Consider the following 144,179-nt stretch of genomic DNA (forward strand, 5'->3'; position numbering starts at 1 on the left):
AAGGGCGTGGATGCGGCGAGCGGCTGAGTAATGAGCGCTGTTGCCCCCAGAACAATCAGGGCCTCCACTCTGCCGACTTCCTCGGTGATGTATCAGGCCCTCTGCGGGAGAGGCGCTCTAATAAGACCATTTGGTGCCGACAGCACACGCAAATACCTCCTGCGGGGCCATGGAAAAAACAGTTAGGTCCTGGGAGAGAGAGTCACTTTCTCCCTGTCTTTTCCACATTCAGTCCTGTAGTCAGGCTGGTTTTCAGTGGGCTCACAGAATTTTTTAAATCATTTGATTTCCCACGCTCATTTGTCTCTAACCACAAAAATTGTCACCTTCTCCAAAATGGTTCTATAGGTCTGCAAATAACAATTATTTTAATAGTCAGTTAATCGATTGTTTCCCCCCTCCCCAATTAATCGATGAATCGGGTAAAAAACAAACATCGTCCTTTTATCCAAAAACAGGACATGATTTCAAATTTTAATCAAACTACTGAAATAAATTGAATTACATTTATTGCACTACACCTGTATACAATACGGTCTCATTCACTGTTCACTGATGACACGTCACTTGAGCCCCCGCCTTTTAAAGTTTCCCACCTTCAAAGTCACAGATACTACAGTATAGAATGTGAGGATGGCGACCCCAAGTGGACAAAAGTAGTGATGGGATGATGATACCTCATTGACTGCATTGACACTGTGTTGGTCACTCAATAGTGACCCCTGCAGTTGTTCTAAAATCATTGCAGGGAAACAAGATTTTCCTGAAGTCAATGAAATCATGGTTTGAATAATATTCTAGCAAATTTGGGTTCAAACCATCATGTAATCAACTCATAGCATACACGGGGAGCCCGCTATCATGTTTTCCGGGTTTAGTCGTAAAGTTGGCAACACAAGCACGGTTGTGATGTGAATTTCCGTCAACAGCAGAGGGCGATATTGCCCAACATGGCGGCCCTCTCAAATGGATGGAAATATATGAATTTATCGCTTTAATTCTTATTCTAAAAACGAAATAATAATCAGAATACTGTGTTTTGACTGTAGGGGACAAAAACAACATTCTTGCGCCCACCCCAAAATTTTGCATTCCTCTTTAAAATCACATGAAATTAATGGCAATTATCTTTTCTCAACCTATGCTTAATCCAACCGTGACATTAGAGTAACAGTTGGATTGAGAGTAAATCGATTAGTCATGCCTGAAGAGTGAGGCACAAGAACGATGCAATTGAAAGGTGACTGTTGTTGTGGTTCCATCTTAGACATTTGGTTTAGTAACAAAGCTAAGACAATACCCCGCACATCAAATTAACAATATAAATGAAAGTCACAACAGGAATTTTTGGGCATGGCACACTCCAGTGCAATCTTATAGTTGCAGATTTTCTTTTTTGGGTTTTAGGAAAAAAAACAAATCCATAGCCTCTTTTCCCTGATCATGTAGCTTCTATTTCCTATTGTTATGAAAACACCATATTTCCAGCTGCGAAATATTTTAAATGAGTAGCTAGCTATAGGAAAATGAAAAAACCTGACAACAATGACACTGTAAACTTTTTTTTTTTTTTTTGGACGTATTTAAACTAACCGAGTCTGTTATTGCCAGGATGCACTTGATCTTTTGGCCTTTAACACATCCTTTGCCCAGGAAGATCTGCATCAGTTTGACTGAAAAGTGATCCATTTGTGACAGGAACTTTGTGACAGGGGCTTTGTGGTGAGCCGCAAAAGCGCTGCATCCATCCATTCATCGTCTTCCGCTTATCCGAGGCCAGGTCGCGGGGGCAGTAGCTTCAGCAGGGAAACCCAGACTTCCTTCTCCACAGCCACTTGCTCCAGCTGTTCCGAGGGGATCCTGAGGCGTTCCCAGGCAAGCAGAGAGACGTAGTCTCTCCAGCATGTCGTGGGTCGTTCCCGGGGTCTCCTCCCGGTGGGACGTGCCCGGGACACCTCACCGGGGAGGCGTCCGGGAGGCATCCTAAACAGATGCCCGAGCCACCTCATCTGGCTCCTCTCGATGCGGAGGAGCAGCGGCTCTACTCTGTGATCCTCCCGGATGACCGAGCTTCTCACCCTATCTCTAAGGGAGAGCCCTGACACCCTGCGCAGGGCTCTTTGCTTAGCTCCTTCTTTACCACAACGGACCGATACAAAGGAACCCAGACTCTGCTTCCTCATCGGAAGGCGCTTCGGTGGAATTGAGGTCTTCGAAATATTCTCCCCACCGACTCTCAACGTCCCGAGTCGAGGTCAGCAGCACCCCATCCCCACTATACACAGTGTTGATGGTGCACTGCTTTTCCCCTCCTGAGACGCCGGATGGTGGACCAGAATTTCCTCAAACCCGTCCAGAGGTCTTTCTCCATGGCCTCACCAAACTCCTCCCATATCTCTAAGGGAGAGCCCTGACACCCTGCGCAGGGCTCTTTGCTTAGCTCCTTCTTTACCACAACGGACCGATACAAAGGAACCCAGACTCTGCTTCCTCATCGGAAGGCGCTTCGGTGGAATTGAGGTCTTCGAAATATTCTCCCCACCGACTCTCAACGTCCCGAGTCGAGGTCAGCAGCACCCCATCCCCACTATACACAGTGTTGATGGTGCACTGCTTTTCCCCTCCTGAGACGCCGGATGGTGGACCAGAATTTCCTCAAACCCGTCCAGAGGTCTTTCTCCATGGCCTCACCAAACTCCTCCCATACCCGAGTTTTTGCTTCAGCGACCACCAAAGCTGCATTCCGCTTGGCCAGCCGGTACCCATCAGCTGCCTCAGGAGTCCCACCGGCCCAAAAAGCCCGATAGGACTCCTTCTTCAGCTTGACGGCATCCCTCACCGTTGGTCTCCATCAACAGGTTCGGGGATTGCCGCCACGACAGGCACCGACTACCTTATGGCGACAGCTCCAGTTGGCACCCCCAGCTCCGGTTGGCACCCCCTGCAAGGACTCCAAAAAGGGTGGGTACTCAAAACTTCTTGGAACGATCCATGAAGTCAGTGGAACAAGATGAGGGCAAGCAAAAATCCAAAATCCAACAGCAAAACTCAATCTAACAAATCCACAACATGTCGACACGTTATAAACACAATTTGGCGCGGCACATCCAAATGACACATTTCCTGTATCGGTCACATGACTTTTTTCTTAAAGCAATACACGCACCTGACATGCATATTTTCTGTTGTATTGTTGTTTAAGACAGTAAAATAATGTTTTTATTAAATTGCTCGAATAATCGGTGGGATTGTCAGAAGAATAATCAATTCTAAAATGATTTGACAGCTGCAGCCCTAAACGGGTCTACGAGTTTCAAAACTTCTTTTTCATATAGCATTACAGTATTCGCTAAGCTAGTACGACAGACTCGACCGCAATCAGGCATCACCGTTGGCGGAGGTCTCGTTGGTGGCGTGAACATATCAATGTGCAAATATCTTCCATTTCTACGCCGGCGAGCGTTGCGATGTCCCACCATCCTGATGCAAATGAAGGCCGCTCGTCTTTTGTACTCTTACGTTCTTCGCAATACAAAAGCTGTCACGGAGGCCCACGCGAGCGCTTTTTCGAACAAACGCTAAAGAAAACTCAAAACCATTTGAATACAAACGGAACGCGGTCGTCTCATGTGACAGGTGATGAGTTTTTTTTTTTTTTTTTTTCCAGACGGGAGGCTGTTTTAAGTGTCGTGCGCGACCGAAACGCATTTAAGCGTACGCCGACGTGCCGCGCTGTCGTTAAGAAAAGCGCGCCGATGTTGGCCGACACAAAGCTCGGCTGCAAATTGAAAAGCTGATTATGCTGATGGCAGGGAAACATCACAGAGCAAAGGATTAACGTATAGCGGTGTGCGCGCGTGCGTGTGTGTGTGCGTGGAGGCGATAAAGAGCACGAGTGGCAAAGCGTACACGGATATGCTGTGGAAACAAACGTTGGGATGCGGCAGCGTTGATGGACACGTGGAGGCCGATGAGGGGGAGGCTTGTTTCGAAAAAACTGTGAGAGCTGGAATTTGCCCAAAATGGCTGATTCAAGCAAAATGGCAAAGGGAGCGAGACAGAGGTGTGTGTGTGTGTGTGTGTGAGCGTGGAGGTGATTGTGAGAAGGACTGTGCTTTACGAGAGAGTAAGTGACCGTGTGAGAGTGTGTGAGTGAGACGAAGTGTGAGACTATGCGAGTGAACCTGAGTGTTAATGTGTGAGGTGTGCGTGCGAGTGAGTTTGTGAGACTTGTGTGTGAGTGCGTGAGAATGTGTGTGATTGTGTGAGTGAGACGAAGTGTGAGAGTATGCGAGTGAACCTGAGTGTGAATGTGTGAGAGCGAGTGTGTGTGTATTTGTGCGTGTAGGCGATAAAGAGTGTTTGAATGGCAAGCGCTCACGGACGGCCTGGCGTCGGGTGCCAATATGTCGCGTGGTGGTAAACGGGTTGCCGGGGGGGTAGGGGGGGGGCTGCAGCAGACGAGAGAGGAAAACAATTTCTGGTGCCAATAACCGAGAGGGCGCGGATGAAAAATGTTTTAATATTTGCAGCTGCTTTGCGCCCGTCAGCGTGACAGTGACGGAGTCGCTGTCACGGCCTCCCTGTTAATGTCATGCTCCGTCTCCGCCTGTCGTCTGCGTTTGTGCGCCATTGATCTTTGCCGCCCCAGATGCCAGCCCGCCTTTGCCCCCCCTCGCTCGGTCTCCAGGTGTCGATCAAAGCTGCCGCGTGGCAACATTTGGATAATCGCTCGCTCGTCTTTAGCGTCGTATTTGATTGGTTTGCAGCCGCGCCAAGATGGAAGACATGCGTTACGCGACGTGTATATATATATAAAAACTTATTTTTGCACAATTTACACAAAACCACAGTTATCTCGGATTCCTTTGGGTAGTTTTTGTTTGAAAAGAAATGTTCCTCCCGTCAGTCCGAGCAACGGCGTTTCATCCAATTCCTCCATTTTGACGTGTGCATCAATAAAATCGTGTTACCAGGAAATCATGCCCTGACAAAGTGCACGATTTCGCATTGTGCGGAACACAAAACGTGATTAAAATGTGTTAATTTTTTTTTAAACTAATTGTTTGTAATTAACCAACATCGATTTATATACAGTACCTTCAAACATCACGTATTTATAAACAAAACATGTAAATGAGTCGTCTTTAAAGACTACCTGGAGTATTTCATCATTCAGGAAAATTATTTGAAAAGATAAGAAGTAAGTTGGGAAACAAATGAATGTGTGTCATTTTGGGCCTGTGTTGGTTATTAGAAGGCGTTCGCTGCATGCAGTGTGTTGTTCAACCAATGGTTAATTGGGCTTTACTCAGGTCTCGTTGTCACGGTGAGCGCACCCCAACGGACGCCCACTTAAACATGTCTGTGTGACCTGCTGTTGATCCTCTTGACCCAGACTTGCTCCCACTTAAAAGGTCAGAGGTTAGACGGTCAATGCTGTGTGAACCCCCCCCCCCCCCCACACACACACACACACTGGAACCAAAGTTTTTGGAATGCATTGTTAGGCTTTAGAGGTTCAAATAAACCTCGTGGAAGCAATTTTTGAATCAACTTATTGAAGGAAGGCAGCAAGGAAGGGAAGAAGGAAGGGAGGAAGAAAGGCTGTAGGAATGATGGAAGGAGGAAAGGAAAGAATGGAACCAAGGATGTATGAAAGAAAGGAAGGAAAGAAGGAGGGAAGGAATGCAGTATATGAAAGGAAGGATCATAGGATGGACAAAAGGAAGAAAGGAAACAAGGAAGGAAGGAAGGAAGGAAGGGAAACGAGGATGTATGGAAGGAAGGAAGGAAGGAGGAAGGAAGGAAGGAAGGAAGGGAAATGAGGATGTATGGAAGGAAGGAAGGAAGGAAGGCAACAACACTTGTATGAATGGAATGAGGCAAAGATGGCTAGGGGAAGGAAGGAAGGAAGGAAGGAAGGGAAACGAGGATGTATGGAAGGAAGGCAACAACACTTGTATGAATGGAATGAGGCAAAGATGGCTAGGGGAAGGAAGGAAGGAAGGAAGGAAGGGAAACGAGGATGTAAGGAAGGAAGGAAGGAAGGAAGGAAGGAAGGAAGGAAGGAAGGAAGGAAGGAAGGAAGGAAGGAAGGAAGGAAGGAAACGGGCTCACCAGCACTTTTCGGGTCTCCACTAGGTGAAGAAACCTAACATTGGCCTTGACAGCCTATTTTGAAACTCTAAACATTTCCATGAGATCTCAACACTGGACTTAATTTAATTAATTTGAAACCTTAACCCTTGTTAACCTAACCCTGACCTGACCTTGAAACCCTAACCTTTGCTTTATGTTACTCTAACTTTCAGAGGATCATCTCAGAAACTTTCAATGAATAGTGGTGAAAACAAAGATTTTGAGCATTTAGTAGATTTAGTTGTGTTGACAATACGTACTTGTTATAAACATGTCGAAAAGTCATAAAATGAAGTTTTTTTTAAAAGTCGATACTTTTGGCCCACCGTGTAAACCTCGCGGTCAGTGAGAAAGCCGGCGCACCTCAGCATGAGCGGCGGTCTTTCAATTAGAGCCGAACAGGCCTCACGCGGGCTTCTTGGAGCCGCGGTGTCGGGGCTTATTTGGCCCCCTGCCGGTCAAGCGTGTGGGAGTCTGATGTGTAATCTGATGCCAAGCTGGCGCCGCCCCGCTGGATATCTCACCTATAATGGCCGGCGGGGGCACGGTGCGGCGGGACCCCCGCCGGGGGTGCGAGAGGGCGGCGTGAATGCCTTTCGTCTCTCAGGCTTAACTCTTTCCTTGCCTGTTGGCGGTAAAAACTCTTTTCGTCTCGTCCATTTGTTTAGTTTAGCCGATTGAAATTCGGTAGCGACAGGATTCCTTTTTGTGCAACCTGTCATAATGAATATAGCTGCAGAATTTCACGTCTTTTGATCTTGTGATTTTTTTTTTTGGATCAAATGAAAATCAAAAAGTTTGTCAGCATTCACCACTTGTGGCTATCTGTTGAGTATACTCGATGCAATTTTGGGATCGATCGTATGAACACGCCAGGTGGAGTTGAAGTACGATCACCTGAAATGGACAAAATCAGTTGATTAGTCGATTAATCGGGTGAATTAACCGGGTGAATTCTCTTTTAGTTTTTTTCAGGCACGACACCTGGAAAAGGCCACAATCAGTTGAAAATGGCTGACATCCTGTTCATTTCATGTATTCTTGACACTTGTTTTGTGTTCCGTGTAAATCGGTAAAACCGCGCTCGAGCCCTCAAAATAAATCTCGAGTGTTACTCTCCGCCAAGAAATACACGGTGCATTTGTTTTCCACAGTTCCGCTCCCCGAGTCTCAGCTCGGCTATTTCGCCCGCTTCCCAACTCGGAACGCCTCGGCGTCTCCGCCGCGCGGCCTAATTAAACTGCTTAATCAGTTAACGAGTGCGGCGAACGCACTTAGCGGGGAATTAAGCGCTGCAAGATGGAGGAGAGAGGAGCGGCGGAACTGCTGAGGAGACATTTTGTCGGTCTCGGGCGGGACATAAAAAGGTGGATGGCGCGGCGGAGAGGAGGCCATAAAGGCACCGGCGGAGGGTGGCCGACGCTCCGACGCCGCCCCGCCGGGGTTTCGCCAACCAATAAAGACGCGGCGTTAAATGGGAAGCGGGACGTCTGGGCGAAGAGGCAAATTAAAAGCACTTTGCTGTGATAAGCAGAGGGGAGGCAGGGGAGCAAAAAATACAATCCTAAGATGCGTCTTGGAGGAAGTGCACTCCTTCACGCCGCCTTTATCGGCCTCAGGTGGATGCGGATCAGTCGCACTTAATAGAGCGCAGCCGAAAATTTACGGGCCAGGCTTTTTGGGGAGCAAAAATACAAAACAGCTTTAATGCGTCATAATGTTACCCACAATGGCTTTTATGTTTTCTCAAAGGAAAGGCTGCATTCTTCCTTTCATTGTTTTTTTCCATCATGATCCCTCTGTACTTCTCCATCATGCGGTGTCGTGCCTAAAGTTCTACGGAACCTCAGAAAAAGCCTGCCCAATGCGGGCCGTAATTTAAATTTCGACAGGTAAATTGATTCCAAATAAATGTGGTGGAAATTCAGACATTTAATTAGTAGCACAAATGTGCTGTTTTGACACTGAAATGGATAGCTTACGTTAGCCAGCAGGCTACTCATTATGTTTTGCTAAATTACGCAGGGACAACTCAACCACAAACTTTATCCATAACTGTGAGAAAATGTTTTCCACAATCCCGATAGTGCAGGTTTGGATCCCAGTAGTGCTGCAACGATCCATCGAATAACTCAAATCATTCTGTTGAACGGATCATTTTTCCACACAGACTTGTTACCGGCGTCTCATTCGCACGCACCACTGCGTGTACAAATAAGTTGGCGTGACGGTGCCAAGTCAGGAGAAAAGAGTCCGTAAAAGACAGAGAAGGTCCAAAGTTTGGGATCATTTCACACTTAAAAAGGAAGATGAAGTGCAAGGTAACCTATCGATGTTAGCTAATATAACGTAGTCTACAGATTGTTTTTTTAATGCCCTCTCAAATGGTCAAGGATAGACGCGACGTCTTGCACTTTTGCTCGCTTTATTTAACGGTAAAAACAGACAAACACGTAATAGGCAAAATCATACACAAGCTGCCGATGACCACTACTCACGCCAAGTCACTCAACACTGTAAAATTTGCCACGTCAGGCCCCGCCTTTTAAAAACCATACCCATTGTAAGTCACAGATTCTACAGTAGAACATAAGGATGGCGACCCACAGTGTGCAAAAATGTGACTTTACACCGATTTTATCGGCCTTATCGGTATCGGCCGATATTTAGCATTTTATGCTGATCGGCTGATCGGCTTTAATGTCATAATTCGCCGATCCGATCAATGACGTCATTGAGCGATTTACTCCGCGTCGCCGTGTGCACAGTATATTTGAATTCAAAAGGTAGTTTATTTTTAGCCTTGTCGCGCGTCTTTTAACGTAGCATTGGAAATATCTGATGGCCAATAAAGTTTTTTTTTTTAAAAACGAACAAAAAAAACCATGTCGGCGGTGTGGGACAGACAACACGTCGCCGTTTTTTTACGATCATTGGGCTCTAACTTGTCAACTCAAATGCGACCGGATACACTCGTTACCGTGGCGACGACAGCAAGCGTGGAGCGAGCCGACGGTATTATAAGGACAAAATGGGGAAAAACGTGCGTTGGTGGTCACCGGTGCTCAGGACAGGAGAGGACGTTCGTTTAAGGCTTGCTTGTTGTATGTTCCCATACTTTTAATACGATACGGCTCGCAAGCAGGCAACAAAAAACATTATGTAGCCTGGCAAGCTAGCGGTAGCACGAACGGTTGGACGTAAACATGCCGGCGTTCTGTCGAACCATGCTCTCAAGTTTCGGTGTGGGTGAAATCATTTAATTAAAAATGAAGTCATTTAATTGCAGTAAGTTAGCACCCATTATTTCTGTCATGTAATGTCTGTCGGTTTGACCTGACTGATTAGAATATACGATCTAGCAAGAGCAGTGATTTCCAACCTTTATGGAGCCAAGGAACATATTTTACAATTGAAAACTCTCACGGCACACCAACAAACAAAAACGTCACAAAAAGTGGATACATTAATTACTGTATTTACGTCCTGCCATCGAATAGAAGGCCAATCATTTGTTCTGTCTGTCACTATGCCTCACTGGCATAAATAGAGGAAGAAAGATATTTATTGTAAATATAACTTTTGGAGCAATTAAGTACACAAGTAGATACAGTAAATGAACAGGTCATTTAAATTGACGCATTGCTCCATCTTGTGATCGGTTATCGTGCTTTTTAAACTCGCTGATCGCTGATCGGCGATGGGCCCCAAAAATCCTGATCGCGTAAAGCCTCGCAAAAATTGCTTAATAATGCAAAATCCATTTTTATCTGATTACTGGATTAATGGATGAGCTAATCGGTAGAATACTCGATTCCAAAAATATTTGATAGCTGCAGCGCTAGATCCCAGTCTCTTCCTTTAAAAGTAGCTACTACGCCACCAGGCGCTGTTGCGATTTGTGTACAACTATTTACCACATCCACTCCATTTATCCTCGTTGCCCACAGAATCCGTTGGAATTGTTTACATTATTATTTTTTTTTTCACGAGAAAAACTTGACACAATAACGTTTAGGTCCTGGTTTCAGTTCAAGTCAGTGCTAGTCCATTGTTTACAAACATTCTGAAAAAGTCTCTACCTCCAACCAAATCCGCAATTTCCTGGATTGGGCTGACAAGGACGCCATTTTGTGTCATCCACTATTCAAAACAAATACAGTTTGTCCTTGCAGTCATGCTTTGAACGTTTGAGGGTTGCATTCCAATTATGAATGGTCTCTCTGCCTTCATGTTTTCACACCCCCACTCCACACAGACCCACACACTTCCTGCCTGACTTCCTGGACGCCCACCAAAACCTTCCAGGGCTCATTATGCCGGCTCGCTGCATGGGAACGAGCGGGAGCGATAAAACCAGGAGGCGCTTTGCAGCGGTGGGGGTGTAACGGCATCTGTTGGCCTCTAAGGTATCATGCTTGGCATCACACACGCACATGCGCACAGACACACACACACACACACCGCATAATTTAAATTAGTGGACATTTTTTTTAGGACGTGGATTTTTGCTGATTGGGAAAACATCCACACAGACACGCAATGTGTAATTTGATATCTTTGTGTGTGCGTGTGTGTGTGCATCCGTCAGGTGTTTGTGGACACACTGAAGGGGGACTCTGTGTATTCTGACACCTGTCTCACTGGGCCATGGATGTGTCACCTGACCAAGGCCTGCACACACACACACACACACACACGCACACACACGCATGGTTGGACCTGCACAGTGTGACAGGATGACAGCAAGTTGCAGCTCTGGACTGTCTCCGTTCCCCAGTGTGTGTGTTTGTCTGTGTGTGTGAGAGTAAGTGTAAAAAAATCTGCAAAATAATATGTACAGCTATGTGGAAAATTTTAAAGAAAGGAACACTTGAAGCTGGGGACATCTAATAATTGATTTTATTTGAAAAGGCACGCGATGTGCTGTTTTGAAGTCGTGTGCAGGCGAAGTAGTGGACTTGACTGGCAAGATCCATGAGCCGAGATCTTACTGTATGACCTCGATCGCGTTTTAACTGCCGCGCTTGTCCTGGAAACTTCCTGCAGGCCATCACGTGCCGCTAACGACAACAAGGGATCAAACAAACGCACGCGTCGGTGTCACGCCGCGCTGTCAACGCGGTGGCAGACGAGAACAAGGCGCCGCTAATGGTCGACCACATCCTGTCAGAGCAGACTGAGAGGAGTCGCAGGCCTTCGTTTATGCAGTAACCTTTAAGACAGTGTTACTTATCGCTCGCTAGCAACTATATGGTACCTCTAGACGATTTTGGGCCGACGTCACATCACGTGACTTCTGTATATCGGCATGTTGCCGGTAAAGCTAACTATGGCTACGGTCGCATTCCTCGTAAAATAATGCCAACGTCACGCTCATTAAATTGCACTTTAAAACAATTGTCTGCCCGTCGGTTTGAGCTAACATTGCTGACACTATTTAGCCAGCAGCCTTGTCTCTCGTCGTAATCACGTCGAATTCTTACCTTTGACATGACGAGAAAACGGTTTTTCCTGGGTATTACCCATATACCACAGGCCCATGCATGTGTCTAGTCACAAAATACTCTTACACATCCAAGCTCTTGGACGCTTTGAACTTCTAGTAAGTGAACTTGGATTTTGAATGCCAGAAGTTACTTTGCGATGTTGCATTAAGCCTTGGTAGTCCTAGGGGCTGTTCTTGTCCGCTGTCTCGTGGGGTTCCACAGGGTTCACTTTGAGAGCCCCTGCTTTTCTCATTGTATTTTATGCCCATGGGTTGCATCTTGAGAAAGCATGGTATTTCCTTCCATTGCTATGCTGATGACAGCATAGCAATGCATATCTGCCACTAAAGAAGAAAGATAATTTCACCTTAATACCAGAGCTGGTGTGCAGAGCCCACAGCGTTGTATTTAGTGACCGAGTGCTATTTGCGGCAGTGGCTGGCACGAGTACTCAGGCGTGGAGAATCCCCTATCAGGCTGCAGCGTTGAATGAGGTAAGTCGTTAAACAGATGTATAGTGTTCCCTATTGGGGTTTCAGTGCATAGCGGGTTGTTGTTGTTTTACATTCATATTGTGCATACTTCTTCATATTGCGGGATTTTAAGTGTATGTTGTAATTTTGGGGGGTGGTAAAATAAACACTTCCTAGCCTAAAACATTAAAACTGGGAGTTGGGTTGTTGAAGCATCCAGTCCAGCCTGGATGCTTCTTGCCAATTTTGTGCCGCTAGTCTGGAGAGGCTGGAGAGGCTAGCACCTCAGGCGCTAGTCGTGGCGGTTCCGTAAAAACGTAGAGTAGCAGTCCAAGAGTGAAGGAATCTTTGGAGTGATACGTTTTAACGGTAGTCAACAGTGTTAGAGTGGAAAGTAACGGGTAAATGATCAAGAATAGAGAAAACGAGTGGAGCTCTTCAATAAGAATGAACAGTGCAACAGGCTCACAGTTTTTCGGACAGTAATACACTATAATTTTTTAAGTTTGCTTCTTTATGTGTGCTTTTATTATGTTACAATACAGTGCTATTTTTCTTGAGGAAAAACAGGTAAAACAAAAAAAAAGTGTTGGCTGGAATGCATGAATGGTATTTCAATGCATTTTAATTGGGAAAATTGATTAGGAGTCAATTGAGTTGCAAGCTTGGCTGAGGAACGAATTAAACTCGTAATACTGGAGCATTTTAGCCTTTTTCCCCCTCCAACACTCCAAATTAAAACATCGTGGAAGAGGGATACAAGTGGCGCAGTTCTTTATCTCGGAGCAGAGTTACGAGCGCGGCACTGGCATTTTACGGGCAGCAGGTAGAGACGACCGGCAGATGTGAGCCGTAAAAGCAAATGATAGCTCCACATATAACACTAGAGGAATATCGCACACAAATGCCAGGCTGGCAAATGGGTGCAGGTGTGCGAGCCCGTCACCCGAGCCCAATAACGCCTGCTTGTTCAGTAGCACCGTACGGCTCATTCCAGACCCCCTCTCCGCCTCTTACTTTCCTCCTCAGGCTCTCCGGAAAACCCCCGACACTCCTCCAGTCACGGCAACATCCTTTAAGTCGGTTGCACACTGATCCACGCGGCCGAACAAGAACTCACTTCACTCGCGATTGGAGATTTGAGGACAGGTAGATACAAACTTCCAAGTATCCTGGGAAACACCCTGTCGTGTATAACACCAGAAAGTTTTAAGACATATGCAGTTTTGGTATTGATTCAAGTGATAGATTCATTCCCCCCCCCCCCCCCCCCCCCCCCCCCCCCCAACATTAGAAGCAAAAAGACGTAATGAGCATAAACAGTCTGACGACTTTCACGTCCGACGCAAATGGAGAGCAACGAGCAGGCCGGGCCCGCCGAGATTGCGCTGGCCGAATTAAAAGCCTTAATTGCCATTGTTGCCTAGGAGACCTCTCAGTTCCCTAAATGATGGCCCGGCGTCGTCATCAGTCAATATTATGACACGATGAATAATTTAATTTTTACACGCGCAATCGATGAGGCCTGACGACAACGTTTGAGCAAATGTGAGCTTTTATTTGTCCTCTAAAAATGTCGTTTTGCTAAATGATACTGACCCTTTCCATCCCGGAGCGCCGCCATCAATAAAGCATGTTTATGCACCGCTTGCAAAACCATCACTTTGGGACTTTTGAGGGGCGGGAGCGGGAAGAAAAAAAAAAAGAAGAAGAAAAGGAAAGAAGAGCCGGCGGCGGCTGCTCGCTAAGTGCAGCGCGCTAGCACTAAATCTCGGGGAGTTAAAGTTTTACTGGGGCGGTATGGGCAAAAATGCCTCGTCAGCCATCTGCCAGCGCCTCTCACGGCGGCCGTATTTCCTGCCGCCGTTCAGCGTCCTGTGAGGGAAAACGCCGCACCGCCTCCCAGGGCCGCATCGCACCATTACAGCCCCGCAGATGTGGAGGCGCCACGCTCGATTAAAAAAACATATATATATATATATATATATATAAATAAATACAATTTCAAAAACTGAATCGTGATGTCGGCCTGCGATGAGGACGAACACAATATTGGACACACGCGGTGACTGCAAATCACACAAGAAACACACAAATGCGGTGCCGCCTTGAGATGCAAGTGACAAGTGGTGTCTCAAAGCATTTGCATCTCAAATCATCTTTCCCCCATTGAAACGAATGAAAATGCAAATAAGCTGTTCCAGCCACATTGTTTTTATTTTCGTCAGGAAAAAAAATTCACTCGGCAATATTGTGCAGCATAAAAAGCACAGGGGTAACATTTGCTCTCCACATAAACTGCGCAAACATTTGCTGCCGCCATCTAGCGGTGGGAGTCTGAGGCGCAGTCGTATCTCGAATATTTGCTTTTCGTCTCAAGACCAAAGAAATTGGGCAAGAAAAGTTTTATATCTCAGGAAACAAATACAAAAAGAAATAGTCAAGGCACTACTCTCAGCAGACATAGCGGCTTCAATTTTATTTTTATTTTTATTTGGCTTCTTTTTTTGGGGGGGGGGGGCCGCAACAGTTAGTCAGTAGACAACTATAATGGTGACCACGAAGGTGGTAATGCGTGTCCCATACGTTGCGTGCAAATGTTGTCTCTCCTCGTATTTTACAGTTAATTTAATGGAGGCGTCGGAGTCGTCACATGGAATTCGGTAAAAAAAAAAAAAAAAAAGTCTCAAGACGCCATGACACAGGAGACCTTCCGTTTTTTGCTTTGAAACGGCCATTTTGACCATTTCCAGGTGTCTTTTAAAAACAAACTCATCCTCGAAGCTTGTGTCCGATTGCTATCAAATCGGAGAAACTTACGCCATTGCTTTTGGGGAGCGCAAAGTTTGGGCGATTTCCCATAAAGCACGAAACGGTCCACCTCTGTATTGTCGCTCCTGTAAAAAACCCTCCCACTCCATAAAGATGTGAGCGTTGCGATAGATGCTTATTTCCATGCTATTTATCATGATTTATCTGTTTATTTATCACGCGGCAGGTTGACTTCCCGTGTTCAAGCAGCGGGTCAGCTCGAGTAGCATACTTTATCTCTGCGCTTTTTACACGGCGGCCAAATATGAATAGTGGAACGTTATCGCTGCCACGCGTTATAAAAACATTCATCACGCCGCGCTGCAGGTATTTATCATGTCACCGGGGAGGGGGGGGGGGGGGGTAAAAGATGGCGCTAGCGAGATCCCATTTACCATTTTGTGGTCAGCGCGCGTCACCCGCCCCGATCCCCACTCTTTTTTTTTTTTTTTTAGCTTCCATCTTGGATTTGAATGAAGTGGCTGGTGTCCTAATAGGATGGAAATATGAAGAAGAATAGTGAGGTGAGATCTACAATATATATTAATATTAACTCTGATGTGCAGACTGATAAATGTAGGGGAATTACTCAATTCTTCCTCTTTTAATAATTCTGTCACCCGCGCCCGCCATTTGACCATTATGCCGCCAAAGTCATTTTTTTTTTTTTTTTTTTTGCAGGAATAGGTAACATCATCAGTCATGATAATCATTTCATTAATCTTAGCCTGCTGTTTCCAAAAGCGCTTGCAAAGTCACGCCGAAGCAGATACGGCCGCTGCAAGGTGGCGTACGCGCCAGCTTCCTGATGCATGGGCCCGTGCGGACGCCTTCATCAGCTCGGAGATCGCGCGGACCGTTAAATACGATTCGTCGCAAATCCAGGAAGAAACACACAATGTGCTTTTTTTCAATAAAATAGGAAAGAAACGTTCTTCAGACATTATTTTTTTTTTGCCATTGAAAATAATCAAAATACAAAGAATCCAACTGTAATCATCATAAATACACTTTTTTTTTTTTTTTTTTTTTACATTCTTAATATTAATAAGCACAATGAAAGAAATGTCATGCACATCTCAATTGTTCACATTCGTGAGAGTCAAGTATAAAAATACACTTCTATGACACTGTTTAGTGTAAAATGTTAAAAATATATATATATAACAAAACACTCAGTATTAACATAAATGAATACGACATATGCATCACATTTGTCAATGTGCCCTATAACCTGCACAACCCAATTGAAAGAAGGAAGTATTTGCCAGAGGGGAAGGTAAAATAAGCAACTCAGATAAGTGTGGAGACCCTCTGACAACAGCGGGATGCGGCTAAATTCAGACTGAACCGATCTCATCCAAAGTCCGATTAAAGAGGAATCGGCACACACCTGCCATAATTTACAGTGCCTCAGATTAACCCCAAATAAAGTTCAGATGTTCTTGATGGTTACTTATTTGCACGTGACGTCACTTCTGTGTATTTTGCGCAAAGAAGCCAAAGAAAAAGCCAAACAAAACAAAAGCTGGAAGAAGAGTCTGATCTCACCTACTCGGAGACGTTCAGCTCCCCTCCTCTTTGATTTGATAAATACAAGGGGACTTAATCAAGTTTAAAAATAACAAACAAACACGCAAATAAAGGCGAGGTCCGTGGAGAACTCATTAGAGGCCTTGTCAAACGCCAAGAGAGACTCCATAATTACCCCGTCGAAATAAAATATATGCAAAGCTCTCTGGTTTGGATTTGCTTCCCTTTTCGGAATTTACTGCTGAACTCAGGTCATTGCAAGTTGCGCTTTGAAAAAGTTTGACGCAGTCGAAGTCGAAGCGCCGACCGGCAAACTTCAACTCGGCCCGTTGGAGAATTTCTTTCCCAGTCACATTAAGAAGCTTTCCGCGTGTCAGAGTAAAAGATAAGAGCAGTCATATTTCGCAATCTGTTCGCGGGTGAGCTGGAGCCTATCCCGGCTGACCTGGTCGCGAGCCGATCACGGGGCACATACGGACAAACGACCATTCTCACACACGTTCGCACCTACGGACAATTTGATCTGTCTGAAAAAAACGACGAATGAGTAATGAATGATTTACGGATCAAAATCCGATTCAAAAGGAATCGTCCAACAAATCGGACACTTATGGCAAATGAAATGTGCCCTGGTTCTGTGCTTGCGTGACAAATTTGGCTTGATTCAAGAAGGCAGCGGGTCAATTTGACCCTGAAAAGAAGAGTTACCAATAAATAAATACAAAATAAACAAGAGAATTTCATTTGGACCAAAAATAGCTTATTTAAATTTTTAAAATAATGCCAAAAAAAAAAAAAAAATAAATTCAATAAATACATATTTACACTGTATTTTCTTTTCATCGTTTCTTGATTAAACATGTCCCAGGTCCGTTGTGCTTGAATACAAGTTTGTCTTGATGCATAAAGTCCGTGGGTCAATTTAGCACTGAACAAAACAGTTACAAGAGAATAAATACTGTTTCAAGTGTTTCTGACAGTTTTGGCTAATTAAACACGCCCCGGGTCAAAGTGACCCGGTAGCATTATTGCTGTCCCTGGCAAAGGAACGTAACTAGAGGCTTCAAGTGTAGCTCCAGCCCGTCACCGCGCTTCCTTCCCACGTTTACCTTGCACGTTTAAACGTGTCGTCGTTTATCCTGTCGCGGCGTCCACGCCCGCGCTTGTTTTTTGTTTTGTTTTGTTTTTCTTGCATTTTCCTCCGTTTATTTTTTATTTATTTATTTTTTTTTTCGTCTAATGAAATCTCAGTGAAATCAGGCAAAGCGCTGACAAGGCGAGCGCCATCCTGGGGCCGCACAGCCAATCCTCTCAGGGCGCCTTTAAGATAGCAGCTAATGTGCTCCGAGTGTGGGGGGGGGGGCATTTAAAAGAAGTGGGGTGGGGTCTTCCAAACCCCCCCCCCCCCCCATCCCTTGCTGCAAACACGAGGAGAAAATAGTGTGGAAAAGAAGTGAGTTAATCTAAATCTAAGCTGTGGACAAAGAGCAAGCAGAGGGGGGCAAAGGACGGATGAAAATGCGGGTAAACTTCTTTGCGTGCGGCGGCCATATTTCCCTCTCAAAATGACACTTTAATTAAACAAATTACGGCTGGAAGGACCTTCAAGTACGCGATAAGGCCGCGGGGAGATAGCGGCCTTATAGGAAGTGTTTATCAGGGGACGCCGAGGGCTTAAACCTTTAATAGGTAATGCCCAGATAAGTAAGCCTTTTGTGGCGTTAGCGCCGCGCGCACATTTCACATTGCGCGGCTTACTCCAGAGCACTCGGAGAAAAGCTGGATCAAAGCAAAACACGCCCCCCCCCCCCCCCCAAAAAAAAAATAAAAAATAAAATAAAAGTGTCCCCGAGCTAAACTCTCAGCGCTCGCCTTGATTCTTCAGACCTTAGCCAGCCTCCTCCAGCCTGTTTAGATTTTATTTTTAACTAGCTGGCCGTAAGACTCTTAACAATCTGCACGCACGGGCGCCGCTTTCCACCTGTCAGACGCGCAAACGCAGCTAAGAACCAACCGCGCGTCAGGGAACTTGTTTGTTTGTTTGGGAGTGCCGTAACGAAATGTTCATCCCAGCATGGATAATATATATATATATATAAATATATATATATATATATATATATTATTTAAAATTTTTTTTTTTAAAGTTACTCTTTCAGAATATAATTACAAGAAGAATAACACTGCAAGCAGCGATGAACAAGTTAGTAGGAGTTCTTCAAAGTGCAAGCCCAAACTATTGACTTTTTGTTCAAATCTCCAGTATGGATCCTTGAGACTTTTTCATGTCCTCCGAATTCCGTGTCAAGTTTTAATTTTATTTTTTGGTTTTTTTTTTTCCCCCAGGGGCGCTACTGATCTCGCTAAAGTGACCTGGATGGACGTCAAGCGAGGTTTATCATGCTAGCGAGTACGTTCCATTCATGTTGTTGTCTGCGTATTTTTTATTTTTTTAACACGGCACGTCTCCACGGCGATGTCGTCACTCCTCCTCGTTCCGCGTAAAAACAGGAAGTGATGATGTCACCGGCGGATGTGTTGAGCACGTTAGCATGTGTTTGGGGTTAGCGGAGACATGTGGTGCTGGTAGTCGTGGTAAGACGTCATCTTACTCGTGTCTCAAGTTAACTGCTCCCCTGGGAGAAAACCGTTTAGATCACTTCCTGTGTACATCCCGAACACCGCTGTGTGTGTGTGTGTGTGTGTGTGTGTGTGTGTGTGTGTGGGGAGGCCGGGCTCAGGAGCACCGCCATGCAACTAAGTGAGCCGCTCTAACCGGTCGTCCACCGTGCCGCCTTAATAAGACGTACAATGTATAATTAAACATATCAGTGCATACATTAGCACAAAAGTAAACACGTGTGTATGTAAAACATAAGCACTGCATGTCAGCTGTCCGACACTGACGACACTGATGTTTGTGATACACACACAGACACACACAAACATGCACACAAAAGGATGAAAGTGACAAGCGCTCGCGTTTGTGTACAAACAAGACGAGGTTGTCGAACATGAGCGAGAAGACCGATGTGAACAAGGCAGCCCCGCAGGACACGCACGCACGCGCGCACACACATCAAAGTGCTGCAGCCAGTCACTTGATACTCGTTGTCGACGCCTTTTTAACACTCACTGTTGTGTTCGTCGCAATAAAAAGTGTTTGCAACACGGGAATTAAAGCGCATTTAGTGATGAACTAACAGGATCTCTGTTGATATTTCACTTTATTATATTTCAGTATATTTATGGATCGAAAAAGAATTGATTGGATATTTATTTGATGGTTTAAAATGAACCCAATGCTATGCTAATAGCTGTCAGCCCATATATGGCATTTCCCATTGTATTTTAGCATTAAGCGAGTGGACTTCCAAGGAGTGAAGCTGTGTTGAATGAACATTTATTGTGGGAAATAAAACAGCCTGAAGCAAGAACACTTCGACGATCATATTTGATACATTTGAATCCTGTTCTGATTCGGAATAGGTTGTGCCAAAGTGGCGGGTCACGTGGCCAGATGGCACCACCAGCCATGCATGAACGCTGTAAATATTTCACAGAGGACGCCAGAGGATGTTTTTTAGTAATCATTTTGACATAGTAAAAATAGTCAATAACAGGAGAAGTGCAGTTAAAGGATAGTCCAAAAAGCACAAAATCAATTTCTGTCAAAGTGGCCAAGGAAGAACCCACGACATGTTGAGCGCGAAAATAAAAAGTGCAGCTACAGGAATTTATTTTCACCACTCGGTCAATGTGGCGTTGATGGTGTTAAACCTAACCCGTCGAAAAAAAAGCCTTGAAGATATTTGGGCAGTTCCAAACGCCAAGGATGCGAGGAACTGCAGGTGTCATTTCAGCATTGGATTTCAGCATTTTAGGCACTGACATTGGGAAAAAAAAAAAAAAAAACAGACCATATGTTTTACATTTTTCCTATGTTTCCAAGAACAGATAACAAACCACCATATGAATATTTCAAACAGCTCAACCATTAACATCGCACGTTTTACGAGATAACATATTCGTCACACCGTATACTTTTCCGTGATTCCCCAAAACGCTGTTACAGATTCCAGGCACCTGAAAAATATACAGTATATTTAAAAAAGGTTACTGAAGAAATCCTTTACGGTTCATAAAGTTACATTTTACATGAAAAGTAATTCGCTTGGACTATTACTCTAATTATAGTAACAGGGTTGCAAATCAATGCTAGGTTTTGCTCAAGAGTACAAGCTAGCTATGTTAACTGATATGCTAACCGGTCAAGAACAAACTTATGATTTGTATGTATTTTTCTGATAATTTGTTTTTGAGGGGCATAGTGTACACCATTATGGCTGAAAACATTGAAAAAATATGTAAAATTACCTGGTCGGAGCAATTAGCTTGATGATGTCATTCCTGCTGAGTAATGTATCTCACTTTTTTTTCTTCTTCTCTAGAAGGCCATAATGTTTGTTTTTTTAGTAAACAGGGTTACATGTATGTTGAGTGACACGTCTTCAGAACCTAATTACCGCTATTTTAAAATATATCCGTGACAGAAAATGTCCACCAACTCTGGAATGACGCACAGATGTTTCAGTACTCCTCATCCTTGGACTTCGGACTCCACTTGTAGGACTCGTTTCAGAGGAAAGTTCCGGAGTCCTCAGAGTGACACATGGCTGCTGATTAGCGGCTTACGGCAGTGTCAACTCGGCGTATTTTTATTTCCCGGCGTCGGGCCGGAGCGCTGACAGGAGTCAAGGACGCCGCTGTCGCTTCGCATTAAGCGACACATAAATCGCGGCCGGGCGGCAGGAGAGCAGCTCAAGTTGGGCGGCGACGAGCAGAGCGACGTAAATCCAACATGATGAGTCGCCGGCTGTCGTTCGTGACGGTGTGGCTCCGGCCCACCAGCCGTATTGACACACAATGGAACACAAGCGCGACAACACGTCTGATTTCGTACACAAACAAGTGGACAAGATACAAGAATACTTTATGTAATATTTACTTTTCCGGGTCAATGTAACGTATTACATTTCCACCGTTATTTTATTTTATTTTTTTCATTTTATCTGTTCTACATTCATTTTTTTAACTTCCGTCTTTACATCTTTGAAGTTAAGTGTTAAAGAAATGCAAAGCGTGCACACATGATCTTAAAATTGTTTTGTTTCATCCAAATCGTCATGAACTCACCGACTGCCATGGACATTCATACTCGTCAAATGGAATCCCGTCATTTTCTGCCACCGATGCATATATATGTTTTTCAACGGGTAGATGTGGAAGAGGTTCTCGCCCAGCTTGCCCGTGAAATTCAGGTTTGCAAGACCAGCGTGAAAAGTGTGCGTCGCGATCAGGAGAAAAGAGGCCTTTGGAGTGGATGACGAAGGGCATGTAAAAAAGAGGCGAGTCAGCGTTGCTCTCGGCGCGTTTCGTGGTTGTTTATCTGTATATAAATGATTATTCCGACATCAAAAGCCTTTTGTTAGTCCTGATTTTGTCATTTTGGGTGTCACAAAATAAAATATAAAAAAGAACTCACTTTTCTACTACTTTTCTCAACAAGCATTATTTTCTCCTCTTTTTTTTTAGTCAGAAAACTGGTGTTTTTGATTAAACCAAACCGTGTTTTACAGCTGTTTACGAAAGAATGGAAAAAGCTAGAAAAACTTTTTTTTTTTTTGTTAGCACGTTGCTAACGACGCTTGACAGCGAATCAGAGCAGCTCACGAGGCGTAGTTCACCAATGTCAGACATTTCTAATCATCTCCATTCCTTCTACTTCCTCATCTGGAGCCGTCATTCGCTGCTCGCACCCTCCTTCCTCAGCCTTCATTTTGTGGGGGGTAGGCGGAGGGGGGGGGGGGCGTGCAAGTGGGGAGACTGCAACGGCGACAGGCCAAGCAGAAAGTCATTTTTCACTTTAAATGCCAAGTGGTGATGTAGCATAATATTCCGTCAGAAATTAACCATCTTTTTCCGCCACCGCTGCTGCCTGTCACCGAGTGAAGCTGGAGGAGGGGGGAGAGGGGGGCACCTCACACTACCAGAACCTTTGATATCATCTGGTCACTTTAACGAGCACCTGCATGAGCCAGCGTTGAATTGTCCTCAAGTGAATTTGGGCGTCTTAGGGGTGGTAACACCAACGGTCGACCTCCTGCACTTTGGCTGGATTTACATTAGGGGTTGAATCAATTAGTCAACTAGTGGACAAGTCGACTTTACTACTCCGCATTGACCTTTAATGCTTGAAGTGGACGAGTTACGAATGACGCGTTATTGGCATCACGTCTTCCAATCTTCTCTCACTTTCGACCAGCCCGTCCGTCTGCTGCCGTCGCCACACTGCAACGTTCAGTTGAGCCGACTGTCGGCCGCTGGTTTTGCATCGCCGGCGAATCTTGTCACAACGTTGCAGATCTAACATGAATGAAAAATGCACATGATCTTTGGCATCGGTACGGCGGCGCTGACAAGCATGTCAGTAAATGGGGTGAACAATCACTGCCAAAAGCCTCTCAAAATATCACTGTGTCAATCCACGTCTTCCTTGACAATCGCGCCATGTTTTTGTGGTTCAATTAAAAAAAACAAAAAAAAAAAACAGTAAAAAACAGTATTCTATATTTGTAGCCTCAAAACCTGATACAGGGTCACAGCTTTTCCATTTTCCATAGACGTGCGGTGCTCAACCCCTCGGTGTGTGGCAACTAGCTGCCACCTGTATTTTTTTTTTTCCGCAATGGTCAACTTCGGTCGCATTCAGCTGCGTTGCTCGGTGTGCGTCAAATTCAAGTCGAGTCTTCTGAATACCGTGTCGAGTCAAGTCTTTCATAAGTTTTGGCCAAATGTAGTCTGGCTGGAGTGAAGTCACGTGATTGGAGTCCCCCACCTCCGCCCGACAAACCCCTCGGCTACATTCAGGCGCTTTTGATTGTCGGGGAAGCAGGAAGCAGATCGATGGAGGCTTTCAGAAGCGACTCCTTCCATCCATTCCGCGACGTTAACGACAGCCATAACTCAGCAAGCTGGTGGTGGTGGTGGTGGTGGGGGGCATCATATATATATATATATATATATCTACCACCCCTATGCCCCCCCTCCTCAGGTGTGACCTTTCTGTCTCCCTTCTGCCAGCTCCGACAGAAAAAGGTGTCAATTAATGACATTTAGAACATTTCATATCCCTCCCAATAACTCTCAGGCCTTTTACAACAACTCCTTTATCGATGCTGAGGACTCTCGGGTGGTAGAGGGAGGGGGGGGGGGGGGAGACCTCAGCGTGTCATTAATGTCGTGTTTCAACACCATCCTACTTTCAAGCGTTAAGCCCTTGTCGGTAGTACGCTTTGAAACGGTTGCCGATTGTCGAACGACAACAATCTTCATAAGCTGGCTGTTCATCTACTTTGCGCAGGCACGGTGTGGGGAAAAAGTCAAGATCGACCAAATTCGAATTTCCAGAAACTTATGCGATCACCTTTGGTCCCCATGACTAACGACGCCCAACGACTTTTGAAATCGGGCCTGAAACGAAACTGAATTAAAAGTATATGCCCATCTTTCGCATAAGTTTAATAGTTGAAAACTTTCACCACGCTGTCCCGAAATAGATCTGTATCGTTTGACTTGAAGCAGTGCCGCTATTACCAGAAACTGATCTGACCGCTGCTCGTCCTCCGTGACTAAAGACACCCGAAGATGTTTCAAATGGAACCTGAATAGAAACTGAATCTGCCTTGAAACGGGCTTTACCTTTCGGATAACTTTAATCGTTAAAAACTTCCACCATGTTCTCGTGTAAGAGAGCCTTATCATGTGCTGTACACTAGCTCTGTCGTTACCAGAAATGGATCCGACCGTTGTGCTTCCCCAATGACTACAGATGGCAGATAGAAGCTCGAAATCTGGCTCAAATATGAAGTGAATCTGCCTTGAAAGGAACTTCATTCACACAGTGTATTCCCATCTTTCAGTTAAGTTTAATAGTTGAAAACCTTCGGTGCGTTCTCCCGTCAGAGATCCATATTGTTTGTTGTGCGGTAGCGCTGCGGTTACCTGCCCGCTGTGTCAGTGTAAACAGCCAGCGGGCGACATAACCTTTCACGTCGCAGTACACAAGTAATTGAAGCCCTTGACCCCGTCGAGCAGCGCCGGCTTGTAAGTACAAACCTGACATTTTGATACCGCTCCGGGGGTTGGCGGTGGTGGTGATCGGGGGGTGGTGGGGGGTGGGTGTATCCTTCACACCCGCTTATTTTTATATTTCAATAATCCATTAAGGCGGTCGCAGGGAGCAAACAGTGAGAGCGAGCGAGAGAGCGAACGAAGCGGGCGGGCGGCCACCGCCGTGTGGGAAGTGTGAATGATTAAGATTGTCAAGCTCAAATAATGCACTGGCAAGACAGACCATAAATCAGCTTTTGTGACATTTTGCGAGCGGGCGGCGGAGGTTTTATGCTTGAAAGCAGCCATGCAATCACACACAAACAGCTCCCTGCCCCAAATGCCACTCATTCATTATTAATATATGCTATATTTATTTATTTCCCGCTCTTTTCCCGCTCGGTCGTACTCGGCATGTAACCTTTTCCTGCACGAACGTACTGGACTTCTTTATAATTACGTGGCGGCCGGGGAAGGTCAAAAATCCATGGACCGTCCCGGTCAATGGATTTTGGCGTGGCTAACGTTAAATGACGACAGATATTGACCGCGGTCCGGGGCCTGGGGAGGCCGCGGTGTGGCCTCGCTGACCGGCTTATTCCAGTCGCTTCACGCCAGATAGGTTATCCGCCTCTGCCATCCTCATTATCGCACCGCCCGCCCAGCCCCCTTCTTTAACATTCATACTTTAATCATCGGTCGCTATCATCCCCCCACACCCACACCCGCCGGAAAATTTACGGCGCCATCAGCCTCATTTGCATGTCGCTTTCCGATTGAGGTCGTCCCGAAAAGGCGGCTTTTAAGTCGTTACCCACCTCTCGACCGCCGCCTCCCTCCCAACCTCATCCGCCCGACAAGAGCCATAAAGTTAATTTCAGATCAGCTGATTGACTCGCACCAACCTGCCGACATAGGCTAGAAAAATAACAACATACTGGTCTCGTCTTCAGCCGATGCTCGTGCTGTTGTTAAAGCCCAATCAGGAAATTCCACCACAGCTCAGGGGCCATTTAATTAAGATTGCTCTGAAAACAGATTTCAATATGTCATTTCAGAATGTTTTCTTTTATGCGACAACATCATTTCGGAGGCAAAAAAAAAAAAATGCTAACAATTTGAAAGATTTGAAAACAGTCACAATGGACGTGTTCGTGTTCTCCATGTTACAGGAGGGGAAAAAAACAACATACGCCCTTGAAAGGTCTGGTCACAAATGCTAACGCTAATCCCAATGCCCTATGAGGATAATCAAAAACCGCTCATTGGGTGTTTTTTTTACTGAATTCAGGTAAAAATTGTCTTATTGGTTTTGTGTTTCCTATTATGTGTTAGCATTAGCGTTAAGCTAGTGGAATTCAATTTTCACTTCCGACAGAGTGAAACAGTTACATAATTTCCCCCAAATTGCCGTTTTTGTCCGAGCGTGTACGAATGACAACCCTAGTGGCCAAGAAATGAGCCTGTGTTGCATTCAGGGCCCGTGGGACATTGGAGCGCCCCGCGAATGTGGGCCTCAGCCGCATGTTGTTTTGATACGCAGCTGCCATCTGTGTGAAATATTAATGCAGCCGGCTGATTTGGGATGTCGAGCGGCGTGTCACTCATTTGCCTTTTAATCATGCGGCAGCTTGAGGAAGGGAAAAATAACTCCTTCCTTCCTGGGTGGCTGTCAACGTCTCGCCAAAAAGTCACGAGGCTGGCGACGCGTCATTGACAGCTGCTCCTTTGGCTCATCACAGGCTGTCTTTCGCCTTCCTTTCAGGCCTAAACAAGGAACGTCGCCGCATGAAAATTTTAACGCGCCAAAATATGCGAATTAGGCGGATACTAAATTTTTCAACGCCGCCAAATTGGCTGCACTCGGGATAACATTTGGACGCGCCCGTGTTGACGATGATGATCTTGACAGATGATGTCAAGTATAAGCATTGTGCCTCTTGTCACTAAAGAATGTAAATTTGTCACCAAAATGAGAGATTGGAGGGAAATTCCTCAGTGCAGTGGAAATGGCCATCAAAGCCATCCAAATAAATCATGACTGCACCGCTAAGCTTTAAATTACGTACAACCCCAATTCCAAATGAAGTTGGGATGTTGTGTTAAACATAAATAAAAGCAGAATACAATGATTTGAAAATCATGTTCAACCTGCATTTAATTGAATACACAACACGGACAAGATATTTAATGTTCAAACTGATAAACTTTATTGTTTTTAGCAAATAATCATGAACTTGGAATTTTATGGCACGTTCCAAAAAAGCTGGGACAGGTGGCAAAAAAAGACGGAGGAAGTTGAGGAATGCTCATCCAACACCTGTTTGGCACATCCCACAGGTGAACAGGTGAATTGGGAACAGGTGGGTGCCATGATTGGGTATAAAAGCAGCTTCCCTGAATTGCTCAGTCATTCACAAGCAAAGATGGGGCAAGTTTCACCTCTTTGTGAGCAAGTGTGTGAGAAAATAACAAATTAAGGACAATGTTCCTCAACATACAATTGCAAGGAATTGAGGGATTTCATCATCTATGGTCCATAATATCATCAAAAGGTTCAGAGAATCTGGAGAAATCACTGCATGTCAGCGGCAAGGCCGAAAACCAACATTGAATGCCCGTGACCTTCGATCCCTCAGGCGGCACTGCATCAAAAACCGACATCAATGTGTAACGGATATGACCGCATGGGCTCAGGAACACTTCAGAAAACCAATGTCGGTAAATACAGTTCTGCGATACATCCGTAAGTGCAACTTGAAACTATACTATGCAAAGCAAAAGCCATTTATCAACAACACCCAGAAACGCCGCCGGCTTCTTTGGGCCCGAGCTCATCTAAGATGGACTGATGCAAAGTGGAAAAGTGTTCTCTGGTCCGACGAGTCCACATTTCAAATTGTTTTTGGAAATTGTGGGCGTCGTGTCCTTCGGGCCAAAGATGAAAAGAACCATCTAGACTGTTATGGACGCAAAGTTCCAAAACCAGCATCTGTGATGGTATGGGGCTGTGTTAGTGCCAATGGTATGGGTAACTTACACATCTGTGAAGGCACCATTAATGCTGAAAGGTACATACAGGTTTTGGAGAAACATAGGCCGCCATCCAAGCAACGTCTTTTTCATGGAGGCCCCTGCTTATTTCAGCAAGACAATGTCAAACCACTTTCTGCACGTGTTACAACAGTGTGGCGTCGTAGTAAAAGAGTGCGGGTACTAGACTGGCCTGCCTGCAGTCCAGAACTGTCTCCACCCACAAAGCTTCAACAATTAGTGTTCTCAGTACCAAAACCTTTATTGAATGTTGTTCAAAGAAAAGGTGATGTAACACAGTGGTAAACATGACCCTGTCCCAGCTTTTTTGGAAAGTGTTGCAGCCATAAAATTCCAAGTTCATGTTTATTTGCTAAAAACAAGTTTATCAGTTTGAACATTAAATATCTTGTCTTTGTAGTGTATTCAATTAAATATAGGTTGAACATGATTTGCAAATCATTGTATTGTGTTTTTATTTATGTTTAACACAACGTCACTTCATTGGAATTGGGCTTGTAACAAACCAAAAAATTATTTACCTTCAGCCTTATGTCAGCATTTAATTTAGAAGAAAAGTAGTGATATTTGTCATTGCTATTGTTTTTCACTGTTTTTAATTATTTTATTTTTCGGGGGAGCTCAGGTGGCGACCATTGAGAGCAACGACAAAACACCAGCGCTGGCGGCATCAGATCCGGGATTCGGCCCGGCTCCTCTTCCTTCAGTGGATCCGGGCTGGCAGTCACGTGGGGAGGAGGCCATGCAACTGCGAGCTCGACGACTCGGCATCCAGGTACGCAACTGACGTATGACAGGCCGGCTATGTTTGTACTGCGGGCTACCAGGACACCAGGTTTCATCATGCCCAAGGAAACCACTTCCGACTGGCGGGAACGAGTCTGCACGCCGCTACAGCTCAACGGTGCCAAGTCAGCCAACCTCCATGAAGCCCCAGGACCAAACAAATAACTGTGAGTTGCATGAGACTGATTCGACCCCTTCTAGGACTCTCACCCGAGCAACTAGTCTCCTTCAGCTCCCTGGTAGGATTTTTCTTAATGGTAACCGCCTTAAAGTTAGAGCACTGGTGGATTTTGGGGCCGACGATTGTTTTGTGGACTTGTCGGTCGTTGAAACACTTAAATGTTTGATAGTTAAATTGAGGAATGCTAACGAGGGAAGGGATCTTAATGGGGACCTTATCGCCACTGTTACACATGAGACTGAGTCCCTGGGGTTGGTCTTGTCAGGTAACCATCACGAGACCAGACGTTTTTTTGTTATGCCAACCCAATTGCCACCTGTTTTGGGCCTTGCATGGCTCAAGCTCCCGCCTTCTCTCAGGATCCACCCTGTTTTTCATGTGTCATTACTGAAGCCAGTTTCCTCCAGCCCGCTGAGTCTGTCATAGGTGCCCCCTCCTCCTCTGCGCCTGGTCTACGGTGCGCCTGTTTTTTCTGTGAGGCCGATTATGGACTCCAGAAGAAGGGGCAGGGGTGTACAGTATCTGGTCGACTGGGAGGGATATGGCCCAGAGGAACGGCAATGGGTTCCTGGATCCTGGATCCCACTCTTAACCCCATCTTCCACTCTCATCACCCTGAGAAACCTGGTAGGCCACTAGGGGGCATCCATTGAGGAGAGGACGCGGGGTAGGGGAGCACTGTCATATCCTGTTTTGTTTGCTTGTTTCCTGTGTGAAATTCTCTGTTGTGTTGCAGTCCCTGGGTGCTGGTCAGTGGGCGGAGTCTCCCGCGATGCAGCTGCTGGTGATTTGTCATCAGCAGTGTATTTAAGCATGGGAGACGCAGGAGAAGAACGCCAAGAAATTGTACTTTGCTTGTTGCCATTGCCTTGCCAGCTTTGTTGCATTCCAACGTTCATTCCGTCCTGCCTGTAGGTATTTCCGTCTGCTGTTTTTCTAGTAAGTACTACTTTGTTTTTCTCTTCTTATTTCTCTATATGTTTAATTTAGGGTACTGTAATGTCCTGGCATGTGGGCAAGGAAAGCCACAGTCGATGATGGACTTTCGGACGTTTATTGAACGAGACAAACAGTCAAACACACAAATGCAAAACGAGAACGGGGCTGCTGTAGGTCACCGCTCACGCCCAGACGCTCACGCGCCGACTGACCGACACTATCTCCTGATGTCACTCACTCGGTCACGCCACTTAAAGGCACACAACCAACACACGGATATCAGAGTACGTACTGTACAGTAATTACACTGTATAAAATCAGTTTATTCCTTATTATTTTTTGTTTGATTGTGTTTGTACAATATACAATTTTTTTCAGCAAAGGACTCACCCCAACTTCAGTTGAGTTTCCAGTATTTGTAGAAATACTGTATCAAGAGTTTTTATAAATATTAACTTACTTTTATGACTGCACGTTTCATTTCATCTTTTTTTTTTTATTTCCACTTTTTTAATGAACTGGATGGATCGCATTTCAAGGCAATAAAGTCTATTTTTTTTGTTATTGCCGTTGATGGAAACCTCGGCCGAGCATATGGACGCTGATTATGCCACGACGGCGTTACGGCTGGCGTGTAATTACTTTTATGGAAACCATCACACTTGACAGACATGACAATGTTCCACGCGAAACAAGAGCGATTAAAAGCGACAGCCGTTTCCACTTTCCGCTAATTGAAATTTGCACTTTTTTTGTGCTCCGACAGAACCTTCATTAAGCGCAAAATCTAATAGGAGAAGAGTGTCAAATATGATGCATTTACAAAGATAATAAAGATGTTTTAATTAGCATATACATGTTACCTCTTGCGTATTTTCATGATCTTATTTAGCTGCTTGAGAGGATCAAAGTATTAGAAACAACACAACATTTCTGCCTCGAAGTTTCCCCAGGACAAAAAGAAAGGTTCCGCCCGGAACCTATATTTCACATGGACATTTATCGTGGACACAGTACTGAGCCAATGATAAACACTGTCAAAAACGACAAAGGAGGGCGTGTAAGTGATTTTTTTGAGACACTGTTAGATGTTTAATGTACATATAACACGATAAATTAGAGTAAGCTGAATGTTAGTTCGCGATTTTTGACCTAAATTAGTCAGCGCTAGCGCGCTAATGCTAATCGCCATTGCTAGCCATTTAGCATTTAGTATTTTGCAGCCTCAAATTCTGTACGTTAAATTTGTACCAACATAGACAGTTTAAGGATTGAAATCCATCCCTCATAAATGACAACAAAATGCATGTTCGTAGTTAATAAATAAAAAAAATAAAAAAATCTAATGAGGGGGTAATTATTCGATTCGTCGATCAATAATAGGAGAATCGTAAATGATTTGATAGTGACAGATCTAAAAGAGATATGCATATATTTGGAAATATTTTTATTATATTATCACTATTTGCATTATTATTTAGTTTTGCTTACCGCAAATGAAAAACGTGAAAGCTCAATGTCTGTCCTTACGAGAATGGCATAATTTACGTCTTTTCGTCATCCTCGATGAAACGAAAAGTAGCCGAGTAGCCTACTTTTTGACTGATGAATTCACATTCTATTTTTTTTCGCGGTTTGATATGCGATGGAAATGTCCCGGCGCTTCATCGGACGCTACGTGGAATTGTCACGTTAGCACACGTCGGACAAAACAGTCGGCGGATGAAACCTCGTATTTGATCTTTGCATTTTATCACATCCGACTTGTTTTGCCTCCTCCGCCGTAAGTGTCTTTTTTTCCTTCTCTTTTTTGACAAGGCTCCAGATTGCGTGCACATCAGGTGACAATTAAGACATAACAACGCAAATTATGTGCCGTCACATCCACTTACCTTCACTCGCTGACAGTTTGCAGTGCGTTAAATTAACAGCGCCTCTTCGCCGCCGCAACGCTCACCTGTAATGAGCAATTAACGCCGACGTCGGCCCCATCTGTAAAACTTGATTTCCTTTTTTTTTTTGTTGCTGTTGTTTTTTGGGTTTTTTTTCCTTTCCTGAGACAATGCGACGACCGGCATCTTCGCCCCCGCTTAACACGGCACATTTCAAACAATCCAGAACGCGCCTCCTAAATAATTCAGCGGCTGCAAACATAAAACAACTGTTAACACGCCAGAATAATTAGTTATGCTTGCTTGACATGTTTGCGCCATTAATAATTAATGCCTTTGTCTTAATTAACAACAACACTGCTTTTCGCCCCTGTTACGAAAATAAAGCAGAAAACAGACAATTACGCCATAAATATTCAGCACGGCCGCTTATTTAGAGCTGGCGTAATGGGCCGAAGACATTCTGGAGTGATCTGTTTCAAGAGGCCACTCGTGCTTTCGCCATTACAACTTGCACAAAATGTGGGCTAATTATCCGACAGGAAGTATAAAACACCTCGGGCCCGGAGAGAGCTGCGTTGCCATGGCGACCAGCGCTAACCACCGTGACTGTTGACCGGTCGCACCCACTCTCTCGCTGCCTCTCGGTGTGCTCTTGTTTTTTTTTGTTTTTTTTTGGGGTTTTTTTAAACACCAAATACAGTGATATTCATTTACTGTATTCAAAATTCTATTCATTTTCCTCAAATAGCGACCCCCAACGCTAAGGCTGGCATGATTAAAGTGACACAATTCGTATACGGTAACGTATACACACCCGAATCTGACCAAAAAGCAAACAAATAAACACCTAAAAATCACACGTTTTAAATCTGAATTACAGCCAAAGCACATGAAATTGAATATAATCAAAATGCAATATGCTACATTAGAGGTGTATAGAATGTTAAATATGTTGTAAATTGCAAATCTGAAGTCCACTTAAAGGGTATTGACACTTGACAGCTATTCAATGCGATTGTTGTGCGGTATTGATATTGAGATTTGTTTTCGTGACTTCTTTTGTAACTTGCATAGTTTATTCATTCTGTGCTTTCATTTCAGAGTAAAATGAGAAATTGAACTGCGTGACTTTGAATTTAATAAAAAAAAAAAAAAAAAGCTGGAAAAACTGGAGTGTTCTAAAACTTTTATATAAGCTTTATATACCAGTAGTGTATATAAATTTGTAACATTAGACATTACATAGAATGAAAGTACAGCTTTTTCACAACCCAGGTACTGGTGTAGGTTCAATACAATGTGAAAGATTTTTTTCACTTTCCTTATACCGTTGCATAATATGCTCTATCGACTTTTGATATATTTGGGGGGGGGGGGGGGGGGCATTATATACGAGTAATTACGGTAATTGTCTTCAATAGTCCAAAAACTTGTACATTTGGTGTGCCTTCCATGTTCATCTAAAGTTATATGAAAAACAACCCATTAGGCTCATTTAAGGCTCTAAATCGTCGTTGATGTTTACAAAAACGCATACGTTACCTTCAGTGAAGACAAAACTTTCTTTCATAGTTCCAAAACATGTACATTAAGTTTGTCAAAGACCCTGAATAGTTTCGATTATTACGAAAACAAGCCCGCTACTTTCAATGAATACAAAATTGTCTCAAAATTGTCTTTGATGTTCATAAAATCATGTATGTCGCTTTAATTAAATACAGAATCAATCCCCAAATTTGTATTTCTGTTTTTTCAAAGACCTTAAACTGTCTTTTCTTATTAAAAAATAAATAAATAAATAAATAAGTAAAAAAAAAGAAGTTAGTTCTCCGACTATGCTCAGGCCTACGTGTCTTTGAGGGATGTTCCTCCCGGGCCACCGTAGCAAGTGACCACAGCCTTCATCAAGGTTATGATGAAGCAAGCTGACAATGACTTGTGGACAAAAAAGCCCACACACAAGTTTGAGAGTGTATTTGAAAGCGCTGCCGTCGCACGTTTGTTGCGGAAAGGTCAGCGAGTAATACGGCGCCGGCTTACAAACACGCGGCGCGACTTCCCTTCATGCGTTGTCACAAATTGTGGCGGCTAATAAGCGCACGTAGGCGCCTTAAATTGGCTCTCGGCGATGATTTATACGCCCACGGTGACCCGCCGCCGCTTGACAGTTGCTTTCATTTTCTTCGCCGCCAAGGTCGTTCGGCGAGCATGGGAGCCGCTCCCAAGTTTTTCCCTGGCCGCTGCGACACCCCCTCGCTTACCGCCCACCCTACCCCCCCACCCCCCTTCCTACCACCCTTGCCTGATGGCCCCATGAATCATCCCGTCTTTCCCCATCGAACTATCAGCCGCCGCCTCCTCGCAACCGGGCCGATCCTTCTTCATCGCGGGTAACAATTTGGTAATGAAATATTGATTTTTAGTTAGATTCAAATGGATGTTATTAACTTTGCATTGATAAATCGCTGCCCTTCCCGTCTTCTTTGTCTCTTGGCCCTCCTTCCCTTTTCCCGCGACGCCTCCTGACCTACAACATCTACGACGCTGCTTTCCAACCTTTCTTCAGTACAGGTCCATACAGTGGTGCCTCAATTTAGGTGTGCCCTAACTTGTGAGTTTTTGAGTCACGAACTGCCGCTTTGTCAATTGGGCGAGCAAGCTTCAGATTAGTCGTCGCTCGGAAAAATACGGAGCGAGTAGCTCGTTGACTGCCAGCCATTTTAGAACATTTTTACTGATATTTCATGACCCATAGAATATTGCATTCTGTGACCGAACTTACCAAAAGAAAGAGTGCACTCTCTTCTTTCACCAGAAAAGAAAGAGCTTGTTTCTGACACAGAAAAAAAACCTCACCGCATGCCTCAAGTTGGACGTCAGTGGCTTTTTTTACGTGGCGTTCACCATTCATTCCATGAACTTCGTCATCTATTCTCATGATCACGACACACACTTTCGACAACCTGCTGTAACACATACTCTCTTTATCTTCTTCTTTTCCTTTCGGCTCGTCCCTTTAGGGGTCGCCACAGCGCGTCATCCTTTTCCATGTCAGCCTATCTCCTGCATCCTCTCGAACACCAACTCCCCTGATGTCTTCCCTCACGACATCCATCAACCTTCTCTTTGGTCTTCCTCTCACTCTCTTGCCTGGCAGCTCCATCCTCATCATCCTTCTACCAATATACTCATTATTCCTCCTCTGGATGTGTCCAAACCATCCAAGTCTGCTCTCTCTAACTTTGTCTCCAAAACATCGGATCTTGGCTGTCCCTCTGATGAGCTCATTTCTAATTTTATCCAACCTGTTCACTCCGAGAGCGAACCTCAACATCTTCATTTCTGCCGTTGTCGCTTCAGTGCCACTGTCTCTAATCCGTACATCATGGCTGGCCTCACCACTGTTTGATAAACTTTGCCCTTCATCCTAGCAGAGACTCTTCTCTCACATGACACACCTGACACCTTCCTCCTCCCGTTCCAACCAGCTTAGACCCGTTTCTTCACTTCCTGACCACACTCACCATTGCTCTGGACGGTTGACCCCAAGTATTTCAAGTCCTCCACCCTTGCTATCTCTTCTCCCTGTAGCCTCACTCTTCCCCCACCACCCCTCTCATTCATGCACATATATTCTGTCTTACTTCGGCTAATCTTCATTCCTCTGCTTTCCAGTGCATGCCTCCATCTTTCTAACTGTTCCTCCACCTGCTCCCTGCTTTCACTGCAGATCACAATGTCATCTGCAAACATGGTCCACGGGGATTCCCGTCTAAACTCATCTGTCAGCCTATCCATCACCACTGCAAACAGGAAGGGGCTCAGGGCTGATCCCTGATGCAGTCCCACCTCCACCTTAAATTCGTCTGTCACACCTCCAGCACACCTCACCGCTGTTCTGCTGCCCTCGTACATGTCCTGTATTATTCTAACATACTTCTCTGCCACTCCAGATCTCTGCATGCAGTACCACAGTTCCTCTCTGGGTACTCTGTCATAGGCTTTCTCTAGATCTACAAAGACATAATGTAGCTCCTTCTGGCCTTCTCTGTACTTTTCCATCAACATCCTCAAGGCAAATAATGCATTTGTGGTACTCTTTCTAGGCATGAAACCATACTGTTGCTCGCAAATACTCACTTCTGTCCTGAGTCTAGCCTCCACTACTCTTTCCCATAATTTCATTGTGTGGCTCATCAACTTTATTCCTCTATAGTTCCCACAGCTCTGCACATCACCCTTGTTCTTAAAAATGGGCAAAGGCACACTTTTCCTCAGGCATCTTCTCACGTGCTAGAATTCTATTGAAAAAGCTGGTCAAAAACTCCACAGCCACCTCTCCTAGATCTTTCCATACCTCCACAGGAATGTCATCAGGACCAACTGCCTTTCCATTTTTCATTTTTCCAACCTGGCATACATGTCATAATATGCTTCTTGTTTGGCCTTTTGTCACCTTTACCTTTGCCCTATGTCACCTCTCAATGTATTCCTTTCACCTCTCTTCAGTCCTCTCAGTGTCCCACTTCTTCTTAGCCAACCTTGTTCCTTGCATGATTTCCTGTACTGTGAAGTTCCACCACCAAGTCTCCTTCTCTCCTTTCCTGCCAGAAGATACACCAAGTACTCTCCTGCCTGCTTCTCTGATCACCTTGGCTGCAGTGGTCCAGTCTTCTGGAAGCTCCTCCTGTCCACCGAGAGCCAGTTTCACCTCTTCTCGAAAAGCTGCACAACACTCGTCCTGTCTCAGCTTCCACCACATGGTTCTCTGCTCTGCCTATGTCTTCCTAATCTTCCTCCCCACTACCAGAGTCATCTTACACACCACCATCCTATGCTGTCTAGCCACACTCTCCCCTACCACTACTTTACAGTCGGTAACCTCCTTCAGATTACATCATCTGCACAAAAGAAGAAGAAGAAGAAGAAGAATCATCTTTTATTGTCATGAACATGCATGCATGCACACGAAATTTGTTCTCTGCATTTAACCCATCACAGTGAACACATGTAATCCACCTGCGTGCTTCTACCTCCGCTCTTGTAGGTCACCCTATGTTCTTGCCTCTTCTGGAAAAAAGTGTTCACTACAGCCATTTGCATCCTTGTTGCAAAGTCTACCACCATCTGTCCCTCCAAGTTCCTTTCCTGGATTCCGTAGTTACCCATCACTTCTTCATCACCCCTATTTCCTTCACCAAAATGTCCATTACAATCTGCACCAATCACAACTCTCTCTGTCTGGGATGCTCAGAACTACTTCGTCTAGCACCTTCCAGAATTTCTCTTTCACCTCTAGGTCACATCCTACTTGTGGGGCATGGCCACTAATCACATTACACATAACAGCCTCAATTTCAAGTTTCAGCCCCATCACTCGATCTGATACTCTTTTCACCTCCAAGAGATTCTTAGCCAACTCTTCTTTTAAAATAAACCTGACTCCATTTCTCTTCACATCCACACCATGGTAAAATAATTAAAACCCTGCCCCTAAACTTCTAGCCTTACTGCCTTTCCACCTGGTCTCCTGGACACACAATATATCAACCTTTCTCCTAATCATCATGTCAACCAACTCCTGAGATTTTCCTGCCATAATCCCAACATTCCAAGTCCCCACATTCAGTTCTAGGCTCTGTGCTTTCTTCTTCTCTTTCTGCCGAAGAACCTTCATCTTCTTCTTCTTCCTTCGACTTTGACCCACAGTAGCTGAATTTCCACCGACGCCCTGCAGGTTGATGGCGCCAGTGGCGGATGTTGTTAACCCGGGCCACGACTGATCCGGTATGGAGTTCTTTGGATGAATGCTCATATTATTTTGGCAAAGTTTTAAAACGGATGCCCTTCCTGACGCAACCCTTATTATAATTATTCTGGAAGGTCAAATTAAGTTCACTTGTAAAGGTTATAGTGCATTTAAGGCTCACCCTAAAATTAAGCACCCAATATCCTGAACTTTTTGTCAGCAAACATCTACCGATTACCAGCAGCGAGTCAATGATGGCCATCTTATCGAACCCCTCGCCGTCGACCGGCCTTTTCAGAGCGGCTCAAGCGTAACACGGCGGCATCCCGGCCATTCCGAGGCGGACATGATTACTCTATCAGTGCACAATGAGCATCCGATCAATGACGATCCTTTCCAATGCGACAAAAGGCCGAGCGTTGCACTTCACTTCCACAGGACTTCAGATCAAGGACGCTGACTTAGCTTCAATGACGACTAAATTGATTATTTCAGAAAACTCCTACGGCAGGTTCACGGAAGACTCTAAATTGTCTTTGATGTGTACAAAAACACATCCGTGGTTTCAACCAAGATTTAATAGTCTTTTTTTCGCCAGCTCCCAATAAATCCATTATTGATAACTCATTCATTTAAATGTCCACATAAAAATTTCTTTTCCGGCATAGTTTTCTTGCAGTGCACTCTCAGCAGACACACACACACACTATCCCAGCTATACGCTGTATTAAAGGCGTCCGATTTGACACAAGATGGACGTGGTGGACAGGCGGGCCCCAGGGGACACAACCGGGGGCTGCATGTGAGGCGTGGGTTACATGGAGGACCATTTACATTTCTGTGAGTGTGTTGTGCCTGACAGCGACACAATTTCCTGTTCCGAGTGGCGAGCTTCTGACTGCGCGCCTGCGAAGGGGACTGAATGTAATCTTTGGGGCTCCAAGCAAGAGCCGCGCCTCCCAGGAGGATTCCCGCAACGTAAAACCTTGAACTACTGCTCGGGTAATATTTCCATGCCGTAGGGACTGCGAGTTTGTTTGGTCTGACAAACGTTGCACGTTTCTGAAAAAAGGCATTATGCTAGTTGAATGTACTTTATATACAACCACAGTTAATTCTTCCTTCATGTTGATGTACAGTGGAACATCAGGTTCATGATTATTCTCTCTCCAAATTCTTGACTAAAACCAAAATGTACGAAAACTGAAGCAATATTGTCCATAGGAAATAATGTAAATCCAATTAATCCATTTTAGACACCCCCCAAAAATTTATAAAAATTACTAATGAAAGATAGGTGAACCTTATTCATCACTTTTGCCTATATTGAAGACTATTGGTGACCTATGAAAGATGGCGGAGAGGGAAGAGAGAAGGTTATGTTTCGAGTTCCTTCTTGAATTTTATCATGGAAACTTTCTTGAAATACTTTGACTGCTCACCCTCCCATTTCAGATTTGGAAATGATTTTTTTTTTCATTTGAAATAATCCCAACCCTTTTTCAAACCTAACCACAATGCCATGGCTTCACCCTATGCCTTTTCGGTTTGCTCCGTTCTTTGTTGGTTTTTCTGAAATTAGTCTGTAACTGACTGAAAAGTAATGGAATAAGCCAAAACAAACAAACAAACAAAACAAAACAAAAAACTAATAACCCTAAAATTTAAACCTTAACCCTTAAGGAACTCTTACAAAAAATCAAACATCCATCCATCTGTCCCTTTTCTATACCAATGACCCTTATTTGGCTTGCGGGTGAGCTGGAGTTTATCCCAGCTGACGTTGGGCAAGAGGCGGGGTATACCCTCTGCCGCTCTCCAGCATAAACCCTAACACCTTAAATCCCACCACCTTACCTTTACCATAAATCCTAACACTGAACCCAAACCCTGGACCCACTGTAATTTAAATCTGAATATTAAACCCTAACCACAACACCTAACCCTAAACCGTAAGCCTAACCCTCCATCTTAAACCCTGACAACTAACCCTTACCCTGGTTGATCTATAATTCAAGTTACCACTTGCTCAAAATGATGTGGGATAGATTAAACCTACCCCTTAACTCTTACCCCTAACCCTGGTTGCACTATAATTCAAGTTGACACTTTTCTAACATCATGTGGGATAGATTAACCATAACTCATAACCCACATTACTGTCCCCAACCCAAATATCGAAACCCTAAATCCTCGCCCTTAGCCCTAACCACCGAAACCTAGCCCTGATTCCACCGTCCTTCCACATGCGGGATCAACTTCAGCGTCCTCATGACCCTGACTATGATAACTAGTACAGAAGATGTATGAATACAAATTTCTAAATGAGCTTCCTCCAAACAAGTTCTCTGATTGAGCCGCGATTGCGTGCAAGTGAATGGTGCAGAGTGTGTTTGATGCTTTTGCGATAGGGTTGACCTCTGTTGTCCTGGACCAATAAGGACATATTCCATCAAGATAAGGCCGAGTGTATTAAGTAGCGCCGCAGTCTCATGCTACATGTAGATAACCTCCTGTTATTAGCTCCCCGATGGCCAATCAATACGCCACTTCCCCAAGCGAGTCCCTCACCGAGATAATCATCTCTCAGCGCCTGACGCCCGATAATTGGTCGCCGCTCAATTGCGGGGTGGTTTGACAAGGCTGCTTTGCATATTAAACCAGAATAAACAGGCGAGTGCGCGTCCCATCGGGAAATAATTGAGCTGGGAGGCGCCGTCCAACCCCGAGGAGCGAAAAATAGCAACGATAAAAAGATGTGCGGCTGATTTATGTGATGACTGAAGGATGGCGTTTGGAAGTGGCCGCCTCTCTGCGGATGTTTTTCACGTCGACCGAACTGACACCGTGACAACGACAATGGCTATGCTTCAACCAGAACCGTATCTGGCTAAACATCTTTATTCATCTTTCTTGTCAAGGTATGGTTGTAAAGTGTAGAAAAGTTTGTTTTCTCATAAGTTATTATCGTGGGGGAAAAACTGTGGAATCCTAAAACCCTAACCCTGACATGACAAGAAATCTAACCCCTAAACTCTCAACCCTACCCCTAACCCACAAACTTAAACCAATCCGAAACCTAAAACCTAACCCTCACATGACAAACAAAAAAGAATCCTGGGATTCCACGCTAAAACTAAACACAACCCTTAACCTTTAAATCTAAACAATAACTGTAATTTGATCCTAAAAAACAAAATCCTAAACTCGAACCTTGAACAGTAAACCTAAACCCTAACCCTGAACCATGACATGACAAGACACTCGGTGATTCAAATCTAACCCCTAAACTCTCAACCCTACTCCTAACCCACAAACAAACAAAACAAATCCTGGGATTCCACCCTCAACCCCTAAATCTGAACAATAACTTTAATTCGACCCCAAAAGACAAAACCCTAAATGTTAACCTTGAAAAGTAAACCTAAAATCCAACCTTTACATGACAAAATGCCAAACCAATCCCTGAACCCAAACCTAACCCTAACATGATTAAAAAAAAAAAAATCTGGGATTCCACCCTAAACCCTAACCCTATCTGTAACCATGACATGCTAAACATGAAAAACAACTCTGGGATTTAATCCTACACCATAACCATGTACCCTCACCCTGGCAGAAAATATCTTAAACCTAAATCCTAATTCTGATTTGACAAAAAAAGGAAATCTCTTCAATTCTATTTCTAACCCTTATCCGATCCCTTCTTAATCCTTCAGCCTTAAACCCAACTCTTAACCACTAAACCCTAACCTCTGACACTAAATCTAAAATCTAACGCTAAACCTCAACTATAAATCTTAAAGCCCAACTCGGGTGCGTGCAAGTCAGATTAGAGCTAAACCTACACACCCAGGACACAACCTGTTTGACTGTCTCCCCTCACGCAGGAGTCCACAGTCCATCCGGACCAGAACCTCCTGCCACATGAATAGCTTCTTCCCCTCAGCCATCAGACTCATGAACACGAAATAAGACGGTTTTACCCATGAAAAACATTACAGCTAAACCTGATGCTTATTGCACACTGTTTGTGCTTATAGCACATTGTTTATTTTCCTTCTTCTTCATCGATATTTGAATGTGTTCGGACTGAGGAAAACTCCGAGTTGTGACTGTACCTTTCACTGACAATGGCAATAAAGCGATTCTGATTCTGATGGGGGGAAAAAAACTAACTCGCCATGGCCTTGCCATTGTCCTTCTTGATATCACTTTGAACAATGCAACTCACTCTGAGCATCATATTTACAATGAATTGTTCAATTTATCTGCTCCTCTTTGAACTCCAAAGTTTTGTTTGACTCCTTAAACAAACAAGACAACACTTCAAATGTGTTTTTTTAGGTCACTTTGGGTTCTTTGTGAACTTGGCTGTCATGTTGGTGATTGGTCATCCCCTGGTGCCTCTGGGGGCATGTGCCAGTCTTACAAGGGCAGCATGCAGTGTCAGAACCAGAGTCTAACAACCCAAACACTTGGTTGGCAGAAGCCGGCTTTGCTTCCTTTCACCGCGATGTTTAGATGTTGACACTGGCCCACGAGGGACGCTGCTTTTTTGGGGGCACGGCTGCGGCCGCCCGCCTAGGGAGAATCGGGAAGGATCCCTGATTTTTGGGTTAGATGTTGTCATTGCTGGATCAGTGGAGGAGGCCTGGACCTGCAGGTTGAGACCGCAAACACCCCAGGGAGGATTCTCCCCGAGCTAGAGATGCTAACTTCGGAAGCGCTGTATCAATATAAAAACATGTATGTACAATCGCAAAGCCTTTGAGTCAGAGGGGCACAGTCTCCGGTCTTCAGGTCCAGACTGCATGTCAGTCATGTCAAAATGAAGTCTTGACAGCCAGCGCACAGCTAGTCCAAAAAGTACAGTGTACTTATGTGTATTTCCTTTTGGAAAGATAACAAAGACGATAGCTTGGATTGAAATAAATTGTCAAGAATAATCGAGAAAGTTAACAGTAATTCTCAGTTGGTGGGTCTGGACCCAAAATTTTATCACTTACAGTTACACCTTAAAAAAAAACACAGAAAGTCTGCTATGGTGGTTTGAAACGGACAGACGAACACCTCAGGGAGATCTAGTCCGATTGATGAGTTCAGGTAGAACGAGCAATACTTGAAAAGATGCAGGAAGTCAGATCCTTAAAAGAATTTCTCTACCTGGAGATTTTTTCCGATTGCTACCAAATTTGGACTACGTATACTAGACAGATGCGCGATGCTTATCTACAAAACATTGTAATTTTTTCGAATTGCCTGTCGGTGGAGCATGACATGGACATTCGATGACTCTTGGGATCTTCTTCATCTTAGTATCTACTTCTGTATTTGTTTTCAAAATTCAGCCCCAGAAGCTGGTTTGACTCGGCAATATGAAATGTGGTAGGCATGTCTATCATGAGAAGATCCACAAAAAAAGTCTCAAGAAGCCATGTCCGAAAAGACACAGAAAGTCTTGGTTTAAAATAGAAAGACAAACTCCTCCTGGCGATTTAGTCTGATTGCTGAGTTTACGTGTCCTCAAACGGCTTCAGTTAGGATCCATTCTGACCCAAACGTGTCAAATGATGCCAGTTAGCCGATCCGCTAATGCAACTGTCAGGTCCAATCGACATTTCAACGCAGTTTTTGTTACTTTTGCATGTTGCTCCTTAGCGTTTCTGTCACTTCTGATTGTTTGTGATACGCTGCAGCTTTGCGCTGTCACTTCTGTTTTTGATTGAATATGAACTTTTAGAGAAGAATTGCTTCTGCGGGAGGGAGGGGGGCAAAAGTCGGTATACGCTTTAATTTTTGTTCATTTCATGTCTTTATTATACTCCCCCCAGGTGGCTAAGGCACGCACCCCAGAAGGAGCAGCACGTTGTCCATTGAATTGAAGCAGAAAATGTGGCAAAAACTTAAATAATTATTATTGCTTTATCTCATCTTCAGTTTAGAACCCCAAATGTGCTACAAAATATTTTCCCACCCCCGCACTAGTCTTTGGATGTGAGTGTGTAAAAGTGTCACAAAAAGCCAAAGAAAAAGTGTATAATAGTGGTTCCAAATCCGAGGTTTTGTGCAACTTTTGAGGCTTATTTTTATTATTTATTTTATCTTATTTTTTTTACCCGAAGATGACCTAAGTGTACACAGTGTACAGGTTGGTGTTTGTGAAGGTGGTGCAAATATCAAGAGGATTCATTAAAAGTCAATTAGTGAGAGTAAAAAGGAGGTTTCAAACGACGCCCTTTCATTTGCGAGCCACTAAGCGGACCGCCACTATGGGTGTGCGCGTGTGTGTGTGTGTATACACTACCTTAAAACGTTGTCACTGATGCAAATTTAATGAGTGTTTTTACTCGCATCTTTTTAGTGCGCGCGCCACCGCACGGCCCGATGCATAATTAAAGAGGCGGAAAATAACCAAATGAGCTCGTTTTTCCACCTTTTAATTTCACATAAAACAATAGGATAACGCTAAAACAAGGTGGGGCCATTTTACAGTGTATGCTCAACATATGCGAAAAAGTCACTTCTGAAAAAAACTTTTCCAGTTTGGTTCAGAGCCGTATTGGAGTAATATGCTCGGACCTCTTTTGTTCTGGTCAGAACCCGAGCTGCAGCATTCTGAATGAGCTGCAGCTGATTAATGTTCTTTTGGGGAGTCCAGTCAGATGACCATTACAATAGTCAAGTCTACTTGAGATGAAAGCATGGATGAGCTTCTCCTGGTCTGCTTGGCACATGCAAGCTTTCACTCTTATGTTCTTCAGCTGAGAGAAGGCTGTTTTAGTAGTTGATTTGATATGACTGTTAAACGTCAGGCCGGAATCTATCAGTACACAAAGGTTTCGGACTTAGTCTGTGGTTTTTAAAGAGAGTGACTCCAGGTATTTACTAACAGCAATCCTCTTTACTGTCAAAAACAACTATCTCAGTTTTGTTGTGGTTTAATTGAAGAAAGTTTTGGCTCATCTAGTTATTTATCTGTTTTAGACAGCGACACAAAAACTCCATTGAACTGTAGTCATCTGGAGACAGTGCTAGATATAACTGTGTGTCATCTGCATAGCTATGATAGTCAACATAAAGGTTCTTGAGAATTTTTCACCCAAGGGTAGCATGTACAGGCTGAACAAGGGTCCAAGAACTGACCCTTGAGGGAAGTTTAAATCATCTGTTCGATCAAGATTCAGTCCACATTTTTTTGTATAAACACAAAAAAGTATTTCAAGTCCTCCACCCTTGCTATCTCCCTGTAGCCTCACTCTTCCCCCACAACCCCTCTCATTCATGCACATATATTCTGTCTTACTTCGGCTAATCTTCATTCCTCTGCTTTCCAGTGCATGCCTCCATCTTTCTAACTGTTCCTCCACCTGCTCGCTGCTTTCACTGCAGATCACAATATCATCCGCAAACATCATGGTCCACGGGGATTCCCGTCTAAACTCATCTGTCAGCCTTTCCATCACCACTGCAAACAGGAAGGGGCTCAGGGCTGATCCCTGATGCAGTCCCACCTCCACCTTAAATTCGTCTGTCACACCTCCAGCACACCTCACCGCTGTTCTGCTGCCCTCGTACATGTCCTGTATTATTCTAACATACTTCTCTGCCACTCCAGATCTCCGCATGCAGTACCACAGTTCCTCTCTGGGTACTCTGTCATAGGCTTTCTCTAGATCTACAAAGACACAATGTAGCTCCTTCTGGCCTTCTCTGTACTTTTCCATCAACATCCTCAAGGCAAATAATGCATCTGTGGTACTCTTTCTAGGCATGAAACCATACTGTTGCTCGCAAATACTCACTTCTGTCCTGAGTCTAGGCTCCACTACTCTTTCCCATAATTTCATTGTGTGTCCATCAATTTTATTCCTCTATAGTTCCCACAGCTCTGCACATCACCCTTGTTCATAAAAATGGGCAAATGCACACTTTTCCTCAGGCATCTTCTCACGCGCTAGAATTCTATTGAAAAAGCTGGTCAAAAACTCCACAGCCACCTCTCCTAGATCTTTCCATACCTCCACAGAAATGTCATCAGGACCAACTGCCTTTCCATTTTTCATCCTCTTTAATGCCTTTCTAACTTCCCCCTTACTAATCATTGCCACTTCCTGGTCCACCACACTTGCCTCTTCTACTCTCCCTTCTCTCTCATTTTCCTCATTCATCAACTCCTCGAAGTATTCTTTCCATCTAGCTAGCACACTACTGGCACCAGTCAACATATTTCCATCTCTATCCTTAATCACCTAACCTGCTACACATCTTTCCCATCTCTATCCCTCTGTCTGGCCAACTTGTATAGATCATTTTCTCCTTCTTTAGTGTCCAACCTGGCATACATGTCATCATATGCCTCTTGTTTGGCCTTTGCCACCTCAACCTTTGCCCTGTGTCGCATCTCAATATATTCCTTTCGCCTCTCCTCGGTCCTCTCAGTGTCCCACTTCTTAGCTAACCTTTTTCCTTGTATGATTTCCTGTACTGTGAGGTTCCACCACCAAGTCTCCTTCTCTCCTTTCCTGCCAGAAGATACACCAAGTACTCTCCTGCCTGCCTCTCTGATCACCGTGGCTGCAGTGGTCCAGTCTTCTGGAAGCTCCTCCCATCCACCAAGAGCCTGTCTCACCTCTTCCCGAAAAGCTGCACAACACTCGTCCTGTCTCAGCTTCCACCACATGGTTCTCTCTCTCTCACACATAGTTGTAATAATGTTTTAGTTAAGTGGCTAAAGTAGCCACGGTTAAAGGTTTCATTTCGAATCCAGATCCTGTCCACATTTGTCTCATGTTAACACAAACTAACATCAGTTAATCAGTTTACATCGAGTTGATGTTTTACACAGACAACTGAGGTAGCCGAGATCAAGGGTTCATTTTTCATCCAGATTCAGTTCGCATTTGTCTTGTGTGAACACAACTAGCATCTTCAGTTAAAACCAGTTTACACATACTTTAGCTGTTTGCCACAGACAACTGAGTAAGCCAAGGTTAAAGGTTCATTTTTCAATCCAGATTCAGTTCACATTTGTCAAAACCATTTTGCACACAACGGTATAGGTTTAACACAGGCAACTGAGGTAGCCAACAGTAAGGGTTACATTCTGAATCCAGATTTGGTCCACATATAGCTAGTGTGAACACAATAACATACATTAAAACTGATTTACTCAGCTGTAGGTCTTTCACAAAGATGAGTGAGGTAGCCGAGCTTAAAGATTTCCTACCCAGTCTAGATTTGTTCCGTGTTTGTCCAGTGTAAACACTGCATCTTCAGTGAAACCAGTTTACACACACAGAGACACCGCAGCTGTTTTCCAGTGTTGTCGCTCTGCTGGCAGATGCAAACAGACTGTCCATGTCCACATGATGTCAGCTTGTCACATCCTAATAATACAAATAACGAGCGCAAGCGGGTGCGGGGATGATGATGAGGGCTGGTTGAAGGACACACACACACACGACCAATGCGCGCACACACACACACACACACATACACACTGATAAGCGAGCAACAGACAAGCCATAGCGATAAAAAAAGACATGATGGACACATCTCATCATCTCGATGACAGCTTCATCAATAGCCTCAGGACACACACTGACCCCTCCCCCTCACCACCCCCCCAACCTCCCACCCTCTCGTCCCCCCACTTTTGATTGACAGCTAGCAGGTCTGGTGTCTAGTGAGGCCAGCTGCCGCGTCGCCGTGACAACAGCCCTAAGGCGCAACTTGACAAGTGGACCATCTTGAAGGTGATCCCTTGACTAACGATAAAATAACACGACACTTACGCAGCGGCCACTTTTAGGGAATAAAAATGATATATCATCTTTTTGCGTTGTAAATATGACCTTTTTTAAAGAAAAATATACTCTTTTGAGAACTTAAAAATTACCTTTTTGGGGATCTAAAGATAGAAAATCAATATTTGTACTCCCGATGACCTCTTTTAGCCATTTAAAATTGTCCTCTTTTGGGGACCGAACATTGAAACGATAATTTTACTCCCAATATCAACTTTTAGGGATGTAAAAATGTCCCCTTAAAAAAATATCCAATTTTGGGCACTGAAAAAATTTGGGCGAGAGGCAGGGTACACCCTGAACTGGTCGCCAGCCAATCGCAGAGCACATCAAAACAAACAACCATCCGCACTCACATTCACACCTACGGGCAATTTAGAGTCTTCAATTAACCTACCACGCGTGTTTTTGGGATGTGGGAGGAAACCGCAGTACCCGGAGAAAACCCACCCAGGCACGGGGAGAACAGGCAAACGCCACACAGGCGGGGCCAGGATTTGAATCCCGGTCCTCAGAACTGTGGGGCAGATGTGCTCACCAGTCATCCACCGTGCCGCGGGATTTTTTCCCCCTAATGTCAGTTGGCATTACTTCAGTCGGCATGCATTTGTCCGTCCATTGTGCATTTTTCTTTCGGTCCTGCCTTCTTGCGTGGTCACCGGTTGTAGCTTCTGCGTCAACCATTCCAGTCCAGCTGTTTTCCCAAGCGCCCTTTGAAACGTGCTGAAGTTGAAAAGAATAGTGCTTCGTTCTCTGCAATGATCTTAGCAGAGGAAGATTATTCAAGTAAAGAAGCGCACCATCGAGCCCTCTTTTGTTCCGCCATGCAAACTGCAAGGGATTATGCTTCATAAACCTTCCAAATCCCTTCAAAAGACACGGTGTGGGGGGGGGGGGGACACACCTTCATGCTATCCTTTGTCTCAACTTTCACACATTTTTCTTTCCAACTTCTCAAGTGTCATCCAGGCATGTGTGTAATGACCTCACCGTGCCAGAAGGTGGCATAATATTAATTATTAAACAGTTGATTTCAAAGGAAAAAAACCAAAATAAATGTAAATAAACATCCAAACTTAATCCTTTGGCTGCGTAATGTTGACAGATAGGCTGATGTCCAAGGAGATTTGAGGGTGTCTGCCGCAATTTAGTGGTAGTCGTGTGATATTTAATCGAATCTTGTGTGATTTTTTTTCGAAAGTCTTGTGAGATTTCGCCGAAGCCTGGTCAAATCTGAGGAGTTCTCGCAGGATCTGCGGAAAGCTTGCGCGATTTTGCGGCAGTCTCACGAGATTTGAGGAAGTCTTAGGTGATTTCACAGAAGTCTTGTGAGATTTTTGGAAGTCTCGTGTTATTTAGTGGAAGCCTGGCAAGATTTAAAGGATCACATGTAAGTGACATTTAAGGACATCTCGTGTTATTTAGTGGAAACCTAATAACAGAGTTGAGTAATTTGTGTGGGTTTTGGTGAAATCTTGTAGGATTTTGTGAGATTCACCTAGAGCCTGACACGATTTGAGGAGTTCTCGCCAGAGCTCAGGAAGTCCTGTCTGATTTAGTGGAAGTCCCTCGACATTTATAACAGAAGTCTTCCGTGGTTTAGTGGAGGTCGTGAGATTTGAAGCAGTTTTGCTTGAGTTAGCAGAAGCCTGGTGAAGTTTGAGGATTTGTTGGGTGATTTAGCAGAAGCATTGCATGATTTTGCGAGAGTCACGTGAGATTTGAGGGATTGATTTGGGAATTTATTAAATCATTTTGAATGATTTAGTGAAAATCGTGTTTTAGCAGAAGTCTTGCAAGATTGGAGGAAGTCTTCCATGATTTAACAGAACTATTGCTTTCTATACCATAATTCTTGAGCATTGAGGAAGTCTTCTGAGATTTGAGGAAATTTCATGTTACAATATTTAGCGGAACCCTGGCGAGAGTTTATGAAATTTTGCATGATTTAGTGAATGTCTTCGGATATTTTTCAGGAAGTCTTTCCTGATTTTGTAGTCTTCGTCTACATGATTTGTCTTGCGTGAGTTAGCATGGTTTTGTGGGACTCTCGCTAGAGTCGTGGAACCCTCGTGAGATTTGAATGTCTCGCGACATTAGAAGGAAGTCTAGCGTGATTGATTGCAAGTCTCGCGAGATTTCACAGAAGTCTTGCGTGATTTAGTGGAAGCCTGGTGAAATTTGAGGATGTTTTACACGATTTAGTCGAAGTGTTGCATGATTTTGTGAGAATCTCTCAATATTTGAGGAAGTCGCTTGGGATTTTACGATATCTTGTGGGATTTTGCGGCAATCTTGTCCAAGCCTTTAGTCCAAGCCTGACAAGATTTGAAGAGTTCTCACAAGATCATTGGAAATCTTACACGATTTGTTGAAATCTTACGTGATTTATTGTCAATGTTGCATAGTTTTGCGGCATTCCCGCGGGATTAGAGTACGTGTCACGTGATGTAGTGGAAGTCTTTTTAGATTGAAGAAAGTCTCATGAAATCTAAGGCTGAATATGATGTATTTGAACTTTTTTTCACATTTTTTGTCACCTTATTAAATATTTTGATTTTCAACTGCTCCTGATTATGTACGTGCTTGCGATTTTGTATCGTTTTGTTGTTTTATGTAACTGCGACGTGATAGTGGCGGTACTTAAAGGCGGATTAAATCGGGTACCAAATGCTACGCCCGCCACTGAGTTCCAGTGTATGCGAATGTCCAAATAAGGACAACATGAATGTAGCTCTGGAGCGCCCCCTTCAGGATGCCCAGCGTGTATTTGTCACGCTTCCCAGCCTCCGATGCCAAATAACTCGGCTCGTCTTATTGCGCTTCACATTTGATCTCGCAGGATGGGCTCGCACACAATCAAAGTCATCATTATGGATACAGTGCGGGTGGGAGGAAGGGCTCGGGTGGGGGCGCACTTTTTCAAAAATGGCTCTGAGGTGACCAGCGCTCATCTATTTATTTTTATTGGGCTTTTGCGCATGAGCCACAAACTTGATTTATCCTCGTGTCCTTTTAGGGGGGCGAGACCCAGACGTTCCGGAATGAAGTGGAGCGCTGCGAAGAATTCCAAATGCACTTTTAATACAACATATACACCCCCACCACCGCCGCCACCTCCGGCCCTCCCTTCCACCACCTATTGACGTTTAGCTGGGAATCCGTCTTTTTTATTTCTGTCATTTCTGGCATTGCCAGGCTCGCTCGCTATTTGTGTGTGCGTGTGTCTGTGTGGCAACATTTATTTCCCCTCAACGTCTGTTGGGAGCAAGAAAGGATGAGGAGGGGATGGGGGTGCAGGCGTGTATTGGTAATCTTTTTTTTTTTTTTTTTTTTTTTGTGAGTGCTCCCAGGGTCTGAAGTGGTTGTTGCAGAGGACTTTTAGATTGATCTCTCACACTCATACACAGATACACTATACACGCACCCCTCTCTCTCTCTCTCTCGCTCTCTCTGTCCACCCCGTGTCGCCGTTTGATTCATGGTCCAAATATACCAATAAAAACATCAAAGTAATTTTCTTCGTCTCCTAACACAGGACGTCCACGGAGTCATAAAAAAAAATCTTAGATATGAGTTTACTAAATGTGAAGGCCTTCATTAAATGGGGGGTTGGGGGGGGACAAAAAGGAAATTTTAAACCTAAACCTGCCATTCAGAAGTCTCCGAAGTCCTGAAATGAAATAGCCAGCATGTTTTCTTTAGAAACCTTTGACAAATATTTGACAAATTTGCAATGCAATGTAAATATGACAATACTCGCAGGCATATTTACTTTATCCTCTGCGGCGAACGACTAATTTTACTGCAGTTTACTGAGGAGTTTAGACCGTCCCCATGAATATCCGTATGTCTGTATTCTACTGCCCCCAAGTGACCTCGGCGCACACAACAGAAGGACAGCACAATGTCCATTTAATTGACGCATGAAATGTGGCAAAAACGGTTTCGTTTGACGGCATTCTATTTAAATATGTAATTCATTTAAAACATGTTACAAGCATTTTCTTCGTGTGTTTTTGGGAGGTCCAAGCGCATTAACGGCATTTCAATACGTTACGTTGATTTGAGATACAAATGTTTTGAGTTACAAGCGTGGTCCTGGAACAAATTAAACGCATATCTCAAGGCACTCAAGGAAGGCAGAGGTCTCCATCGTCAAGAAAAATTCACTAAATGTTAAGAAAACGTTCAGGAAAATACATTATTATTATTATTTCATCATTTTGGGTCCAAAAGCTCTTAATTTGATGGAGATTGTCTTAAATAAGGTCTAGAATATAACAAAATATTTTGTCTCACGTATCGACGTGTGACTGTTAAGTACGTCGCTGCGGGATGACGTGGTTCAAAACAGGAAGCAAATGTTCATAAATACTTGACTGTGGTCGTCGCACACCGTCCCCACGGTCGGCTTGATTTCTAACACGCTGACCACTAATTGACATTTTCATTCTCAGCATATTTATGGTCCTATTTCCTGTGGGTGATAATGACCATTTCCCCAGCGCTGTCCTAATGGACATGGAAGAACGCAGGAATCCTGTTTAATTATGCCCGGGGAGGGGGTGGGGGGGGGGGGGGATAAAAACTGTCTTTTCACGCTCTGTGGCCAAGGACAATCACATTCTGCAATCCACTACTTATATTTGGGGGAAAAAAACAAAACACCATCGTGTGTTTCACTTTAAACTGCAATCCAATCTTTTACAGCCACCGACGTACAGTATATGTTCGTCAAGTGCATTTTTCACATATTTTGGTTGCACGCTAGCATCCATTTAATGTCCTGACGTGGCCTTAAAGGAAGCGGGAAGTGTTCAAAGAGAGTTTTTTTGGGTCACGTCAGCCATGAATTATCAGCAGGGTGGCATTCGCTGATGGAGACTTACGAGCCCGTCCGAGTCTCACGTCAACAACTTTGGAATTGAACCAAAAAGTTGGCTTGCTGCCATTTGTCATGTTTGACTCGAGGCGTCGGGATTGACTGCACTTCCTGTTCCTGTGCGTGCGTGTGTACGTGTGTGTGTGAGACCCCCCCCCCCCCCCCCCCCCCCCGACCCGCCCCTCTCTGCTAATGGAGACGCGAGCGCGGCAGCTCAGCCGTTAGCGTTGACAGTCATCCTCTGGCAGAGTAGCATACCAGATTAGATTAGCATCGTCACACTCTTGTCGAGATCGAGACGCGCTCGAGCAAACACTTAATTCACCACTGCGTGGCATCTTTCACACGGAGACACCGCAAAACTGAGACAAAAGTGTAGAAATGGCATTTATCTGCTTCCGTGTTTCACAAAGAACCCAGTAAAGCGGGATATTGCTGTGTCTGTGTAGCCTGTTTCACACAGTGACCCTGAAAAATTGGGACATGAGAGAAGAAAACATTAAATCCATCAAACCCATCTGCTTTTCATACAGAACTCAGCAAAGCAAGATATTTGTGCGAATTTCTAGCCTCTGTCATGCAGAGATCCTGCAGAATGTAGTGAAGACATTTAATGACCAGTCTTTCACACAAAACGGAGCAATGTGAGACGTTGCTGTGTCTGTGTGACCTATTTCGCACCAAGATCCTGCAAATACAGTCTAGCAGGCGCTTATTCACCTATTTTTTCACTCAGGAACCCAGCAAAGCAGTATGTTGCTGTGTCTGTGTATCTATTTCACACAGATATCCTGAAAATTTGGGGGATATGACTGTAGAGCCAAGATTTATGTGCTTCTCTTTCACACACAGCCCCGTGAAAGTGTTGCGAATTGGGAAACTCCTGTATCCTCTTCTCACACAGGGATTCCATAAAAGACAGTAGAGTCGTAATTGATCGGCCTCAGCGTTTCACACAGAATCCAGAAAAGTAGGATGTTGCTTTCTCTGTAGCTTCTTTTATCCCACCTGTCTCGCACACAGAACCCAGCGAAACAGGTTCTTGACCCGAGTGTGTACTTTCTTACACGCAAAGATCTTTAAAGGGTGAGTAAGCATTTTCTCATTTACGCAGAGATCCCGCAAAATACTGTAACGCCTGCACAGAGCTTAGCAAAAACAAAATATTCTTGTCACTGAAACACCTTTCACACAGAACCCAGCGTCTTTGGAAAATACCTTGGCTGTGTCTTCTATTTCATACAAAGATTCCACAAAATGAACGCATTTGAGACGCATAGAACCTCTGGTGTTTATCTACCTTTGTCTTTCACACTGAACCCAGCAAAGCGGGATATTGTTGTAACTGCAGCCTCTTTGACACAGAGATGCTGCTATATCGACACATCAGAGGCATGCTGATATTGCTCTATTGCCTCTTTCACACAGAGCCCTGCATAGTGGCATGTTGCCATGACTGAGAACCCGCTTTCACACAGAGATCCTGCCAAACTGGCGTCTCAGTTGCTGAAAAATGTAATGCCAAATGTAAAATCAGTTATCACTGCTGACGTCAAGCAAACATTAGTTTGAAAATAATCTTTTTTTTAATGTAAATGTAGTAGATTTTTGTCACTTTTCAGTCATAAAACATTTTTTGCTGTTTTTATTTTCTCCGTATGCGTCCTGCTCTAGCGTAACGAGCGCATCCCTCCCGTATTCAGTGTACATTAATAAATTACCACTCGTGGCCGTACAGTGAATAATTTTCAAATAATTAAGCGAAGGATAAACAAAACATAAATTTGGGTTGGGGCGGGGCGGGAGGGGGGGGTGGTGGGGTGCGTGTTGCATTTATTTGGACGCGCGCTCAAATATGCGGCGCGCACGTTGTTTTAATTAAAAGATAAATCTGCGTGACACACCGCTTCCCGGTTAATTATTCAGCGCCGTACAATAAAAACAAAAAACCATTAAATATGCCACACACTCTATTTCTCCATTAACAGTAAAAAGCGCTCATCCTGGGGACAACATTTCACATCCGCACGCCGCTTTTACTTCTTCTTTTATTTTGTATTTAGCTTTTTTTTTTTTTTTTTTTTTTTTTTTTTTTAAAAAAGGTCCCCAAATGCACGTTTGTGTGCTTTGCTGCTCCAACTCTTCCTCCTCGGCGCATTTGAAAAAAAAAAAAAAAAAATATTTCATACAAAGTTTTCCTCCACTCACAAAATCCCCATAAGAAAAATAGCATTGTACAGTATTGTACTTTATAAAAATAGACCGCAAAAACAAAATAACATGTAAAGAATTGCATAGGATTCCTCGGCCTCCAAGGGGTGCTCGAAATTAAAAATGTAATGGGTATAATAATTGTACTTATATTGTTTTTCCACCCCCCCCCCCAACACCAAATACAAGGTTATATATCAGCATTTCTGCTTATAAAATACAATTTGAACACCAAAAAGAACAACTCGGGTAATGTGATGTTTCCTTTTTAATTTGAGGATGTACATCACCAAGCAGCTTTGTTCTGACATTTTTTTTTTTTTTTTTATGGTTCGTCTGGTTAAAAGGGTTGCTAACCCTACTAACTTGCATTCAATTTCCAGTTCAAAACTACTTGTGAGTTACTCATATTATTTTTTGAAATGCATATCATGATAAATTCTGCTTAAATTAGAATATCAAGAGCATTTAAAGTTGATATGTATATATATATTTTGTACATCCCAAACTATCTTTCCCAGTGTAAAAATGACACAATGCGCCACGCAGTAGCGATTAGAACGTGAGACGTCAACAGCAAGGCCGACGGATCAAAGAGAGCGGTACAATGGCAGGGATTATTTGGGGATTAGAGCAGCGAGAAGATGACATCATCCTCAGACGCGGACAAAGAAAATGTTGCCTTAAAACACAGTGATCCCAATTCGCATTAAAGTGGACAAATTCATTAGACTGTACATATACCAGTGCTGTCTTTAAAGTTAATGTTGTTGTCAAGTTGTCACTTCTGAAAAAAAAAATCGTAATATTTTATTCTTCACGTGAAATTTGACTTTTGCCAATTCCAATGAAGTTGGAAGAAGACAATATATTTAATGTGCAAGCTGGTCAACTTTGTTTTGTTGCAAAATGACCACTGTGTTACATCACCTTTCTTTTTAACAACACTCAAAAAGCATTTGAGAAGCGAGGACACTAATTGTTGATGCTTTGTAGATGGAATACTTTCCCATTCCTGCTTGATAATGCACCTCCACACATTTTTAACGGGAGACAGGTCTGGACTGCTGGAAAGCCACGCTGTTGTAACACATGCAGAAGGTGAAATAAGCAGGGGCGTCCCTGAAAAAAGCTGTTGCTTGGATGGCAGCATATGTTGCTCCAAAACCTATATATTAAACTGCTAGAATATTTGCTCACAAAGTGATGAACCTGGCCCCCATCCTTGCTTGTGAACATCTGCGCCTTTCAGGGATGTTGCTTGTATACCCAATCATGACACTCATAACTTCATAACAAACGTAGAACAACTTAATTGAGACATAAGTTTGTTGGAGGAACGCTAGCAATTATGCCACCGTAGTAGCGCACTTAGCTTTTGTATTAGATCAAACAAACGGCGGTCCTTGCCAACATGAAACGTTTACAGCCAAATGTATGTGAAGTCATTGAACGCAACAGCCATCTTCATTTTAGCTTAGAACGCGCTCTGATTGATTCTGTACAAAAAGTTTGCAGTAATAACGTATGTAACTTTCGTATTTGTCTATGAATGAAAGTATCGATATCTTTGTAGTCTTCTCGCTAACAAAACTTTTATGAGATTTTTTTGCTTTAACTTAGTTCATTTTTCGTCCGATTTTCATAACAAATGTAGAGGAATAGTAGCAAATGTTTATTCGACTTTGATTGGCTGGCGACCAGTTCAGGGTGTACCCCGCTCCAGCACGCCGGCGCCCCGTGTGAGGATTAGCGCTACGGAAAATCGATGGATGTTTATTCAGGAAATAACCATAACAGACCCTGGTAACATATTTAGTTTAGCTCATACACACACACACACACAACGGGGGATTCAGTTTGACTTTATGAGTAACTATTGTTGCGCTCAAATCACGTTAGCATAAAGGGCGTTTCGAGGCTAGGTGTGGGTCAGTCGGTCACGTTATGGGAATTAAATAGGGAACCATCTCTACGGTTAGTTTGGGATTTTCTGCCACTTTAGCGCTCCTCGGCTTTGCGACGCTCGGACAAAAAGGGACGACTTCGCGCTTGTCTGAATTTGCAGATAAACCAGTCGGTCGGCACGCAAATAAAAATCTGATTATTTTCCATTCATTTCACACTCTCTCACATTACGTTAAGTCCGACAGGCGGAGGATTTCATCCCGTTTTACGCCGCAGCCCGAGCGGGTTACGAGCGCTCCACGCCTGCTGTTGTTTGTATGGGAATGAAGAGCAATCAACTGGCTTTTATTCACGCGCAAATGCGGAGCGAGAAAAAGATGGGGAGGAAAAAAGTTGTTTAAAGTTGAGTTGGTGGAAGTGCTGGAACAGACCCCAGATTCTTTTTGTTTGTTTGTTTGGGATTAAACCAGCGGCCCAGTTAAACTGTAAACCACTTCTGCGTTTCCTTTGAATTTGATTCATCAAAGTCTTGAGTGACCACACGGTTCACGCGTGTGTGTGTGTGTGTGTGTGTGTGTGTGTGGTCGGTTAATGTGGACACCGTTACAACAAGTACCACTCGTAGGTCTGGTTCGTCGCATTCTTACGCGGTCATTGGCCGATCCACAAGTTCGGTCTACATGTCAATCATTCGATTTCTCTCAGCTGCGGTTTGACATCTGCATGTGTTGCCTCATCTAGTATTCTGGTATTGTGCTGCCCCCTGTTGTCTGGAACTGTGTGTGTGTGTGTGTGTGTGTGTGTGTTGTGTGTGTCTGTAATTTTCTATTCCATTTTTATTTCTGATGATTTTTGCTCTCCTGACTTTTTGCAACTAACTGATTTCCTGTTAGCTTCCTTGTCATATTTTTATTTATTTATTTATTTTTGCCCGTACATTGTTGTTATTATTATTATTATTATTATTTTCAGCACACAATGACGGCGGGTGAGAGCCTGGCCACGAGCCTTTGAGAAGAAAGCGCAAAGTCCGAAATCAAGAAAGTCGTCTTGTTTTCATTAGCGTGGCATTATCTGAGCCGCTTAATTAACCCCCTAAGGCCCCCTACATGGAGATCACAGGAAAGTGTGTGTGCGATCACGCTGAAGGGTTATCAAGGACGGAGGCGTACGTTTGTTTGCGTTTGACCCGGCCGTCTTTCATCTTCTCTTTCCAGAACCAAAGTCTCATATTTGATTGTTTTCCAAATTGACGGCCTTCATTATCCGTCGAATGACTTCAAAGTAAGATTCACAACGTCAATGGGCTTGTTTCCTTTTCCGATATCGTGTCTGAGGCTCCGTACACAACAACTAACTTCTCTCATTCCAATTCAAACTAACTTTTTTTTAAGTCACGGCTATTTGAAAACAAATGGTGGCACAGCACGCGTAGAAAGACAATACAACAATAATCACAGGCGTCAACAGATGGTGACGTTGGCATCTAACGACTTAAAAAAACGACTTAAACGACGCTGCTTGGACACCAGTCAAACACATGCTTACTTTTTGTATGAATGTGTATGTGTGTGTGTTTAAAATGAAATAACTATTTATTTTTATTTATTTATTCTTTTTGCACTTGTTTGACACTTAAAGTCCACTCGTGAGGTATGGTTTCAAAGTAGCGTTTCAAGTCAAGGTTAAGGTTTCAAACAAGGGTTAGGGTTTTGAACTGGGGTACTGTGGTGACCCACAAAAGGGAGACATTCAAACAGGGGCGAGTATCTGCAAGGGAGGGGCCGGACATGAAAGGGTTAAAGGGAGTTGTTGGCTTCAAAGGGAGTGGTTGGTTCGTTGATGCGAAAACCCTTAGTTTGCATGTGGAGAGTAACGTGACATGACTGGTTCTCATTTCCCCCGTCTTGTTATGCACCGCATCTTCACAGTACATCTGTTAAATAAAGGTTCATGTTTCAAAGTAGGTTTTCGAGCCTGGATTAGAGTTTCAAATTAGGGTTTCAAAGTAGAGTTTCAAGCGTAGTGTTTCAAGACAAGGGTTGGCGTCGCAGTTTAGGATTGCAAGCCGAGGTCAGGGTTTTAATAAAGTTTCCAAGTTGGGTTTCAAGCCAAGTTCAGGGTTTCAAAGTAGGGTATTGAGCCTAGTTTAAGGGTTTTAAACAATGGTTTAGGTTTCAAAATTGGGTTTTAAAACAGGGATATTCTATTCTGCTATTAGGGTTTCTAATTAGGGTTTCAAGACATGGTCAGAGTTTCAAATTATGGTTTCAAGCCAGGGTTAGGGTTTCAATTGCGGGTTTTAAGACAGAGTTAGGGTTTAAAAAAGCTTTCAAGTCATGCATGACATGGCGATATGATATCATAGTAAGGTTTCGAGCCAGGGTTCGGGTTTTAAACAAGGGTTGTTGGGTTTTCAAATTCGGGGTACATTTCGATTATGATGATTCCACTTTTTTGCGTCTTAATGTCAAATTAGTCACATTAAACGCAACTGACCAAAACAAATCAACTTTTTGTCGTTTTCTCACACACAAAATCAACACTTTGTTTATACTCAACAGCACACACACAAGGAGCCAGAGTCCGCCTCGTCCTGCCAAATACGTTCCATTAATCACACGCCCCGCTCTAATGTAACTAATACTTTACAATTAGAGCAGACACCACACGCACACACACACGCCATCCATCTCCCTTAACACGTTCACACAAACACACACACACAGGAAACAGATCAATGCACTAGGTCAAATATTACAGCAGCTTTTCGTGACAGTGTCGGAAAGCCTCCCCCAAAAACATTTAATAAATACAACAATCTGACACTGTAATAGCAAAAAAATATATATATATATTTAAAAATATTTTATTTTTATTTTTTTTCATTTGATGTCTTTCATACACAGAGTTTAATTTGGCATTAATATTGTTTTCTTTAAAAAAAAAAAAATTCCAATGTTCTGGTTGTAGACTTGCCGTCTTTAAAATAAAGAAGTAATAGTATTTAAAAGATACAGATAAATATGTATCCATGTGAAAGTAAATGGAATAGGAAAGTTCAAAACAAAAATTAAAATTCAAAATTTAATTAATTCAATTATTTAATGGCAGTTAGAGGGAAAAACATTGTGGGGTGAAATTACTTATTATTATTATTATTTTTTTAATAAATATACTGACATGTACAATAATTTAATAAGAAGACTAATGTAAAAAAACAAAACAGAAAAAAAAAAAACTCAGATATGTAGATATGGTCGACTGGTTAGAGCGTCAGCCTCACAGTTCTGAGGACCCGGGTTCAATCCCCGGCCCCGCCTGTGTGGAGTTTGCATGTTCTCCCCGTGCCTGTGTGGGTTTTCTCCGGGTACTCCGGTTTCCTCCCACATCCCAAAAACATGCATGAATTGGAGACTCTAAATTGCCCGTAGGCATGACTGTGAGTGCGAATGGTTGTTTGTTCCTATGTGCCCTGTGATTGGCTGGCAACCAGTTCAGGGTGTACCCTGCCTCCTGCCCGCGACCCTAGTGAGGAGAAGCGGCTCAGAAAATGGATGGATGGATGGATGGATAGCAACATCAAAAATAATGTAAAAATTGCTTTACAGAAATGAAATAAACAGAAATTTATTTTCGTGTAACACAATACACATGTGGTCTGTATAAACAATATAATGTGCATTTTGTTGTATTTTTTTATTTATTTTTCTATTCTTAAAATATGTTGAGAATATTGACTCCACTTCTCGGGGTAAATTAATAAAGAAAAGCTGAAAAGCTGTTGTTGCTTGGTCTGTTCCGCCATCTTGTGACGCATAGGGAGCACTGCACCTCATTCAACCTCACCTCACGCAAAACACAAAATGAGTAGAGTGAAAGGCACTCTTTCGGTCTTCTCTGTACAACCATTACAATTTTTACCCAGCATGAACATCAAATAGACAAATATAGCAATCACAGGTAGACAGATAAGAGCAAAAGCGAGCGGAATCTAGATCACTGTAGCGGAGTAAAAGTAGTGTTCCTTCTTGAAAATACTCAAAAGTAAAAAGCATCTTGCAATAAAACCACTCGGACAAGTGCAACTTATTCCAAAAGTTACTTAAGGCCTGCAAGAAAGTCAGTTGAACAAACCACGACGACAAAATGGCAACAAAATCTCCATCGGAGAGACCGAGGAACCACTACACAAACGCATGGCACATCGGGGAGCAGTTCATTTTCTCATGCTGCGCCGCCTCTGAGGAGTCTCATCTTGGTCATGAAGTTTTTGACGCGCTGTGCGTTCAGGTCGCCGCTCCACACGCCGCCGTCCTTGAAGTGCGAGCCCACGAAGACGCCGCTGGCGGCGAAGTAGCGATCCACGTTGTCGTGAGTCACGCCAGAACCGATCAGAACCGGGAGGCTCACCGCCCGGGAAACCTCTGTGTGGGACGACGATCGGAGAACAAGAAGTGAGGAGACTCACCTTGCATGGAGCGAACAAAATGGAGGTTGTATGAAAGTACCGGTGAGTTCTCGCGGGTCGGCCTGGGCTCCCGTGGACGTTCCGGTGAGGATGAGTCCGTCCGAGAGGAAGAACTCGGCGGCCCGAGCCGTCTCCGCCACGCTCACGTCAGACGTCAGAATGTGAGAACTGTGGCCACACAAACACTAAATCATCATTTTCGATTATTTAGTTTATTCATTCACTTATTATTGTTTATTGATGATTGTTTATTGATTTATTGACGACGTAACAAACGCAGAAGGATGAATACGGAAGATGTGGAATGCTACGCAATGGCCAAAGTCAATCACCTGACCTGAATCCGAGCGAACATGCATTTCTGCACTTGCTGAAGACAAAACTGAAGGGAAAATGGCCCCAAGCAGCAACAAGCAGGCAAGTGAAGACAGTTGCAGTCGAGGCCTGGTAGGGCTAATCAGCGATGAAATCCAGCGTCTGCTGAGAACCGGATTTTCACGACTGTAAGGTGCACTTAAAAGTCTTACATTTTCTCCAAAATGGACGGGGCGCCTTATAATGCGGCGTGCCTTATGTGTGCACGCCCGCCGTGTTTGATGGAGAACTTGCCCAGCTGTTCATTTCGGATTCGGAACATGAGGACTTTGATGGATTTGTGGATGCGGATTGATCCAAAAAAAATAAATAAATAACGTGAGTACATTGTTAAATACTTCGATAAAGTACAACCAAACTCACTTTTGCTCCCGCTGCCGTTTTAAAAACATTGTTTCACGTAATAACAAGTGGTACCTGTGTTTCTTCTTGATGTCCGTGAAAACGAGGACGTCCTCCGCTCCGACGCTCTTCCGGTACCTTAGAAGTTCTCCGGCGCAAGCGTGGACCAAACCCTCGTCGGCTACGTGGGAAAACACGAAGCCCTCCGCACGGATGAAGTCGGCGCCTGACAATACAAGAACAATGAAGACACACAACCTCGCTGGAACCTCAAAAAGTCCAGCGCAATCTCTTCCCACACACTGGATTCACCATACAACCATAGAATTCATCTGTTCCTGATTCAAACTGTGGCCATTGACACACCCTTATTAACTCTCAAGGCCAATTAATAATGTTTGTAAACAACAGGCCCCATTCCTCCCAGGTGGCAGTAAAGTGAGTGGATACCACTGCCCCCAATTTGTTCAAATTTTCCAAGAATTGAGCGAGAGACCTGATGCGAGAGTGACAGCGAGCGCCTGCTCGTTGGCGGCGGACAGAACCTGGACGCCGATGGGGATGGACGGACAGACGCTCTTCACCGCCACACACACGGACGTCATACAGGCGCTCACTTCAGGGCCCGGAGACAGCGAGTACGGGACGTCATGCGTGTTCTCCACCATCACGCCGTCCTACAGAGGTAAAGAAATAATGAAAAGATGAAAATCAACATGGAATTCAAATATAACAGTAGGATGACCGAAAAGAAAAAACATAGCATTAAAAGGACAAAATACATACTGTACAGTTGAACATACAACTACAACATCTGAACTTTATTTGGGTTTAATCACTGTAAATGGTGGCAAGTATGAATGCCCTTTTAACATGCGGCACATTGACGGTAGAAAAAAGTTTGAAATTATTTTTTTTATGTCACAAAAACCTTGCATTTGAACAGGGGTGTTAAGACTTTTTCTACCCTCCGAAGATGGGCATGTCATCTGCCTGCTTATAAGTGTGATAAGAAGTTGGGATGTTCTATAAGTTGAGCTAGAGGCAGCATGGAGTTGTTGAACAGAAGTGTACTATGAGTGGACTCTTGGGGTGCCCCGCATGGCTCGGTCAATGTGAAGGTGTGAGGGAGCGTGCTCCTGCTTACCAGGCCTGCATCGCGGTATATGCTCGCCTCCCTGCAGGCCTCTTCGATGATTTGGGACATTTTCATGCATCCAAGTGGAGAGCCTGTCAAACGGAAGAAATTAATACCATTTGTATTCCCAGGGGAAAGAATGCAAACAAAAATAATCTGTTCCACGGAAACTAAATTAATGAATGTAGGTAATGTAATAGATCAGTGTTACCTGGCAAAGCTTTAACGTGGATCATTCCAATTACGACACATTTTAGATGTCCGAAGAGGTCCAACCACTTCATTTTTTGTCACTTTATGCAGCAAGCAGGGAGCAAAGAACAACTTTTTTTGTTTGTTTTGTTTGCAAGCCACTTGTCACGTGACCGTCCAAAAGTCCACTTGCGATGTATTGACATCCAACTAGCACAGAAAAATACTGTACGTCTATTCATTTTCTATAGCGCATGTCCTCATCGGTGTGGAGGGCTGAGCCGCAGTCCATCCGAGCTGACTTCGGGCCAGAGGTGGGGCACACCGTGGACTGTGCCCTATCGTTGTCTGGCAACCATCAAATTAATTGTCTATATGTATGCTGACAACGATCTGGATTCACAGCATTGTGAATAATCAGAATCATCTTCATTTTGCCAAGTATGTCACAAGGAATTTGTCTCCGGTAGTTGGAGATAATGTTATTATCCCAGAGCAAAAAGTGATCTTAGAAAAATAAGTAATGAGGACTATATTAAGCAAAATAATCTTTCATTAAAACAGGATATTTTGACTTGGCAACATTTCTAAAAGCAAGTCGTATAGAAGGTACAATGTGTGCATTAGCATTTGAGTCACTGCTCAAATGTTGTAAAAAGTTGCCACAATAAATAAAATAGCTAAATATGCTCCAAGGCGGATTAGTGGCGAGGGTAGTCTGAAAACTTGATTAAGCCAACAACAAAAGTACTAAATTGGAATCTATGACGAGGCCTGGCAAAAGGAGGGGCGACTTGCCTTAACTGGCAACCCGCAGCAGAAATGGGCGCCATGGCTGAAAAAGCCGCGAGCTAACGTCATCAAACATGGCTCTTTTGTCGTCAAACGAGCATCGCGACCGACGTGGCAGCGAGCCGCAATCTTTCCCCGAGAGTCACCGAGCACCTTCGCTGCGCGTTTAACCCACAAACCGGCCGTTCTGGTCTTCAGTCGCGCTTCAAGTGCACTGACTCGGCCCTTTGTTTACATCCGACGGACTAGCCACGCGGTGCCGGCTACTTCCGCCTCGGAGGCCACGCCCACGCAGCTGTCACCCGGCCGTCACGCCTCCACGCGTTCACAGGCGGCCACAATTAGTTGCAAACTCCACCGTCAGAAGGAAGCACTCGCCACGCTTTTTCGAACGCTTCCACGCGCGAAAGTGTCGTCGTTTTGCGGCTGGGCGCGAGCGACTCGGCGACTCGGCGGCGCGTTGCGGGGCGGAAGAAGGCCGTCGGGAGGCGGAGAAGAAGACGTTTGAGCGCCAAGTTAAATCGCCTCCTCCCCGCTTGACGCGCCAGCCCGCTCATTGCGACCCGCCGCCGGCCTGCTGCGACCACGCACCCACGGAGCTCCTCCGAGACGACGAACGCCATCGAGCTGATCGATGCGCTCATTGATCGATCCAGCTCATGATCGACATTTGCTCGTGACCGCGAGTGAACTTCAAGAGAAGCGTCTTGAGGTGAGTACGACCGACTCTCCATCGCATCGACGCCATTTAACGCCCAATGGAGGTACAATCGATCAATGGAGGCACAATCGATCAATGGAGGCGCTCAATCCGATCGTTTGGTCTCATTTTCGCAACATAGTCGACGCAGCTGCGTCGGCCATGATGAATCCAGCCAGATGTCCAAAGTTTGTGAAAGAAAAAGAACACGTCGCCAGGACAAATCCACCAAAATAATAATAATAATAATAACCTGACGTATTTTGTGAGCTTACGCGGAGTTTCGTGAGCACGTTTGTGTTTTTTTGTTTGTTTTTTTTGGCGACTTGAAACTGTTGCCGGGCTTTGTCAGCTGAGCGTGGGGCGGGGGTGAGGAGTGGGCGCTTGTTCTCTCTTCAAACTCCCCCAAAGTGACTTTAAACGACTTCTTCCTCACAGGTTGACTCCCGCCCCTTCCCCCGAAGACAGCCGGCCTTGCGAGTAGAATGCCGGGCAGTCGGTGAGTGCTCGTTCGGCCTCTTTTAACACCACCGCCGAGGTTTAGCCTCCTCGGCTAGCTAGCTTGCGGCTAAGGCACCTCGTTCCCGTTTGGCGGAACTCACCTCAGCGTCCCAATACGCACTTTACTGACAACTACTCGACTGTTGTCACCTTTGGACTTGTCACCCAGGGAAGAAACGGAACGAGACGCCGAGTGTGTTGCTCCCGAGGCGGCCAACGTGAAGTCGACGAGGCCGAGGAAGAGGAAGGCAGATGTTGCCATTGTGAGTGGAGCCCTCTCCCACTCCCCTCCCTGTTTGTCTTTCTTGGAGATGGGGGGGGGGGGGGGGGGGTGAAAAAAAAGAAAAGAAATGCTGACACTAAGCAACACTAAATATATGGAATGTCGAGCTAACATGGAATTGTTTGACTTCAGTATTTACATGATGTGGACCAGGACGCGGCATACACGACCAAGAAGAAGAAGCAGCAGCAGCAGCGAGAATGTGAGGTAAAACTTCCACATTGAACATCTCGGGAAGACTTCACAATAGGATAAAAGTATCCCCCCCCAAAAAAAAGCACTGGATTTTCAGACAATCGGGCACAAATGTGCCTTTTTCCATTCGAAATCAACTTTCCCCCAGAAATACATTCAGGTTGGAATAATTCATTCAGGGGTAGAGATTTGAAATCAAGTTTTAACGCCACAAATCACCATACGAGGAAGTTTAAGGTTTAAACTTGAAGTACATTTGATGCTATTAAGTAATGAGGCCTCCCAACTACAAAAATCCAAATGCTGCTCAGTCGGGAGTTCCTACTCGACTACGGGAAAAGTCAATTAAGACGGTGCTTCTCAAACGTTCTCCGCCATTTACCAAAAAAATACTCCTTTATTTTATTCCTAAAAAAAAAATCATACTACTGTAAACTACAGTCAGAAATAATCTAGTGGGAATGTCTGAAGTCCCCAAAACTTGGCTGATGACAATGATTAGCGTGCCATTTAGCATTAGTGGTATGTTACAGTCCATTATATGGAAAACTACAAGCATAAATGTTTCATTTGGCCAGATACTGTAGTGCATCATACAGCATTTACGCACACTTAAACATTTGTGTTAAAAGGTGAAATGGTATCACAATTTGTTCTCTCATTTGTTTATGTTAAATGGCGACATCTAGTGTAACCAAAGTAGTACTCCAATACGGAATGCCGGTTGAATTATTATTATTCTTTTTTAAAATTATTTTATCCCACCTTTTCATATTTGGTCAACTTTCAACACAAAATTATCTTTTAAATCTGCAATCATTTGCGTCAGCATTAAACTACCAACATAAAACATTTACCGGTACAGTTTTTGAGTTGCATTTTAATATCATTAATTGCCATGAAACCTTTAACTGCATTATTTTATTTTTTAAGTAACTTGTTTACACTTGATGATTACCTTTGTAAGTTCCAGGAAACTATAAAGTCTAATTGATGTAATGTCTCCTAAATTGTACCATTCCAAAACTCAAATTTTTTTGCTTGTTTTTTTGTCCGTGAAGGCGTCGTGGCAGTCTGAGGACGGCGCGTGCGCGAGTCCCCAACGGCGGACGCCCACGCTGGAGCACGACGAGGAGCGTCAGCAGCAGGTCACGTTGATCAACGCCGGCTTCCCGCACTACAACTTCGCAAATGTCTTTGCTACACCCGTACACTGTGCACCTCTGCCTACGCTATGGTCAGTACCCAACCTGTCTCGCATATTCACTACAGACGCGTGCAGTAGTTCTTTTGACTCATTACTACTACAAAGAATAGAATAAGTAGTAGAAAGAAATGACTACTATGACTTGTACTACTTCTACTTCTTTTGCTATTCCCACCACAAGTTATCGTGTGTTTTGTCCCGTGTGTTTTGCATTCAGTTGGGCGTGTAAGGACGTGGTGTGGAACAACATGCTTGCCAAGGACAAGACGTACACGCGCAACGTCAACATGATGGACAAACATCCTCACCTTCAGCCCAAGATGAGAGCCATTCTTCTCGACTGGCTCATGGAGGCGAGTACGGTCAACACCAGTTCGTCGCATGGGGTATACTGATTGCGCCCCCTGATAGCCGTTGGCGGGGAAAAAAAAAAAAATCTGTATTTTAGCCGCATCGTTACATAGGCCGCAGGGTTCAGAGCGCGGGGGAAAAGTAGCGGCTTGTAGACCGGGAAATACAGTGTTTGCTAACAAAAATCTTCTAGCTTAATGCTAACATATAATGCAAAATGCTTAAGAATCTGCGTTATAGCAATGAGGAACTGTGATAAAGCATTGGCTCACTATAAACCGTGATGCAGTTCAAATACTCAAAAGTATTTGATGACGTCACGCTTCGGTGTTTGTTTTGCGGTCGTTCAGGTGAGCGAAGTATACAAGCTGCACCGCGAGACGTACCACCTGGCTCAGGACTACTTTGACCGCTTCATGGCCACGCAGATTAACGTCTTCAAGTCCACGCTGCAGCTCATCGGCATCAGCTGCCTCTTCATCGCAGCAAAATTCGAGGTACACATCTTGTATTATATAGTCACTAGACACAACAGAAATAGTAGTCGTAGAACTTCGTTGTATTGGTTCTTTGGCTCCCGCAGGAGATGTACCCTCCCAAAGTGCACGAGTTTGCCTACGTGACGGACGAAGCCTGCACCGAGGACGAGATCCTCAGCATGGAGATCATAATCATGAAGGCGAGTGGCGCGCCGGGCTGGTGGGCGGCCATGTTGTGACGCGTCAGCTGATGGTGTGGTTTGGGGTTGTGGTCATGATCAGGAGCTGAAGTGGAGTTTGAGCCCGCAGACGCCCGTGTCCTGGCTCAACGTCTACATGCAGGTGGCCTACCTCAAGGAGTCGGACCAGCCGCTCATCCCCAAATACCCTCAGGCCACCTTTGCTCACATTGCAGAGGTCAGGCCTTTACTTTGACTTTCCTAAGATATTGTATATTAATCAAGCTTAAAATAGTATTTGTGCTTTGCAACACTGACAAATTATTCACATTCAGAATTCGCATTACGGTGATTCAACAAAGCGTGTTTAAAAAATTAACAAATGGCATCGAAAATAGGATCATTCGGGTAATGGGACTGCTGAGATTTTAATCCCCCAGTCATATTTGAAATACAGTATGCTTTGCAATAACAATGATCACATTTGACTCATTTGTTCGAGCGGACTGTAGTGCGGTCGCATTCGAAAGCTCACCCCTGAAAATGTCTTGATGTACAGTATTTACGTATTTGTATCCGTGCAGCTTCTGGACGTGTGCATGCTCGACATGCGCTGCCTGGAGTTCTCCAACGGCATCCTGGCCGCCTCGGCCCTCTTCCACTTCTCGTCTCTGGAGTTGGTAGAGAACGTGTCGGGTACGTTTACAAACCCTCGTCCTCGCCGCTCACCCGCTAGCTCGCTAACATTCGCCAATTTGTTTGTGTAGCGTTGAAGCGGGCGGAGCTGGAGGAGTGCGTGCGGTGGATGAGGCCGTTCGCAGTGGCGCTGCGGGAGTCGGGCGGCTCGCCCACGAAGACGTTTGCGGGAGTGGCTGCGGAGGACATGCATAACATACAGACGCACGCCCCCTACCTGACATGGATGGTAAGTCCACTTCCGCTCTCATTCAACTGCCTGATTAGTCAGGAGCGATAGTGTGTAACATGAAAAACACGCATCTAAGAAGTCTATATATAAGCTTTTAAAAACGTATATACTGTAAATATATGCAGTTGATTATTTTAAATAAACACCAGCAGTAACTACATAGGTTGACAGCAGCAAGAATAGTCAGCAGCATTATATGTAGCCTCAACTACATTTTATTTTTAGTCTACTTATAAGCAATGCACAATGAAATAAACAAGAAATGCTTTACATACAGTAATATGAATACCATATAATGAACTACACACTATTTTTACAAGTATGACCAGCACCAATAATAGTCTGCAGCATTATGTAGCGAAAAACGATACATGCACTGAGAGTTTGTACATAAGCAGTTGACAGTGAATATAACGGCAGCAATGTTTAACTACTCGTTGACAGCAACAAGATTAGTCGGCAGTGTTGTTTTTATTCAGTAGCATGAACAACATTAAAATAAAATTGCGTTGTAGGCCACTTAAAAGTTAAGTACAAAAAAAATGACTGTAATAGATTAAAAAAAAAGGTTGAGGCCACTGTTGCATTATGCACAATTTGAACATTAACACACACATTAAAACAACAATAATGACAAACAATTGTATATGTATGGTTATTCAAAGTTAAACAAATGAACTGTACAAATGTACTGTACTGGTTTAAAAAAAAAACAATTCAGTTTGAACATTGAAGTCAGTGATTTTCTTGTACCAGTAGAGGGCGTCTGTGTACCACACTCAGAGAGTCACTGATTGAGAGCATTTATTTGCAGAAAATGAAACGTGGTTAAAAAAAACAGTAAAGGTCCAGTGTTTGGTCGAATTTTTTTCCCCCCAGAGCTGTATACAGAAACATAAAATCACTATTTAAAAAAAAAAAAAAAAAAAAAAAGCCCATCAGGGCGATGTGTAAGAATCGGCTTCCTTCCTTCCCTCGCCTCCGTGGCGCACCACTTCACGCGCCCTGTGTCATGTTGTGGCTCAGGAGAAGGCGTCGTCCTACCAGGACTCGGACCTGGAGCGTCACCGCGACTGCCAGGTGCCGTACGGCATCCTCACGCCGCCTCTGAGCAGCGAGAAGACCGACGACGACCGGGATGCGCCGCAAGTGCGACCCAGGATGCGCGGGGCCGAATGGACGCTAACCCTGTAGAATCAGTACCCTTTTTTTTTTTTTTCAGCTGGAATTGATCATTTTTAAGGAATCTTTTGGGACAGTATGTGGTTTTTTTTTGTTTCTTTGTTTCTTTGTGCCAGTCACAGGACATTTTTATTTAAGACGAGTTGTCTTTTTTATTTTCTAAAAAAAAAAAAAGAGGGTCCACGGACTGATCCTGGAGTCTGGAGACTCCGTGCTGCTACACGGCCGGCGGGCTTTGCATCAACGTGTGTGTGTGTGTGACAGTTCACTTGGCTAACAAAGAATCCAAGTGACCTGAGCTTGAGAAGCTCAACTACGCTACTCACAAAGGTTGGGAAGATTCCACCCTCAAGCCCAATATCGTTTTGTGAGTGAGTAGTGTATATTGACTGTATTTAACAAGGACTTTAAAACTTCCCCACCCTGAAACCTAACCACCACCCGAAAACGTCTGTGCGACTTTTTTAGAAATCAAATGCTGCTACATATTTTTCATTAAAGATGTTTCTCAATATGCTTGTCTGGTGCTTGGAATGTTTGTATAATGGAAAAAAAAAAACACCACTTAGTGACTGAATCCCAAATACGACTTTAATCTTGTAATATTATGACAATCTTAAAAGCATGCATTTCTTAAATTCAGTCTCCTCCAAAAGTATTGCAAAGGCAAGGTCAATTCCTTTTTGTTGTATACTGAAGACATTTGGGTTTCAGATCAAAAGATGAATATGAAACAAAAGCTCAGAATTCCAGCTTTTATTTTACGGTATTTACATTGAGATGTGTTTAACAACTCGGGACACAGCACCTTTTGTTTGAACCCACCCACTTTTCACAGGAGCAAAAGTATTGGAGCACGTGACTGACGGGTGTTTCTAGTTGCTCAGGTGGTGTTGCCTTTTAAATTGATTGTTTAAACATTAGTGCTTGTTTTTGGCTTTGCGTTTCACCTGTGAAAACTGCATTTGCTGTTAAGCAAACGTGAAGACCAGAGAGCTGTCTTTGGGAGAAAAGCAAACCATTTTGAAGCTGAGAGAAGAGGGGAAATTGATTAGAGCTATTGCGCAAACATTGGGCATAGCCAATACGACAATTTGGAATGTCCTGAGGTGGCACGGTGGCTGACTGGTTAGAGCGTCAGCCTCACAGTTCTGAGGTGCGGGATTCAATCCCCGTCCCCGCCTTCGTGGAGTTTGCATGTTCTCCCCGTGCCTGCGTGGGTTTTCTCCGGGCACTCCGGTTTCCTCCCACATCCCAAAAACATGCATTAATTGGAGACTCTAAATTGCCCGTAGGCATGACTGTGAGTGCGAATGGTTGTTAGTTTCTATGTGCCCTGCGATTGGCTGGCAACCAGTTCAGGGTGTACCCCGCCTCCTGCCCGATGACAGCTGGGATAGGCTCCAGCACGCCCGCGACCCGAGTGAGGAGAAGCGGCTCAGAAAATGGATGGATGGATGGAATGTCCTGAAGAAAGAAATTACTGGTGTACTAAGTACATCGAACAGGTCGGCCAAGGGTATCAGCAGCATTGGTGACAGAAACATTGTGAGAGCTGTGAAGAAACACCCAAAGACAACAGTCAGTGACATCACTGAAAACCGCGACAGGGCAGGGGTGAAGGTATCACAATCCACTGTTCGAAGAAGACTTGGAGAGAAGAAATATACAGGCCATACCACAAGACGCAAAGCACTCATCAGCAAAATGAATCGGAAGGCCAGATTGGATTTTGCAAACGAGTACAAAGATGAACCACAAAAGTTTTGGAACAAAATTTTCTGGACTGACGAGACCAAGATTAACCTCCTCCGATGTGACAGCAAGGCCAAATGTAGAAAGAAAGGATATGCTCATGATCCAAAACACACAAGCTCATCTGTGAAGCATGGTGGAGGTCATGTCATGGCTTGGGCTTACATGGCTGCTTCTGGAACGGGCTCACTATATATTTTAGCTCATTTGAAAAGTGAGTGGCTTCAAACAAAAAAGGTGTGCTGTCCTGAGCTGTTTAACACACACAGCTGTAAAAAAAAATAAAAAATTCTGAAAAAAACAAGAATATGCGTGGATTTCTGTGGAAAAAGCAGGGGATCAGAAAAAAAATAACTTGAATAGTCAGGGGTTTTCACGAATAATGGGGTATAGGTTAAAAAAAATTGCAAATATCTATTTGTGTCAAACTGGGACTATGAGGAGGTCCACGAAGATTTTTCTTGCCATCTATCAAGCTTCAGTAAAGATACTTAAAAAAGGCTCAAATTATGATATGAGATGAAAATGTCTGCAGAAGAGCAACTCTGCCTCCCTCTTGTGGCCGCAGGATGCACTGCAGACAAAAACGTGCCACATTTGTTTTCATTACAGTAAGTCATTAAAATATTCGTTCCAATTGATAAATTATATATATATATATATATATATATATATATATCAGATAATGTAATAAAAATAAAAATCATATTCAATAATAAAAGTATTTTTAAAATGTATACACAGACTGTTTTCCCTGAAATTTTAGTGACAATTCTGAATTGCACCACCTCAAAGCATTAATTCAAAAAAACAAAACGTGTAATAAATAAAATAATAACAACGTTTTTGCAGTTTTTCGAAATAACAATAATAATAATGAAGGAATAAAATTGTATGAATAATTTAATGCAGCCCTATGGGGGGCACAAGCCAGTCCAAACTGTAGGCCGGTCCCAAGCTCGGATAAATGCAGAGGGTTGCGTCAGGAAGGGCATCCGGCTTAAAACTTTGCCAAACAAATTTGAGCGTTCATCCAAAGAATTCCATACCAGATCGGTCGTGGCTCGGGTTAAGAACGTCCGCCACCGGCGCAGTTGGAAATTCAGCAACTGTGGGTCGAAGTCTAAGAAGAAGAAGACGTGGCAAGCGGGTTCTTTGGCAGAAAGACAAGAGGACACAGAGCACAGAGTCAAGAACTGAATGTGGGGACTCTGAATGTTGGGACTAAATCTCGGGAGTTGGTTGACATGGTAATTAGGAGAAAGGTTGATATATTGTGTGTCCAGGAGACCAGGTGGAAAGGCAGTGAGGCTAGAAGTTTAGGGGTAGGGTTGAAATTATTTGACCATGGTGTAGATGGAAAGAGAAATGGAGTCGGGGTTATTTTAAAAGAAGAGTTGGCTAAGAATGTCTTGCAGGTAAAAAGAATATCAGATCGAGTGATGAGGCTGAAACTTGAAATTGAGGGTGTTATGTGTAATGTGATTAGTGGCTATGCCCCACAGGTAGCATGTGACCTAGAGGTGAAAGAGCAATTCTGGAAGGAGCTAGACGAAGTAGTTCTGAGCATCCCAGACAGAGAGAGAGTCGTGATTGATGCAGATTGTAATGGACATGTTGGTGAAGGTAAGAGGGGTGATGAAGAAGTGATGGATAAGTATGGCATCCAGGAAAGGAACTTGGAGGGACAGATGGTGGTAGACTTTGCAAAAAGGAGGCAAATGGCTGTAGTGAACACTTTTTTCCAGAAGAGGCAGGAACATAGGGTGACCTACAAGAGCGGAGGTAGAAGCACGCAGGTGGATTACATCGTGTGCGGACGATGTAATCTGAAGAAGGTTACCGACTGTAAGGTTGTGGTAGGGGAGAGTGTGGCTAGACAGCATAGGATGGTGGTGTGTAAGATGACTCTGGTGGTGGGGAGGAAGATTAGGAAGACAAAGGCAGAGGAGAGAACCATGTGGTGGAAGCTGAGACAGGACGAGTGTTGTGCAGCTTTTCGGGAAGAGGTGAGACAGGCTCTCGGTGGAGAGGAGGAGCTTCCAGAAGAGGCGAAAGGAATACATTGAGATGCGACACAGGGCAAAGGTAGAGGTGGCAAAGGCCAAAAAAGGCATATGATGACATATATACCAGGTTGGACACTAAAGAAGGAGAAAAGGATCGATACAGGTTGGCCAGACAGAGGGATAGAGATGGGAAGGATGTGTAGCAGGTTAGGGTGATTAAGGATAGAGATGGAAATATGTTGACTGGTGCCAGCAATGTGCTAGCTTGATGGAAATAATACTTCGAGGAGTTGATGAATGAGGACAATGAGAGAAGGGAGAGTAGAAGAAGCAAGTGTGGTGGACCAGGAAGTGGCAATGATTAGTAAGGGGGAAGTTAGAAAGGCATTAAAGAGGATGAAAAATGGAAGCAGGAGAGGTGGCTGTGGAGTTTTTGACCAGCTTGTTCAATAGAATTGTAGCACGTGAGAAGATGCCTGAGGAATGGAGGAAAAGTGTGCTGGTGCCTATTTTTAAAAACAAGGGTGATGTGCAGAGCTGTGGGAACTAGAGAGGAATAAAGTTGATGAGCCACACAATGAAGGTATGGGAAAGAGTAGTGGAGACTAGACTCAGGACTGAAGTGAGTATTTGCGAGCAACAGTATGGTTTCATGCCTAGAAAGAGTACCACAGATGCATTATTTCCCTTGATGTTGGTGGAAAAGTACAGAGAAGGCCAGAAGGAGCTACATTGTTTCTTTGTAGATCTAGAGAAAGCCTATGACAGAGTACACAAAGAGGAACTGTGGGACTGCATGTAGGAGTCTGAAGTGGCAGAGAAGTATGTTAGAATAATACAGGACATGTACGAGGGCAGCAGAACAGCGGTGAGGTGTGCTGGAGGTGTGACAGACGAATTTAAGGTGGAGGTGGGACTGCATCAGGGATCAGCCCTGAGCCCCTTCCTGTTTGCAGTGGTGATGGAAAGGCTGACAGATGAGGTTAGACTGGAATCCCCGTGGATCGTGATGTTCGCAGATGACATTGTGATCTGCAGTGAAAGCAGGGAGCAGGTGGAGGAACAGTTAGAAAGATGGAGGCATGCACTGGAAAGCAGAGGAATGAAGATTAGCCGAAGTAAGACAGAATATATGTGCATGAATGAGAGGGGTGGTGGGGAAAGAGTGAGGCTACAGGGAGAAGAGATAGCAAGCACACGTCCAGAGGAGAAAATAGTGAGTATATTGGTAGAAGGAGGATGAGGATGGAGCTGCCAGGCAAGAGAGCGAGAGGAAGACCAAAGAGAAGGTTGATGGATGTCATGAGGGCAGTTGGTGTTGGAGAGGAGGATGCAGGAGATAGGCCGACATGGAAAAGGATGACGCGCTGTGGTGACCCCTAAAGGGATGAGCCCAAAGGAAAAGAAGAAAATTGTATAAATAATTTAATCATAAAATTAATATAATACAATAACTAAATCTGAGCTAAGTAAGGAATTTAAAATTTATATAACTGAATAATGTAAAAAAAATAAAATAAACAAATTTGACTTGATTTTTCTCCTGAAAATTTGCTGACATTCTGAATTGTACCCCCTCAATAATCTAAAAATCAATAATCTATATACTCTAATAATAAGACTGTAAGAAGAAAAATGAGTATTTGTGACGTGATGTGACTGCAGGCACGGTGATCGACTGTTTAGCACATCTGCCTCACAGTTCTGGGGACCGGGGTTCAAATCCCGGCCCCGCCTGTGTGGAGTTTTGCGTGTTCTCCCCGTGCCTGCGTGGGTTTTCTCCGGGCACTCCGGTTTCCTCCCACATCCCAAAATGACTTCATTTCCTCAATCAACTTGATGGTTGCCCTTATTCAAAAAAAAGTCAATCGTACAAGAATAAAGTTACAATTTTATGCAAGAAAAGTCAGATTTTTATGAGATCGATACGTACTGTCGATACGCCACGGGATTCATGAATTCCATAAAATTCCATCGTTATATTCGTGGGATTGAGACTTTTTTTGTTTTCTTTTTCTTGAAGAAATGCATTATTGTTGCAAGATTTCAACTGTACTCCCATAAGATTATTCCTCTTTTTTTTCCCCCTGAAAATTTTTTTTTTTTTTCAGGATCAATTAGGTTTTCTTTTTTTTAAATGGTACTATTCTCATAAGATTTTGACATTCTCATAAGATTGTCTATTAAGACTATTCTCGTAAAACTTTTGTCTTTGTCCTCACTCAGATTTTTTTTTAAGAAGAAACGTGTTTTTTTTTTTTTTTTTTGATCAATCCTACTTTTTGAGGGGTAAAACAATCTTTTATTAGATTCTGATGATATTCTTAGTCTGTTTTAGGCTCAGTAAAACCTTTTTTTTTTTTTTTAAGAAATTCAACTTCATCATCTTTTTCTCATCTTTACCTCTGATTTTTCTTGAAAAAAATGTGACATTGTCATAAGATTCTACCATTATTATCGCATGATTCTGATGATAATCTCATAAGAGTTGTGTTTTTTTTTTTCCCCCAAGATCAATTTTTTCTTGAAGAATTGACATTACGGTCTTCTGAATCTGTCCAACATATTTTGGGAAAAGTGAAAGAATTCAAATGAGAGTTTGAAATTATTTTCACAACAGCTTTGTCATGCAGCGTAGTCTTAGATTGTGACCGCCCATAATTGGATTTTTCAGCCCACACTTAAGAAGACACCTAGCTGTGACTTGTTTTTGTTGTTGTTTTGGCTGTGCAACGTTAGGTCTATTTTGTGGTTATTATTTATTTGACAAAGATTTTGTTGATTGTTTGTGACTTGATAAAGATTTGATTCATTATGTTTTTGATTAAGTGGTGTTGTTCTCCAATATCTCAGTACTTGAATAGTTTTTTCACCGAGTACTTTCTTACTCTTAATTATTTGGAGGACTACTTTTTACTTTTACTTGAGTCCTATTATTTGAAAGTAGCAGTACTCCTCCTTGAGAACAATATTTGGCTACTCTACCCGCCTCTGAATTCTGACGTTATTCTCACAGGATTCCCATGATATTCTCAAAAGAATTTTTTTTGTTTTTTTTGTTAATTCAATTTAATTTAACTTCTCCTGAAGTTACATCTTTTTTGTCTCCAGAATCTAAATGACCTTTCTCTTGACAAAATGCAACCTTATTCTAATCTTGTTATTTTTGTTTTAGGACGAATGACTTTTTGCTTGACAGAATATGAATGAGTTGGTCTAATAAGATTCCGAAGTTTCACTTTTCCCATCCCCAGATGTTTTTCTACTTTTATCTTCTTCACATTTGCAAAAATATTTCTGCTTTTTCTGATGATGTGGCGTAATTGGAAGATGCTGACTCTGCCGTCTCACTCAAGTCTTCTTTCTTAATCCTTGACGCTCATCTTTTTTGGGGATGCAATTGTGTTTCTCTTTTGTGTTCTGCTTTGCATACACTCTACATGTGTGTGTGTGTGTGTTTTGTACTTAAAGGTGGTAACAAAAGGTGCGCGGTGTGTGTTTTGAAAGCCAAAGATTTGCCTTGCTCGGCGCCAGTAGAAAAGAGCAGATCGGATCTTTCGGGATTGGGATGCATTTACGGAATTCCTGTTTTTATTTATTTTTGCCTTTACGATTTAGCCAGCAGCAGACAGACAGCCGTGGATTGTTCCCGCGCGGAAAGGAAGCGAGGGCGAACGAACGTGTTTGCCGAGATAAAAGGCGGCCTGTTGTAATCCTTATTGACACAGCGGGGAGCGCTTAAATCGCGCGCACGTCGTCGGGCCTCCTTCGCCTCGACGTCCTGACGCTTTCTCCCGGGCAAAGATTTCCTGACAAGATTGCTTTCAAGGCATCGATGAGCCACTAGGAAGTGTGTCCGGGTCTCCTTTGTGCAACTTCTGGAACCGTCTTTGTCAAGTGAAGTGAGGTAGCGTTTAGCAGGAGGCTAGCAGTGCTGACGCCAACCCTTCTAGCAAGAAGTGGAAAGAGGAATACTTTTGTCTCCAATGGTGATTGAACTGTAAACACAATGTTTGTTTTTTCTCAAATATAATTCTTAGTAGCCACATAAAACCTTTTTCTCCAATTTTATTCTTGTGAGATTACGATTTATTTCCCGATAAATGACTTCTCTTTTTTTTTTTTTATTGAAGTTTATCCTTGTGACATTATGACTTTTTTTCCTTGAAGATTTAAATCATGTGAGACTAAAATTTTATTTATTTATTTTTTGAAGACTTTGTTCTTATGAGGTTAGGAGTTTTGATGTTTTTTTTTTTTTTTTTTTCTTCCTTGAAGTAATACTATCCTTGGGAGATTGACTTTTTTTCTGATAAATCATGACTTTTTAAAGTATTTTATTCTTGTGGAATTGCTTTTTTTCAGATATGACGTTTTTCATGAAGACTAGTCTGTAAGATTACAGTTTTTAGTGGTGCCATTTAAAAATAAATAAATAAATAAATAAATAATAAAAGAAACATCTTAACGTTGCCCATCATCCCATCCATTGATCAGTGGCGATCGTTGAGCCACGCTCCCGCCCATGCCCTGTCGTGGGGTCCGACACTGCTGCCTGCCTCTTACTGTTTTGATGTGCTCTCCTCACTCAGCCTGTTGCCATGGCGCTGGAGATGACAATTGAGCGGCGTGCTTAATGATGTCTTGGATCATCGCCTGCCTGTCAGCCCCCCACCACCCCGAGCCCCCATAACACACACACACACACATTTATGTGTTGGTGAGGATGGACAACTGCTGTGCCCCCCCAGCCCCTCCCCAATATCCGTAATGTTCTACATTGCGTGAAATGGCATCAACGCTTCAATGCATCCTGGCTGCCGTGGCAACCACGTTTCTGTATCATGTGATCGTCATGATGAATGTGACCGGAGCATTGTTAGCATGCACATGCTAGCAATGCTTAAGTCACGGTAGCATCTTCATTGGCTGCTTTAATTCTTATTGCTATCTGATTGTACAACCCCAATTCCAATGAAGTTGGGACGTTGTGTTAAACAGTATACAATGACTTGCAAATCATGTTCAACCTATATTTAATTGAATACACTACAAAGACAAGATATTTAATGTTCAAACTGATCAACTTGATTGTTTTTAGCAAATAATCATGAACTTAGAAATTTATGGCTGCAACACGTTCCAAAAAAGCTGGGACAGGGTCATGTTTACCGCTGTGTTCCATCATCTTTTCTTTGAACAACATTCAATAAATGTTTGGGTACTGAGAACACGAATTGTTGAAACTTTGTAGGTGGAATTCTTTCCCATTCTTGCTCGATGTACAGCTTCAGCTGTTCAACGGTCCGGGGTCTGCGTTGTGGTATTTTACGCTTCATAATGCGCCACACATTTTCAATGGGAAACAAGTCTGGACTGTAGGCAGGCCAGTCAAGTACCCCCACTCTTTTACTACGAAGCCACGCTGTTGTAACACGTGCAGAATGTGGTTTGCCATTGTCTTGCTGAAATACGCAGGGGCGTCCATGAAAAAGACATTGCTTGGATGGTAGCATATGTTTCTCCAAAACCAGTATGTACCTTTCAGCATTAATGGTGCCTTCACAGATGTGTAAGTTACCCATACCATTGGCACTAACACAGCCCCATACCATCACAGATGCTGGCTTTTGAACTTTGCGTCCATAACAGTCCGGATCTTTCTTTTCCTCTTTGGCCTGGAGGACACGATGTGCACAATTTCCAAAAACAATTTGAAATGTGGACTCGTCGGACCAAAGAACACTTTTCCACTTTGCGTCAGTCCATCTTAGATGAGCTCAGGCCGAGAGAAGCCGGCGGCGTTTCTGGGTGTTGTTTATGAATCGCTTTTGCTTTGCATAGTAGAGTTTCAAATAGCACTTACGGATGTAGCGCCGAACTGTATTTACTGACATTGGTTTTCTGAAGTGTTCCTGAGCCCATGCGGTGATATTCTTTACACATTGATGTCGGCTTTTGATGCAGTGGATGGAAGGTCACGGGCATTCAATGTCGGTTTTCGGCCTTGCCGCTTACATGCAGTGATTTCTCCAGATTCTCTGAACCTTTTGATGATATTACGGACCGTAGATGCTGAAATCCCTAAATTCCTTGCAATTGTACGTTGAGGAACATTGTCCTTAAACTGTTGGACTATTTTCTCACGCACTTGTTTGACAAAGAGGTGAACCTCGCCCCATCTTTGCTTGTGAATGACTGAGCAATTCAGGGAAGCTCCTTTTCTCCCCAATCATGGCACCCACCTGGTCCCAATGAGCCTGTTCACCTGTGGGATGTTCCAAACAGGTGTTTGATGAGCATTCCTCAACTTGCTCAGTCTTTTTTGTCACCTGTCCCAGCTTTTTTGGAACGTGTTGCAGCCATAACATTCTAAGTCAATGATTATTTGCTAAAAGCAATAAAGTTGATCAGTTTGAACATGAAATATCTTGTCTTTGTAGTGTATTCAATTAAATATAGGTTGAACATGATTTGCAAATCATTGCGTTCTGTTTTTATTTATGTTTAACACAACGTCCCAACTTCATTGGAATTGGGGTTGTATATGTTTAGTTGTCTGTGGTTTGTAATAACACTTGACTGGTGGGAGATGAAGCTCCTCCCCCTTTCCTTTGATGTAAATGTGGCTCCAGATGTCGTTAGTGACTTTTATTGATCAGTCTTCCTGGAAAAGACACACACACACCACCTAATAATCGCTTATTTAACGTGTGTGTTTTCTAAAATGCGGCACGGTGGACGACTGGTTAGAGCGTCAGCCTCACAGTTCTGAGGACCCGGGTTCAATCCCCGGCCCCGCCTGTGTGGAGTTTGCATGTTCTCCCCGTGCCTGCTTGGGTTTTCTCCGGGCACTCCGGTTTCCTCCCACATCCCAAAAACATGCATGAATTGGAGACTCTAAATTGCCCGTAGGCATGACTGTGAGTGCGAATGGTTGTTTGTTCCTATGTGCCCTGTGATTGGCTGGCAACCAGTTCAGGGTGTACCCCGCCTCCTGCCCGATGACAGCTGGGATAGGCTCCAGCACGCCCGCGACCCTAGTGAGGAGAAGCGGCTCAGAAAATGGATGGATGGATGGTTTTCTAAAATTCTCGCTATTCGTCATCCTCGAACTACCGCGTTCTGTGATACTAGTGCTTTGCTACTAGCTACTGCTATGCTGCTAGCAGTCTTAGTGCTTTGCTAGCAGTTCATTAATGTCCTTAAACTTGCAAGTGTGTTTTGCAGTACTACTTCTATGCTATCAGGTGCTGTTATGCTACCAGAAATGATAGACTAGTACTATACTACTAGCTCATTGATATCGTTGAATTTGCTACTATGTTCTGCTGTGCTGTGCTACTAGCTACTGCTTTTCAACCAGCATTACTAGTGATATGCTACTAGCTCATTATTGTTGTTAAAGTTACTTGTGTGTTCTGTTATACTCATGCTTTGCCACCAGCAATACTAGTGATATGCTACTAGTTCATTAATGTTGTTGAGTTGGCTATTGTGTTTTGGATACTGCTGCTACAGTATGACAATGCTACTAGCTACTGCTATGCTACCAGCACTACTAGTGCTATGCTACTATTTTAATAACGTTATTAAATTAGCTAGTGTGTTCTACAATACTACTGAAATGAGTGCTTTGCCATCAGCTATACTAGTGCTATGCTACTAACTACTGCTATGCTACCAGCACAACTAGTGCTATGCTACTATTTTCTTAATGTTGTTAAATTACCTAATGTGCTCTACAATAGAACTGAAATATGAGTGCTGTACTTAGCAATACTAGTGCTATGTTACTAGCTCATTCCTGTGTTGTTTGCTAGCTGTCCTGTCTGTATTTTAGTACTAGAATGTAAAGTGAGACGTTAAAAGGTAATAATAATGACTATAATAACACTAATATGTGGTAGTTGTGTGAAATGTAGGTTATGACTACTTTTTGTTGCATCAATGTTTCATTTAGTCACGCTGGGATTGGTCTAGTACGTCTTCCTCGGAGTGGCAAGTGTCAGGAAATATTTACGAGAGATGCCTTGAATACACACGCTATTAATAATTCAATCGGCTTTATTCCCCGCTGATGATTATGCCCGATGAATATTTGATATTCTCACAAAGACAAAAGGATCAAGTTCAACTTTGACAAAGTCTCTCATCAATTGTGTGTGTGTGGGTGTGTGTCCTGTTTCAAGTGTCCTCTATTCACGATGTCAGTCAGTATCGATTAGGGGCAGGGCAAAATATTGATATCGACATTGTTTTCATTCTTAAATAAAGGTGGGATAAAATATTGTTATTGCCGTGAATCATTATATCGATTAGGGGTTGGGCATAATATCGATATAGACACATGCTATTGCTGTTACTATTGATCAGGGGGCAAAATATTGATATCACAATATATCAGCGCTATTGAATCAATAGGTGGGTGGGACAAAGGGTTGATATTGTATATCATTGTCAACATCAATTAGAAGTTGGAAAACGATAGATGCATGTATTAAATTGTATGGATTTGAAGTGGAATAAAAGAGTGATTTCAGCATGTATTGTTAAGAGTGTCAGTTTCAATGTTGCGTTGTTCCCCGGTGCAGGCGTCGGCGTGGCCGGCGTCGGCGTGGCCGAGGGCCTCGTTTATCCACTTGATTCGAGCCGCCGTCTAATGGGGCCGTTTAGAGGGGGATGATACTCGAGGTGGCTCATTGTCAACGCTCTGATGAACGCACGACGGACAATCTCTATTGTTAGACGCCACTTGCGCCTCCTTAACCCACAGGTTCAAAAAGTGCCTTTTCTTCCATCTTTGTTGAGCCGTACATTCAGTAGCCATTTCCACAAATGAACAAAAGTGGCACTAGTAGTGGGGGGGGGGGGGGGGGGAGAATTACAAGCAAGTCCATGTACTAGTATGTGCATGGTTGCCACTAGTAATACAATCAAGCGCACTTGTAGGATATTAAAGAAATGCTAAAAAGCTTGCGGACATGGTGAGGCCTGGTGTAAACGCTGCAGTGCCTTGTGAGAAGCAGCAGGGGGTGCTATTGGCCCTTGTTTACCACATGGAGGCATGTTGGGACAAGTGTAACAAATGCCAGGGACGGAAAATGGAAACAGGGAGAATGGGAAAAGGAGAGAGTCCAAACAAACAAAGCTAAAGATGATTAATAAAAGTTCACATTGATCCTCACCTGTCAATCAAAACTTCCTGCCCAAATTTGAAACCGTGTGGCCTCCTTGGGCATTTTGGGCCTCCTTATTTTCCACGAAATATTCCTTTAAGTGATTTTGGGGGGGGGGGGGAATCCAGTGTCTTTTCGTCTTTTTGTCTTTTATACTCTGTCGACGCAATTTCCACCCTCTCCCAAAAAAAAAAAAGAAATAAAAACAATTGAATGAAAAAGGAAAATTGCACTCCACGTAATATTGTACCTCCTAAAATATTACAGTAATAACAATTTACTTTAATGTCTTTATGGTTAGCTCAATAACTGTGATTCAGTATGCTGCGGTAATATTTGTCTTTTTTTTTGCCGAGGATTAAGAATATATTCCTGATGGTATTGCTATATTATCTGTATCTTGTGGCATCTTGGTGCCAAGCAACTTTGTTGAAGTGAGGGGTGGAACTTCATTGAGTCAAGCCATAGCCTTTGGCGCCATCTTGTAGCATCTTGGTGCCAAGCAACTTTGTTGAAGTGAGGGGTGGAGCTTCATTTAGTCAAGCCATAGTCTTGTCTAATAGAAAAAGTCTTTTGCTGCCATCTTGTGGCATCTATCGGCAGTAGTAAACCTTTTCTGGGGTGGAGCGTCAATTACTCGTGGATTTTGGCGAATACCGTGCTCACTCAAAACAAACAAACAAAAAAAAACCTTTTGTGATCATGCGGTCGTGAAAGGCGTCAAACAGCTGACTGACTTATTAGGCTGTCTGCGCCTGACCTTTGCGCAATCAAACATAAATAATATTGACATACAGTATATGACTTAAGGGCTGGCCGTCGCCATGGCAACTGCCTCCTGAAGCGCTAATTGTTGGACAAATTGAATGATGTGGAACGGGCTGCGGCTTTTTACTCTCATGATGATTTGGTGTTAATAAGTAAAACAAACAATTTTACATGTACAACTCCAATTCCAATGAAGTTGGGATGTTGTGTTAAACATAAATAAAAACAGATTACAATGATTTGCAAATCATGTTCAACCTATATTTAATTGAATACACTACAAAAACAAGATATTTAATGTTCAAACGGATAGCAAATAATCATTAACTTAGGAATTTTATGGGTGTAACACGTTCCAAAAAAGCTGGGATAGGTGGCAAAAAAGAACATCCCTGTTTGGAACATCCCACAGGTGAACAGGCTCATTGGGAACAGGTGGGTGCCATGATTGGGTATAAAAGGAGCTTCCCTGAATTGGTCAGTCATTCACAAGCAAATATGGGGCAAGGTTCACCTCTTTGTCAAACAAGTGCGTAAGAAAATAGTCCAACAGTTTAAGGACAATGTTCCTCAACGTACAATTGCAACGAATTTAGGGATTTCATCATCTACGGTCCATAATATCATCAAAAGGTTCAGAGAATCTGGAGAAATCACCGCATGTAAGCGGCGAGGGCGAAAACCAACATTGAATGCCTGTGACCTTCGATCCCTCAGTCAGCACTGCATCAAAAACTGACATCAATGTGTAACGGATATCACCACATGGGCTCAGGAACACTTCAGAAAACCAATGTCAGTAAAGACCGCATTTCAAATTGTTTTTGGAAATTGTGGCCGTCGTGTCCTCCGGGCCAAAGAGGAAAAGAACCATCTGGACTGTTATGGATGCAAAGTTCAAAAGCCAGCATCTGTGATGGTATGGGGCTGTGTTAATGCCAATGGCATGGGTAACTTACACATCTGTGAAGGCACCGTTAATGCAGAAAGGTACATACAGGTTTTGGAGAAACATATGCTGCCATCCAAGCAATGTCTTTTTCATGGAAGCCCCTGCTTATTTCAGCAAGACAATGCCAAACCACATTCTGCACGTGTTACAACAGCGTGGCTTCGTAGTAAAAGAGTGCGGGTACTAGACTGGCCTGCCTGCAGTCCAGACCTGTCTCCCATTGAAAATGTGTGGCGCATGATGAAAGCTAAAATACGACAACGGAGACCTCGGACCGTTGAACAGCTGAAGCTGTACATCAAGCAAGAATGGGAAAGAATTCCAACTACAAAGCTTCAACAATTAGTGTCCTCAGTTCCCAAACGTTTATTGAATGTTGTTAAAAGAAAAGGTGACGTAACATAGTGGTAAACATGACCCTGTCCCAGCTTTTTTGGAACCTGTTGCAGCCATAAATTTCTAAGTTCATGATTATTTGCTAAAAACAATCACGTTTATCAGTTTGAACATTAAATATCTTGTCTTTGTAGTGTATTCAATTAAATATTGGTTGAACATGATTTGCAAATCATTGTATTCTGTTTTTATTTGTTTAACACAACGTCCCAACTTCATTGGAATTGGGGTATTACATTGAATGTTTTTTATTGACATGTCATTGAATAGTTGGTTAATTCCTTAAAATGAAATTAACTATTTTAAAAAAGCAATTTTTCATTCATTTGTCTCAATGCGTTAAAAGATTCATACTAAATATTAAAAAGAAATATATTACTAAAATAAAAATTGTTACATATGCATTCACAGTGCATGAATATGTAATTTATTTTATTGTTATTTTAGTAAAGAAATGGTTCATAAAATATTACTTAAATAGAAATATTACAGATTACAATGAATTTTTGTGCTATTAAAATAAACTATTTTTCATGCATTTTGACATTTTTGTCCAAACAAATTTTATTTAATTGGTGAAGTAATTGTAACTAATTAAATTAACTATAAATGATACCATTAAAAGTAAACATGAATTATGATTTGGTAATATAAAGTATTTTACACAAAGATTTAACATTTTTCTAAATTAAAACTTTTAATTTATTTAGATATTTTAATAGTTAATAAATTCATTGGAGCTAATTTTTTTTCTAAATTGTAACATGAGAATGGATGAGTATTATATTATTAAAATGAACTAATTTACATACAACATATATTTTACTTTTTTTCAAAATTTCAAATTATTTTGTCAAACAAAATGTGAGTTATTTTTAAAGATATTCAAATGAGTGAGTTTTTTTTTATCAAGATACACTATTTCATATAAAATAGTATAGAAAAATAGACTATTTTAATGACGTTGTTTGAATGTTATTAAATTAGTCTTAATACAATAAGAATGAGTAAGAATCAGCATTTGATTTTAAAATGTGTAACGCACACACACACACACATATATATATATAATTTAATATTATTATTTATAATGCTGTTTATCTATAAATGAGCTGGCCTATGTGTCCATTCGTTTTCAAATCCAAATGAAGCACAAAAGTTTTCCCGGCCGTGTTTTAACCCTCCTCAACCTGTTAGCCGGCCCTGTCTGTAAATCATCATCGTAATAAAAGAAAAGAAGAGAGTTCAATTCACGCAAAGCAGCTGCCTGCCTGCCTGCCGCTTTCAGACACTAATATATTCTACAAGGTCAAAGACAAGTGAGATTAAAACGTCTAATCAGTTAATTTGTTTTATTGAGAGGGACTGACTGCGATGTGATTGGACGAGTGGAGAGATAGCGGGCGGGCGAGCGAGCAAAGGAGGATGGAGGGGTGAGGGAGGGAGAAAAGATGGCGAGATGGAGGCGCTCGCATTTGGACCCACGCAGATACAGAAGGAACAACACGGCCAGTGTGCTTGTGTGTGTTTGTGTGTGTTTTGATGAGGCGATAAAAATATTCAGCCACTTTGCATTCAGCCTGAACACAACAAACCTTTTTGGGGATTTAAGCCATTGAGAACTAGAGTGGGCTAACTCCATGCTTGTCATTTTGGAGGAGAGCGAGGGAAGGTTTTATGGCTGCAATAAAATCTTGCAGATCTATATGGCAATGATTGCGCGTTCCGGATACTTGTTTTGCCAAATATGATTTTGGCCTCATATTGGATATTTATCAGAATCAGAATCATCTTTATTTTAATGCAGCCGTATGGGGGACACAAGCCAGTGCAAACTGTAGGCCTGTCCCAAGCCAGGATAAATGCAGAGGGTTGCGTCAGGAAGGGCATCCGGCTTAAAACTTTGCTAAACAAATATGAACGTTGATCAAAAGAATTCCATACCGGATCGGTCGTGGCCCGGGTTAACAACGTCCACCACCGGCGCTGTCAACATGCAGGGCACCGATGGAAATTCAGCTACTGTGGGTCGAAGTCGAAGAAGAAGAAGAAGTGGAATGCGGGTTCTTTGGCAGAAAGAGAAGAGGATAACACAGAGCCTAGAACTGAATGTGGGGACTTTGAATGTTGGGACTATGACAGGAAAATCTCGGGAGTTGGTTGAAATGATGATTAGGAGAAAGGTTGATATATTGTGTGTCCAGGAGACCAGGTGGAAAGGCAGTAAGGCTAGAAGTTTAGGGGCAGGGTTTAAATTATTTTAGACTTGGGACAGAAGTGAGTATTTGCGAGCAACAGTATGGTTTCATGCCTAGAAAGAGTACCACAGATGCATTATTTGCCTTGAGGATGTTGATGGAAAAGTACAGAGAAGGCCAGAAGGAGCTACATTGTGTCTTTGTAGATCTAGAGAAAGCCTATGACAGAGTACCCAGAGAGGAACTCTGGTACTGCATGCGGAAGTCTGTAGTGGCAGAGAGTTATGTTCGAGTAGTGCAGGACATGTATGAGGGCAGCAGAACAGTGGTGAGGTATGCTGTAGGTGTGACAGATGAATTTAAGGTGGAGGTGAGACTGCATCGGGGATCAGTCCTGAGCCCCTTCCTGTTTGCAGTGGTGATGGATAGGCTGACAGATGAGTTTAGACGGGAATCCCCGTGGACCATGATGTTTGCAGATGACATTGTGATCTGCAGTGAAAGCAGGAAGCAGGTGGAGGAACAGTTAGATAGATGGAGGCATGCACTGGAAAGCAGAGGAATGAAGATTAGCCGAAGTAAGACAGAATATATGTGACTGAATGAGAGGGGTGGTGGGGGAAGAGTGAGGCTACAGGGAGAAGAGATAGCAAGGGTGGAGGACTTGACTTGAAATACTTGGGGTCAACCGTCCAGAGCAATGGTGAGTGTGGTCAAGAAGTGAAGAAACGGGTCCAAGCTGGTTGGAACGGGTGGAGGAAGGTGTCAGGTGTGTCATGTGACAGAAGAGTCTCTGCTAGGATGAAGGGCAAAGTTCATAAAACAGTGGTGAGGCCAGCCATGATGTACGGATTAGAGACAGCGGCACTGAAGAGACAACAGGAAGCAGAACTGGAGGTGGCGGAAATGAAGATGTTGAGGTTCGCTCTCGGAGTGACCAGGTTGGATAAAATTAGAAATGAGCTCATCAGAGGGTCAGCCAAGGTTCGATGTTTTGGAGACAAAGTTAGAGAGAGCAGACTACGATGGTTTGGACACGTCCAGAGGAGGAAGAGTGAGTATAGTGACAGAAGGATGATGAGGATGGAGTTGCCAGGCAAGATAGCTAGAGGTAGACCAAAGAGATGGTTGATGGATGTCGTGAGGGAAGACATGTGGGTCGTTGGTGTTCGAGAGGAGGATGCAGGAGATAGGCTGACATGGAAAAGGATGACGCGCTGTGGCGACCCCTAACGGGACAAGCCCAAAGGAAAAGAAGAATCATCATCTTTATTTTGCCAAGTATGTCAAAAACACATCAGGAATTTGTCTCCGGTAGTTGGAGCCGCTCTATTACGACAACATAAAGACATTGAGAAAAACAGTCACTGAGCAATAAAAGGTTGCTAGTAATCTGGTAATGCCGGTACAATTTATTTTTTTTGTTTTTGACAATTGTGCAGAAAGATGCAAAGTTCTCTAGCGGTACTTGATCACATATCACTTTTGATCACATATCACTTTTATCCACAACTGAGCGACTGTCATCATCTTCAGTTTCATAGGTTGGAGGTTCAAAGGTCAATGTCATCTTTGTTGCCTGGAAGGAAACAAGGAAACAAACCAGGATTAGAATAAAAAAATTCATTAGATTGGATTAGTTTCAACTCGGTAGCTTGAAAGGAAAGAAACACCAGGGCTAATTTCACGAATTAGGTTTGATTATTTTCTTCCTGCTTGCCTGAAAAGAAAAACAAACCATGGTTCGGAAAAAAAGCTAAGTGCAATAATTGGCGGGGTCCAAACAGTATTAAAATCTATCAGCATTTCATGAAAAATCGTACTGTACGTAACATTCACTTAAATAGAGATGCGCTGGGACGCTAGTTAAAGAACTACTCATTTTCTCAGTTGTCTCAGAACCTCGCTTTCTGGGATGTTGGACCAGTGTTGCAATCATGACTCAGATGAACCGCTTTGTGCAACAATGACCTGCACGCCACCTATATGTCAACATTGGAACAAAGCCTTGATTTAGACCAGTATTCATATGAGAGATATGGCAAATACTGTATCATCATATATTGATATCATATTAGTTGGTTGTGAGGAAAGAAATAAACTGGCATATACAAAAAAAGTTTCATGCAATAGTTTCCCAAGTCTAACCATCCCTCCTATCTCTGTTTTTTTTATTACTATATAGATATAAATAGTTATATAAAAATATATTTTTATTGAATTGTATGTTTTGATTTTTCAAACATATTTGATAAAGTAGAATAGATACACAATACTATATTTTAACAATTAATTGGGAATAAATGCAATGTCTTGTAAATTAATGAATTCAAAACATTAATGCCGCCTTTCGTAGTTGACATGTATAACTGACATTTATTTTGGCAATATCACATAATACCTTATTTTTTATTGTAACTCATCTGAACACATTCACTGCCATTGACGGCTTGACGAAGTAAAATATGTTCACTGGGAAGGCTGGCAGTGAATGAGTTAATGTTGTATTCATTCAGTGAGTAATTAAATAATTTTTAAAAGTAAATAAATACACTGACAAAATGATAACTTGATAATGTAATAATAAAAATAATAATTAATGCTCATATAATATGGGATTTTAATTTAATGTAATTGTTCCGTCATCCAATAACTTGTCTTTACACAACATATTGAATGTCTGAAAAGAGCAAGTAAGAGACTTAATTGACTTTGCATTCTTTTGCATAATTGATTGCAAAAAAAGTGTTGTGAATTTACAAAAAGAAATGAATTAATTTGCATAATTGATTGCAGTCAAGTATTTCCTCCTATGAGACTCGTATCGTAATTTATTTTCTTATTTTATTGCCGTATTGATGAGTTTATTGTTTGAGCAGTCAGTTAAATTGTTGACTCTGCACAATTTAAAACGCTGTCCAGGCAATAATAACTTTGTTGTTACAATGCAGGCGTAAATGCATATTTTCATTGGGACTTTTTATCCCTTACAATTGAACTAAGGCCATCATTGACCTCCGCCAAGGCCAAACATGATGATGATGATGATGATGAAAATAAATCTGTCTTGTTTACATTCTAAATCTTCTTCTTAAGCAGGAAAACATTTTGGTGAAGTCACTGCCAAAAGAGAAGATAACGTGTCAGGCCTTACTTTTGTGTGTGCGCGCATGTGTGTCCAGAAAGTAGGGCGTCGCCCGGGCGTGATGGAGTGCTTCCTGATTGGACGTACACGTGTCGTTAGGACAAAGTCATTAGACGTCCAGATGTTGCATCAAGACGAACGATGCAAACAAATTTAGACTTTTTTCCTTGACCTGCAAACGCTTCTCCCCGACGTGCGTGTGCAGTGCACACGCGCGTGCACGCACACACACATACATACAATGCATACACATGTGCATACGGATTCACACAAGCGTACGTACAATACATAGACACATTTACACACACATGCACGCATAGACCACTGTGGTCATGTCCTGACTGAGGATAACATCTTAATCATGTTCATATTCCTCCCTTTCATTTTGATATTTTTATGTTCATTCGAATTCACCTGAGCCCTTTTCCCGCAACTCTTCTCTCTCTCTCCTGCCCTTCCTCCTAATCCACCCTCGTCCAACTCATCCTCTTCCTGCCTTGCGTAACAAAGTGTCGAAACATCAGAAAACATTTTATTTCCTTCTGTCAGAAAAGTAACATTAGGTCGTCTCCCCGTCGTCACGCGCGCACACGTGGCGGCCAAATTAGCGGCGCCAGCGAGGTTAAATGTAAGCGGGCTGGCGGGTTAGCGGGCTAGCAGGTCAGCCGGCTAACAGGTTAGGAGTTCCGAGGGGTTTTGCCGAGCCAGAGGGCCAAAAAGTCCAGAAAGAAACTCTGCTGAACTCACTCGTAAAATCAGCTGACTCTTAATTGTGTGCGTATGGAAACTCATATATCCCCCCCACCCCCCCAAAAGGGCATACAGTATATTTGCATAGAAAAGTCAGATATTTATTAAAAAAAAAAAAAAAAGTAAACTTCTATTTCTAAAAATAATCCTAATAATATTTTCCTGAAATGTTTTTACATTTCTGCAAATATATATATATATTTGAGTAAATAAAATATATATATATTTTTAAAAAGTCTTATTTTTGTCATATGTTTCATCACCTGTGGTTAGTCGGAGCGTCATCATTGGTTGCGTCTAGCTGTCAATCATCCTTGCGCCTTGCTCGACGGAGGAAATGCAGATTTGGTCATTGGGAATGCGATACACATGCACACGGTCTCCTCTGTGCGATTTGAGCCATGCACACTCATTCTAATCATTTAGCCAAATGTGCTAATTAGCAATCACTTACCCGCCTCCCATGCGTGGTTTTGTATTCAAAAAAGCGTCCCGGCGCACTCTGAATTTTCCCCGGTTGTCCGCAAATATTTACCGCCTCCAATTCACTTCGCCCCAAACGCTGCCTGTGAATATCTTAGAACATGTTCAAACGTTTTTTTTTTCTTGACCTTTTTGTCTTTTTCCTGTCCGCCACCTGCATTTTTACAACTGATCTAACGGTGTCCCGCAGGGCGACGATGAAAAAGACGTATATTTCCGAAAAAGTCTTTTAAAAGTCATTTCTGAAAACAAATTGGTTGTATATACTGTATCTGAAAAAAGTTTATTTCTGGAAAAAAAAGTTGTATCTATTTTTTAAAGTCTTACATTTCCTACAAACTTTCAGATATGTTTTTAAAATCATATTTTTTTGGGGGGGAGTAGTATATTAAAAAAGTGAATTTACGAAAGTCTTATATTTACAGGAAAAAGTTTAACATTTTCGAAAAAACAAAGTTGTACGCGTCCGTAAAAAAAAGTGTAATATTTCCTGATAAAAGATTGTATATTTCTGAAACTTTTATTTTATTTTTTTAAATTTATTTTATATATCTGGAAAAAAATGGGCTTCATGTGAAGATGATTTGTTTGTGTTGAATAATTTAACTTCCGAATGCAGTCTTCTATGTGACGGGTCATGATTGTGTACATGCTAGGTGAATGGTGTTGATGCTTTATGATCCTCTCTGTTTTGAAGTGCTTTTCTGCCATCTTGTACAGTTTACTTACGACAAGATCTACAAAATGGCAGACTGGCGATATAGGGAATGATTCCCAACGCAGCCCCCCCCATCTTCTTGGATGGTAGTTGTCAATATGTGCGTAATGAATAGTTGTGCTAGAAGTGATTGGATGTGCGCAATGGTGCTGATATTGCTTTTCTGCATTTTTTTGATGGATCAATAATTAATTTGGAAGCGCCGGGAAACATTTGTCATAAATCTGCACTTTTATTGCCGTGTCCCTCCCACACTCCCCCCTCCCCCCTTTGCTGTGTTTATTGCTTAATTGTTATTATATCATTATTAATTGGGACCAGTAGTTTTTTGCACTTTATCGCTGCGACTGTCCCATGCATCCCACATATGCTGTCTTTACATTTTTACACTTGACTTTGTCACTTCTTTGTATATCATCAAATTGTCAATATTTATTTTTTCCACTTGTTGGTTTTGCAGTGCCGTTGCAACAACTCCACTCTCACTGCGCTATTATTATTATTATTATCATTATTAAACATTGTTTTCACGTTCTTAGTTTTAAATCTATTTATTAATACAATTTTATTAATTTTTGCAGTTTATTGCATAGTGAGGATAAGCGGTATGGAAAATGAATGGATGAATTGTTTTTATTAGTTGTAGTAGTAGTAATGGTGGTAGCATACAGTATTTATATACAGTACAGTATAATGCATTTTTTTACTAAATGTGTGCTTTGTTCTTATTTTGTTTTAGGATTATGTTTTATTTGCATCATCGTGTGTGCGTGCTCGCATGTATGTATACATGTTTGTGTGCACATTTACGTGTGTGCTGCTCGCTGGGATACTTGGATTTGTGTGCGTCTGCTTGTGCAAGGGAGCTTGTGCACGTGTGTGTGTGCTACGTGTGTGCGCTTGCTTTCCTCCACGTTTGTGTGCCCGAGTGTGTGCTAGTTTGTTTGCATGTGAGTTTGTGTGTATGTGTGTGAGTGCGAAGTGCGTGTGTGCGCGTGAGACAATGGCGCGAACATTGTGACAATGCTGAGAGCCGTCCAGCGCTTTGATGTTGCGCCAAGGCCATCATCGTTCCCAGATGTATTTACGCCGCCTCTTCCTCGCATATTGTTCAACGACCTCTGTAAGTTTTTATAACGCCATTGTTACGCTCAATAGGTTTTTATTTGGATGCTTTAACCCCTCCCCCCGCCCACCGGACCCTCGCCACCGCCAAACCCCGTCCACCAGTGTTCGCATGCGGCCGTCCTTTCACCTCCTGGAAGTGTACACTTGCGTTTTATTTTTAGACGCCAGCAGCGCAGACCAAACATCCTCTTCCTCCGAATGCTGCTGACACACACGCACAACCGTGAAAGCGACATGTGAGGGTTAAACGGCAACGTTGCAGTCTAAAAACCGAATTGAGACCCGTCGTTCACGGGCGACAACAGAACCTAATCACTAAAGATACAAATGAATCAACAAGGATGACGGAGATGACGATGATGATAAGGAAGAAGCAAGATGATGAGAACGGAGAAGATGAGTGATCACGCGGTTGTTCATGATCAGTGGAACAGGCTTGTCCATCCGTTTTTGCTTTTTTTGTGGTGTTCTTTATGAAACATGATGAAAGTGTTTGTGCTTTCATGTTGATGTGTCAGCTGCTGTCACATCATCATCATCATCATCGTGGGCGTCGTCCGTTTTGACGTCGCGGTCGGGCTGCGGTTCAGTCGTCGGCTCAGCTGCTGCGGGCGACTTTCAAGCGTGTGCCTAATGATCTGGCACGTGTGCAGAGGTGCTGGCTAAAGTGAAGCAGACACACACACATCTGCATGTGAAGACACTTCACAGGTGGCACGAGTGCAGGAATTAGACGGATCCAAAAGTGTTTGTTTGTATGGTACATCTGAACTCTCTCAATGGCTTTGTGATCACTTGTGTGGTTTTCTTGTGCTTTACAAGCACTTAAAGTTTAGTTTCTTTTTATTTTGCAAGTTAAACAAGCAGAGTCTTCGTTTCCAAAGTGTAAACACACAAACCGCTTCGGAGAAACGACAACTTTATCAACTGTGCCCTCCAAATGTATTGGAACGGCAAGGTCAATTCCTTTGTTTTTGTTGTATTCTGAAGACATTTGGGTATGACATATGAGACAAAGGTTTTGAATTCCAACTTTTATTTCCATCTAGACGTGTTGACCAACTCAGGACAGAGCACCTTTTGTTTGAAGACACCCACTTTTCAAAGGTATTGGAACAGACAAATGAACTTCAAGTAAATAACATTGAATATTTGGTGGCATAACCCTTCCTTGCAATAACTGCATCAAGCCTGCGACCCATTGACGTCACCAGACTGTTGCATTCTTCATTTGAAAAGTTTTTTTCCCCAGCTTTTACTGCTGCCTCTTTCAGTTTGTTTGTTTCTGGGGGTTTCTCCCTTCAGCCTCCTCTTCGGGAGGTAAAATGCATGCTTTATTGGGTTAAGGTCCGGTGATTGACTTGGCCAGTGGAAGACCTTCCACTTTTTGCCCCTGATGTAGTCCTTTGTGTTTGGGTCATTGTCTTGTTGCATGATGAAGCTTCTCCTGATTCATTTGGATGCAATTTTCTGGGTTAGAATAGGGTTCAAAATTGTATTTTTTCAGAAAAAAAAGTCACAGGGGGAAAAAAAACAAAATAGAATGTCACAACATTACCTAAATACTGTAAAGTCATAATATTCATAATTTTGTATACATGGAATTTAACTTAAAAATCATCATCACTGTACGCAGTAGTCTGAGCGTGTCATTCATTCATCAACTAATATTATTCAATATTTGTTTCAAAAATTATGATCAAAAAGGCAACTTTTTCATAGTCTCATAAATAAAGACTTTCTGGTAATCTTGGTGGGAGCTGTGAATCATCCAGCCCCACCCCCCACATTAAGGAGGAAATGACATCATCACATTGTGGTCATTTGAGGAAATGGGGACTGAAAAAAAAAAAAAAAATAGATGTTTGAAGGATGCTTTTAGCTGTCTGGAGCGTAAAAGAGGCTTTAAGTGGGCAAAGTGTGTGAAAATGTGATTTGCGCACATTAATATTGACCCTCGCTCTGAGGAAAAAAAAGATCACATTACCAGAAGTGGAAAACTTGGGACTCTGCTCACGTTCAGGCAAAAAGAGAAAATACTACAATTTTATCCCAATCCAATAATGACTTTTTTTTCTTTTAATGTTACAGTTTTAATCTCGATAAATTAATTTGTCAAAAGAGTTTCTACATAAAAAGACATTTATCCCAGCCAATGTTTTTTGTCATAATATAGTTATTCTTGTAAAAAAAATTATTATTATTTTTTTTTACTTAAAACTCATCAGTTTTTATTTTGATTAAATTATATTCTTCTCCCTCTCACACCTAAGAGCAATTTAGAGTCCTCAATCAACCTAGCACGCATGTTTTTGGGATGCGGGAGGAAACCGTAGAACATGCTAACTCCACACAATTTGCTAAGAAAAAGAAAAAAAACCGCGTTATTACAAGAACAGATTGATTAATTTTGGGAAAATACTCTCGAAACAGTCATGAGATAAAATGATAATGTTCTGAAACTAAATGTATTAATACCAATTGAATGCATGAATATTGATGAGGCTTTTTTTTTTTTTTTTTTTTCGGCCATCTTGACAGCCCCGCCCACTCGCTTATTGTCAAAAATTCCTTCCTTTCTTCGGCAGCCATCTCAGATTGGCTGCCTGCGCGCACACAGAAACGTTTGCAGTTGTGGTCGCAGTCCAAAAGGTCCTCCGGCCTCGCACATCAAAGCGCCTTCAAAACAACAGGGCCGCGCCTTCTACGCACGACGGAGGGATTTTGGTTTGTGCACCCCCCCAACCCCGTTTGCCCCCCAGAGTGTTTTTCACTGCTACAAAGGACTAAAGAGCCTGAGGTGAAAACTCAGCCACTGATCACCTTCCAGAAGAACATTCCTGCTTCCATATCATTCCCCTCGCCATCCTCTTGACTCCTTTCAAAGCTCCTCGACTCCAGAAGAACCGCGCGGCTTTTCGCGTCTACCTAATAAATTGGAGTCCAGAGGAGATCGAAACATTTAAACTTATTAAAATACACTTTTTGCAGGTTTTCTTTAGCGCCTGTTCTAACTCGCTCACTGCCAACCAAGAAACGGGAGAGTATCGTAGAACATCACTTGAGGAAATGAAAAGCAGAAGAAAGCTTGCTTCAAGCTGTTTGTTGAGCATTTGTCACTCCCAGTTGACTGTGAAACAAAATAATTTGATACATAAAATAGATTTTGGCTGATTATCAAATATAATCATTTTGGACTTGGATCATATCGTTCTCATCTTCAATTTTGGACACCAATTTTGGAGACCAAGTCTCTCGGCTGGCCCGGGAACGCCTCGGGACCCCCGCCCAGAAGAGCTGGATGAAGTGGCTGGGGAGAGAGAAGTCTGGGCGTCCCTGCTAAAGCTACTGCCCCCGATATCCGACCTCGGCTAAGCGGTAGAAAATGGATGGATAGCATACAGATGCACTGGCAGCTTTACTTTCTGAACCTCACTTTATGCGATGTCGGCTGTTACGTTCCGAGTCTAGGGGAAAACCCAGAACCTAATCTGATCTGATTGTTCCCATCTTCCCACTCCCAAGTGAAACCAGCCACCAAGTAACACAGTTTACAAGATTTATTACAGCTTCAGAGGGACAAATATGCCAACCCAACAAACAAAACAACCCTGTCTGCTCCCAAAACAATGATGAAAAACAAAAGACTCACTCTTACCTCACTCTTAACCCGACACAGGAGAAAAGGAAATGAACAAAAAAAACGCCTGGACCCAACAGTTATGAAACCAATGGCTGGCCGAAGTGGAAGAACAGGAACCCCGCCGTACTCCAACCATCTGCTGGTTAGAAAGACCTCTGGTCCCTCCTCTGGCCAATCACCTGGCGGCAATCACGTTAATGCAGCCGATCAGAGGGTCCCGCACACATCCCTGCACCCACTTCCACACCAAAGGGGGAACAACGCAAAACCAAACAACCAAGCATGATCTTAACGTGGCCCACTGTTACACTGATGCAATGTCAAAATTGGAATGAAACCTGGATTCAAACCAGGATTCGTCTGGATCATACGCTTTTCTTCTATTCGTTTGTCCACTTAAAAATGACGCACATGGAGTTAGCCCGCTGTGGTTCTCAGTGGCTCCGTTAAGAACATTAAAAGGTGACTTCAAATTTCAATCATCATCATCATAAAGATATTATGAAGGCCGCCGAAACTGATCATTTCTACGGGACGTGGACTCGGGCGCGGTAGGCGACGTGTTGTCGCTAGTGCTAGTCAGGCTAACGCGGGCCCTAAAGGGCATACGGTGAATGGGTGTCAATGTTGTGTGATAATGGAGCTGGCAGCCAGGCGTTCGGACGTGTGTGCCCGTGTGTGTGTGTGTGTGTGTGTGTGTGTGTGTGTGTGGTTACCAGGGAAATGGAGGCGTTGGCCTGGTGTTCGCATCTCCAGCTGGTGTGGAGGCTTCGCAAGCGACGCCTTGGCAACGCCGCAGTCAGGCGGGAGTTTGCATCTGTGCCGCTTGGCACCGACGCCGAGTGTTGGCACGGCGGAGGGGGGCTTTAAGGGCGCCGCCTCTCACCGTCCAAAGGGGGCGCTCTTGTCTTTTTGTTCCCTTATTTTGATGACATAAAGACACTCCACAATCGGCCAGTAGGTCCATTTCAAAGGCTTCTCAGTCGAATTTAGAAAATACACGTCAATACCTTGACTTGCAATTGCTCCCAAATGGAGCAGTTAAGTGACTGTGATGCCCTGGCACGTGGGCAAGGAGAGCCACAGTTGCCGACGCACTTGCAAACAAACACGCGCACGCTAAAAAAAAAAAAAAAAAAACGTACAACACTAACACCACAGTACGTACAGTCATTCACTTTATAATGCCAGTTTTGGAGGCGCAACAATTACTCGATTGTCAAATTAATAAAGATTTTTTGATAATCGATTACTCTTTCCGTGACCTTCACTTAAAACTCGGAAATCGGAATTCCAGCCTCACAGCCGTAAATAATAATTGTATTTATTAAAATAATAAAGAAGCAAATATTATTTATTCTTAAACAAAGCAGTAAAATGTGAATAATTACAACGCAGACAGATTATCTTTGTGTTTCGTCTAAATAAGACTTTTGCCAACATTGTCTTTTATTGAAAATAATAAGCATTTTTGCTGATTTTCTGACGTGTTACAAACCAAAAGAGTAACTGAATCATTGTCCCGTTTGGTTTTTGAGGGCACTGGAGGGAAGGAAGCGCAGGGCCCAAGTTGCAGGAGTCTCACACATAATATTTCATTCCAGAAACAAAGGAAAACAAGGATCATGGAAAAATCCAAATACTAAAACAGGAAACGAAGCCAAACAGCCCAAAACAAAACACAGACCGTGACACTCATGATTCAAAAAAACAAAAAGTGCATTTTCTGTCTTGTCCTATTTTGGAATAAAGATGGAAATTCATTTTTTTTATTATTATTATTTATTAATTTTAAAAAAATCTTATATATCGATTCATTGCATTATCCTTGTAAGTCCACTTTATTAGGAACACCCCGAGAGCGGCGCTGAGATGAACGGGAGCAATATTGTCACACATTGAAAGTCAAATACGGTAAATACATTGAATGGGATCAGAGGGTGTACCTAATGAAGTGTCCAGAGAGAGGGAGCTGACGGATTAAGAGATTTGATCTTTCTTTCTTTCTTTCTTTCTTTCTTTCTTTTTCTTTCTTTCGGCGTCTCGTGGCTTCCTCCTCCTCTTCCCCATTTGTCACATTTCACCTTCAGCCTCGTGCATCTCCCTTTTTCCGTCCTCTCGTCTCCTTCAAACTCCTCCTCTGTTCCTCGCTCCGTCATCGAGTCCGCTTTGTGTCCGTCCGTCCGTCCTTGTTTTCACAGCTGCATTACCGGCGTCCTCCACCAGAGGCGCTCTTGAGATGTACAAGTCATTTTCCCATCAATTAAGAATGGGAATAAGTAGCTTTTTTTTTTTTTTTTTCCCCAGGAAAATTGCGGCTTTTCCCGTTTGTACTTATTTAAAATTGCTTCTTTACTGTGAAAAGCGAAACAATCCTGTGAACTGCGAACAGAACTGTGAACTGTTTTTGTTTTCCCGGTAATTTTTATGACATTGGTGTAAATAATTGCGTTCTCCTTATATAGCAACTTTCTTCTCATAAAATCAAGTTTTTGGTGGGAATTTTGACTCATTTCTTTTGTAAAATGAAGAATTTTACAAATTGTGAGATACCGGTTAGCACATCTGCCTCACAGTGCTGAGGACCGGGGTTCAAATCCCGGCCCCGGCTGTCACATCCCAAAAACATGCATGCTAGGTTGATTGAAGACTCTAAATTGCCCGTAGGTGTGAATGTGAGTGCGACTGGTTGTTTGTCTCTATGTGCCCCGCGATTGGCTGGCGACCGGTTCGGGGTGTACCCCTTCTCCCGCCCGAAGATAGCTGGGATAGGCTCCAGCACGCCCGCGACACTCGTGAGGAGAAGCGGTAAAAGAAAATGGATGGATGAATAATTTTAACAACTCCATTCTCATTAAATTATAACTTTTTTCATGAAAATTGTCCCTTTTTTTGTGTGTATTCCCCATCAGTCTGACTTTTTAATCACTTTTTTTTTTAATTCCTTTGCTGACTTTCCCCATCTCCTTTTTTTTTTTTTTAACAACATAATATTTTTTTCTTCCAGTTATCGCCTGCTTTTGTTCTTAAACTGTCGACTTTTTCCTCGTAATTTTTATGACTTCATCCCCTCCATCCCATGGTAATTCAAACATTTTAAATGTTTAACTGGCTTTTCTCCCATCATTTTTGACTTTTTTTTTTTTTTTTTTTTACTGGAAAATCACAACACTTTTACACCATCGATTTTCTACGTCTTTTTTTTTTTTTTTTTACTACTAATAGCTTTGTGTGTGTGTGTGTGTGTGTGTGTGTGTAATACCGTGACTTCCCCATCATTTTTTTTTTACAACTTCATTCTTTTCCCCCTTGTAATTCTGACATTTTGTTTGTAAAATGGTGACTTCTCCCCCCCCCCCCCCCCCCTTCATTTATATATGTATTTACTTGACCACTTCATTCTCCTTTTCTTTGTTAATTCTGACTTTGGGTATGTAAAACAGTGACATTCCCCCCATAATTTTTCAATGCCTTTATTATTTATCCCGCCCCCCCCGCCCATGTTAATCTCAACTTTGATTTTGTATTGCATCTTACAGTAATGTCTTGTAACTTTATTATGTTTTTCACTGTACCTCACAGCTTTTTTTCTTTTTGTAAAACGGTGAATCATTTCCATAGACTTTGATTCTTTTCCCGCCTGTAAATTCAAACTTCTTGTTGGTGAAAATGGTGACTGTTCCACCATCTTTATTGCTTTTTTTTCCCCCCATCATTCTTTTTCCTGACTTCCTGTCTGGCACAGCCTCTTCCTGCTGGTCCGACGTGGAAACGTAGAACTCAAAGGTTGTCTACTGACACCAGTTAAAATGTCCGCTGCGTCTTCTTCCGATAGGTCTTCCTCCTCTACTTCTTCTTGGTCTTCCTGTCTGCGCTAACGACGCGCCGCCACACATCAAGCCGCGCGTCAATCATCTTCGTCAGGTGTTTGACGAGCGGCCCATTAGAGAGCCGCCGCGGAAGGTCAAACACGTGTTTGTGTGTGCGTGCATGCATCCATGTGTGTGTGTGTGTTTGTGTGACTGGGTTGCCCTTTGTTAGCATGAATGCTTAAAGAGGAAGCGCGCGCGCACACACACGAGGAGCACAGATGAATAATTCCGGCACATTCTTGGTGTGAAATATGCATGGCGGCGAGGTGCAGCAATGGATGGCGTCTTTCTGGAACTTTCTTCTTCGTGTTCTTTATGTGGTCGGCGCGCGCTGCCTAATGAGCGAGCCCGCGTGGACTTTTCAAAGCTTTGAAAAGCAAGTTGAGAGGCGCGCACCGATGTTTTCCCGCCTGGGCTTTTATTTCGAAAGGGCCGTGTGATTGTCAGCAGGAGCAGCAAATGATGATTAGAAGGTGATTCGAAGCGAAATGGGGAGAAAAGGGAGCGAATCTTTTGAAATGCGGCGAGGGGGTTCGTCGTTGTCTTGTGACCCCGGCTGTGGCGGCAAAGGAGCTGACGGAAGCGCGTTGGAAGCTTCAACGGGACAACTTTTCTTCATCTTCGGCGCTTTTTTCCGTACTTTTGTTCTACTTCTTGGCCTCGTGTTTGCTGCCCAACTGCAGCATTTCAAAACAACAACAACATCAGTGAAACCGGCGAGCTGCGATAATCAGGCCCTAGCGCACCTGTAAAAAGTTAGAAGCTACGTCAGTTATTTTATGTGTACAGTTTATGTGCATATAATACAGTTACTGTATTAGTCGGCAGGGGTTGCTTCATCTCTTAAACCTTCACTGAAACGACATTTTGGTTTCGCTCAAAATGGCAGCCTTTTCGGGCGTGGCTTCTTGAGACTACTTAAGATAGACATGTCAACCAAATTTCGTGTTAAGTCAAACTGGCTTTGGGATCACGTTTAAAAAAAAAATAAAAATAAATACACAAGCTCAGTTATTACACTTTCTTATTTTATGACGAGTCATCAAAGTTTGCCGCTACGCTCCGCCCACACGTAATGACGAACACTTAACATCGTTTCAGATTCAGCGTTGTCCATTGTCCAGTGCTCATGATTCGGATTTGGTAACAATCGGAGAAAATCCCGAAGAAACGTTTGTCGTTGAAAACGCCTTGAAACGGGCAAAATGAGCCCAACATGTCTGCTTCAAAGGGAATTCGGGATTGTTGCACCAAGCTAACGCTAGCTAGCTTGTTGTACGTGTACAGAGAAGCTCACGACTTGTATTTTTTCATACCTAATGTACAGTGCCGTGAGTAATTGATATTTTTCTGTTTGTTTCCCTTACTTTTGCGAGTTGGCTAGCTTGCGTAGCTTCACCTAGGCAACGTGTCGTGAGGACAGCACGTAGGAAACAACAGTAACTGGCATTTAGTATAAAATAACGTGGAAAACCAGCGCCACCTGCAGTGAGCTCTTTGACGTGAATAAAAATGTTAATAATAATGTAAATGACAATGAAAATAATGCCGCGTGTGATGAGATTGCCGAGCATCCAAGTCATTTGAGCGTGATAAGATTGTTCAACAAAGCTGATGAGAAATAAACGCCAGGCAATTAGCTTCTCATCTTTAGCCAGCAGCTTCTTTATATTCCTAATTATACTCAAAATTATGTTTTTTTTTCCCCCTCTCCCTTTATTTATCAACCCCCCGCTTCATTTCCCACTTTTTCCCTGTTTTGCTTTTTCCGGCTCGCAAAGGCGGAGACAAAATAAATAATAAAAAAAAATAAAAACTGTGCCGCTCACTTTGCAATTAGGCGTGTGTTTATAAGGCTGGCAATGATTTGCTTTTAAAAACAAACAAAGAGAAAAAAAAGAAAAACCCGGGAAGAATATTTAATTGTTTTTTGATGACGCTGTCGCGGGAATCGGCCTTTGTAAATATTTAAACACGTTCCCACATTTCCATCCCGACGCCATTAATGTTTTTAAATGATTGTTATTGTCATCTGGCGCCCTGCCTTAGCCGGGGAAAATAACTTGCCAAAAATAGCGCAAGCAAAACAAACACACGACCAAAAATTCAAATCATTGAAAAAAAAAGAGACATTTTTGATGAACACTTCCTCCTCGCGTTTCCTCTTGCGACCTGATGGTGGCGCTGGCGAGCGCGACAGAAGGCTGCCACTCAGCGCTGCTAATTTATGATCCATTGATTTTATACACACACACACACGCGCTCATCAGTATCTGGACTCAAGTGTTTCCACGGCAACCAACCCCCCTTAGTGTGTGTGTGTGTTTGTGTGCATTGTTTGACTTCGTGGAAAAGAACGAGGCGAGGGAGTCTTGTTCATGAGCTTAGCCTTTAGCTACACACACACACACACTCAGCGAGCTTTTTATTGTTTGTGATCACAGAAGGTGGTGTGTGTGTGTGTGTGTTGTCTGCTCTGATCCGTAAGCAAATATACACACACTCACTCACACACACGCTGCATTTAAAGTACAATATGTGATATTGGTGTCAGTCGTTTTCGGTCATCCAATAACGACTTTTTTCTTTACGGAACCGCCGTCGGGCGGAACGGTGGGCGACTGATTGGCTGGCGATCGGTTCAGGGTGTTCCCTGCCTCTCGCCCAGAGTTTGCCGGGAAAGGTGCCAGCACGCCCGCGAGACGCTGTCTTGAAATTGTTTGCAAGCAGCTACGAGAGTTAGCGTGTCCACAATGGATGCACTGAATACTATAGACTCGATGCTAAGGCGGATATCGGCGCTAACTAGCGTGGCTAACATCAGTTCATCTCCACTCTGACGTTAGCGGAGAAGAACGGAGAAGTAGCTCATCAATTTCGGAGAAATAAGTACTTTTATTGTTGTACTACATATTGATTTTATTTCTTTTTTAAAATCAATGATTTCTTTTTCTGTTATGTAAAAAAAAAATGGAAAAACTGTTGTCAATTCCCCTTGCCACTCACAGCTCTCCGAAAGCTAACCGTGTGTTTATTGCTCGATAATGCCCGCCATCGCATACCTGTTAACAACGCTTAACCTTGAATGTGTGTGAAATTATTATCGAACATTTCCAGTTGCATGACAGTAAATAATGTTACATGTTGTTTAAAGCATTGCCTGTACAGTAAATAAAGGTTTAATGTGCCGACTAGTTTATATATTTCCATGATTTCCTGTGGGAAAATGGCGTACCTCCTTGCAGTTTGATTAAAGGACAGATTCGCTTGTTTTCCATCAAGCGCATCCTCCATTGGAATGTAATGGAAGGTAATAAAGTCCCATGAAAATGTGTCAGTGGCTAATTGAAAACGTTTAAAGCGAGCGCAGAGTAAAAAATGAAGACGACGAGTGAAGGACAACAGCGCGCGGGCGCTAATGTGCTCTTAGCGCTCGTTACGTTCAGCATGCACTCGCTATGATGTAAATATCTTCTTATTGCTTTGTTCACGTACAATTGACTCTTCGAAAAAAACAATAACACTGACTCAGTGCTCCACGACACCGTTGCGGCTGTTAAATACCGGACACTCACTGGGCACTTCATTAGGGACACCATCTCGTCATATCCAATAGGAAATACTGTTTTAAAAAAGAAGCGCGGGCCAAAGCTAAATGAAATTAATGAAGCAAAGGCCAACGTGTACAAATTTTTTTTTTTTTTCCCAAAAATACAGGACTTATGTTGCACAGACAGACATAATGTCTTGCGTAATGGTCCAAAAACTATTGAAAATAGTTTTGTAAATATAGATAAATGTGAAATAAATATATACAGTGTGTCGCGCAAAGGTAAGAAAAAGACTAGACACAGAACAATACACATTAAATAAATATATGTGGTCCAAAAGTAAAAACAAAAACAATAACAACATGAAATGTCTGGCCTGAAGGTAAAAAAAAAAAAAAAAAGTTTTAAAAATCTAAATGTGAAATACATGCAGGCCACAGGGTGAAAAAAACCAAAACAAATTTAGACACGTTTATTTCAATATAAATAAATATTGAACAAATCCACACACACAAATTGTTATACATATAAAATGTGAAATAAATATGCATTTTTAAATATAAAATGTGGAAAAAATATTTGCTCCAAAGGTAAAAAGTGTTTACAATTTTTAGTTCGAAACAACAACATATTGTTATTGTTATATTTTATTCTTTTAATATGAAATGTGAAATAAATATATGTATTCAAAGATAAAAAAGAAAACACATTAAATATAAATATTAAATAAATATCAGTGTGCCAAAATCCAAAAAGTGTAAAAAAAAATAAAATATATGAATGATCATGAAATACATATGAATGTGCTCCACAAGTAAAAAAAACGACCAAAAAATGACCAAAAACTATAGATGAATATTGTAAGAACAAATCAAAATAAATACGTGAAATAAATACAGTATATACGTGGCCCACGGGTATAAAAAAAAAAAAAAAAAAAGATACAAAAAACTAAAACAAAACACCAACAATATATTTTGAAACTGTTAAATAAATCTGAAATAATAATTGAACATTGAACATGTTCTAAAAGGAATATCTATGACATAAATATACACAGTGTCTATATAGTCCATACAGTATACGCGTAGAAAACGTAAAATAAATGTTCAAGTCAAATTCTTTCCATTTTTATATAAATGTGAAATAAATATGCGTGTCAAAATCTATTGAAAAAGCAATGTTGGAGAAAAAAAAAATACTGTTAATGTGCCAGTGTACTTGAAGGCGCGTCGCTGTGCCTTTAAGAGCGCGGCGCGCTCGCCACTGCGGGCCTAATGTCATTACTGTGTACAAACTTGCTGTGACAGAAGCAGATTGATGACATTTTATTGTTATTGCCTCGTCGCTATCAACCGCCGTCGCCGCTGTTGTGTGTGAGACGCGACTACACAACGAGAGCAAATTGAACAAAAAAAAAAAAAAAATGATTAATTTGACTTTGCAATTGCTATTTGGCTGTGTTGTTAGCGGCTGTTGTGTTAGCGTCGCCTGCGTGCCGACAACCCTTAAACGTGGAAGAAATAGGTCAGTCAAATGTGATGCTCCTAAAAAATAAACATGTTTCTCAAAAGACATTTTTATCAATCTGCTGTTCGAACCACATAGAAAAATGATACTCAAATTTCATGTTGCTGAGTAAAACGGGCTTTGACGGCTCAATTTCTTTAAAAGATTCCACGGGACAAGGATTCCTGGAAATTACCCCTAAAATGGCCGTTTACAACCAAAATGGCAGGAATTAAATATCAACAAAAGATGACGGTCAATGGTCTTTTTCACTTTTTTTTTTTTTTTTAAATAATATTTAAAGGATCTATTTTCTCTTATCGCTATTTAGTCACAATGGGACTTGCTTCCCCACCACAGATCACAAATGGCACAATCTTTCACTTCTCTCCTTGAACCAGGATGTAGCTAGCTAGCTAGCTAACTAACAAAATGTACAAACAAACAACAAACACACTGCGCCATGGTATTCTGTCTAACAAAAAATGGAAGAAGAAAAAAAAAAAATCATGGAGCAGCATATTTTTGTTTATTTAGCTAGCTAGCAGGCTATTTCTTGGTCCGTTGCAATATAAATTTAAAAATGATAAAATATTTCTTAATTTCTTTAATAAGCTAGTCCTGCTGGCTAGCTAGCTAACCAGTCACATCAGATGATACCTCTTTTTAAAATTATTATTATTTTATTTTTTTAAATTCTGGGTGGCGTAAGTTTCCCTCATTACAAAATTTGGAGAGAAAAAAATAAAATTTGGTATTGCAAATTTTGTAACGAGGGAAACTTACGCCACCCAGAATTAAAAATAAAATAATAATAATAATAATTAAAAAAGAGGTATCATCTGATGTGACTGGTTAGCTAGCTAGCCAAAAGGGCTAGCTTATAAAACAAATTAAAGAATATTTTATCATTTTTACATTTATATTGCAATGGACCAAGAAATAGCCTGCTAGCTAGCTAAATAAACAAAAATATGCTGGTCCATGATTTCTTTTTTTTTTCTTCCATTTTTTGTGAGACAGATAATTTGAATAATGGAAGCCCCACAATTAAAAAATGGTATTCTTCGTGAAATAGGTAGTAGCCTAGCGAACAAATTAACAAACAGCGATACAAAATTATTCCACGATTTATCGCCTTGTAATTTTCTTGTATTGTCGTCTCCGCTACAGAATTGATGTGGTACAGGTCTTACATCGCAACAAACAACGCTAACAAGCAAACTAACAAAACGAAATGGTTAGCATTAGCATTCCACCCTGCCGCTGTTAGCATTTTATTTTCTGCAGCTCAATTAATTTCCCTAGCAAACAGTTTGTGACTTTGGTGCGACCAATAACAGGTTTGTGTGCTTTGATCGTTTGATTGTGGCGCAAATAAACAGATCAAAATTGCTCCTCGCTGATGTTTTATTTCAGTCACTTGGGGAATTCAGTGCTAAAATTGAGCGAAAACAAGAAGAAGAAAGGTGGAGTGATATTAAAAGTGCTCCTGGCTAACAACAACAAAGCAGTGTGATTTCCAAGCTAATTTAGCAGCACCTGGGCTTGATATCGTCTCTGTGTTGTTATCACAACATTCCCGCATTATTACCCACAATATTTGACGCTCTTATCTCCCGCCACGTTTTCTTCTTCTTCTTTTTCTTCACGGATCATTCCATCTTATCTCATCGCGTCTGTGTTTGTTTCAAATCGGCGGAAAAGTTTGTTGTCTCGTTGGGAAGTTTTTGATGCAAAGCTCGGTAATGGGGTTTGCCTGGGAGTCTCATCACACACAGGAAAAACACTACTGACATTTTTTATTTATTTGTATTTTTTTTTAAATGTCACTTTAGACGTGTTATACTCAGCAACCAGGACAGACAAAGAGATATGTAACGCTTCCCTAATAAAATAAATGCCACTTCCTATTCTGTGGTTATCGCTACCTTTAAATAAAACTAAGAATTAATAAAATAATATACATTTAAAACAAATGAAACATTTAATATTAATAAATCAAATGTAAATGTCATTTTTAATTGACAAAAGATGAAAATAGTCAATAATTAAATGAATACAATAGGTTTTTAAAAATGTAATGACCAAATTGATTGAGCAAAAAAAAAAATGAAACCTCAAAAAATACACAACAACTTTTAACAATAATTTAAAAAATATATGTGTGTTTTTAAGTTTAAAAAAGACAACGAAAAAGTAAAAGTGGAAATCCTTAAATGACCAAATGGATTCACCAATTGAAAAAAAGTAACTTCTGCGGTGGGATCACCCCCCCAAAATTTTAAAAGTTCTAAAAACATAATGAGTAAAGTAATAATTGTATCTATAAAACAAAATCTTATTTTAATGCCAAAGAAAAAGCAAAATGAAAAACCTTTCATGACCAAATGGCTCAGGCTATTATAAAAAAAAAGAGCAAGTAACAGCCTTTTTTTCCCCTCGTAAAAAAAAAAAAGAAGAGTATTCTCTTTCTCGTGGTAGTTTCCGCGCTTATATTGTCAAAGAATACCGTGCGCGTCTTCAGTCCATCGGTCAATATGCTCTAAAAATGACTGGCAAAACAGGCAACTCTGCTTTGAAAACAGCTGACAGTGAAGGAGTAAAATGACCAAATAAATCCAGCCGAAAGACCCAAAACATTTCCATTTAATGCCTGAAAATGATTCACAAATGAGAATCTGAAAGTGTGCGCGTGTGCGTGTGTGTCCGTTCCATTGCCTGAAGGCTAACTGCTCAAGCTCAAGTCCAAATTCCTCATGTTGCCCATAAAACAGTCTGGAATTCTCATACTGTATTTTCTGATACACACACACACACACACACCGGACAAAGGAAGCATTGAAGAGGCTCCTTGGGAGTAAAATTTGAAGAGGACGTCTAATTAGCCGCACACAAAAGTGAAAAGTGGCGAGGTGATAAGGACAGACAGGAAGTACAAAGGGAGGATGAAGAAAAGAGCAGACGGGCGGCCATGTTTGTGTTTAACTGTAATAGCAACTCGAGGGTATTAATGTGCTCTGTGTCAAAAGCGCATCCCGTAATAAGCAGGCCAAATCCACATGGCAACCAGACATTGTTAGCGTGGTCCTCGTGCTTATTTCTATTGGACAAGTTGACGGTTGATCACCAAGAACTGGAAAGAGGTGTGACACTGACTTTTTGGGACTGTGGCTGACTTCTAGTCATTGTATTTATTTTTATTGTGCAATGTGCTACATACACAGTAGCTGAAATAAGGATTTAACACGTCGCCAATTTTCTCACTAAATATACTTTCCAAAGGTGCTATTGACCTGGAAATTTCAACAGATGTTAATTTCTGAGCTTATTTGTTCTACTTTATTTGTATGTATGGATTACTTGGCTGGTTCCCAATAGCTGGTGAAACTTTCAGATCAAATAGCACCTTTGGAAATATATTTAATGGGAAAAATGGTGACGTGTTAAATACTTACGCTGTATGTCGTCTTCAATAGAAACGTGAACGTTGCTTTAACCATGTGCCATTTTACATTATCGCGTATTCATACTGTCTTGAAAAGAAAACAACCAAAGTTTAAAAAACGAAATGAAGAGAATGGGCGGCGCTGTTTCGATTGTATATTCGCTGGATAATTTATTCATTTTGGATCGCACTTACAAAGAAAATTGTGAACGGTCAAAGTCATCCCGACTGCCGGTGAGGCTAACGGAGGGGCTAGCGAGCGTAGCCCTACTGCCACAGCTGTTCGTAAATAAATATGTATTTCAATATCGCGTCACCGATCACCCGCTGCTTTACTTATTTGAACCCTGTGCTGTCCATTTGTTTCAAATTTGAAATGAATGAAACCATCTGTGGATCATGATTAGTTCATTGCTGCTCCTGCTCGTGTGCGTGACTTGGCCACTGGGGGGGGGGGCATAATTCAGTCAATATTAATCGTTTATTGCAGAGGATAAAGAATATGTGCCTGTGAGTATTGTTATATTGCCTGTCTCCATGTGATGCTGCACCGCTTGTGTTCAAATAGCTTATAACTATCGCTGCAATTTGTTAGCCTGTCAATGGTGTTTAGCGTTGTTTGTTGGCATTAAGCTAAGCGGAGGCAAAACTATGCAGTGGTTAACTACACAATGTGTAAGTGTCTTTGTTTGATGTTTACTTTGACAGTTTTACTTTTTTTTTACTCTGTGGATTTCTTTAAGTTTAAGGTTTATTTCTTTTGTGCAGATGGCGGTCCTCGGAAGGATTACATTAGTTGTGCAGTTTGGAGTGGAGTGTGGACAAACGTTTTGGGACACCTCCTGGAAGTTAAAGGTAAATATGGACAAAAGTATGAGGACACCTACAGGAAGTAAATAGGGGGGGGGGGGGAGGAACAAAAGAATGTGGACCAAACTTTGGGGACATCGACAGCGATTGGGAAAAAAACAAATACAAAATCAATCAGAGGTCGTACTGGAATGGAAGGGGTCTGTCCGGATACTTTTGATCACTTTCTGTAACTGTTCAACACACAAATGCAAATGAACTCACTTTCCAAAGATGACATTTAAAGAAAAAAACAAACATTTGAAATGTCAGTCAATCAACAGCAACAACAACAAAAATTTACAAAATGGCAGGTAGCCCCCCCCCCCCCCCCCCCCCTCCATGAGAGGAGGGGGGGTTGAGGATTATAAATCACGGTAAACCTTGGCTGTTTAACCCCTGCTATGATGTCATTTCCTAGTGTGCGACATCATGCTGACTTGCACACAACACACACACACACACACACTCCCTGGTGGGCTGACATGTGGATGTTAAGGCAAGGCTGGGGGCATATTAGCAAGGAACAGGGGAGGACAGACAACTTGCAGCTGCACGCAGATGTGTAAGACCCTCACACACACACACACACACACACTAATGTCTCCCCTGGCACACTTCAGACGACTCTCATTAGATATTTATGTTTGTGGATCTAAGCTCCTCATGTAGCACGACTTGTCAGCTAGGACATGGGCTGTGTGCGTGTGTGCGTGCGTGCGTGTGTGCGCGCGTGAGATGAGATTTACAGGGTCAAACATGTCACCAACACTCACTACATTTCCCAAAATTCACCTGTCGCAAATTAATTTAACAACTGAAATAAATTAATACATAAATAATGGAAATACAGTAGTTCCTTGAGGTACATGTTTAATTTGGTCTGTGTCCATGCTCTTAACTCAAAACACTCCTATCTCAAATAATTTTTCCCCATTGAGATGAATGAAAATGCCATTAATCTGTTCCAGCCTCCCCGTCTCTCACTAGAATTTTTTTTAATAAGGAAAATAGCACTGGAAAATATTGTATTTTATGAAAAACGGAATATCCATCCATCCATTTTCCTCCGCTTACCAAATGCAGCCCATGGGGGGCTTAAGCTAGTGCAAACTGTAGGCCGGTCCCAAGCCCGGATAAATGCACAGGGTTGCGTCAGGAAGGACATCCGGCTTAAAACAAAAATTCCATACCGGATCAGTCGTGGTGAAAGAGAAATTCTGGAAGGAGCTAGACGAAGTAGTTCTGAGCATCCCAAACAGTTTAGCGCTAACGACTCTAAATCAGTCTGGCATGCATTCCAATCGCTGACAAATTACAAGCGACAATCCCCCCAAGCTGAGAACAATAGCACCCTAGCCAATGACTTTAACACCTGCAGATTTGAAAAGGAGACTTTCACACCCCACACCCACCCAGCCGCACCACTGACCACAATCACACCACCGACTTCTGCGTTAACCATCCACGAACAGGATGTGAGACACATCTTCAAACAACAAAAGATTAACAAAGCGGCAGTCCCAGACCCTCTGTCCCCATCCTGCCTCAAAGTCTGCGCAGACCAGCTCGCTCCAGTCTTCACTCAGATCTTCAATAGATCTCCGGAACGGTGCGAAGTAGCATCCTGTTTCAAACGCTCCACCATCATTCCAGTCCCCAAGAAACCTACAATCTCGGGTCTAAATGACTACAGGCCTGTCGCCTTGACATCTGTGGTCATGAAGTCCTTCGAACGTCTCGTGCTGGACCACCTCAAGAGCGTCATGGGTCCCCTGCTGGACCCCCTGCAGTTTGGCTACCGAGCAAACAGGTCTGCGGATGATGCAGTCAACATGGGACTGCACTTCATGCTAGAACACCTCGACCGTGCAGGGACCTACGCGAGGATCCTGTTCGTGGACTTCAGCTCAGCGTTCAACACCATCATCCCTGAACTCCTTTCCTCCGAGCTTCTCCAGCTCAGCGTCTCACCTGCCATCTGCCAGTGGATTTACAGCTTTCTGATGGGCAGGACACAGCAGCTGAGGTTGGGGGAGGCCACCTCATCCACACGCAGCATCAGCACTGGGGCGCCCCAAGGTTGTGTCCTCTCTCCGCTGCTCTTCTCTCTCTACACGAACGACTGAACCTCAACGCACCCGGCTGTCAAACTCCTGAAGTTTGCAAATGACACCACTGTCATCGGCCTCATCAAGGACGGTGACGAGTCCGCATATCAACAGGAAGTGGAGCGGCTGGAGCTGTGGTGCGGCCGACACAACCTGGAGCTGAACACGCTCAAGGCTGTAGAGATGATCGTGGACTTCAGGAGGCATCATTCGCCACAGCTGCCCCTCACATTGTCCAGCTGCCTTGTGTCAACCGTTGAGACCTTAAAGTTCCTGGGAATTACAGTCTCTCAGGACCTGAAGTGGGCGACCAACATCGACTCCGTCCTCAAAAAGGCCCAGCAGAAGATGTACTTCCTGCGGCTTCTGAGAAAGCACGGCCTGCCACCGGGAGCTGCTGAGGCAGTTCTACACAGCGGTCATCGAATCAGTCCTGTGTTCTTCCATCACAGTCTGGTTTGGTGCTGCTACAAAAAAAGACAAACTCCGACTGCAACGGACAATCAAAACTGCTGAAAGGATTGTCGGTACCCCCCTACCCACCCTTGAGGACTTGCACACTGCCAGAACTAAGACAAGAGCGTGCAAAATCCTCTCGGACCCTCCGCATCCCGGTCACCGGCTCTTCCGGCACCTTCCCTCAGGTAGGCGCTACCGATCAATGCAAACTCGAACTAGCAGACATTCCAACAGCTTCTTCCCTCTTGCGATCAACTTCTTAAACACCTAAACTACAATTCCATTGCAACATGCTGGCAATTTTTTTGTCTTGAGTTTGTTGTCACATTTCTGTCGGGCCAATTATACATTACTCGTGCACTCGCTGTAATAGTCTCGCCACGCTGCACTATTAGCATATCTGTTGTTGACCAATACTGGCCACTCATGCCAGAGTAGCATCTGCTCCATTTGCACACTGACTGAGGAGTATCTGCAACATTTGCACAATCAACATTGTCCCAGATTATCGTACTACTCGCTTGACGTCTCGGCGCCCTTTGCACAATGGTCATTGCACCGGACTATAGCAATATTAGTCATTCAAACTGCTCTAAGTGCGAGAGGACTCTGCATCTTTTTGCACAATTGTCCCAAAAAAAAAATGTACCGGCATTACCAGATAATAGCAACCATTTATTGCTCAGTGACTGTTTTTTGTCAATGTCTTTATGTCTCAAAAGTGTTCTCTGTCATTTGACTGTCTGTTGTCGTACTAGAGCGGCTCCACCTACCGGAGACAAATTCCTTGTGTGTTTTGGGACATAGCTTGGGCTCTGGTACCAATCCTCTCGAGAGGGGTTGGACTCTCTTCCACTCTGGAGTTGCCCACGGTGAGAGGCGCCGAGCAGGTGTGGGCATACTTATTGCCCCCCGGCTCGGCGCCTGTATGTTGGGGTTCACCCCGGTGGACGAGAAGGTAGCCTTCCTCCACCTTCGGGTGGGGGGACGGGTCCTGACTGTTGTTTGTGCCTATGCACCAAACAGCAGTTCAGAGTACCCACCCTTTTTGGAGTCCTTGGAGGGAGTCCTGGAGAGCGATCCCGCTGGGGACTCTATCGTTCTGCTGGGGGACTTCAATGCTCACGTGGGCAATGACAGTGAGACCTGGAAGGGCGTGATTGGAAGGAACGTCCATAACGAACACCATGTTCAAGCATAAGGGTGTCCACACGTGCACTTGGCACCAGGACACCCTTGGTCGCAGTTCGATGAGCGACTTTATGGTCGTGTCATCGGACTTGCGGTCGCATGTCTTGGACACTTATGTGAAGAAAGGTGCGGAGCTGTCAACTGATCACCACCAATGGTGGGGGAAGTTGCCGGTCCGACCTGGCAGGCCCAAACGTATTGTGAGGGTCTGCTGCGATTCAACTCCCATCTCCGACAGAACTTTGCTCATGTTCTGGGTAGGGCGGGGGACATCAAGTCCGAGAGGACCGTGTTCCGCGCCTCCATTGCTGAGGTGGCCGACCGGAGCTGTGACCGTAAGGTGGTCGGTGCCTGTCGTGGCGGCTATCCCCAAACCCGTTGGTGGACACCAACGGCGGGGGATGCTGTCAAGCTGAAGAAGGAGTCCTATCGGGCCTTTTTGGCAGCTGATAGGTACCGGCTGACCAAGCGGAATGCAGCTTTGGTGGTCGCGGAAGAAAAAACTCGAGCATGGGAGGAGTTCAGTGAGGCCACGGAGAAAGACTTCCGGACGGCTTCGAGGAAATTCTGGTCCACCATCCGGCGTCTCAGGAGGGGGAAGCAGTGCACCGTCAACACTGAGTATAGTGGGGATGGGGCGCTGTTGACCTCGACTTGGGACGTTATGAGCCGGTGGGGAGAATACGTCGAAGACCTCCCCAATTCAACCGACACGCCTTCCCATGAGGAAGCAAGAGTCTGGTGTCTCTGAGGCGGGCTCACCTATCTCTGGGGTTGAGGTCACCGAGGTGGTTAAAAAGCTCCTCAGTGGCAAGGCCCCGGGCGTGGATGAGATTCGCCCGGAGTTCCTAATGGCTCTGGATGTTGTGGGGCTGTCATGGTTGACACGCCTCTGCAACATCGCGTGGACATCGGGGACAGTACCTCTGGATTGGCAGACTGGGGTGTTGGTCCCCCTTTTTAAGAAGGGGGACTGGAAGTTGTGTTCCAACTACAGGGGGATCACACTCCTCAGCCTCCCTGGGAAGGTCTATTCAGGGGTGATGGAGAGGAGGCTCCGTCGAGAAGTCGAATCTCAGAATCAGGAGGAGCAGTGTGGTTTTAGTCGTGGGCGTGGAACAGTGGACCAGCTCTACATCCTCGGCAGGGTCCTCGAGGGTGCATGGGAGTTCGCCCAACCAGTCTACATGTGTTTTGTGGACTTGGAAAAGGCGTTCGACTGTGTCCCTCGTGGAGTCCTGTGGGGGGTGCTTTGGGAGTATGGGGTATACCGAACCCACTGATACGGGTTGTTCAGTCCCTGTACGACCGGAGTCAGAGTTTGGTAAGTAAGTCGGACTCTTTTCCGGTGAGGGTTGGTCTCCACCAAGGCTGCCCTTTGTCACCGATTCTGTTCATAACTTTTATGGACAGAATTTCAAGGCGCACCCGAGGCGTAGAGGTGGTCCGGTTTGGTGGCCTCAGTATTGCATCTCTGCTTTTTGCAGATGATGTGGTTCTGTTGGCTTCATCAAGCTGTGATCTCCAACTCTCACTGGAGCAGTTCGCAGCTGAGTGAGAAGCGGCTGGGATGAGAATCGGCACATCCAAATCTGAGACCATGGTCCGGGCACCTCCCACCGGGAGGAGACCCCGACCCGACCTGGGATAAGCGGTATAAAAGGGTTGGATTGATGGATGGATGCCATTGATGTTCATTAAATTTAGCATGCTAACCTGCTAACATGCCTGCTTTTTGATAGTCACCTTTTTGAACTTAGCAACTCATTTAGCCCTTCATGCTCACCACACTGTCATAAACTGTATGATGAAGCACGCTACCGCTCATCACGCTAACATGCTTGTCTTAGCTTAGGATAAAAAAGTAATTTACATGTCAAATGTACGTAAAATTCTAATGTGTACAAACCTCACAGTGTCATTTCATCAAATGTATTGATTATGAAGATGAGCTGAAATTATGCTTTTAAGCAGAATGAGCCAGTCAAATTCAGGACAATAACAATAATAAGATTCCGCCTCTCCCCCTTGCGGCCCCCAACTTGCGCCCACCCCACTCGCTCCCCCTCTCCCTCCCGTGTTTGGTGTTGATCCAAGCGCTCCAGCGGTGGCCCATTTAAATGAAATGGAATATTAAAAATTAAATTGTTCGTCAAAGGCTCGCCGCTCGTGCCGTCTCTGGCGGCCGCACCGTTGACCCAAAAATATATTCAAATTAGCCGAGCGAAACAGCGACGTGGCGCAGAGGGGCGGGGAGCGCATATGTATACGTTGACTATATATTGACGCCTCGAATGCGAATTATACAAGCTCAGACCCCATGACATAAACAAAATAAAAAATCACAACAATATTCGCTAAAACACAACACAAAACAACAAACTAAAATGAAACGTGGTAAGCAGATGATGATGCAAGATGACAGGAACGTACCGTGATCTGATCTGCTCGTGTGATGGGGGAACACTTCCATTGTAAATCAAACGGGAGAAAAGAAAAAAAAAAAGTAGTTAGTGTTGTTTGTTCATCATTGTAACTTTTCATGTTTATTGGGCGAAATCATTTCGATTGGAGGGATTCTTCCATCAAAAGTGGGGGGAAAAAGGCGAAATAGCAAAGTTTTGTTTGTTTGGTTAGCATAGTTTTGGCTCAAGTGAATGGCAAAGGGGGGCATGACAAAGTACCTGTTGGAGCTTAAAACGTGTATGTTTTCCGGGTAAGTCGCAAGACACACGCCTGAAATTGAAAGCGGAAGGCATCCATTATGTTGGCTGGCACAGAAGATAAGTGTACTCCCCGCAACCGGAGGGTCGTCGGTTCGTAGCCCTGCCTGAGCGCATGTCGTGTCACTTGGCAAGTCACTTAACCCGCATTGCCAATGAATGGGGTTGGATATTTGGTGGTGGTGGTCGGAGGGGCCGTAGGCACAGAATGGCAGCCACACCTCCGACAGACTGCCCCCCGGCACACAGTAGCTTACCACCACCAGGTGTGACTGAGTAGGGAATGAATAGTGTGTGCAATTGTAAAGTGTCTTTGAGTGCCTCGAAAAGTGAATAAATTAAATAAAAGTGGAATTTATGTTTATTATTATTATTATTGGAGCAATTCCAGGGCTCGCACTTTGACCAAATCCTACAAGGTACTCAAAGTTGAATTGAAAAGGAACTCGGCAATTTTGTTTTGAAGCAGCCGTTTGCGCCAGTTCCAGGGCTCGGTGTCAAAGTTTGATGATCATTTTGAGGATTTGCCATGCAAAAGGGGGAGCGTGAGGGGCCCATTCATTGCTGCTTGCAGTTTTAATGATTAAGATTTCCCCAAACATTTTGGTTGAATTCCAAAATTCCTTGTATGTCACAATATGCTAAATAATATTTCTGTCAAACTGCGCACATACTGTACTGTACAAGGTCATTAAAACACCAAAGCTAGCAGGGGATTAAGCGGATTTTTCTCTCTAATATGAATATGTACATTTTTAGAATGTGTGTGTGTGTGTACTTTTTCCCGAGGCACGCGCGCGCACACACACACACGCTCCAGTAGTCTCCAGTGGCGCCTGTGAGGAGTTTAAAGAGAGAACATTACGACTAAAACACAGATTTACTGAACACGTTTACACCAGAGAGCCTCAGACGAGGAACACACCCGCGGGTGCTTGCTAGTGCGTGTGCGCTTACTTTCTCTTACACACACACACACACACACACACGTTTGCCTTCCCAGGACGCCTCTCCTCCATTAAAGAGCGCTTTGAAGACAATAGAGGTGCGCGCCGACTGATCAAGGCGCCTTTATCCCTCCCAGCACATCTATTAGCGCAGCCGGCTAGTATTAGCGTCATTATCCAGCACCTATTATGGCGAGTCGCAAGGAAGGCGGCGCTGGGAGCGGCGCAGGGCCAGAGCGGCGTAAACAAATCTATTATTGGTGATGAATTGCACAATAACGCTGCATAATGGCGTCCCCGCGCCGCCGCCGCCGCCGCTGTACTGCTCAAGGTGCTCAAAACGGTACACAAAATAAATAAAGAAAAGTCCAAGGTTTGAATAGCAAGATCTTTGTTATCGTTATTATTTACCGCAAAGGGCTAACGTTTGATCACATGTGGTCACGTGAGCAGTGGCTAATGCTAATGCTAAACAGCCTAACGAGCTTCACTTGTCTCGGCTCAAAGCGACGCCGGGACATTTGTCTTCATTATTGTCTCCCGGCATCATGCACGATTTTATTGTTCTTTATCGCACAGAGAATTTACCTTTTTTTTTTTTTTTTTTTTTACGCAACACAAGCCATCATTTTACTTGGAATATGTTCGCTTTTCACATCTTCACTCAAAAACGCTATCACTTTCTGTAGGTGTAAATGACAATGACTGTCAAACTTTGACGCCGTGTTCCCCAACAATAGATGGCGTGAGCAAAAAAGTTTGTCAATTCATCTTCAGGCATCTGTCTAGTGTACCTGTTCCCGATTGAGGCTGACACACAATTGACAGAGAATACTTTTGAGAAATAAAGACATTGAGAAAAACCGTCACTGAGCAATAAAGGCTTGCTTGTTATCTGGTCATGCCGGTACATTTCTTTTTATTTATTTTTTTTTTTTTTGACAATTGTGCAAAAAGATGTTCTCTAGCAATGAGAGCAAGATGCAAGTCCTGTCGCACTTTGGATGACTAATATAGCAATAGTCCGGCACCGAGACTTCGAGAAGTGTATGCAGTTGAAAGTAACTAGTAGTGCGATAATCTGGGACAATGTCGATTGTGCAAATGTTGCAGATAGTACTCAGTCGATTGTGCAAATGGTGCAGATGCTACTCTGGCATGAGTGTCCAGTTTTGGTCAACAACAGATATGCAAATAATAGCGAGACTACTACAGTGAGTGCACGAGTAATGTATAATTGGCCCGACAGAAATGTGACAACAAACTCAAGACAAAGAAAATTGGTAGCATGTTGCAATGGAATCGTAAGTTAACTGTTTAAGAAGTTAATGGCAAGAGGCAAGAAGCTGTGGGAATGTCTGCTAGTTTTACTTTGCATTGTTCGGTAGCGCCTACCTGAGGGAAGGAGCCGCAACCGGGAGGATTTTGCACGCTCTTGTCTTCGTTCTGGCGGCGTGTAAGTCCTCAAGGGTGGGTAGAGGGGTACCGACAATTGAATGAAGTATGTAATGATGTAGGCAAAAAGTGTTTATTTAGCGACACCCATCTGTCTGGGAAACTTAATTTGAAATTGGGTCCGTTTAGGCAAATTCTCTAAGAGGAGTTTGTCAACCTCCGACCCCTATAATTCGCCCAATATGTCTGTTTTAAACAAAAATGGCAGACTTATAGTTCAATTTCTGATAGACCCCCGATGTTTTATTTGTGTTGAAGAATCCTCAAAATGAACAAACTTTGCTCATGCGCTGCCCACCTTAGTTTATGAGGTGAAATATTTTGGTAATTTATCATCGTCCATCCATCTAAGGTACTAAGGTTCCAATTGGGGCTCATTTGGGCCAATTCCCTAGTAGAAATTCATCAAGGTCCGAGCGGAGAAGTCACCCAAAATGCTTCGAAACAAAATGGCTGACTTCCTCTTCAATTTCGGGCATGGGTAATTTTTTTGTTTTTTTGTGAGGCCTGTTATGATAGACCTACACCCAATTTGACGATCTGTGAAACTGGTGTGGGGGGCTCAATTTTTGTTCTCATTTAATTCCCGAGAATCCTCGAAATGTTCATCAAACTTCGTCGCCGCCGTGCTCCATGCTTTTCCAACTTTCCAGGGAGTGCTACAGAAGCATTTTGCCCAAAATCCCAAACTGAAAACTGTTTAATTTTGGGTATAGTTCCTTGAGATTTGTTTTCGTGCATCTTTCTTCGGTTATTTTTATGAGCGCCAGGTTTTCGTAGAGTGACAATAGCCGCTAGCTGCTAGCCACTAGTTGCTAGCTGCTGTCAGAGCATTTGATTGGTCAAACGTGCGTTTCCATCAATGTGTCTCTCCATCACAAGTTATGAAAGTTCATTTATCAGCCTGTCACACAAACACACACACACACACACACACACACGTGACATAATAAGTTATGACAAGCTCATCACCTCTTCATCCACACAACGCACACACGACTGTAATACATTTAACAGGATGGTTTGGTCATCAAATATCCAAATGACGGTGTTTGACGTGACCTTTTATTGTCTTCTATTTGAGGAAAAACACAGTGGAAGGCTGCCTGAGCGTGTGTGTGTGTGTGTGTGCACGTGTCTGTGTGTGTGGTGATTGGCGGCGAATGCAAAGCGACTGACTGACTCATGAATGCCCAAGCAGCTCATTGACTCTCGTTAGCGGGAATAGAAAATATGAACACTTACCAAGCATCACTTGACTCTTTGAAGGTAAATTGTGTGTTTGTGTGCGTGTGTTTGGAGGTGGCATGCAAGTGTGTGCATGTTTTTACATATGATCATGTCTTCTTTGTACCACACAATAACAGACTGCTGTACAACTTAAAGAAAATACTGAAAAAGTCCAATATAAACCCTGAAGTAGGAACAAAAACTGCAAAAAGTTCTTCGATATTATTGCAGTGTTTCCCGATTCTCACTTCGGGTGCGAAAGGTCTTGTCTTCAGGTCTCTGATGATGTTTTCCCCTTAAGACAAATTCTTATACAAGAGGTTGGGAAACTAACCAAAGCTCAGAATCAAAGACATTCACCAGTGGCGCGTATCTTCAAGGGAAGGGAAAGATTCAACGGCAGTGTTGGCTTTAAAGGGCGTGGTTGGCTGCCACCGCCATATATATTCGTCAACAATGTTTTTCAACGGGTAGGCGTGGAAGAGATGTCATCACAAAACTTGCGAATACAGTTGGTGCGGCATTACAGCGAGCAATTTCAACAAAACAAGCCTACACAAATGTATCTCATCTATCGTCTTCAAAAAAAAAAAACGTCCAGACTTTGAATATAGGCGACAATTACACCCCAGGCTTGCTTGTGAGCCAACCGAGTATGGTCATTTTTGCACGGGTAAATCAGACCTGGCTTCGACCAAAATGTGGGCAGGCCAACATCTATTAATAACCATCAGAAAGTAAATATCGTTTTTAAGTCTAGAACTATGGAATAAGTGCTAAGAGCATTAAAGGGCGACTTTAAGTGCATATAATAGCAGAGTATTTGTACTTTTTTTACTTCCCCACCACTGCAAGAGAGTTTGGTGTACGTATGTGTGTGCGTGTGTGTGTACGGCCTCGCAGCTCATCAGGGGCGTGAAAAGGTTGCCGGCTGAATGCAAGGCGAGAATCAAAGAGAGATTACACGTCTGACCATGTATCGTCCGCGATATATTGAACGTCGCCTTTTGTGCACTTCTGAGGGCCCCATTGTGCAACGCCTCAAAGAGCGTGCGGGCTCAACTCCATGACTAATCTGCCCCCACGCCACCCCCCACGCCCGCATTATTTTATTCAATCTGCCGCGCACTTTTTTTACACCGCCGACATTTTGCCTGCAAGTTGGCCACTGAATGGACAATTTGAGGATGTTTAAAAGGCGGCGCTCGCACCAAAGAAGAAGACGACCCAAAAAAAACCAAAAAAAGAGCAGCGCTTTGTTTCAGCTCGTCACTGACGCTCGGAATGTTTCATTCTCGTTTCATTCTTTTTTTGCCTTTTTGCCTTGCTAACAGGAAACATTTGATAAGGCTTCGCTGACACACTTTACACACACTTTACTACACACGCACTTGACTTTGACTCAGAGGAAAGAAGAAGACAAAAAAAAAATTAAAAAAAATAAATCCACTTGAGCGAGAACAAAAGACAAGTCGACCATCCGAGGAAACGCTGCTCTGCTGGATGTCAGTCCAAAAAGCATTCCAAGAAGTAAGAGGTCGTGTTTACGCTGAAGCGGAGTAGAGTGACCCCCGCCCCCCTTTTTATCGCTGTTGTACCCCTCTGACACGCTCAAAACACATTTCAATTCATTAAAACACCCTTAAACTTACTAAAACACTTTCATTCCTTGGCGTCTGCTCTTTTTACCTTTTACATATCACATTTGAAATATGCATATAATGCCAAATGCCATAGACAGGCTAATGGAAATAAGCGTAAATGTCACGTCATTATAAACCTTTCAGACGACTGCTACTTTAGCACACGCGGCGGAGCAGTGACGCATACAAACAAAAGATACGACAATACTCACCCTCGCCTATGAGGTGTGTCTCTAAAGTTCCAGGACTTGGCGTCACAAAACCTTCCTTTCAAATCCAAACTACACGTTTTTCAATTCGACGTGATTCTCCCTAACCCCCCCCCCGGACCTTTTGCAGCTTTCTCCGACACTCGCTCACTTCGAGGAGCGAGCAGGGGGTTGCACTCACAGGCTACAATGAGGCGCTCTAACACGGCCATGCCAGAAGGGCAGAAGGGTGTAAGCTTAGCCAGCTAGTGTAGCTAACTGCGGAACGATACAAAAGCAGGAAGTTGTCACGTGGCAATGAGAAGTGAGCAGCATTATTATTAATACGCTGGCTGTAAAGTGAGAGCAAGTGTACCTAATCAAGTGTCCCGCGCTATGGCTGACAGCCGACACGGGCGCTAATTACAAGATCGGCCGAGCACGCGCGCCATCCATCAGACGAGCGACCGAAGACGCGTGCGGCCAGATGGCGTCAAAAGTAAAAAAAGAATGAAAAATGACGACGGCGTGAAAAGGAGGCGAGGGGTTAAAGCAGGAAGAGGAGGAGGGAGAGGAAGAGGACGACATATTGCGGCGCGTTATCGTGAAGGGCACACGGCGGATTAAGGACGCCATCTTTTGTGCTTTCTGCGCACTTCAAACGGGCTCGGCGCGCAAAGCCTAATTAAACGGCGTAATTGCGGCGGATGAGGCGGCCGTGGTGGTCTCGCGCGAGGTGGACCGCTTTGCTTCACCGGCGCCTCGTCCTCATCCTCGTCCTGCCCTGGCTTTGCTCGGCCCTCCTGGATTGCAAAGGCCACGGAGAGGCTGAGCGGACAAGCGAGAAGAAGGAAAAGAAGCTGCGTCTCCTATCGTCCGGTCTCCCAAACCTGATAAAAGGATCATCGCGTTTACGTGTGCTGATAAGTGATAAGCGTGTTCTTCACAACACGCCTTTGTCGTTTCGGTCATTTCATCACACCAAACGCGGCGGCACCTCCGTGCAAACAAACAAAACAAAAAACACGTGGCCATAGTTCAAAAATTGGACCTGACTGACTGCCGTGATCCTCGTCGTCTTTCTCTTGTCCACCCCCTTGCCCTTATCATTTACTCCTCCTTTCCTCTTATTGTTCTCCTTATCCTTTCGTCCTCTTCTCCTTCTTTCATGTCCTCCTCCTCTTGTCCACCTCCGTCAGTCCATCCATCCTCCTGGAAAGGCGTGTCCCTTATTCCACTCTTCATTGAATCTTTTGATTGACATGCGCCGCGTGTCTGTGAGCAAGAAACGCGTTCTTTTATTTTTGGCCCGCATGCAAATAAAGCAAAAGCGAGCGTCGGCGAGGGAGCAGCGAGCGGGATGGAAACATCAAGAAAACGATCGTGTGGGGGGAGAGAGGTGGGGGGGGGGGGGCGGCGCCGAGGCACCGGAGGGCCCGAAGACGCCGTTCGCTTGGGCCGACGCCAGCCGACCGACGAGCGAGTTTGTTTGGAGGGAAGACGAGAAACGGAAATAGCTTTCCTTAACTACTCGATGCCGCTTGGAACGCGGCCGGGCCTCCCCGCAGACGCACGCCCGCAGCCAAGTGATTTGCCTCCGAGCAGGTGCGCCTTTTAATACCTCACCGTCCTCATCCTCAGGTCGACTGCTTTAGTCTGTCTAATTAAAGTCACAATAAGATGTTAATTAGCCAACAAGGTCACCTCCCCCGCGCCGCTGCCACAACAATGGCGGCCTGCTGCTTTCTGCGGATGGGAATCAAAGAAGAAGGAAGAAAGAACACAAGGAGGAGGAGGACGGATGAGAAGAATAATGGGGAATAAGGAAGAGGAAGAAGGGAAAGGAGTAGACAGTGGAGGAAGAGGACGAAAACCAAGGAAGATGGAGGAGCAACATTTGGAAGTGAGGGAAGAGCAAAAAAAAGAGAAGAAGGGGAGGATGATAACGAAAAGGAGGAAAGAGCAAGAAAAAAGAGGAGAAGGGAAAGAAGTACGGGATGGATGAGAAGGAGGACTGTGGTGAAGAGGAGGAGGAAAGAGGAGAAAGGGGGAGGTTGAGGGAGCGACGAGGTCACCGCACTCCAGAAGCATTTATCTCAGAAAGACCAATTTCGATTCGCTGACGTTTAGCTTAGCAAAGGTTCTGGTTCGCAAAGTTGGATTTCGTTTCGGGGGATGTGAAGGCGGCAGAATTTGCACGCCGCCGAGTGTTTTCGTCGTTTTACATGCAACGTCTTTTGTGGGTGAGGAAGCCAAATTTATTATGGCGTTTTAATCCAGTTGAATCCAAATCAGCGCCAAAGTCTCAACGGAAAATCCCGAGTCCGGCCGGTCTCGAGACCGAGATCTTCCGAATGTGGTCTCGAGACCGTGACTGGTCTCGAGTGTTGCTACCTACATCCTCCTCTCAAGCGACAGCTTGTTCCTCGGCGGAGTTACAGTTACGACCCGTCTCGCGTTCCGTTAAAGTCGATGTTATCGTCTGAGCGTCAGCGACTTACGGAGCGCCAGCGGTAAAAAGTTGGAATATCCTGAGCGTGAGTGAAGGCCTCCTCCTCCTCGTCCTCCTCCTCCTCGTCCCGCTTCTTCTCCCGCTCACCTGCCGCGTGTCAAACACGCTAGAAATCCGCGCTAATGCCAGTTAGCCGGGAACGCCGATCTCGCCGTTGGGCTTTCGGCTGCGACGACTTTTCTCCCGTCACCCCGAGCCCTCCCGCTTTCCCCGTCGCGAGACGGAAAAGTAGCGAGACGTGTTTTGACGTTCTTTTTACATTTTGAGCTCATTAAATCCCGGGATCTGTCGCACTTCTACCTGGATTTCTTTAAACGGGAAGATAAGCCAAATTAATATGAGGAAGTCGCCAGAGAGGCTTTGGAGCGCCGGCTCTTATCCGCCCGCCGCGTTTCCGTCTGCGTCTCCTCGGGCGCCGATATCGTTGACGTCCCCGATAGCCTTTCGCCCGGCCGGGTGAAGTGTTTTAATTAAAAGCACCGCCGAGGAATGGGAGCGTGCCGGAATGCAAGGGGGGGGAGAGAAAAAAAAAAAATCATTTTAGCTGAAAAAAGTTGTATTGTTAAAAAAAAAATAAAGCCATTTAAAACGTTAACCCCAAATTAAGTTCTGATGTTCTAGTAGGCTTTTCAGTTGCAAATATACTGTAGGTAACATTAATAATGAAAAAAAAAACTCATTTATTTGACAAAACCTGGCCTTTGAACAGTGGTGCGTAGACTCTATATCCACTTTGTATTTGAGTCATAATTATAATAATGATACATACTGTATAATGGTCATAATGCGAGTAGTCGTCGTTGTAGCGAACACAAGCTGTTGTAAATCAATCTTTGTGATATTACTGTAAACTTTCCGCAATAAACTGCCAGCTTTCATCGCTGCCACATTTACATAATATCCACACGCGCGCGCATACACACACACACGCACACACTGAGTGGGGAATATGAAATGTATTTGTGCGTTTTGGACCCAGTCAAAGATAATACAATTCCTCTTTTCTTATTTCTTTACAATACATCTTTTCGCTCGCCCGCCAAATTCATTTTCTAATGGAAATATTTGTTTTGTAAATCAAATATGTATTATGCGCGGAATGCAAAACACAAATTAAATTATGTTAATGAAATGAAAGAGATATGAAATGCATATTTCATGGACACGCCGGCGACGTGCGGATAAAAATCTGCGGGAAAAAGGCTCACAATCTCATTGGGAGGAAGACATGTTGGCGCGGCAGATAGCGCCTCATTAAAGCGCTCGCTGCTTAGTATACGTACACTTTATATACGCCTGGATGGTAAATAATAAGCGCGCGGGAAGACGAGCGGCCAATAATGAAATAGTGTCTTTAATAGCGCCGCCATTGATGTCAGCACAAAAGGGGAATATTGGAAACGTGCTGAAAAGCGTTGCATATTCAAATGCTGCTGACTCAGGGCCCCGATCATACAGATATTAGCAATAAGCGCCAAATTGTGCTGACCTCACACAAAAAAAAAAAGGGGGGGGGGGGGGGGGGGGGGCTTTAAATGTTATATTGCGTACACTTAATGAATAATAGATTGTGCTGTGTTGTCGGCCTGTTAATAAACGCGAAGAATCGGCGGCGGCCAGCAAACAAATCAACACCGATGCGGCAACAGTAGTAATCAACATCATAATAAGAGAAGACGCGTAGACATAGTGAACTCCCCCGGCGCTCGATGGGCGATTTTTAAGTTGTTTTTTTATGCGGTCCGGATTTAACAGCAGTGTAGTACCGCCTTGTGCCACAATATGCGAGGCAGCACTGAGCTCCGCTTGAAGATGTGCAGCGGAATCGTTTCCGTGTTGCCAGGAGGTTTTTCCCAGACCCGCGCGATTTTCACATTATCAGCACCAAACCTCCGAAAAGGAAGAAGAGTTCATTCAATATTTGTCGTTTCCCCCAGAGCAAGACAAAATAAATGTCTTGAGTCTTGTTAGACTTACCGTAACATTGATGCTAACATCTGTCCGCCTTGCCTTTAGTGTTACGCATTATATGTTAGCTTCAAGCTAGCGGACTTTCGTCAGATGGTTTGGTAAAACATTTTGACGTTGAAGTATGCAATGTTTCGCGGTCGTTTATTTTCCGCGTCACTTTTATCGGGAACTGGGAGTGACAAATGAACCTAGTTTGCTAACAAGTGTTTAATGGCGACTTGAAATGCGACCTCGCCTTCTGCGTTCGCCAATTTTGATTCTGAGTTAAGCACGAGCACACACTCGCAGACACACACACGCGCAGAAGGAAAGTAGCGTGTGATGTCAATGTGACTCCTGCGCTTTATCTCGTTAAAAATAATCAGATGAACATTTTAATTGTGTTTTAGATAATTGTCATTCTTTGCCTTTGCTGACTCAGCAAAGCATCATGGGAATGACAACCTGCTCGCGCAAGTCCTCATAAATACTTGAGATTTTGCCTCGGGAATAATTATCTATTATGTCATAATAATACTCTCTTCCAATCAAATGTGCAGCAATTGTTTTATCATGTAAAAAATGTGTATGATGTGTATATAATGTAATGTATAGTAAAGGGAGTGACCAGCATTATAAAGTGCTTCAAGACACACTTAATGTTTTTCCAGAAAAAAAAGTTATCATATGAAATGAAACATTTGTTAAGCTTAAAAAAATCATATTCATTAGCATTTTTTAAAAAATGATTTGATTAAAAAATGTTGATATTTAGCCCATATTATTAGGATTGATTTTATCATATTACAATTTAAAAAAAAGTATTTTCTGGTGTAATTTTGCTACTTTGTTTCTTGTAAAGTTACAAAACATTTTTTTTTTAAAAACTTCTCACTGTAAATATTCTAGTAATATCATTTATCTAAAAAAAAATATGTTTTTATCGTAATATTATGCCATTCCATAAAAATGATACAAAAGGCATGTAAAAGCCTAAAACCAATTAGTAGTTCTGCAAGGGTAAAAAAATAAAAATGTTTTAAAAAAAAAAAGTTGTGAGATTACCAGAAAAAAGATTTTATTTTATGTGTTGTCATAAATTATTTAAAAAAACCTTAGTATTACAAGAAAAAAATTAAATTGTGTATTTTAAAAAAAAGTGATAGCAGGAGAATATAAATATCTGCCAATAACATGTGTAACATGACGTGAAATTAACCGTAAAGTCGGAATTTTACTCGAAAAAAAAAGTCACCGTTTTGTGAGAGAAAGTGGGAATATGTCAAGGGAAACATTCATAATAAGACAAAGAAAATTTCAGGGAAAAAAAAATTATTTTACAAGATTAAAATTGTAAAGTCACGAAAACCAATGTTAAAATAACCACAAAAGGCTGGAAGTGCTTACATTACGGGGAAAAAAGTCATCATTTTATGAGATAAAAGTTGTAATATTATCAGGCAAAAATGTTCAATATTACAAAACACAATCATTATATTCCCCCCCCCCCCCCCAAAGTATTTAAGTTTTATGAGCGTAAAGTCGTAGCAGTCGTCAATCTATTGTTTTCTCTCATAAATAAATGTTTTTTTTCTCTTGATGTGTCAATGTTTTGTCTGTATTATTAAAATCCCCCCCCCCCCCGTAAAATGATACATATATCTCGTCATATTATGATTATTTATTTTTTTTTTTCTTGTAAAACTGATTTGAATGACACCGGCCAAAGAAATAAAGCAGAGCGAGCGTCCATCTTGTGTGCGTTTAGGCTCCGAGCTTGTTTGTTAACACCAGGCCATGGAAAGAGAAAAATAGAAGGGGGGGGGGGGGAGAAAAAAAAAATCAATCTATGGCAGCTGATATGAAAAGATGGCTTCTCGGCGGGAGCATTCAGCTCTCGTGTGCCGAGTGTGCAAATCAATTCAAACGCACACAAAGAGCAAACACCACAAACGCCACAATAGGAAATTGAAGCCCGCCCCCCCAACTGCAAACCCCCCCACCCCACCACCCTATTTTAAATATGCCACCACATATTTGTTTTGTGGATTAGCAATGTGAAATGAAATCTCAACAGTTACTTAAAATAATATGCAAAAGATATTTCCTCTTTTTTTTTTTTATAGATGATTCCTCGGCTCCGATTCTTCTTACCCTCCCCACACATTAGCCTTTTCCTTATTTTAGAAAAAATATATTTACAGTGGGTACGGAAAGTATTCAGACCCCTCCTTAAATCTTTCACTCTTTGTTATATTGCAGCCATTTGGCAAAATAATTTCAGTTCATATTTTGTCCACATTAATGTACACACAGCACCCCATATTGACGGAACAAAAACGGAATTGCTGAAATTTTTTGCAGATTTGTTAAAAAATATATATTGGATTTGGGGATCATCTGCCATTCCTCCTTGCAGATCCTATCCAGTTCTGTCAGGTTGGATGGGGAACGTTGGTGGACAGCCATTTTCAGGTCTCTCCAGAGATGCTCCGTTGGGTTTAAGTCAGGGCTCTGGCTGGGACATTCAAGAGCAGTCACGGAGTTGTTCTGAAGCCCCTCCTTTGTTATTTTAGCTACGTGCTTAGCTTCGTTGTCTTGTTGGAAGGTGAACCTTTATTTTATGAGTGTACAGTACATTTGTCGAAAGTTTTTTTTTTTTTTTTTTTTTTTTTTTTACAAGGGTAAAGTCGTAATATTACGAGAAATACATTTTAACACTGCGAGAATTTAGCATTATTTTATGACTGCAAATTCATAAAATTACCAGATTTCTTTTGTTTTGTTGTTATGTTGTAATGTTACGAAGGAAAAATTAGTCAAAGGAGAACCTCGTATTCTACGGAGGTGTTTAATGAACTTTTTTTTTTGTTTGTTTTTTCGCCTGTCAGCGAGCGCGTCCCGTCACGCCGGCTGTCGCATGACGGCTCTCTTCGCTCGGTTTCGGCGTCGGCCGTCGCCATCTGGCCCAGCGTCACGCTTGACACGGCCGCCTGACGGATCCTGACAACAAGTCCCCAAACGGAGACATTTTTAGCGTCTCACCTGCAACTCAAACCTTTTTGTAGTTATTGCCATTGTCTTCTTTCGAGGTCGGATAATGATGTCATCCGGCAAGCGCTGCAAGCCAATCACAAGCCAGAAGAAAATCATGAATGGAAAAGACACGTTGACATCAGTAAAGTTAGCTGCCAATCAAATGTGTGGACTTAATATTCAAAGTATACTGTACATTTTATATTTAAAAAAATATATTAAACTGATACAATGAATGAAAAACACATTCTAGCAAATTTTAAAGAAATAATACTAATTAAAATGAATTATTAATACATTTTTAAAAAAAACAACCTCAAAAAACATATAGCTTAAAATATGAAAAATATATTAAAATAATAAATAATTTGCATGAATTCAAATATTTTATAAAAAAAAAATCCCAAATATAACATACAAGTGAAACACACTCATAACCTCATTGAAATAATAAATAAAATTAAATAATAATACAGTTGATAAAAACAAAATATGAAACTGAAACTATTACGTAAAATGGAAAAAAAATAAAATATACAAACATTGTTGTTAAAAAGAAAAAGGTACAAATTGTACAGAATCTAAAAATACACAAAATCAAAATACAATAAAACTAATAAATACTATAAAAAAGAAAAACAAGAAACACTTTAAAACATGTGCATATCTATAAAAATAACATATATTTTACAAAATAATAAAAATATTTTTTAAATTTAAAACATTTAATTATATAACTATGAATAAATATCACATTTAAAAAATGTAAATCTATTTAAAGTACTGAATAACAGTATAAAAATTGTTAAATAAATACCAACCAATATTAAAGTTTGAAAAATTAAAACAAAAACTACGAAAATACTGTACACTAAAATGGCATCTAATAAAGTAGGCAAAACAAAGTTTACATCACAATAAAAAAAAAAAAGAAAAATGCATGTTAACACATTTGGTAAAATTCTGGCCCAAATATGTGCAATGTAAATGATTTTTTTTTTTGGGGGGGGGGGGGGGGGGGGCCCTTCAACATTGTCTTGCATCTTTGCTGCGTTAAAACGCTAAAAACACATTGGGACTGAAAAAATGAACAAAATGTTTATCTTGTCAATGACAAAATGAATCCAACGACTTTCTGCGTGTACAGTATATACTGTATATGTCTGTATGTAAATGGGTGTTCGGGACATTTAAATGTATTTTTATGCTTGATCCCAGTCCAAATCCTTCGGGAATAAAACAACGTGGCCAGCTGCCGATTTCCCGCCGGAGGATTTAAGGAAGTGGCATCGAACCGCCGCGCCGGTGGTTTTGTTTGGATAAAGTCGCATCCTAACGATTATATAGAAGCGCTGATTAGCGCCTAATTCACTTTGTGCATAATCTCATTTGCATAATGGCTTTTATTTATTTGGAGCCTGCGTGTTATTGTTTTGCCACCATTTAGCGTATTAAATCCATTTGGAATGTGCTTACACAGACACGTGTGCATCGCATACAGTGGTGGTCTTATGAAAATGGGCGCGAGGGCACAGCTGATGTTGTGTGCGAATGTGACAAACGTGAAATACTATATATATATATATATATATATATATATATATATATATATATATATATATATATATATACCTAATTGAATATGGGACCGAATAAACAACCAATTCTTATAGATGAAATGTATTGAACTTCAAAGTTAAATACAACAGAACTGCACATGGGCAGGCATTCTTTTGCGTACCACTAGTTGTACTTTGAGAAACATTGAACTAGTGTGTCCAACGGGGATTGTGTCGTCGCGGACTTATGGTAATGGATGCGAGGGCCCAGCTGGTGGTTGTGTTGTTTTGTTAGTGGAGTGTGCAAATATGAGCACATGAAGGATCCTGGCCTGGCCACTCTGGACACGTGCGAGTCCTTGTGTGTGTGGTCAAGTGCCAAGCGGGGGCGGGCGGGGGGGGTCCTCTTCCTCTTCTCCTCTTCTCGGTGGCTAAGATGGCTATCGTGACGTGCCAGCCACGCCGAGCTCCTCCGATTCGTGGCTCCTCCCCGGCAAACGGCCTCAGCCCGGCTCAGCATAAGCCCGCCGCCTGTCGTCCCCACCCTGCGTATGCCAGGCTTTGCGTCAAATAACCCCCGGGTCGCCAAGACGGGCCCGGACGGGATTCCCGGGATCAAAGCCGCATCTTGGTGGGTTTTTTTTGTTTGTTTGTTTTTTTGTTGTTGTAGCTGCCTCTGAGAACACAGGCGTGACTTACTGAATTCCGACGCGGACCCCTTAGGGACCAACGACACCGATAGCGTGGAGATTCGGTGATTGTGCGTCCGGAAAATGGTGAAAATCTGTGACAGAGAGAGACCGTAGAATTTTTCAAAGATATATTCTCACCCCTCCCACGCGCTTTAAACACGTTTAAAGTTCTCACAACAAACTTACACTATGTAACTTACTTAAATGTATTCCTTATGCCTGTACGCACTCTGTCGCTGTCAAGAAATGGGCAACTAGGGAAATGCCATAGATGGGCTAACAGAAATTAGCATCGATGTTACGTTCATTATAAACTGTGTCAAACACCTGCTACTATTGCAGGTACAATAATTGATAGATTGTGATCCTCACTTACTCTGCAATTCTCACTCCCAATAATTATCGTAATATCGTATATGGTATTCTACCGATTTATCCGTCATGGCGAACTCACTTTATTCTAATATTATAGATAAAATATCACAATATTATTGAGTCATTATTAGATGTCATTATGTCGAATACATGTTTTGAAAATTATAAATCATCATAAACACAAAACCTAAAAGCAAAAAGTAATAAAAACGAGCATTTTATTAGAAAATAGGGGGGGGGGATCATTAAAAACTAATATAGTGAACAGAGTTGTGGCAAAGCGGTGAGTTAATATGAATTTGTTGCCCATATTTGATGAGAGATGCCGACAACCAAAAATCCCGGCGCGCGCACACACCCGCACGCACAGGACGGAAGGACGCCGCCTCGCGATTGGCCAGCCGGCTGTCAGATAGCCAAGCTCTAATGGAAAGGCGACAATGGCGCCAAAGTTAGCGCGATAAAGTTATATGTTCAGCCGTGTTTGTCCTCATTAGCATGCCGGCCGTGTTGAAACAGGCGGCGGCCGCGCAACGGCAAACAAAAGCAGAGCAAATGTGAAAAGTATGATTATCAATATTGCAGATAGCGAAGGGATGATGATGACGATGCCCTTTTTTCCCTCTGCTGCCAGCCGGCCTATCTCCGCCTGACAAACACGCTCTGTGCTCCTCCGCGTCCTCATCCGATAGCCACACGTCACACGCGTACGTACTCTATTTGTACTCTACTTACAATACGAGTATCATATGTGGAATATGTATACAGTGACTCCCTGCTATATCGCAGATTATTAAGTGATCTTTTTTTTTATGCGTTTTTTAAAGTACGAATGTCTTTCGTTCTTGGACTTGTGAGCAAAATTATGAGAATGATGCACGGTGGCACTGAACTCAACTCGTCTTCAGCTGAAGTTTACTTTCTAAAATAAAACAAAGTTCAAAAAATTCAATTAAAACAAAGAAAATGTAACTCTTTGTATTTAACAACCACGTAAGTTTGCTAGCGTAATGCTAACACGTAATGGGAAAAGACTTAGACTGGCTAATGAATAGCAACATGGGTGCAAAAACACGTCGACAGAACATATAACAATACTCATAGGAGTATATTATTTATCCTCTGCAAAGAATGACTAAAATTTCAAATTCCTGCAGCTTACTGAGGACTGACCTCGTCATGTAGTTTGTAGATCGGTCTTACACTGCCCCCAGGTGGGCAATGTGTGCACAGCAGAAGGAGAGGCACAATACCTATTGAAGCGAAGCAAAAATGGGGCAAAAACTGCGACTACAAGCGTGGTCGCAGGCTGAAATTAAACTCTTTATCTTAAGGCACCACTGTGTACATATTGAGAATCATGTACGACACATTGCGGTGTTAGACCGTTCCCTTCTTCAGTTCTGTAGATATTGTGATGTGTTGTGGATGGTTTTCTGCCGCTATATCCAGGAGCACTCAATGATATTGTGTTGCGAGTTTGTCTCATTAGCGCATTTTAAATTGACGTGTTTTTAAGGTGACATTTAAGCTTTAAAAGGGCTTTGTTGACGCACACACACACACACACACACACTGCCAGTCAAGTGTGCTCGTGTGTGTTTGTGCGTGTGTGTGTGTGTGTGTCTTAATAGCGGGCTGCTGGAGCACAATAATTGTCATTTTCCAGCCAGTGGCTGTAAAGTCATACAACATAATGAAATGTATAAAAAAAAAAAAAAAAAAGAGCGAGCGGCAAGCTAAATCAAATGAATAATTGAAGGCAGGAAGGCGAGAGGAAGAGGAGGCGGCGGACGAAGAAGAGGTGCAAATGGAGCCACGGTGAAGAGTATCATTTAGCTTGACGCCGCTAGGTGCTAATGTGGTAATGGTGGCAATAGGGGAAAAAAATATAAACAACTTTCTTGGGGTCTCTTCATCGATTAGTTCTCCGTGAACGGCGAGCCTGCGTCCTAGCGTGCTGGCGTGAAACTGACACGTTAACTGGCCGCACGCGCTTGACAGGCTAACATTTAGTACGGAAAAAGTTGCGTTGGTGAGAGTGAGGGAGGCAAAACACTCATGGTGGTTAAGATGATTTGTTTTTTTTGTTTGTTTTTTTTACTTTTAATGATGGTTACAAATGTTAAGATGTTCCTAATTAGTAACACTGCCCATTCACATTAGCTTGTGGTGTTAGCATTGCACAGAGTGGTGTGGTTCATGAGCAATTAGCAGTTAGCATTTTTAAAAAAAATTATTGAATGTTGAATATTAATGGTGAGGAACTTAATTGTACAGTTGAATGCTGGTTAGAGTGTTAGAATGGTCCTAATTAGTTATTTAAGCAACTTAGCATTCAGTGTTAGCTTAGCACGTAGCAGTGCTGGGTCCAGGATCCAGGTAGCTCGGGAACAATTAGCGCAATTAGCAGCATTACTGTCAATTTCACATTCATTTTTTACAGTTCTGTGTTTGTGTTTCACAGTTATTACTTTATTACTAACAGTGCTTATGACAGTTAAGAATGTGAAAATGCTAATAATCAACAATTATAACAATTAGGTTTCCGTTTTAGCACGCAGCAGTGTTTTTGCGTTAGTGTCGAGACGGTCCATGAACAGTTAGCACAATTAGCGTAGTTAGCATCATTAGCACGAATAGCGTATTTAGCATCATTAGCATAGTTAGCATCATTAGCTCCACGAGTATGTCGTCCTGGTTTCAGATGAATACCCGAGAGTGTGTCGATGTCACACACAAACACACGCGCACACACGATTGACAAGGTAAATATAAAGAATATTGATTTCTTCATCTTTGTTTTTTGCTCTAATCTTCCCACCTCCCGCCACACACACACACAAACACTGGTAAATCCATGATTAGCATGTGGTACACCTGTCCAACATCATGATGCTATCTGGCACACACGCACTGCGGTGACACACACACACACACACACGTGTGTGCGCGTGTGTGTGTAATGGAGACAGTGTTATTGTTGAGCGAGCAGGCAGCTGCTGATGATGAAGAGGAGCCAGCGAGCAGTCACTCAAGGCCGACGCACACACACGCACTCTCGCGCACACACAGAGCCCGACATGCTCAGACAGCCCGTATTCATCGACACCTCTGATGACATGACTTCATTGTTGTCAATAAAACACCTGCCGCCCGCCACCGCCCGACACCCGCCGGATGCCATTCAACATCGACAGTGTTCTTGCTCTGCACTTCATGGGCCAGCCATCCCTGCGTGTCTTAGGCGGACAATGTCAAATAGTCGACGTGGAACATTATCTTGGCTGCCATTTTAGTTTTGATTTCATTCAAAATCAATAGAGGTTTTGCTCGGCTGTGGATTTCATGAGACAAATCAATAGATGTCCCGCTCTGACATACATCAAGGGGAATCTTGAAGAGAAGATGAAAAAATGGTGTCCAAATTGTGTTGATATTGAGACTTTGTTCTGGTTTAAATAGATCATGAAATTTGTATAAATAAATGATATATACGTGTTTAACTTTTCTCCGAAGACATCAGCCTTAAAGGAAACGATTTCATTCCTACTTACCGTAATTTCTCATGTATTAATGCGCATTTTTTCCCCCCCAAAAAATTGTCAAAAGTCAATCGTGCGCATTATACATAGGTAGAGGGGAAAATGGGAAAAAGAACGTTCACATTTTATAAATGTATGCCGCCATCTTGAGGTTATGAGAAAGGTGTACACTTTCATTCCAATCTGACATGTACATATGACTGCATACCGTATTTTCACGACCATAGGGCGCACCGTATTAAAAGGCGCAGTCTCAGTTACGGGGTCTATTTCTGTATTTAACACATACATAAGACGCATCGTATTATTGGGTGCAGGCATGATAAAACATACGCTAGCTTAAAACATACGGTAGCATGCATGTACGCTAAAACAATGTTTTTAAAAAGGCAGCGGGAGCAAAACTGAGTTCGGTTGTACTTTATTGAATTATTTAACAAATGTACTCACGTTATTTTTTTTGATCAATCCTCATCCACAAATCCATCAAAGTCCTCATCTTCTGTATCCGAAATGAACAGCTGGGCAAGTTCTCCAACAAACACGGCGGGTTCCCTCTCGTCATTGTCAGAGTCAGTCTCGTTGCCGGCCGGGGAGGGGGGGGGTGTTCAGCAACGATACCTTAGCCCAAGCATCCGCAATCCGTTCACATATGGTGGCGTAACTCGGCCGGCGTTGCCTCCCAGTCTTAGTTGCACTTGGTTATTCACAGCGGCTGTGAGATGGGCGCGCATGGAGTCACAGATCAACAGGGACGGTGACGCGTGGAAAAAAAACATCCGGTCCCTTTACGTACACCTCACTCAAACTTTTCTTTACGCTGGCATCTTCCTCTTAAAAATCACCATAGGTGGCAGTTTCTGTCCATTACCATGGCAACCAAGCACAACAGTAAAAGAAAGTATATGTACAGTTGTCCTCGTAAGTTTACATACCCTGGCAGAATTTGTGAAATATTGTTTTTGGAAATACGACTAATGACTGAACAACAACCATCCTTCATTTCTTTATGGTTATGTTTCGTTTAATGATAATGCTTTTCTGAAATGCGTGACAGTTTAATTTGAATCCCATTAAAATAAAATTAAATGTGTTTCGCCTGGCCCTTCATGTTTTCTTGAAAGAATTGTACCCATCTTACAAATCCTGCCTGGGTAATCAAACATATGAGCACAACTGTGTGTTTTCTCATTTACTAAATAAAAGTAGGGCTGTGAATTTCAAAATAAGAGCAAGTAAACGAAAAGAAAGTATTACGTGTTCAAATAAAGTGCTTAACTTCCGAGTAATTCTTTGAAAAAACGAACAAAATACAGATAATACTTCATGTTTTTATCGTGCGAGTGGAAGCAAAATCATGCATTGTAACAACGCATTACACATTGTTAGAAGGTTTTTCCAGAAATTTAAGGTCAACTTTGGGGGTGTGCATTATACACAAGAAATTACAATATGCTCTTTAGCATATCATGCACAGGAATTTAGTTATCGCGTTTTCATGTGACATTCCGCATATAGACTATGATAACCAGAAAGATGACATGACCTGACTTCCATAACCATTTTTCAGTCTGACGGCATTCAAAATCAATGGGCTCTTGTTTTTTCCCCCCGCCTTCCTTACACCGCTAATATGTGTATGAAAACTCAAAACCAACAAGGCTGTTTTAAAAACTGCTGGTGTTCTCGCGTAGACAAGTGGGCCTCAGTGACGTTTTAATCTCGGTGCGATTGCAGAGTTGATAGCGAGCGTCTGTCGTCTCCTCGGACGAGAAGAGTGAGGATGAAGAGGAGGAGGAAGAGGAGGAGGGGGTGAGCGAGTAAAGCAAAGTGGTGTCCAAGAAGAAGAAGAAGTATGATTGTCCAAGAAGTATTAGTTCTCTTTTTAATTTTAGCACGGCTGCGGCGAGGCATTGAAATGAATGAACGCTTTCCATCCAGCTAATAGTAATCCATAATCCCGAGCACGCGCGTGCCAAACACAATGTGCTCGCCCAGATTAACGTTAATGCCTCCCCTGCTCAATTTATTGAAATGTTGGAAAGAACACTTTTTTTTTTGCTTTGGAAGCTGACGCACTGGCGTGTGCGGAGGGGCGGGGGGGGGGGGGAAGTGGGGGTTGAGATAAGAAGTTGGACGAGCACATGTCCAAATTAGGGCAAACGGCTTCATGCCGCCTGGTGTGATTTTCAATATGATACGTGGTGATATCTATTTGGAGTTGGAATCACAAAGTAACTCACAATACGATATTATTGTGATATTTTATGGATGGTGATTGTGCGATAGTTGATATCTTGGAAGGGAAAGGGGCACAGTGCAAGATTATTGTGATATTTTATCAGTTGTATCACGATAGTCATTGAAAATCGTGGATGATATATAATGATACAGATGTTTATGCCATGATCAATGTGAAATAAAGACACATACAATACAACCCCAATTCCGATGAAGTTGGGACGTTGTGTTAAACATAAATAAAAGCAGAATACAATCATTGGCAAATCATGTTCAACCTATATTTAATTGAATACACTACAAAGACAAGATATTTCATGTTCAAACTGATAAACTTTATTGTTTTTAGCTAATAATCATGAATTTAGAATTTTATGGGTGTAACTCGTTCCAAAAAAGATGGGACAGGTGGCAAAAAATACACCTGTTCCTGCTCCTCAAACACCTGTTTGGAACATCCCACAGGTGAACAAGCTAATTGGGAACAGGTGGGTGCCATGATTGGGTAGAAAAGGAGCTTCCGTGAATTGCTCATTCACAAGCAAAGATGGGGCGAGGTTCACCTCTTTGTGAACAACTGTGGGAGAAAATAGTCCAACAGTTTAAGGACAATGTTCCTCCACGTACAATTGCAAGGAATTTAGGGATTTCACCATAATATCATCAAAAGGTTCAGAGAATCTGGAGAAATCACTGCATGTTGGTGGCAAGGCCGGATACCAACATTGAATACCCGTGACCTTCAATCCCTCAGGCGGCACTGCATCAAAAACCGACATCAATGTGTAAAGGATATCACCACATGGGCTCAGGAACACTTCAGAAAATCAATGTCAGTAAATACAGTTCGGCACTACATCCGTAAGTGCAACTTGAAACTCTACTATGCAAAGCAAAAGCAATTTATCAACAACACCCAGAAACGCCTTTGGGCCCGAGCTCATCTAAGATGGACTGATGCCAAGTGGAAAAGTGTTCTGTGGTCCGACGACTCGACATTTCAAATTGTTTTTGGAAATTGTGGCCGTCGTGTCCTCCGGGCCAAAGAGGAAAAGAACCATCCGGGCTGTTTTGGATGCAAAGTTCTAAAGCCAGCATCTGTGATGGTATGGGGCTGTGTTAGTGCCAATGGCATGGGTAACTTACACATCTGTGAAGGCACCATTAATGCTGAAAGGTACATACAGGTTTTGGAGAAACATACGCTGCCATCCAAGCGACGTCTTTTTCATGGACGCCCCTGCTTATTTCAGCAAACCACATTCTGCACGTGTTACAAAAGCGTGGCTTCCTAGTAAAAGAGTGCGGGTACTAGACTGATCTGCCTGCAGTCCAGACCAGTCTCCCATTGAAAATGTGTGGCGCATTATGAAGCTTAAAATACGACAACGGCGACCCCTGACCGTTGAACGGCTGAAGCTGTACATCGAGCAAGAAATGGAAAGAATTCCACCCACAAAGCTTCAACAATTAGTGTCCTCAGTTCCCAAACGTTTATTGAATGTTGTTCAAAGAAAAGGTTGCAGCCACAAAATTCTAAGTTCATGATTATTTGCTAAAAACAATCAAGTTGATCAGTTTGAACATTAAATATCTTGTCTTTGTAGTGTATTCAATTAAATATAGGTTCAACATGATTTGCAAATGATTGTATTCTGTTTTTATTTATGTATAACACAACGTCCCAACTTCATTGGAATTGGGGTTGTACATGGTTACATCTATTAGGGGTGATAATCACGTAGTAACATACATATTGTGATATTTTATCGATTGTACGATGATCTATATCACCGTATCTGTTAGTGGTGAGAACCACAGAGGTCCCCATGGTGCAATATCATTGCAATACTGGTACTAGAAAGTACCGTATCATGATACAGTCGTGTGAAAATGATTTATTTCAAGAAAATCATTTATGATAGATCATGATACTGATCAAATGATGATGCAGTGATTGTGGGATAATCGATACATTGAAATAAAAAAATAATTTAAAAAAAACATGTTCATAGTGATATATATTAGAGGTGGGACTCACAGAGTAACTCACGAGAGGATAATGTGATATTTTATCGATCCTATTAGGATACGGTTTTAATGGATATATTGGAAGAAAAGCAAGATACGATACATGGCGATATCGTTTTGAAGACGTTATGAAAATCATTTCCTTCTTCAGTTCCATCGATATCGTTACATATTGCATACAATGCCATTGTACGGTGAGTTTGTCTCTTTAGTGCTTTTACATTTGCAGTGTTTTTTAGATGACATTTAAGATTTTAAAAGGCTTTTTGCTTTGAGTGTTTGGAGAGAAAAAAATGGGGAAAAGGGTTGTTTGAGACAGGAAGTTGGTGGAGGACATGACCAAATAAGGGCAAATGGCTTCATCCCGCCTGGTGTCATTTTCAAAGATGATTTGAATTCCCACACACACACAGTCTCTCTCTCTCCTCTCTCTCACACACACACACACATACACATGGCGGGAAGACAAGTGGAATAATTAAAGTCGCCGTTTCATTTGCGGCAACACTTCAAATGAATTCCCGTAATGATCCCGAAACCTTGAAAAGAAAAAATCCAATCAAACAATATCGGCTGGGCCTCATTTTCCCTCCGACCCCCCCCCCCCCCCCCCCTCCCATTCACACGCACCCCCCACCCCCAATGTGGGCCACCGTGCATGTGCTCATGAAGGGCGTGCACACATACACACTAACACACACGATGGTGGTGGTGATGATGTAAATGATGGTTAGGAAGGTCAATGGTCACACAAAATGCCCGCTGACGGGGTGGCAAAAGGAGGGCGAGGGGGTTCCTTTTCCTGTTCGCTGCACGTTTTTGATTCAACAGAATCAACTCGAGAGAGTCAACCACACGTGTATTAAAGGCAACTAAAGGAACACCACGAGAATCAATCAAAACAGCACCAGGAGAATAATGAGAGTCAACGACGAGGATTGAGAGTCAACTGAAGGAGCTACATGAGAGTCAGTGAAAGCACCAGTGAGAATCTACCATGACAGCCATGAGTGTCAATCAAAGCAAAACCATGAGAGTCAACAAAATGAACACCGTAAGAGTCAAGTATACAAGATTATTGAGAGTCTATTAAAGGAGCAATATGAGAGCAAGGAATGAGAGCCAGTCGATTTATCCAAACACCCTGAGGTTCAACCATGAGGTGCAAGGGTCTTGACAGCCATTTAAGACCACCAGAGAGCCAACTATGGGGGCCATGAGAGTCAACCATGAAAGTCAACGAGCAGAATTCCATGAGAGTCAACTAAAAGAACTCTGTGAGAGTTAACTCAAGGACCAGAATCAAGAATCCACCATGAGAGCGGACCAAAACGACACAATTTGTTTTAAATAAGAGTCAAACAAAAGGACAGCATAAGAGCCATGAGAGTTAACCATGAGAACCATGAGTTAGTTGAACATGAAAGAGAGCCATCGTTAGAATCAACCGTCAGCGTCAACACAATTTGAGTCTTACATAGGAGTCAACAAAAGGACCAGATTCAAGAATCAACCATGAGCGTCAACACAATTAGAATCTTACATAGGAGTCAACAAAAGGACCAGAATCAAGAATCAACCAAATTCCATGTTTTTTTGTGATTTGAGGATTAACTTGATTAACCCCAAATAAAGTTCAGATGTTACAGTGAGCTTCCACATTGTGAGTGGGTTATCCTTTGTCAAAAGCTTCAGTTAGGGGAAGGGTACAAAACAATTTCCAAGCCTTTAAATATATGTTTTGAAGGTATTTATCTTGCTTTCATTTTTTTAATATCATAAAAACCTGGCATTTGAAAAAGGGTGTCCGGACTTTTTATATCACAGTAAATAGCACAATGACTCCCATTGCCCCCAAGGATAGACGAGAAGGAAATTTGCAGTTACGGAAACATTCATTTCTTTAAATTCCATGTTATTAGGTTACTGCTGTAAGTTTTTCTAGAGTATAATACTGTACAGTGTTATTTTTCTTATATTTAAAAAAAAAAATGCTGTAAAAAATGTTTTTTTTTCTGTAATGAGAGATATGAGTCAAGCTCCCAGCCCCCATTACCACACACACTTGATGTGATGCTGATGTTGTAAATGATGCCGAAGAAGGTCAATTGTCACAAAACACTAGCTGAAGGGGCGGCGCAAAGGGGGTTTATTTTTTCTGGTCCCTGCTTTTTCTTTTTTTTTTTTTTTTTGATTCACAAGAATAAACGATTCCGCTCCAGGTTATTTCTCTGTCTCGCTCCAAAATAACACCCCCGCCCCATGTTTCTTGGAGGAAAGCATTGTTTGGACTTCACTCCCATACCTTTGACCACTGGGGGTGTAATCAGCCGTGAGTATGTGTGCGTTGGGGGGTTAAGGGGGTGTATTAGCGCACGAGTGGATGAGCAGCCGCAATGCTCAACTGACCTCTGGCTGCTGCAGCGCTTGTTGTGGAAGTCTGCGGGGAGCTCAGTGACCGTGATGCCTTCAAGTGCGATGCCTTCAGGAGCACATGTTAAATGGAGTGATTGACACGGCGCCCTAATCTGCTCGGCGGGATGCTGCGAACGAGGAGGAAGAAGAGTAAGAGGGGAAATCAAAAGCTCAACGAGGTGATTTTTTATTACAACGTTGATGGAAAATTCCGGCGAATTACCCGGACAGTCGGATTGCAAATTGGGAGACATTTGTGGCGTTCCGATTCAGGGAGCAACTATGTAAGACGACGTCACTGAACCAAAGATGTGTCAGTCTTCCCGCTTGCGTCACGTTCCCAAACTATGCTAGGTGGCTATGTGTTAGCCACACTAATGTTCAATGTTCTAAAGCCCCATAAAGACGGGAAAAACATGACGGGAATGACATTTAAAAACATAATGGAAAATGGAAAAAGATGATGGGATAAACATGGAGAAACCTGACAGTAATGATGGAAACACATGGAAAAATGCCCCGAATTCTCTTATTAGTGAGGATAAAGACCGTACTAGTAAGTTGAAGCGTAACTGCCGAGCCCATTTGAGCCACTGAGAGCTTGAGCGGACTAATTCCATTTTAGTCATTTTCAAGTTAAATGCTGCAATGAATAGACAGTAATCTAAATCAAAGTTTAATTCCAAGTTTGATATATAGGTGGCATTACAAATTTTTCATTCAGCACTTTTCCTGATTTATCAGTGCAACACTGGGCCAACATCCAAGAAAGTGAGGTTCATAGATTGAGCTTGTCGAGGAAATATTGCCAAGACTCGGCTCGGCCCCCATCTTTTCAACATCGTCAATACCTCTCTCTCCTCTGGGATTGTTGCCTCCTCATTCAAACCTGCTTTAATCGAGCCACTGCTCAAGAAACCAAACCTCGACCCTGATGTCCTTGAGAATCACAGACCGATTTCCAACCTTCCATTTCTCTCCGAAATCTTGGAAAAAGAGTTTCCAAAGAATTGACTGACCATCTCAACTCTAACAATGTTTTTGAAACTTTTAAATCCGGCTTTAGGACACTTCAGAGTACCAAAACTGCCCTCACCAAAGTAGCAAAGGACCTCTTCATGAGCTCAGATTCGAGCTCATCTTCTCTCCTCGTTCTACTCGATCTTAGCGCAGCGTTCGAAACAATCGAACTCCCCATTCTGTTAAATTGGCGATCAACCATTCTCCGTATTAGCGATTCCGCACTCTCCCGGTTCACCTCCTACTTATCAAACTGAACACAGTGTGTCTCATAGAAGCTCTCTCTCTCTGATAACAGTTTACGCTCTCTCGCTCTCGTACAGTGCAGACGCTTTTTTGCTCGCTCTGCTTACTTCGCTTCTGTTTACATTTTTTCCTGCTGATAAGCTTGTTTTTCTTCTTAAAAAAAATTACAAGCAGCAACTCCTGGATATTTTTTAACCTGTGGGACTGTACTTTTTTTTGTAGCTAGTCAGTTGTTGCTATATTCCAATATTTTCTGATACCCTCTCACCATTACGTGAGCGTGGCCTGCTAATCAGCACAAGCCTGCTATTAGCAACAAGACCAGCAATCAAGATGCCTCCCTTTTCCACTGAGGACTATCATGGACTGGTGAAGAGGATGTCAATCCTGGAAACAAAAATCTACTGTCTTGAAGTATATGTGGATGTAAATGGACAGTCGGGGAATGAAACCACTCTACCTATGTCTCAAAATGGTGAGCAGAAGTGTGATAACAGACAGCCACTTAGCTCAACAAAGAGGACGGTTGTGGACTGTGGAAACAGTAATGGGCCATCCAGCAGTTCTCCCTGGAATTTACTGCAAGCGAAGCCCAAAAATATCTAAAAGGGAGGACACAACACCAGCAGATTACCGAGGAATCCGGCTGGCCTGCGTTGGCGGCTGCTTCAACCCCGAGTGAGCGGCCGTGGACAGGCGCTACAGCGGAGGGCAAGAAGAAAGGATGCGAGTCAATGCAAAACATTGACATCAGACTTACAAATAGATTTGAGCCACTTTTACAAGACACCCTGGCCAAGAATGCTCATCCCCCACCACCCCTGAAAGGTATGAACCTAAATCATACAAGAAAAAAATGGCCCACCCCAAACCTTAATAGTTGGTGATGGAGCTGTCAAGGATGTG

General features: G+C 42.9%; 3 protein-coding genes across 13 annotated transcripts; 2 read left to right on the forward strand and 1 right to left on the reverse strand.

The window, feature by feature from the left end:
* The first annotated feature begins 9,007 nt into the window (after positions 1-9,007).
* Positions 9,008-29,911, forward strand: LOC133473348 (uncharacterized). Of its 9 annotated transcripts, XR_009787037.1 has the most exons (9): positions 9,008-9,245; positions 10,400-10,550; positions 12,066-12,124; positions 13,133-13,252; positions 15,370-15,438; positions 18,794-18,857; positions 28,299-29,267; positions 29,377-29,551; positions 29,631-29,911. XR_009787037.1 is itself a non-coding variant. In XM_061765012.1 (7 exons), exons 1-7 carry the CDS (start codon positions 9,027-9,029, stop codon positions 29,638-29,640), a joined length of 951 nt encoding a protein of 316 aa, XP_061620996.1. In that variant the 5' UTR covers positions 9,008-9,026; the 3' UTR covers positions 29,641-29,911. The 9 variants fall into 9 exon arrangements, 1 of the variants encoding a protein (XP_061620996.1); XR_009787036.1 differs by lacking the exon at positions 12,066-12,124; XR_009787038.1 differs by lacking the exons at positions 12,066-12,124; positions 18,794-18,857.
* A 29,739-nt stretch (positions 29,912-59,650) lies between these two features.
* On the reverse strand, positions 59,651-64,794 carry zgc:162297 (uncharacterized protein LOC555865 homolog). Of its 2 annotated transcripts, XM_061764960.1 has the most exons (7): positions 64,649-64,791; positions 62,574-62,655; positions 62,372-62,454; positions 61,721-61,901; positions 61,300-61,450; positions 60,548-60,675; positions 59,651-60,463 (listed from the first exon to the last, which is right to left on the reverse strand). In XM_061764960.1, exons 2-7 carry the CDS (start codon positions 62,644-62,646, stop codon positions 60,264-60,266), a joined length of 816 nt encoding a protein of 271 aa, XP_061620944.1. In that variant the 5' UTR covers positions 62,647-62,655; positions 64,649-64,791; the 3' UTR covers positions 59,651-60,263. The 2 variants fall into 2 exon arrangements, with proteins under 2 accessions (XP_061620944.1, XP_061620945.1); XM_061764961.1 differs by lacking the exon at positions 62,574-62,655 and having other exon boundaries at positions 64,649-64,794.
* On the forward strand, positions 63,662-109,770 carry ccne1 (cyclin E1). 2 transcript variants are annotated; one of them, XM_061764958.1, is made up of 12 exons: positions 63,662-64,058; positions 64,485-64,545; positions 64,717-64,810; positions 64,963-65,037; positions 66,087-66,262; positions 66,450-66,585; positions 66,934-67,080; positions 67,167-67,262; positions 67,345-67,479; positions 67,826-67,937; positions 68,009-68,166; positions 109,624-109,770. In XM_061764958.1, exons 2-12 carry the CDS (start codon positions 64,532-64,534, stop codon positions 109,753-109,755), a joined length of 1,275 nt encoding a protein of 424 aa, XP_061620942.1. In that variant the 5' UTR covers positions 63,662-64,058; positions 64,485-64,531; the 3' UTR covers positions 109,756-109,770. The 2 variants fall into 2 exon arrangements, with proteins under 2 accessions (XP_061620942.1, XP_061620941.1); XM_061764957.1 differs by lacking the exon at positions 109,624-109,770 and adding an exon at positions 69,196-69,863 and having other exon boundaries at positions 63,668-64,058.
* Positions 109,771-144,179: the final 34,409 nt, after the last annotated feature.

The sequence above is a fragment of the Phyllopteryx taeniolatus genome, unplaced genomic scaffold (assembly GCF_024500385.1).
Source record: "Phyllopteryx taeniolatus isolate TA_2022b unplaced genomic scaffold, UOR_Ptae_1.2 contig_24, whole genome shotgun sequence".
Taxonomy (NCBI): domain Eukaryota; kingdom Metazoa; phylum Chordata; class Actinopteri; order Syngnathiformes; family Syngnathidae; genus Phyllopteryx; species Phyllopteryx taeniolatus.

Excerpts from the sequence above, each read along its gene's own strand:
- LOC133473348 (XM_061765012.1), top strand. The coding sequence starts at position 9,027 with ATGTCGGCGGTGTGGGACAGACAACACGTCGCCGTTTTTTTACGATCA. Across the intron at positions 28,627-29,033 it reads CCAGGACCAAACAAATAACT|CCAGTTTCCTCCAGCCCGCT; the intron begins GTGAGTTGCATG and ends TCATTACTGAAG. Across the intron at positions 29,268-29,376 it reads TCATCACCCTGAGAAACCTG|TCCCTGGGTGCTGGTCAGTG; the intron begins GTAGGCCACTAG and ends GTTGTGTTGCAG.
- zgc:162297 (XM_061764960.1), bottom strand. The coding sequence starts at position 62,646 with ATGAAGTGGTTGGACCTCTTCGGACATCTAAAATGTGTCGTAATTGGA. Across the intron at positions 61,902-62,371 it reads TATACCGCGATGCAGGCCTG|GACGGCGTGATGGTGGAGAA; the intron begins GTAAGCAGGAGC and ends TTACCTCTGTAG. Across the intron at positions 61,451-61,720 it reads CGCTGTCACTCTCGCATCAG|GCGCCGACTTCATCCGTGCG; the intron begins GTCTCTCGCTCA and ends TTGTATTGTCAG.
- ccne1 (XM_061764957.1), top strand. Across the intron at positions 64,811-64,962 it reads GGAAGGCAGATGTTGCCATT|TATTTACATGATGTGGACCA; the intron begins GTGAGTGGAGCC and ends GTTTGACTTCAG. Across the intron at positions 67,081-67,166 it reads TCATCGCAGCAAAATTCGAG|GAGATGTACCCTCCCAAAGT; the intron begins GTACACATCTTG and ends TGGCTCCCGCAG.